General features: G+C 43.5%; 12 protein-coding genes across 19 annotated transcripts; 6 read left to right on the forward strand and 6 right to left on the reverse strand.

Moving 5' to 3' along the window:
• Positions 1-4,843: 4,843 nt before the first annotated feature.
• On the reverse strand, positions 4,844-7,775 carry LOC128735097 (UNC93-like protein). Its single transcript, XM_053829585.1, has 6 exons — positions 7,183-7,775; positions 6,733-7,025; positions 6,267-6,667; positions 5,857-6,121; positions 5,631-5,793; positions 4,844-5,433 (listed from the first exon to the last, which is right to left on the reverse strand). Exons 1-6 carry the CDS (start codon positions 7,446-7,448, stop codon positions 5,349-5,351), a joined length of 1,473 nt encoding a protein of 490 aa, XP_053685560.1. The 5' UTR covers positions 7,449-7,775; the 3' UTR covers positions 4,844-5,348.
• An 8,704-nt stretch (positions 7,776-16,479) lies between these two features.
• Positions 16,480-19,044, forward strand: LOC128738491 (aldo-keto reductase family 1 member B1-like). 3 transcript variants are annotated; one of them, XR_008412119.1, is made up of 5 exons: positions 16,480-16,625; positions 17,506-17,648; positions 17,706-18,398; positions 18,493-18,639; positions 18,785-19,044. XR_008412119.1 is itself a non-coding variant. In XM_053833679.1 (5 exons), exons 1-4 carry the CDS (start codon positions 16,551-16,553, stop codon positions 18,533-18,535), a joined length of 954 nt encoding a protein of 317 aa, XP_053689654.1. In that variant the 5' UTR covers positions 16,480-16,550; the 3' UTR covers positions 18,536-18,575; positions 18,785-19,044. The 3 variants fall into 3 exon arrangements, 2 of the variants coding, with proteins under 2 accessions (XP_053689654.1, XP_053689653.1); XM_053833679.1 differs by having other exon boundaries at positions 18,493-18,575; XM_053833678.1 differs by lacking the exon at positions 18,493-18,639.
• Positions 19,045-28,660: 9,616 nt separating this feature from the next.
• Positions 28,661-31,768, reverse strand: LOC128738365 (aldo-keto reductase family 1 member B1-like). Of its 6 annotated transcripts, none has more exons than XR_008412096.1 (6): positions 31,613-31,768; positions 31,008-31,454; positions 30,111-30,253; positions 29,361-30,053; positions 29,114-29,269; positions 28,662-28,978 (listed from the first exon to the last, which is right to left on the reverse strand). XR_008412096.1 is itself a non-coding variant. In XM_053833419.1 (5 exons), the coding sequence occupies exons 1-4, from the start codon at positions 31,074-31,076 to the stop codon at positions 29,227-29,229; spliced, it is 948 nt and encodes a 315-aa protein (XP_053689394.1). In that variant the 5' UTR covers positions 31,077-31,768; the 3' UTR covers positions 28,661-28,978; positions 29,182-29,226. The 6 variants fall into 6 exon arrangements, 2 of the variants coding, with proteins under 2 accessions (XP_053689394.1, XP_053689395.1); XR_008412095.1 differs by having other exon boundaries at positions 31,008-31,175; positions 31,288-31,768; XR_008412097.1 differs by having other exon boundaries at positions 28,661-28,978; positions 29,118-29,269; positions 31,008-31,768.
• A 5,063-nt stretch (positions 31,769-36,831) lies between these two features.
• LOC128734458 (aldo-keto reductase family 1 member A1-A-like) lies at positions 36,832-38,132 on the forward strand. The gene is made up of 4 exons (XM_053828669.1): positions 36,832-36,971; positions 37,031-37,198; positions 37,262-37,786; positions 37,845-38,132. Exons 1-4 carry the CDS (start codon positions 36,897-36,899, stop codon positions 38,031-38,033), a joined length of 957 nt encoding a protein of 318 aa, XP_053684644.1. The 5' UTR covers positions 36,832-36,896; the 3' UTR covers positions 38,034-38,132.
• A 722-nt stretch (positions 38,133-38,854) lies between these two features.
• Positions 38,855-40,267, forward strand: LOC128733444 (aldo-keto reductase family 1 member B1-like). The gene is made up of 3 exons (XM_053827024.1): positions 38,855-39,000; positions 39,059-39,201; positions 39,264-40,267. The coding sequence occupies exons 1-3, from the start codon at positions 38,923-38,925 to the stop codon at positions 40,000-40,002; spliced, it is 960 nt and encodes a 319-aa protein (XP_053682999.1). The 5' UTR covers positions 38,855-38,922; the 3' UTR covers positions 40,003-40,267.
• Positions 40,268-41,001: 734 nt separating this feature from the next.
• LOC128737237 (1,5-anhydro-D-fructose reductase-like) lies at positions 41,002-42,098 on the reverse strand. The gene is made up of 3 exons (XM_053831834.1): positions 42,023-42,098; positions 41,790-41,957; positions 41,002-41,732 (listed from the first exon to the last, which is right to left on the reverse strand). Exons 1-3 carry the CDS (start codon positions 42,095-42,097, stop codon positions 41,013-41,015), a joined length of 963 nt encoding a protein of 320 aa, XP_053687809.1. The 5' UTR covers position 42,098; the 3' UTR covers positions 41,002-41,012.
• Positions 42,099-42,615: 517 nt separating this feature from the next.
• Positions 42,616-44,019, reverse strand: LOC128734727 (1,5-anhydro-D-fructose reductase-like). Its single transcript, XM_053829053.1, has 3 exons — positions 43,805-44,019; positions 43,484-43,651; positions 42,616-43,425 (listed from the first exon to the last, which is right to left on the reverse strand). The coding sequence occupies exons 1-3, from the start codon at positions 43,877-43,879 to the stop codon at positions 42,697-42,699; spliced, it is 972 nt and encodes a 323-aa protein (XP_053685028.1). The 5' UTR covers positions 43,880-44,019; the 3' UTR covers positions 42,616-42,696.
• Positions 44,020-50,785: 6,766 nt separating this feature from the next.
• LOC128738609 (peroxiredoxin 1) lies at positions 50,786-53,164 on the forward strand. The gene is made up of 2 exons (XM_053833882.1): positions 50,786-50,943; positions 52,259-53,164. Exon 2 carries the CDS (start codon positions 52,279-52,281, stop codon positions 52,867-52,869), a length of 591 nt encoding a protein of 196 aa, XP_053689857.1. The 5' UTR covers positions 50,786-50,943; positions 52,259-52,278; the 3' UTR covers positions 52,870-53,164.
• A 14,049-nt stretch (positions 53,165-67,213) lies between these two features.
• On the reverse strand, positions 67,214-70,425 carry LOC128734133 (serine/threonine-protein kinase PITSLRE). The gene is made up of 3 exons (XM_053828165.1): positions 70,313-70,425; positions 67,805-70,247; positions 67,214-67,735 (listed from the first exon to the last, which is right to left on the reverse strand). The coding sequence occupies exons 1-3, from the start codon at positions 70,366-70,368 to the stop codon at positions 67,634-67,636; spliced, it is 2,601 nt and encodes an 866-aa protein (XP_053684140.1). The 5' UTR covers positions 70,369-70,425; the 3' UTR covers positions 67,214-67,633.
• Positions 70,426-70,959: 534 nt separating this feature from the next.
• LOC128737544 (distal membrane-arm assembly complex protein 2) lies at positions 70,960-71,967 on the reverse strand. The gene is made up of 2 exons (XM_053832212.1): positions 71,560-71,967; positions 70,960-71,499 (listed from the first exon to the last, which is right to left on the reverse strand). The coding sequence occupies exons 1-2, from the start codon at positions 71,955-71,957 to the stop codon at positions 71,088-71,090; spliced, it is 810 nt and encodes a 269-aa protein (XP_053688187.1). The 5' UTR covers positions 71,958-71,967; the 3' UTR covers positions 70,960-71,087.
• A 5,009-nt stretch (positions 71,968-76,976) lies between these two features.
• LOC128738943 (3'-5' RNA helicase YTHDC2-like) lies at positions 76,977-94,236 on the forward strand. The gene is made up of 6 exons (XM_053834441.1): positions 76,977-77,111; positions 77,214-77,459; positions 78,188-79,345; positions 79,414-81,749; positions 93,260-93,402; positions 93,481-94,236. Exons 2-6 carry the CDS (start codon positions 77,225-77,227, stop codon positions 93,584-93,586), a joined length of 3,978 nt encoding a protein of 1,325 aa, XP_053690416.1. The 5' UTR covers positions 76,977-77,111; positions 77,214-77,224; the 3' UTR covers positions 93,587-94,236.
• Positions 94,237-95,332: 1,096 nt separating this feature from the next.
• Positions 95,333-107,778, forward strand: LOC128737642 (nucleoside diphosphate kinase 6). The gene is made up of 3 exons (XM_053832318.1): positions 95,333-95,597; positions 95,655-95,815; positions 107,455-107,778. The coding sequence occupies exons 1-3, from the start codon at positions 95,383-95,385 to the stop codon at positions 107,541-107,543; spliced, it is 465 nt and encodes a 154-aa protein (XP_053688293.1). The 5' UTR covers positions 95,333-95,382; the 3' UTR covers positions 107,544-107,778.
• Positions 107,779-140,677: the final 32,899 nt, after the last annotated feature.

The following is a 140,677-nucleotide window of genomic DNA, read 5'->3' on the forward strand; positions in this document are numbered from 1 at the left end:
CGATCCCAAATGGTTTCGTTCTACATCTGTAGGTGTTTCTCTTTAAGGATTCGATACATTTTCATGCGCTTTTCCCTTAAAATTCGTTCCGGTCTAAGAATGGAGATTCCTTTCGCTTTTTGCTCTTTCTCTAGGATCTTTAATCGTGTTTCCAATAAGGAACCAGATTGGGAGTCGGCCTGTAACCATCGGTTACAACGCGTGAATTGGCTCCGCCAATTCCAATTGCATCTTCAACCTTGCTGAAAATTCCTTACCCGAATTTCCTTAGTACACCTCTGAACCAGCTGTCTACTGAGTGGATGATATCCCTCCAAGTCTGTCGCTTTGTTTCTAGGACGGAGGGGTTTCTCACGTGGGAAAGCGTGTAGGAGAAACGGTGATGCGGTCGACTGGGGACGGGATGGAGGAGTGACTCTCGCTGGAAGGCTTTTTCTAATGCAAACAGGTAGACATTTCGGTCCGCGGCACAAAGCCTTTGAGAGATTGGTTGAGTTGATAGAACTTGCGTGTGTCGTGAAAGCGGTACAGCTGCTCGAGTTCATCGCACTCCTTCCCCTCTTGGTGGCGCTTCTTCTCCTTTTATTATTTTTTTTTTTATTTTTTTAACGAGTAGGGAAATCTGCTATCAGACACCTGAGAAGACAACTCAGGGAGTGGGGTTTGGTATCCCGACCCCCTACTGGGGCGTGAGGATCCAGACCCACTAAAACCCTACTCGAGTCTCCAGCCTCAATCCCCCCTGGAACCACCTTATCGGTATTACTTCAGGGAGGGGCTATTGTGCTTAACGCACGCTCTTAGATAACTACTGGACTACGGTAGTTAGGCTGTTTATTCGCCGTTGATCGGCTTTCCAGCGGTTTTGTAGCTCAAGTACGATCTGGGTAGCAGCCGCATTGACCGCCCCCCAGACGTCCGAGCTAGAACACATCCTTTGCACTAAGTTATCCGGAGTAGTGTCCTGTCCGCTAACTGCCATCATGTTGCTTCTCACGCCCGCGAAACGAGGGCATATGAAGAAAGCATGTTCTGCAGTTTCCTCAACGTCCGCGCATTCGTTACACTCGGGGGACTCCGCATGCTTAAATTTGTGCAGATACTGTCTAAAACAACCATGCCCTGACAGAATCTGTGTCAGGTGGAAATTGACTTCGCCGTGGCGCCTGTCGCCCACCTGAATACGTCCGGGATAAGTCGATGTGTCCACCGGCCTTTTGTGGAATCAGACCATGCCCGCTGCCATGTGATCATCGAGGCCGATCTTGTGGTACTCCGTATGCCTCTAATTCCACGTTGGTTGAAGCACTCTACGTCCTCGCCGATGATGATACCAATAGGCATCCTACCCGCTAAGACGCAGATTGCGTCATGTGAAACTGTGCGATACGCGCTCGCCACATGAGAGCGCCACATAGGTGCTTTTCAGCTTGGCTAGATAGCTTTTGGTACCTAACGCCGATGACCACACCGGCCCGCCATACCTGAGTATGGACTGGACCACGTTGGCTAAAAGCCTTCGCTTGCTGCCATATACCGCAGAGCTATTAGACATTAAGCCTTCTTGCAGGCATAGTCGACGTGGCTTCCGACCTTGAGCTTGTCGTCGACCATGACTCCAAGGAGTTTTAAGGACCGCGTTGACGAAATAGTGCAGTCCCCGACGCTGATGTTTGCTTGCTGCACCGACTTGCGGTTGTTCACCACGATAACCTCCGTTTTATGATGCGCTAGGTCCAGTTTCCTGGATCGCGTGCAATCTTCAACAATGCTTATAGAGTGGGCAGCCGTCAACTCTACCTCTCTGATAGATTCACCATTGACTTCCAAGGTGAAGTCATCCGCAAAGCCGACAATCACCACCCCTACCGGGAACTTTAGCTTCAACACCTCGTCATACATGACGTTCCACAACACCGGGCCCAGTATGGAACCTTGGAACGCATTTCTGACCCTCCTCCGTGTTGTAGCATAGCAGACGATTCTGGGAATAATTTCCCAGAATTCTGTACAGCGACACCGGCACTTGGACGTTCCGAAGCGAGCTGGCTATGGAGTCCCATCTAGCGCTATTAAACGCATTTCTCACGTCGAGCGTGACAACTGCGCAATAACGGATACCTGTCCTCTTGGGCTGGATTGCCAGTTCGGCTGTCTTAGTGACAGACAAGATGGCATCCACCGTAGATTTGCCTTTTCGGAAGCCGAATTGGTTCCTTGACAGACCGTTTGTACCCTCCGTGTACTGTACGAGTCTGTTAAGGATAACCCTCTCCAGCACCTTGCCGGCAGTATCGAGTAGACAGATCGGCCTATATGACGAGGGGACACCCGGAGGTTTCCCCGGCTTCGGCAATAGGACCAGGTTCTGTCGCTTCCATCTGTCCGGGAAGTGGCCAGCTTCCAGGCATCTATTCATTACTGCCCCGAATAATTCGGGAGCCTCTAAAATAGCCGCTTTAATGGCCATATTAGGGATACCGTCTGGCCCCGGTGCCTTGCTCACCTTTAGGGATTTAGCGATATCAATGAGTTCCTCGTTCGTAACCGTCACTTCCTCCCCGACCTCCAAACCGCCGTCGCCCACGTTGCTTTGGATGTTCGGCTGGGAGGCCGACCACTAGCACATAACCTTTCAAAGCAGTCTCGTTTACTAGCTTTTATCCCGCTCTTAAGCGCTGCGCGTGCAGCAACAAGTGCTACTCGACATTCAGCCCTGCTTTCATCCGAACGAGCTCTTTGCATAATTCTCCTCGCACGAAAGCACGCTCCGCGGAGTTCCGCAATTTCATCTGTCCACCAGTAAGCCGGTGACCTGCCATACCTAGGTCGACTTTTCCTAGGCATGGTAGCGTCACACGATCGCGACAGTACCTCAACCAAATGATCAGCGTTCGGATCGGGCATACCGCGATCACCGCACTCTCTCCGGATCGCTTCCACAAATACTTCGGGATCGAAGTATGATGTCTTCCATCCACGGGTGGTTGGAGTGTTGGCCCTACTCGCCGCCTGCCGCCTCGTTATCTGACCGACACCATAGCGGACCGCCTGATGGTCACTGTGAGTGAAGCCATTGTCTACCCTCCAGTTTCCTATCAGACCAGGACTGCCGAATGTCACGTCGATGATAGACTCCGCACCGTTCCTACTGAAGGTACTTCTCCTTGAAAAGTCGGGTTTGCAGTCTCCTTGAGACTCAACGGATCTCGCAAAGGCCTCGTGCCGCGGGCCGAAATGTGCAGAGATAAAGATGGAGGTATCTTGACGGACGACCGTGGGGTGATCGAAAGGTGGAAGCAGCACTACGATGAACGAATGATAGCGGAGGAAGTAACCACATTGGTGCAGCAAGCGACGAAGATGTGCCACTCCCATCGATAAGGGAAGTTAAACAAGCCATCCACCTGCTGAAGAACAACAAAGCAGCGGGAAAGGATGGCATTGGAGCGGAACTTATTAAAATGGGCCCGGACAAGTTGGCCAGCTGTCTGCCTCAACTGATTGTCAAGATTTGGGATACGGAGCGACTATCGGAGGAGCGGAAAGACGGGGTTATCTGCCCTATCTACAAGAGAGGCGATAAGCTGGATTATGAGAACTACCGAGCCATCACTATCCTGAATGCCGCCTACAAAGTGCTGTCCCAATTCCTCTTTCATCGACTATCGCCAATAGCTAATAGATTTGTTTGAACTTACCAGGCCGGCTTCATGGAGGGTCGGTCTACAATGGACCAAATCTTCACCCTGCAGCAGATTCTCCAGAAGTGTCGCGAATTCCGAGTCCCCACGCATCGCCTGTTCATCGATTTCAAAGCCGCATATGATAGTGTAAACCGACAAGAGCTATGGAAAGCTTTGGATGAAAACGGCTTTTCGGGAAAGCTTACTAGACTTATCATGGCTACGATGGATGGGATCCAGTGCTGTATGAGAATCTTGGGTGGATTGTCGAACCCATTCGAAGCTCGCAGGGGACTTCGACAAGGAGATGATCTTTTCTGCTTGCTATTCAACATTGCGCTTGAAGGTGTTATAAGACGAGCGGCGATCGAAATTCGGGGCACGATTTTCAATAAATCCAGTCAATTTATCTGCTCGCTGACGACGTGGATGCTGTCGGCAGAACATTTGAGCCGGTGGAAGATCAGTGCACCAGACTAAAACAAAAGTTGGTAGAATACGGTGGGCCGGCCACGTCGCAAGGATGCCGGACGACTGTGCAGTGAAATCTGTTCTTTTCAAGAACCTCACCGGCACCGGAATAGAGGGGCCGATATAGATATTTTTGCAATAAGTAAAATAATTGTGTAAAAATAGTAGCATTCTTAAGTTCAGTTTAAACTTCAAATAATCGTCCACCTCTGTCATTCCCCACACATTTATATAACGAGAGTATTATTTGCTTGATAAGTTTTGTTTCTGCTGCACAGATTGATAGAGATAGAGCTATTCGGTTTGTGGTTCTAACTTTAGATAAAATTTCAATATCAATTTTGTTCAATTCAAATTTTAAACCCAAGTTTCAGTTTAATTTCATGTCAATTTCGTTAACAACTCCGATTTCAAATCTATTTTCGGACCTAATTTCAGGTTTAATATCAAGTCCAATTTCATGACTTATTTGAGGTATAGTATATTTGGAGAAGTCTAAAAATTGGACGTCTAATTTAATTCAGCTTTGTGTCCAATTTTAAATCTAATTTCACGTCTAATTTAATTTCAATTCCAATTTCTAGATACAAGCTTTTGGTCTAATTTCAAGTCCAGAAGTTTGTAATAAAACTCAAATTGTTGCTTGAGAATGCATCTATTTTAAACTAGCAAAATGAACTCACCGGTTTTGCTTTTGTAATGAGAGCGATTACGTTGCAAAATGTTTCATACAAGTATCATGTGATTCTACTAACTAATTATAGCCATTAAAATCAAAATCAGTAGAGGAGGGTTATAGAACTCAAGTATGATTCACTTTGCCAAGTTTCATTGCAACCGAAGAAAGTTGTTGATGAAAGAGAACAGCTATCAGTGATTCAGCTGTTCTGGATCATCCATTAAAACATTCCTGGAAATTTCCTGCTGTTTGCAGACTTACACAACCATGGTAGTAACAACTAACTTAACAGTCTAAAAATACTTGTTTGAATGTTTTTCTAAGAACTGCATATTCTATTTCCTGAATAATTAAAAACTCTGATCAACATTGTAGGTTTTCTATTCACATCCAATAATCATTAATAAATTTACTACTCGTTCCGATATTCCTATAAGATGATATCCAGAATAGACTGTTGTACATTGCAGGTACTTGTAATACAGCTGTTGACAGGCGGCACTTGACGGAAACTAATCGGTACGTTCGATCATTTCAAACCGCTTCCCGGCTATTTCCTTTTTGATGCGATATTCCATTAGCTCGATGCAAGTGTACCTGCAAGTCAAAAAGTAAATAATACCGCAACCGTCTAGTAATTATTATTCCACTTATCACGCCTCGTTAATGAACACACTTGCTGATCATTATAATAGGCCTAGGCCTAAGCAATCGACAGCGAGTGACACCTTTCGCATCAGCGGAGCGCAGCGCACGCGGACGCAAATTGAAACGGTTTAATCTCATTCACTCACCCGACGGTTCCGACCAGCATAATACACATGATGCAAACCAGTTTCGTGAAGGTCGACAGAACGGGACTGGTTGCGTACATTATCACCGAACCGGTTGCCTCCCACAGACGGAAATTGCTGAACGCAGCCTCCTCGTTGCCCGGGAACAGAATACCGCTCAAAGCTACCGGGACGAATCGTTGTAAAATCAGAATGTTGAAATTAATTGCATTTTTTTCTTGCCTACCATTAATTTGTATAAGCCAAATGCCATCCGCCAGTCCCCAGCAGGCGACGATGGCCGAGTAAGCCCAGTACTGATCGGTCGGTTTCCACAGCAACATAAACACAATCAGCGCAAGGTGAAAAACGGCCGTCACTGCGATCATGGGAAAACGTCCAATCGTTTTGGTGATGTACGGTGTGATAGCGGCAGCAAACACGTTTGCCGATCCGAAACTGATCATGGCAAATCCGATAGAGCTGATCCCCAGACCGCACGCTACAAACGACTGGTCGGGGGTGTAATTAATACGTTAGAAACCAACAAAAAAAGGGCATATTTGAGGTGTGTCTGGATCGGATCCAGTCACGATTTATGGAAATGACGAATGGGGCGAGCTCAAGATGAATGATGCAAATGTGAACGGATATTACCGCAGTGAAGTCCACTGCAATGAAAGCTTGTTCGACACCGATGAACATCGTGATTGGCAAAAGCAAAAGTTGATACTTGTTGGTCAGCTGTTTGGCCGTGATGACCAGCATTCGAATGCCCGAAACTCCTGCACCCGAACCGGCACGGGTTGTGTTGTAGCGCTTCAACGAATCGACGCCAATCGCCACCGATAGGCTGGCCACGGTCATACAAGCCAGAAAAATCCCCGTCAAAATGTTCAATTTAACCGTGTCCGGTCGGTGAATGCTCAACGGATCATCCTCCGGTATGCTCAGTTGGCGGTCCACCGGGGCAACGTAGTTGGCACCGCAAGTTTCCGAAATGTTAATCTTGTGGACGGTGCCATTGGACGGCGCTATCTCGTCGTCGTACGATAGAACTGCAAATAAGGAAACGTCCACTTGAACAATCAAATTCAATTAGCGCCAACCTAAGGTTTCTTACCCCAGAACGAGATCGAATTACCCAAAACCTGAGCAAGTTGGTAGAACACAAAAAATAACCCGAAGAACTTGACAATCAAGTAGTCCGCTTGCACTTTTCGCTGCTTAATAATGCTGTAGGCCTCGGCAATCACCGACAGATAAGTACATTTAGCACACCACAGTGGACCTCCGCCGAATCCAACGGCCAAACCGGCCGGAATAAGCGTGTAGAATCGGGGGAAGAACTGCGCCGCGAGGTACGGCATGTAAGTCACAAACGATATCACGATAGTCCACTTGCATCCAAGCCACCTACGATTATTGGATCAATCATTTTACGGTCACATGTCGAAAGCCTTGAATTTTACGCAACATTCTCCCTAAACCAGTTTATTAGCAAATGAACATAATCAAAAAATCCCCCAAACCAATCGATCGCAACTTATTAGTCACCAAAAATACCACCAACCTGATCACCATCACCGGCAGAAAGATGTTTGACAGTATGAGGGAGCCATAGATTGCGGCCAGCGTATAGGCCCCCAGCGAGCCGTCACTGTGTACCGAACTCTGCAGGTTCGAAGTGCCGTGGAAAGCCGTAAAGTGAATCATAAATGCAAAGCCCAGTACGGCAATGTTTTTCACCACTCGATAGTTTTCCCGCGCTCCGAATTCGGGCTCGGACGGTTTTCCAACAACACCACCAGCAGCAGCAGCAGGGTTTCCGTGATCCATCGTGTTTCTGTTTTTCCTCCCTCTCTCTCTCGGTTCGGCTTAGCTCAACTAGGACTCGGACTCGATTAAGCACAGAATTGCGCGCACTTCCTAACGGTTGAGTCTCGCGATCGCGACTAATGTCGGCCCTCCGCGTCTCAGCAATGGGGCGGATTTAGTAATTTTTGTATCTTTAGTGTACCGGCAAACTGGTTTGCGGCAAATTCGAGTCGTCCGCTAGTTCAGCCTACTAAAGGCGAGGGCTTTGCAAGTGCAAACAGCTGTAAAGATTTGCGGAGCTCATTCAATTGCATGCTATGGAGCTGGATTGCATGGCGTGCGGCGGACTCTAACAGACGACACGTGTTAAGTAGTTGATTGTTTCACTTTGTAGAAAGTAAGAACTTCTCGCCACAAAGACGTACCTACTCAGAATACTAATCTTCTAGTTGACGGTGCGTGCAAAACTTCTCCGGCACCAATTGCACAGTGGTCCAAAATGGAAATTCAAGTGGAAATTTAATTTATTTCGGGAAACTGCATGGAAGAAATTTGAATTATGAAATTATGAAAACATTTTTCCGGTGTAGCTGACCGGTAGGATGTTCCTACTTACCTCAATTTTGTTTTTGGAACTTTCAATTTTTTTCACAAAAAATGTCGAACATTTTGTGAAGGAAAATTTTTCTGAAGACACCATTGCTCTGTTTTTTATTCTTATTATGCTTAGCTGTTAAGCTCAATGCAGAATGTCTGAAAAATTTTTTTTTTTTGCCGCTTTCTTAACAGTAGTTTCTCATCGAAACTGTCCTTAGTCGCATATTATTTTAAGGTTACCTTATTATGTTTTACTAAGGATTTAAACTGTTTCCACCACATTACGAAATCGATCATTTCACTTTAGAAATGCTTTTACAAAAGAAATAGAATAGCAGAAATTCATAGACTGAAATGAAATGACATCATCAGTTTGAAGCTCTTCTGTTTTCTGTCATAAAAATCGAACTGATGCTGTATTTATCACTTTTACAGTCAGAAAGCTAACCATTTTAGTGCCTCCTAAGAAGGACCAAATCAAGCTCATTACCGAAATCTGCAAGGTGGTTCCCGTACTTCCATTACGAAAATGTTTGAAAGTTTTAGTTTTCTGGCTTCAGCACGCTAGAAAATGAAAATATGTGATTAAATATTTTTAATGATCAGATTAATCTTAATTTTGCAACATTGTTTTGAATCAACGACAGCCGGTAGTGCCGAAGCTTGCTACAAGAGGGCTTTTGTGCTTTCATCTTGCATACAATTGCAGCTTGCTTGCATGCTAGCATGATTGAACACCCCGTCAATGCCATCAAGTCTACTCGCTAAGCTAGTTAGCTAGTAGATATAATGATCCACTGAGTGAGTTTACAATCAATTTGCCAACTCGCCTAATGTCGTTGAAGCTTTAAGACGACAGAAAACAGTAGTTTCCCATTTTATACTCTATACTCTCTGTTTAGTCTCAAAAAGAAAGCTATACCCATCCCAAGCCTCAACTTAGCGCCTCTACGTTGATGATATCTGGTAATATGTAGGGTATGTTGCTGCTTCGTCGTAATTGCCTATTCCCGTCCTATCCAACACAAATTATTAAAAATATCAGTGTTTTTATGACACACAACTCAAAATTAGTTATTCCCCAATATTTAAGTTTGTTGACTATCTAACGCGATCAATCAAAGTAAGCTGAAATCTATTTAAATGCATTTTTTTTTTTCATTAAACAATTATTAGCTGCCAAATTTCCTATGTTTTTTCGTGCGACGAAGAAGAAAATGTCGGCTAATTGTTTCAATTTCCGTCATTCAAAAAAAAAATGAAAATAACTCACGCAAGGCATTGTTGTTATTCTGCAGCCAGGAAGCTTGCATGACCTGCAGAAATGTTTACAGAATAATATTGGTCATGCCGTCCTACACAAATACATGCCCGCTAATTTCGTAAACGTTGTGATTTTTAGTTCGAACGATGGTCGTTGAAATCCGACTTCCGACTGGATCCGACGGTACGAAGAATTTAAGAAATAAAGTCAGTTGCGTAATTTCAATAAAATGCTTTAATAATCGCTTTTTAGTGAATTTAAAGCGCACGGATCGGAAGGTAAGTGTGTTTGATTCAAATCAACACAAGAACTTTAGGAGTATTCATTATATCCTTCCAAGAAATGATGAAAATTAGAGTGGCTTTTCTTCCCAGCTAGCATTTTCATATGTATAAACAAGGTAAAAACCAGCATTACGTACAGATATACATGCTAAATGAATCGTATTTCATTTGGAGGTGATATACGTGATTACGAATAATTTGGAGCGTTACGACTATATAAGTATTTATATACGATAATATCCGATTAAGCGCGAGTCGCTCCGTACTACTCTACGATTTTGTGCTGAAAATCGTATGTATGTCAATCATTATCATTATATACGACAGAAAATCAACTTGATCCCACTTTATCCAGCTTTAGTTACGATTTCGAGTTTATTAGGGGATATTTACGATAGTTTACGTACATTGATATACGAGTTGGTGCTTAGTAACCCAGCTACTACGACGGGAATGAAAAATAAACCTACTTCAATTTGTATAATTAAGTAGCCAAGTTAGGAGGTGCGGGGTCGTGTGGTTTGCAGTTTTTAACCTTACAGCTGTAGTTTTTTGGCAACAATTGAACCACGCGGCAATATTTTCAAGTGTTACATTATTTAATTTTGGTAGACTAATCTACTTTCAGAGCGTGCAATAAAATATCTCTGGCCAATTGCTGCCTGGCTTTTGGTCTACATGCCATTAGTTCATCTCCGAGAATCCGGACTACTTACCATTTATTAGCAAATATACTCCCAGCGACTATAAATAAATCATTATCTATATGGGAAGCGTTTGGTACGGGAGGTCCACACTTTCTTGCAGGTCTATAGGTACTCCATCTGCTGCTGCTCTCCAGAAAAAGAAACAAAAAAGGCAAAATGAGACAGACGGAGAAAGAACGGAAAAAAGCACAATGAAAAATGTGATAAAAACTACCCGAGCAGGAGCGAAGAGCAAAATAATAACAAAATGTGTTATTGAGAATCGAATAACCCATATCAAAATTTGGTCTTGTTTTGGCTGACATAGTTGGTAAAATAACAAAAAATAGTATCAAAATTTTACTCCTTTAAGGCCAAAAGAATTATTACTTGTGTTATTTGAATAACAAAGCAATAACAGGACTGTATTCAGAGTTTAGAATAACATATTTTAGTATTATTAAGGTATTGAATAACAAATGCAGTAGTATATGAAATATTAAAAAATCATTTTATAAAATAGTTATAATCTAAACTACTTTAATTAATAAAAAAAATTGTTTGAAATATATCAAATGTCATTTTAAGGCCAAAATAAGATATGATAACAAAATCAGTTATTAAATTCATCTTACAACCACATATCTAATCAATAACAAAATGTGTTATCAATGTATCTCCATATCTATTCAGTAACAAAATATACCATTATAACACAATTGGATATTGTTTCTATATAATTTTGCTTTTCGCTCCTGCTCGGCATAGTATAGTTATTTTGCTTTTCGCTCCTGCTCGGGTAGAGAAACGGTTTAGGAAAAGATGAAAAACGTAAGAGAGAAAAAAATAAAAACTGGCGTAAAAAAAGAAACGCGAAAGAAGAACAGAATAGGACACAAACAGAGTAAAAAAGATGAAAAGTAGGGAACAGGAAAGAAAAAAGAGAGTAACAGAGGCAAAAATTTTCTTTCGTCCATTTTTTCTTTTTCTGGAGAATGGAGAAACAAGAGCAGGAAAAGAGGGAACACGGGACAGAAAAAGTAAATAAAATGGAGAGGGATAAAACAGAAGAGAAAATTAGAACTTGACTGAAAAAGAGCTAAAGTAGGCCATAATAGGAGGAAGACGAGAAAACGAAACAAGAAAGACAAAGAGAGAGTGAGAAAACGAGACAGGAATGGGAATATCAAACAGAAAACAAAAGAAACCAAACGAGGAAAGAAGGATAACACGGGAGAACGAAGAAAGCTGGTGTAGCAAACAAGAAAAACGAGAAAAAGAAGTGAACCAAAAGAAATATGGGACAACGAATAAAAAAAGAAGCAAGTAAAAATATGAAAAAAACTAAATTAAAGAAAAAGGTAAAATGGAAGGGAGAACACGAAAATCGGGAGATAAAAATGTAAAACCGTAGAGGAAAAGCAAAAAGGAAACCAAAAACATAGTAAAGAGAGGAAAACGAAACAGACAAAGACGGAAACAAGAGGAAAATAAAATTAAAAAAATTGAGAAAAATACGAAAACTGAAAATGAGAAAAAAGTGAAAACAGGAAAAAATAAAATTTTGTGTCCTTGTTTAATTTCAAATTCAATTGCATGTTCGATTTTAGACCTAATTTTAGGTCTAATTCGATTCCAATTTCAGGTGCAATTTTAATTTGAATTTTCTAGGCCACAACATTGTTCTGAAAGGTCAGGTGCACCATTCTATGCTACATAAGTCGAAATGGCTCGTGCTGTTGTAAGCTATCGTTTTCCATTAAACTCAGTCTTGGGCTACTCATCGCCAATTTCCCAGGTCGCTCAGAAGTCGCAAATTTGACTCCTCTATTTCTGGTGATTGTTGAAGTGAATAGTATTCACCGCAATCAAGTCTGTTCCATTTAGAATTTGACCACACAAAATTTCCAATTTCTCCATGAGGAAATGGAGTACAAAATTTGCAAAAGTATTTTAAAAATAGGTAAGTAGAGTAACGGACCCAGTGTTCGCCAGAAAATAGAAAACCGAGATTTATTGCCATTGTATAGTTCCATATCGATAAGCAATTTCTAGCATACAATAAACAGGAACTTTTTTGCTATGTTTTCAGGACTAAAGATTTGAAAAAGTCGTTTTAAATGTAAAATTTATGATACATGTTCAGGCAGCAGTTTTCGCCCCTCCAAGATAAAGTTTTCGCCACCCCCAGAAGCTTTGTTTGGATCTTGTTCTAGTCTAGAAATTCATTAACAATTACAGTGACCATTCCTAATTCTGCGTCTCGGCGACCAAACCTACGGAATCATGTCTTCTTATTTTTTTTTTTCAAAAGTCAACCTCATGGAACTGTCAGGGAGTGGGGAAGTGGTTTCTATATGAAAACACAACTTTCAATATTAGTCTAAAGTGTGATGTTCAGTATACAGAAAACCTGAATCGATTCGCCCTTCACGTTATAGAGAAAAAAATATTTAAAATGAGCCAATCAAAATGATAACAATATTCCTGTGCCACTTGGACAGCACAAGAAGGTCCGATCATGCATTTAATTATGGTAATGGCTAATACCGGATTTTTAGTGTGCTTTCATAGTATCAAGACATAAAGAACATGACATGAGTATGTATTGTTACTTTTTAGGTGCGCAGGATAAAAACGGGACAAAATAAGTTATGAAACGGGATAGGAAACGAAACAGTTAAATAGATAGAGAAACGATAATAAAAAAAAGTGTAAAAACTGGACAGAAAAAGAAAAAATGGAGAGAAATGAATTAAGACGGAAGGTAAAACGGATTAAACGGTAAAGAAAGGCAGGACATAGAATGGAACAGAAGAAACTGACAAACGGATTACACTCAAGTACTTTTTTGACACGGTTTATTTTTCGAATATTAAAAACGGGACAACTTAGAGACCATTCATTTATTTCTCAATGCATTTGGGAGAAGCCTGACATTCGTCACGTATTTTGTAAATGGTATCTAAGTTACACTGTTCTTGAGTAATCGAAAAAAACGAACCGTGTAAAAAAAGACTTGAGTGTAGAAAAGTTAACCCCTTTTCTAAAGCGAAAAAGAGGACGAAAATCAGGTCTGAAAAAAAGAAAAAATAGAAACAGAACAAAAGATGACAAAAAAACGAGTCTGAAATCGAGGAAAAAGACGAAAAACGGAACAGGAAACGAAGAGAAAAAAACAGAGAAAGAGGGACAAAAAGAAGAAAAACGAGACAAGTAAGGCCTCTCTTGGAAATTGGCTTGAAAAATCGGGGGACAGAAAAATAATTTGTAGGATATGAGTCAAATTATTTTTTATAAAATCAATTATCTGTGGGCTCTACAGTCTGAAAAACTCGAAAAATGAGTGTACAAGTTGAGTTAACGCTTCTAGCACGAAACAGAAATGGAAATTCGAACAATGGAATTTCCGAAAATCGTCCAAAAAAATTTTCCTTCGTTTTTGTCTTTTTTCGTAGATTTTTGAACACCGGAAGGACAAAAACTTTATAAAATATTTGTAATGGCCTAAGTGAATAGAAAACAAGAAAAACCAATAGGAAAAGGAAGAAGAGCGGGAGAAGAAGAACACCGACAGAAGAAACGAGGAAAGCGGGAAACAGAAGTCAAGCGGGATATTATCGAGGAAAGATGGGACAAAAAACGGGAAAATGGGACAGAAAAAGAAAGAGAAAAAGGAAAAGCGGACTGAAAAAAGAGTAAAACGGAAGAGAAAAAGACGAAAAACGGGAAAGTAAAAAGGAAAATCAGAGTGGAAAGGGAAGAAAGAGAGCCAAACTGAAAAAATGGAAAACGAGAAAAAACATAATAGACAAAGATGAAAAGCTAGAAGAAAAGAAGCTAAAATGGGTAAGAAAACCACGTTAACTGGAAACGAAAAGAGGGGACAAAGAGAAAAGAAAAAACGGAAAACGGAAAGGAAAATAACACAAACTAGTGAAATGTATGAGGAAAAAAATATGGCAGGAAACGAAGAAAAACGGAATAATCAAACACGAGACAGAAAAAAGGACAACGAGAAAACAAGCAAAAAAAGGGAAGGAAAACAGGAGCAAAACTCAAGAAAACGGTACAGAAATGGAGAAAAAATGGTGTTTGTTCCATCTTTTCTCCATTTCGGTACCGCTTTCTTGGTTTTGCTCCTGTTTTCCTTATCTTTTTCTGCCTGTTTTCTCGTTTTCCTTTTTTCTGCCTCGTGTTTCTTATTTGATTGTTCCGTTTTTCTTCGTTTCCTGTTGAAAACGAAACGTTTGAGAGAATAGGACGAAAAATGTTGATTATAATTTCAAGTAAAACCTTGTGTCTAATTTCGTGTCCATGTTCGGTTGCAAGTAAAACTTCATGTTCAAATGAGTCCAAATCTAACTTAATGTTCAGTGTTAAGCGAGGTGTCAAGTTCGATTTTAATTTTAAGTCTAATTCCATTCCAATATCAAGTTCAATTTCAAGTACAATTTTAAGTTCAATTTGAAGTGTAATTTCAAATATAATTTCCAATATAAGTCTTATCTAATTCCAAGCGTGTAGGGCGCTATATCTCTTCATATTAGCGTCGCTAAGAGGAAATGTTTATCGACTGAAGGACTATATTCCTAACAAACGGTTTTCGAGCCAATACTCGCTTCATCGTGGCTGATTTTTATTTTCAAGTATAATAAATTTAAGTTTGTCACGTGAGTTTTGAGCCACCGTAAGTCTCGCATTTGCATAGTATTTTTCGATATGAAATAACGAACTTATTTATTTATTTATTTATTTATTTCTTCTTTGCTTCATCTGACAACAAGGTCTCCATGATGTAAAGTAATAATAACTAGCTAACAAAATAAAATCTACGTAATGGTAATCTTAATATCCGATGAAACGGAATTCTGAGGAAGTCAGTTGTGCGAAGAACTTTCGAGGGCGCAGTCATATTGATCAAAGGGGAATCAATTCTCGGGTAATTTTTCAAATAGACCTATGACAATGAGAGATTCTCTTCGTATCTCCTGTCTCCCGCTTTTTACAGCGATACTAATGCATTTTAATCCATCAGCTTTGCATGAATTGATTGCCGGAGTCACTAGCTAGCTAAATGTTTTGAAAATTTTCTTTTCAATGCATTAGTATCACCGTATAAAGCGGAAGATAGGTAGCGTGAAGAGAACCTCTCATTGTCACATAGGTCTATTTGGAAAATTACCCGAGAATTGATCCACATAAAAACTTTCCAAAATATACGGTCCCTTCTCTTTTCTAATGTGTCCATGTTCAGTAACTTACATCTGTGCTCGTATGGAGGAAATTCGATGGGATCCGTCCAGGGCAGATCCCGAAGGCGTACCTGACAAATCTTTTTTGTATAGATTCGATTCCTGCAGTCCAAAAGACAGTAGTATATAGGCTCCAAACAACAGCTTGCTTATGTGGTATCATTACCATTTGTATTAAATTTATGAAAAAGGTGTATTTTTGATCTTAATTTGCGTAATTACTGGGATTAGAAGAAAATTTTCGAATATCCAGGTTAGTCTTATATAACCGGTGCTTACATACGTTTGCTTGCTCGCTCGTTGCATTTTTCCGACAGCGATCGAACCCGATTTCATGTCTAATTCTAAGTACAATTTTTAGTTCAAATTACTCTAAATTTAAGTCCAATTTTAAATCCAATTTCCGGCTCGATGTGAAGTAATGTCTAATTTATATAGTCAAATTTCAACTTTGAATTTAGATCAATGGACCAAAGGACCATTGAAAATAGCTAATTTTGGAGTGACAATAGCTTACCACTGGTCTGCTTCGAAAGTTTTTAATTCATCGATTGACGTGCCATATTGAATCATCCTACAAGCTTCAAGAGTATGTGTTTTAATCTTACGCTTGCCGGCCGGTTGTCATCCTCTATGCTTATATTCCTACCTGCTAGATGCCGGTTTCGTTTTGAATGGTTGCTTGAATCTAGGGTTGAATACCAAACAACGCTAGGAAGCCACGTACGTTCCTATAGGAATGAGATAGTTTACATCGCCTGCTGTGTGGACGCTCAATACAATCCACGAACACAGTTGCTGGTAGAAGCTTATACGCATTCATCAGTAAGCGCGTATAGGAAAAACACGGATTCAGTTTACAAACACTAGCCGCTGCCTGCCTAGCATACTACGTAGAGTGTGTAGTAGAGTTTTTTCAACGTGTTACTTATAAATAGTATCAACCGGCTACTAGCCATCGGTCAGTCGTGTGCGAATCGCGTCGTCGTTAGTTGTTTCCTGTTCTCCAGTACTGAAGCTTTCCCCGGTCGAAGAAGATGGCATCCAAAGTACCGCTCGTAAAGCTAAACAATGGCCAATCGATACCGATTCTCGGTCTCGGAACGTGGGGCGTAAGTAGAAGGGTGGAGAAATCCATCACACAGTGTCTGCCTGGCCAGTAAAAAACATCCCGGTTCTGACGTGATAGGTAGTGATAGCAATTTCGTATCATTTCTGGAATAATCTTGTGTTTACTTGTCTGTCGGAATAAATTACATAATTATATTCCCTTGTTTGGAAGGCTTATTTGCTTGCTTGCTTGCTTGTAGGGCTTTCGGCCGCCGGCCGATTTTACTCGAGCCCGTGACGGTGCAATTTCATTGGCAATGTTTTACAACATGTCAGTTTGCATTATTGATAACAATCGTTCACTGCCGGTTTGTATTGTGTTGGTGCAGTGCCAGCTGTGCTAGCTGTATTCTATTGCAACAGCTAGTTGGACGATTAGGGGAATAAGCCATTTCGTTTGCAGCTGACATTAGATGAATTAAATATATCGGGTCTGTGATCAAACTACATTCGTTTGTTATGCTAATTGAATTCATGTCGTCAAACTGATTATTTCCAGCGAGAATAACGAACAAAGAAAATGTTTTAATCAAGGCCAAAAAAGAAATGAATTCCGGACCAGAGCAACTTAACCTCTACTTACATTTTATCTGCAAAAAATAAAATAGAATAACATCAACATAGAAAACTCTGCATTTTCAATCTTACTATTATTGATAACAACGAAACTAGTACAGTAATATCTCTTTACTTACAATCTGGTTGGATGATTTTCCCTTAACCATCGTTAGAATGATTGCAGTAACACGATAGTATTTGCGGCCAAGCCTACATTATGAAATGCCATGAAGTGGGTCACGATAAAGAAATTGCTATCAACCTGTCACCGGGTCTCTTACGGTTACGAACGATAAGCCTCATCCTGATATATGTCTGTTCCAGTCTCCACCGGGAGAAGTAGCACAAGCAGTCAAGGATGCAATCGACATCGGTTATCGTCACATTGATGGCGCCCATGTTTACCAGAACGAGCACGAAGTAGGCGAGGGTGTCAACGCTAAGATCAAGGAAGGCGTTGTCAAGCGGTTCGAGTTTTCCACATTTTAATGTTTATTTTAACTTCATTCCTATTGATTTTCCAGTGAGGATCTGTTTATCACTAGTAAACTGTGGAACACGTTCCACCGACCGGAGCTGGTCGAGGGAGCCTGCCGAACGACGCTGAAAAATCTCGGTTTGAGCTACGTAGATCTGTACCTGATCCATTGGCCGATGGGATACAAGGAAGGCGACCAGCTGTTCCCTACTGATGAAAACGGGAAAACGGCCTATTCCGATGTTGACTTTGTAGATACGTACAAAGCGATGGAAAAACTAGTCGAGCTGGGCTTGGCGAAGAGTATTGGCATTTCGAACTGCAACTCTAAACAGGTGGAGCGCATTCTTGCCATTGCCAAGATCAAGCCGGTCGTAAATCAGATCGAATGCCATCCCTACCTAGCGCAAACCAAGCTATCGCCTTTCTGTACTAGCCGAGGTATCGTAATCACGGCGTACAGCCCGCTGGGATCACCGAACCGTCCCTGGGCTAAGCCCGACGATCCCCAATTGATGGAGGATCCTAAGATCGTGACCATCGCTAAGAAATACGGCAAAACTTCGGCCCAGATTCTGATTCGCTACCAGATTCAGCGAGGCCATGTCGTTATTCCGAAATCGGTCAACAAATCTCGCATTCAATCCAACTTTGAAGTGTTTGATTTTGAGCTAACCGAAGATGATATAAAACTGATAACGTCGTTCGACTGCAACGGACGTCTGGTGCCTATTTCGAGGTGAGTTTTCTTCTAAATGAGTTTTTTTTTTTCAAACCAAAAGATTAGTTTCCTAAGAGTCATGCCTATCTAATCAAATTCTGTGTCGTCGTAGCGCTGATACAAGTCCACACTACCCGTTTCATGAAGATTTCTAAGACCGTATAGAAGAGCAAAACGGCAGCCGCCTCGAAGCACGTGAATATTGATTCTTGTTCCACTGACTGATTTGTTACTTGAATCCATGCTCGCTTATCTTCCCGTGTGTAATTAATTGCCTGATTTTAGTAGCTCTTAGACACTCCCAATCTAATTAATTATAATCGTTCGGTTCAACTGTTTTCCCTTAGCAATAGTAATTAGCAATTCATACTCAACGATTAATATCTTATCAAAATGTATTTCAGTGCTGCTGGTCATCCTTACCATCCGTTCGAAAATGACGAGTTTTAAATATTGGACTAGACATCTATCGTAATCACCAACTCCTGAGAATACTGGATATGATTCATATTATCACTATAATACTGCATTTATGATTGAGTATGTCCTACAAAAACCATACTCACATACGCACATGCACATAATTGGTAGTGAAACCGTGCGTGCACCTAATTCAAGTATATGTACTACAATGCTTTAAATAAATGTTAAAACATTCCTTTGAATGAAGGTTTCGAATAGTGTTTATTTATTTATTATCGTTTGATTAGCAAACAAAAATAATTGTTTATAACGATAATCTTTCAAATACACGAAGAAAATAGTGGAAGAAAGAAATGAAACATAGGTGCTTTACAGTATTCCCAGAACGGGACAAGACGTGAAAGGGAAAGAGTGAAAATTAGATAAGGGGAAGGTCATTGAACTTACTTAAGTGGCTTGCAGTGGCTGCGCTCCTCTTGTCCTTACCGGATCTGGCATTCTTGTAACATGCGCTGCCCATCGCATCCGAACACAGCACTGTGTACCATCCATCGTACATTGAATCACTTTGTTGAGCCTCCTGGGGATGCTGTTCTCGTCTATTGTTTTCTATAGCTCTTTCCGGTCGATGGTGTCAGATGCGGCTTTGAAGTCAACGAACAAATGGTGCTGAATTCTGTATTCACATCTAAAATTAAATAAAAAGAAGAAAACGTATCCAATTTAGTTCTACTATGTATATTTTATTCTCGACAGATACGACGCCTACGACTTGCAGGCTTCCTCAGTGTCTGTTTTCGAACTAAATTAACCAAAGTAATTTTACAGTGTCTGACGCCTTCCTCCAGGTGGAAATCGACGCAGATAGCCGTGACCTTCTTGCCATCAATACCCATCGAGGATTGTACCGTTAAAACCGCCTACCGCCAGGAGCCATGCTGGCTGGTCACCCGGGAACTTCTGGTTTTCTTGTTAATGTGGTTGTTGGCGGAAAAGACGTTCAAGAGCATTGGACTAACCTTCGTGCGGTGCTGGAGTGGATACAAGAATGTTGCTTTACCATTCGACCTGAGAAGTGCACCGCTTCCAAGTGCTTCCCACCGATATTTCCGGTATTCACTCTTCCCTCGGGGCGGTTAACTACTACGGGAAATTCGTTCCTAGGATGAGAACTCTTCGGTACCCGTTGGATGAGCTGCTCAAGGCTGACACCGAATTCCGTTGGTCAACAGATCATATTCGCGGTGAGAAAGTTCCACCGAATGCTGTTTGGCCGGCAATTCCATCTGCAGACCGACCATGCACCGGTTACCTCTGATACCATTAATACCCTTCCTTTGAGTTTCAGGACCGTACAAAAAGCTACTCAATCCGATTCCGTCACCAAGAAAGCGTGCCGTTATCTGGACGATGGTTGGCCAGCATCGAAGTAAATTTCTGATCCTGAGCTGAAACGTTTCTGCGTACGTCATGACCAAGGCTCTCCAAGCCTCACCACTGTCCAAAGCTGCATCCTATTCGACGAGCGTCTGATCATTCCTTCGATGCATCGTCGGCGCTGCCTGCAGCAGTTTCACCATGATCACCCTGACATCCAACGGATGAAAGTAATTGCCAGGTCCACTGGGTCTACCGGCCTTCCTTGAACAACGAAATCGTCGACTACATCAAATCATTCTAACATTGCGGCACCGAAGTGTGCTCCGGTTCCGTGGCCAAAAGCTAGCGGGCCATGGGAACACGTCCACATAGACTGTGCAGGATCCATCTTTGGAGAATACTACCTTGTCATCGTGAATTTTTATTAAAAATGGTCCGAATTCTTCGAAACTCGTAGTACGACAAGCGAAGCAACAATCGAAATCCTGACAAACGTATTCGCTCGGTTTGGCAACCCAGCAACGCTGGTCAGCGAAAATGGGCCGCAGCTTACGTTTGGGAAGTTTGGGGATCCATCGAGCATTTAAAAAATCCAGGAGGGAAGTGGCACAATACGTGAAGCACTCAACACCTTACTGAGCACCTACCGAACTAATCCTTTCCTATTCTTTCTGCTTTAGACGGTAAGTCACCAGTGGAAGTCATGCTCGGTCGTCGAATCCGAACATGTCTGGAATTACTTCATTCGCCGTCTGACCGCTCGGACCACAACTAACCGCGGTATTGAACGCCGCGCTCCTTCATGGCAAGTTGAACGTATGTCATGGAAACGCCCAGAGTTTATGTGCCAGAAAGTGTGCAAAGTTGGACGAAATCAAGGATCTCCTACGTGATTCCAAGGTCTCGGTTGCCAGTTTTTCTGAATCCTGACTTTCGGCGAGAAACAGCGATCGTAGCATCGCCATCCCTGGATTTAACGTTGTTCGAAACGACCGCGTTTATCGTCGTGGTGGTGGGATTGTAATTTATTACAAGCAACACCTACCTTGCACCACGGTTTTCAGTACCCCCCAGCTAGCATTTTCATGTGTTTAAAAAAGGGAAAAATCAGCATTACGTACAGATATACATGCTAAATAAATCGTCTTTCATGCGCAAAATTGGCATATCCGTACTATTTTGGAGGCGATATACGTGATTACGAATAATTTTGAGCGTTACGACTGTATAAGTATTTATATAAGATAATATCCGATTAAGCGCGAGTCGCTCCGTACTACTCTACGATTTTGTGCTGAAAATCGAATGCATGTCAGTCATTATCATTATATACGACAGAAAATCAACTTGATCCCACTTTATCCAGCTTTAGTTACGATTTCGAGTTTCTTAGGAGATATTTACGATAGTTTTCGTACATTGATATACGAGTTGGTGCTAGCTGGGCCATTTGTCGGTCGCGTCAGAAGACAAAACTGAGTGCCTGGCGGTTGAATTTCGACTAGGTAACGAAAATATCCTCGTCGTAGTCGTGTATAATCCCCCGGAGAACGATTGTTCTGGTCTCCTCGGCGAAAAATTAGCCGATTTTGCTGCGCGTTACGAAAATATTTTACTTATTGGGGCCTTTAACATCGATTTGTCCCAGCCAAGTCAGAGACAGGCGCAATTCCAATCAACGCTAGAGAGCTTTGCAATGTCTTCTATCGGTGAAGAGCCAACGTTTTTTCATAGAGATGGTTGCTCGCAGCTGGATTTGTTTGTTACAAGTTGTAGTGATAGAGTTTTGCGTTTCAACCAAGTAGGTTTCCCTGGGCTATCGCAGCATGACCTCATCTTTGGTCCTCTGGATTTTGACGCAAGACCAGTTCGAAGGATCGACACGTATCGTGACTACGTCAATTTCAACGCACAAATACTGCAGAACGCTATTCTTTCCGTCCCTTGGAATGTTTTCTATGCGATCCACGATACAAACGAGCTGGTTAGTTTCTTCAATTCTCATGTAAAACAGACTCATGATGATTGTATTCCGCTTCGCATGTGCAAGACCCGCAAATCATCCAATTTGTGGTACAACAGTGACATTCGGAAGGCCATGTTGGAACATGATTTGGCGTACGCAGACTGGATCAGGGCACCGAGAATAACCAAGAATGAAGCGCGTCGACGATATACTGTTCTGGTAGCGATGGCAAAAACGCGCCATTTAAACCAACTGTTAGACGACCGGATCCCGTCTGATGTTCCCTGGAAAAAAGTGTTGGAGTGGGTAAAAATTAATCGGCAGATGTGTGCGAGTACCATCCCGATGAAATGAATCGTACGTTCTTGTCGAGTTGAAGTGTCGAGATGAAGTGAATCGTACATTCAAAACGACGAAAACAGGGAACGAAGAAGACCGATGCCAGACGTGCCCTACAGCTTTTCCTTCCGTCCAGTGCAGTCCTGGGAAGTGGTGAACGCAATATGCAATATTACATCGAATGCAACCGGTCTGGATGGTTTGCCTATCAAATTCGTAAAAATAATTCTGCCTTTGGTAGTTCAGCAGTGGTTGGAGAATTCGCGAAAAAGTGATCATTTGAATCGATGAACATCCCTCATGAACATACACTATTCGCCTGAATCGCCGATAATGCACGCATCAGCTTTGAATTTTATCACGAACAGAACCTCAATGTGAACATCAGAATTCGTTCAAAAATTGAATATTGAACATTGAGTGTGCTCGATTTTTCGGATATAGAATGCCCGGGACGTCGGAAAGTATTCAAAATAATATTACCATGAAAAAGGAATAGTTTAAAGTAGTGTTAGTGGCTTTACAAGCACCAAAAAGCGTCAATTCGCACTTTTGCGTTGCTCACGATATTCGTATATTCAGCGATGCTACGAAGCGTGAGTGTATGTTGCTCATTGTTATAGGTGAACTGAACCACTCGCGTAGCTGTTTTATCATGATAAAAACCGTTTGCCGATGCTCGGCGTATCTATTCATTTTGCGAGTTTTCCAACCTCTGTAGTTCAGCATATTACGTACATGTTCAACCGCATCATCGAAACATCCTCCTTTCCCACGTGCTGGAAACACGCCAAGATATTGCCACTACGAAAAAAGCCGCTTTTTTAAATGCTCTGTCCAACCTAAGACCTAACAGTATTCTATGTGCCCTGTCAAAGGTGTTTGAAAAACTTCTGGAGCAACAAATGTCTACGTTTATCAGGGAGGCTGGTTTACGTAAATGGCAAACGGCAGCGGTTCGCGTTTTCGATGATATAGCAAAAACGATCGACAGGAAAGGTTCAGCCATATTGCTACTACTGGATTTTTCTAAAGCTTTCGACACCATCCATCTTCTTAAACTTTGTTCGAAGCTGGAAACTCAGTTTAACTTTGCCGTTTCTGCTGTTAACCTAGTAGAGTCGTATCTGAAGGAACGAGCCCAAACCGTGTTCTGTGGAGATCAGCAATCCGAAGTGGGGTTTTCAACATCTAGAGTTCCCCAAGGCTCAGTACTCGGACCTCTGCTTTTTTGTTGTTATGTCAACGATTTACCCTCCGTATTAAGATGTTGCTCAATACAGATGTATGCGGATGACGTTCAGCTGTATATCCGCCGCCTTGGTCCCTGTTCTCATGAATTGATTAGGATGGTGAACGAAGATCTAGCGAGAATAATGGAATGGTCTCAACGTGACCAGTTGTTCGTCAACCAATCGAAGAGTACAGCAATGTTTTTGAATAGTCGCCGTAGAAACACAGATCAGACCAACTTTTTACCTTCTGTCACTATGGACGGGCAAACTATTGAGTCGACAGAGTGTGCGAAGAATCTTGGATTCATTTTCCAGACGGATCTAAAATGGGACAGCCTAGTAAATCAGCAATGCGGGAAAATCTATGCAAGCCTTCGAACGCTCTACGGTTCTGCTTCTGCTGCTCCAACCAGCACACGCCTGAAATTGTTCAAAGCGTTGATTTTACCCCACTTCACATTTGGCGAACTACTGCACGTTAAACCAAGTGCGGGCTCCATAGACAGGCTAAAAGTCGCGCTGAACTCATGTGTACGTTTTGTTTACGGGTTGACCCGCTTCGCGCATGTAACTCAACTGCAGGAAAACCTGATCGGATGCCCACTTGAGAATTTCTACGCGCACCGCTCATGTGTGTTCCTACGCAAGCTGATCAGAACGCAATCTCCGCCAGTCCAGTACTCTTTGAGAAAATGTTGCCATCCCAAGGGCGTCGACTACAGAACCTGATAGTTCCTCCCAACAACTCGACTAGCTACTCAAGCTCACTGTTCGTTAGAGGTGTGATAAACTATAACACAATACCCCCGATTGTTAAACGCTCAACTTCTGAAACAGTTTTTAAGAGGGGCTGCCTCGATTATTGGAATCGCAATTAATGTTAGCAGTTAAATTTTTTGTTAGAGTTAAGTTTTTGATGTACAATACTAAGACATCCGCAGGTAGCAAATTTGAAAAAGGGTTACCTTTACGCTACTGGGTAAAATAAATAAATACTAAAATAACCGTTGAAGTTTATCAAACAACGCTACCAACGAGGTGACCTTGTCTTTGCTAAAAACTATATGCACACAACAACTGGCACTGGGCACCTTGAGTTGTGCTGGAAAAGGTTGATGCAGTCATGTACAACGTCTGGGTTAACAACCGGAAGCTAGTGCGGTCGCATATCAATCAGCTCAAGGATCGTGCCGCAGCTGATCACCATGCTAAGGCTGCCACACCTGATCGCAAGAAGCTTCGACAGCTTCGCTGTCATCTCGTCGACGCTGTCACAGTCACAGCAGAAGTGAACAAACTACAATATCGCGACCACGCGTTTTCTATTGTATAGTCATTTTACTACATTAAAACACGTTCAATTTGTGATATTTGCTGCGGTTCGCGTTTGACTACCTTCTAATCCGAAATGGCCACCTCGGACTCGCGCGGCCGTAAAATTCTGTATCCCAAATTCTAACAATTAGCCGGTGCATACAAACGGCTAGCTTTTCTGGTCACATCATTGTTCTTTAGCCGCAAGACGGCTTCCTTAACTTCGCTTATCGTTGGAGCCCTCACCTCTTCCCCGTTTGTTGCAACGTCGAACGCTTTCCCTGCCGGTATGGTTCTCCGCCTGCCTGGGTGCCATTCAGGTGTTCATCGGAATGCTGCTTCCATCTATCGGTCCGTCAGAATACTACCGTTCTTATCCCGACACACTTCGGCTCGCGGCACAAAGCTTTGCGTGAACCGTTCAGTTTCTGGTAGAACTTTCGCTTTTCCTGAGAACGATGCAGCCACTCTAACCCTGCATATTTCTGCTCTTCTAGGTAGCGCTTTTTCACCCGAAAGATTTGGTTTCGCTGCATCTTCTTCTGTTGGTGTCTTTCTACGTTCTGACGTGTGGCACTGCGCATCCTAGCCGTCCACGCAGCGTTCTCCTCATCCATCATCCTCTTACATTCATCGTCAAACCAATCGTGAAACCGCTGATTCCGGGCCACATGCCCAAAAGCGCTCTCCGCTACACCGCTGATGGCTGTTTTGATGGTGTTCCAACAGTCCTCGATCCAGAGACTATAGATTACAGACCTAAGCATTGAAATCCCCGATGACGCTCTTGATATCTTGCTTTGGGTAGCGGTAGTATTCACTCTCCAACTGCGCGTAGAATTTATCCTTTGCCATCATCAGTACTTCGAGAATTGATTGGCCCCCACCCAATCACCCGTTTCCGCATGTCTATGAATCACTATGAAAGCTGTATCCAGCTCATGTGTGTTGCCACAGCTTTGGTAGATAATCCCGCCCGCCCGACACAACATCTCTCAAAGAATCGAATGCTTGGTGACAAAAAGCAAAAACTCTCCTTCCCCTATCATACCACGCAACTATCGCGAACTATATCGATATCAAGAAATTGTTTTTTTTTGTAATTCCTCTTTGTTAAAAAAAACGAAACACAGATAGTGCGAAACAGCTTTTCAGGCGATTCTTCTTGGTGAGCTGTATTGTATTGCTCAACCTAAAACACTAAAATTAAGTAGTATTTGTGTCGAAAAGCACGACATTTGATACTAATAGGTATAACGTGCGGCGATTATAACAAAATATCCGAAGAAATACTAGGCACTTATGGACGTTACTGTTAACACGAAGCGGAAAGAAACTGGACTCCCGTCCACGGTACAACTTAATGGAGCATCCGCTAGAACGCCTCATGAAAAGTTCAGTACATTTTGCAAGTGTATTCAATAATGTTACGATCAGTGATACGCAAATCCAGCAAGCTTTAAGCGATGTTCCATTGGACATACTAAGCGTGAATATTTTGACGATAAGTGAGCACTCTGTCTCGTCCGCTATTAGAAGCGTCAAGTCCTCTTTTTCGCCTGGACCTGGCATAATTCCTACAGGTATTTTAAAACAGTGCTCCGATTACCTGGTATCTTCATTGACCTGCAGCATGTTTAATTTGTCGGTGTACGTAATTAGTATGAACGCCAAAGCGCAAGTGAATACAGTTTATACTGATTTGAAAGCCGCTTTTGATACCGTGAATCATACTATTCTTTTGAGCAAGTTGTAGAAACTTGGATGTACCACAAGATTGTGCAAATCACGAGGTCTATGCTACTGAGGACGACAACCCCACGTCGCTTCGCCCATGATGTGAGTTAAAAATCCTATCTCCTGTTCTACCTTATTCAGTTTGACTCCGGAAATTACGGAAATTTCAACTAGTCGAAAAATCGTCCAAATCGTCATAAAATTACTTGAATTTACATAAAAGAATACTTTTACAAGTAATTTGTTCACAAGTGACCTAAAATTTGTTCCAAAACTTAGAAAAACTGCCTAAGTTACTGATATGCGTTTATTTGTGCTTGAATAAGCAAGAATAAACGCATAACAGTCACTGGCACAGCATGCCTTGATCCTTTCGTTGTCGGTGACTCGGCAGTATTTTCAAGACCAAGTGTCATTGTTGTTTTGATAATTCACGCGCTTGTTCAACTCGATTGTTCAAAATGTCTTTTTTGACTCAAATCTCTTCCTGGCCTTTTCTCCTTTTTATTGTAACTTGTTATCTTGAGTTTATAATGAGGTCGCATGATGGGGTTTGTTTGACTCAGAAGCTGGTCGCTTTCCTGTGTGTCCGGAACACTCCCAGAACGTGACCGAGTATGACCAATGTGATCCTGGACACTATATGTGACAACAAATGAACTATTTCAAACTAGTTTTGCAATTTCGGGTACTGAATTAGAGATGTCACATGTTGTATTTTAGTTAAATTCAGAATCTGATCCCCGTAGAGGTATCTGGAACATTCACGGACATGTTTAGATGTGGTCAATGACGTCTTGAGCACTTTATACGACTACCAATAGCCTAGATTAGCAAATCCGTGTACTTATAAGTGTCACATGATGGGTCTGTTGTGATCCAAGATGCTTCTATGTTCAAGTCCCATATAATCCGGAGCTTGCTCCCACTGTAACTTCGGAATCGTACATCTGATCTAAATTCTCCTCAACAGTGTTCTTCTAGGCCATAAAATCTTCCGTTTGGTAGTTGCTGCAGTTGAATCGGTCCAGGCATTCCCAAAAACAGATGCTTACTGATATATTTTTACTACTGTGACTGTTATGCGTTTATTTGTAATATGGGACTGACATAGTTTGATATTTTTTTCAACATCTTGGGAACAAACATAACTTTTTTGTTTGCAATATTGAAAGAACAGTTAATTTAAAGATGATTTCCAGGCTTATCTAAAAAGTGGTGAAAAGTCAGATGGGACTGTTATGCATTTATGGGCAGTATAGACTTGTTTGATAAAAATTATTTGAATCAAACAAATTACAATTCAATTAAGAAAAATTTCGCTAAGTACTGTTTATTGGTGGCGTAATGTATTACGAAAAGAGTTGTGAAAATTGCAAAAATACGCCTAAAATTGATTGATTATTGTTATAAGGCCATTGCAAATAATTACAAAAGTTTTTGTCATCCCCCCCTTTGGAAACTGGCTTGAAAAATCGAGGGGCAAAAAAATAATTTGTAGGATATGAGTTATTTTTTTTTATAAAATCAATTGTCTGTGGGTTCTACAGCCTGAAAACTCGAAAAATGAGTGTACGACTTGAGTTAATGCCTCTAGCACGAAACAGAAATGAAAATTCGAACAACGGAATTTCCGAAAATCGGCCGAAAATTTTTTTTTTCGTTTTTGTCTTTTTTTGTAGATTTTTGCATGGAAAATTATAACGTATATATTAAAAGCAAGAATAGATTTGGTTTTCACGTTTAAACTTTAAGTAAAAATGCCTCAAATCAATTTTTTTTTTTGCTCGATTAAAAAAATCTCTTTGTTTTTTTTCATCCCCCCCCCCCCTTCAGGAAGGACCGGAAGGACAAAAACTTTATAAAATATTTGTAATGGCCTAAATGGGAATTCGACATTTATAAAAGAACAAAAAGTATGTAAACTCGACATTTCTGATCCGAGAAATGAACAATTCTTAGACTTAAAGCTAAATGAATCAATACCATTATCCTAACTATCTTCTTTCCAAAAAGTAATTTAACATTTATTTAAAGCATATCAGTTCATACTTCAGTAATTCAGTTGGGTGCACGCACGGTTTCACTATCAATTGTGTGTTTGTGCGTGTGTGAGTACGGTTTAGTGTGATTTCTTCAATCATGTCCGGGCCAATATTTAAAACTCGTCATTTTCGAACGGATGGTAAGGATGACCAGCAGCACTGAAATACAATTTGATAGTGTTTCAATCATTTTGCACATCGCTACTATTGCTAAGGGAAAACAGTTGAATTAAACGATTATAATTAATGAGATTGGGAGTGTCTAAGAGCTACTAAAATCAGGCAATTAATTACACACGGGAAAATAAGCGAGCTTGGATTCAAGTAACAAATCAGTGGTACAACAATCAATATTCACGTGCTTCGTAGAGCTCCATGGAGGTTGTCTTCTTCTCTTCAATACGGTTTTAGAAATCTTCATGAAACGGGTAGTGTGGACTTGTCTCAGAGCTACAACGACACCAAAATTAATTAGATTGGCATGACTTTCAGAAAACTAATCTTTTTGATTTATAAAAAAAATGTTTAAACAAAAACTTACTTCGAAAGAGGCACCAGACGTCCGTTGCAGTCGAACGACGTTATCAGCTTCATATCATCTTCGGTTAGCTCAAAATCAAACACTTCAAAGTTGGACTGGATGCGAGATTTGTTGACCGATTTCGGAATAACGACATGGCCTCGCTGAATCTGGTAGCGGATCAGGATCTGGGCCGAAGTTTTACCGTATTTCTTAGCGATGGCCACGATCTTAGGATCCTCCATCAATTGCGGATCGTCGGGCTTAGCCCAGGGACGGTTCGGTGATCCTAGCGGGCTGTAAGCCGTAATGACAATGCCCCGGCTAGTACAGAAAGGCGACAACTTGGTTTGCACTAGGTAGGGATGGCACTCGATCTGATTTGTGACCGGTTTGATCTTAGCAATGGAAAGAATACGCTCTACCTGCTTAGAATTGAAATTCGAAATGCCAATACTCTTGGCCAAGCCCAGCTCGACTAGCTTCTCCATCGCTTTGTACGTATCTACAAAGTCGATATCGGAATAGATCAGTTTCCCGTTTTCATCAGTCGGGAACAGCTGGTCGCCTTCCTTGTATCCCATCGGCCAATGGATCAGGTACAGATCTACGTAGCTCAAACCGAGATTTTTCAGCGTAGTTCGGCAGGCTCCCTCGACCAGCTCCGGTCGGTGGAACGTGTTCCACAGTTTGCTAGTGATAAACATATCCTCACTGGAAAATCAAATGGATTGAAATTAAAATAAACATTAAAAAGTGGAAAACTCGAACCGCTTGACAACGCCTTCCTTGATCTTAGCGTTGACACCTTCGCCTACTTCGTGCTCGTTCTGGTAAGCATATGCACAGTCAATATGACGATAACCGATGTCAATTGCATCCTTGACGGCTTGTGCTACTTCTCCCGGGGGAGACTGGAACATAATAAATGTATCAGATGAAGCTTATCCTTTGTAAGACACCCGGTGACCCAGTGACAGGTTGATAGCAATTTCTATATCGTGTATCACTTCATGTCATTTCATAATGAACTATGAAATTAAATTACTTAAAAAAGTGGAGACTATCTCGACCTTGATGCAAACATTTTCTGTGTGCGTTATTCTCTGTCTCTCTGCGAACACTCAGTTTGACGACATGAGCTCAAATAGCATAACAAACGAATGTAGTTTGATCAGAGACCCGATATGTTTAATTCATCTAATGTAAGCCTACGCTGCAAACGAAATGCTTCATTTCCCTAATCACCTAGCTGGGTGTGCTGTTGCAATGGAATGCAGCTAACACAACTGGCACTGCACCAATACAATACAAACCCGGGAACCATCACCACTCGACTGCTGCTGCTCGACTATCATTCTAATAAAAAAAAAATTATCAATAATGCAAACTGACATGTTATAAAACATTGTCAATTAAATTGCATCATCACGGGCTCGAGTAAAATCGGCCGGCGGCCGAAAGCCCTACAAGCAAGCAAGCATACAAGATACAAGCCTTTCAAGCAAGGACCTGTAATTATGTAATTTATTCCGACAAGTAAACACAAGATTATTCCGGAAATGATACGAAATTGCTATCACCATTGGACCATTCACCACACATCAGAACCGGGATGTTTTTCACTGGCAGGCAGAGTGTGATGGAGTTTTCCACCCTTCTACTTACGCCCCACGTTCCGAGACCGAGAATCGGAATCGATTGGCCATTGTTTAGCTGTAGTTTGGTGGATGCCATTTTCTTCGTCCGGAAAAGCTTGCTTGAGTACTGAACAGGAAACAACTAACGACGACGCGATTCGCACACGACTGACTGATAGTTAGTAGCCGATGGATACTATTTTTAAGTGAACGTTTAATTTTGTAGTATACTTTAATACACGCATTGCCTAGTAGTATATGCAGCGGCTAGTGTTCGTAAACAGAATGTTTGTTTTTTATTCGCTTACCTACTAGTGAACGCGTATAAAGCTTCTGTCAGAAAATGCATTCGTAAATTGTATTGGGCGATCACACAGCAGCCAATGTCAATTATCTCATATCTGCGTTCCCAAGTAACAATGTGAGTTTTATTTCACTATTATCATGGACTCATGATCGATTTTGGTTATAAAAGCTATCATAAGAGTTTAATAAAACCCAAATTGTTACTTGGGTTGCTACGTAACTAGCGTTGTTTGGTAATAACAATCAACCGGCAAGCGCAACATGATAACACATCCCACCAGGGATGGCACGATCACTTTGACTCAATCCACATTCATTTGATGGTACCGTCTCAGCCAAACAAAATGTGACAAAGTTATATATGGGACATTTGTATAACTAGTTATTATCTACAATTTTGCTAAATAAAGTTCACTTGAATGTTCACTTGGCTACTAATGAGCTACTAGCATTGTAGCACCGTAAATACAAAAGATATTGTAGAGAAACACGAGTTGTTAACGCAGTGACGGTTTATTAGCAAAGAGTTAGACTCACACCAGAGCTAGTCGTATTTATAGTAAACGTATAAATCAAAGGTTGCTAAGTTTACAAAACTAATGTTGGGTCTGTATTTCAACACCCCCTCTCAGACCTAGCGCTACACGGTGTTTGTTAAAGATATTTGCGGGAAGCGCTTTTGTAAACACATCAGCAAGCTGTTTCTGAGTAGGAACAAACTCTATCGATATAGAACCATTCTGGACACACTCGCGAATATAGTTGTAACGTATATCCAAATGCTTCATTCATTTTTGATCTCGTGGTTCGGTTGCAATATAAATACACGATTGATTGTCTTCGAAGATAACCGTGGGAGATTCTAAAACGACATTAAATTCGGATAACAAATTCCTCAACCAAATTGCCTCGCATGCTGCTTGACTGATGGATATGTATTCAGCCTCTGTAGAACTCAACGATACACTGGTCTGCTTCCTTGTCGTCCACGAAACCGTATTTCCGAAGACCTGGAACAAACAACCGGATGTCGACCGTCGATCGTTCACGTCGCTTCCCTAGTCAGCATCAGCAAATCCAGCAAGTGGTGAAACGGCATCCCTTTGCTGATAAGTCAGAGAGTAGTTTCTGGTTCCTTGCAGATAGCGTAACACACATTTGAGATGAGTCCAATGAAGATCCGACGCACCACCTTGAAAACGACTGAGAATATTCACCGCACTACTGATGTCCGGCCGAGTTGACAGTATCAAGTACGTCAGACACCCAACAAGTTCACGATAAGGATGACATGTTGGCGATTCGTTTTCCTCAAGCTTCTTCAATTTCAAATTTACTTCCATCGGGGTAGCTGCTGACTTGCAATTCTCCATCCCAAAACGTTTGAGCAGATCGGATATATATTTGGTTTGATTCAACGACAACGTACCTTTGCTTCTATCCAGTTCAATTTTTAAACCAAGGAAATCCTGGAGCTCCTGCATATCCTTCATTTCGAATTCCTGTTGTAGTTGAAGTTTGATCCGCCTAATTTCCTCTAGTGAATTTGACGCCAGAACAATATCGTCAACATAGAGCACTAAATAAATACGTACACATTTCGACTGTTTCACGTACAGGCAAGTATCATACTGCGACCGCTCGAACCCAAGACTTAACAGGAAACTGTTGAACCGTTCGTTCCAACTGCGAGGTGCTTGTTTAAGGCCATACAGTGATTTGTTTAACCTGCACACTGGAGGCTGCCGCATGTACACCGTTTCCGTAAGCTCTCCGTTGAGAAACGCAGTACAGACATCCATTTGATGTAGATGAAGACCTTGCTGTAACGCCACTGACAGCAACGTTCGAACAGTAGTTACACGCACAACGGGAGCGTAAGTTTCTTGATAGTCGAAACCATAACGCTGGGAACACCCTTTTGCTACCAGTCGTGCTTTGTATCTAGGAAGTGGATCTCCTGCTTTGATTTTGAAAACCCACTTACACGGTACTACTTTTTTTTCCTTCCGGAAGATCTACAAGATTCCATGTTTTATTTTTCTCCAATGCACACATTTCTTCGTCTATTGCAGCTTTCCACATCAGCCAGTCATCGCGTTCCTGCAACTCTTCAATGCTTTCCGGTAACGTTTCCACGAAGTTTTCCGCATTTAGGGCAAAAGCAACACAAATGTCATAATCAGCCAGACGACAGGGAGGCCCACGGACTCGCTGACTACGTCGAACAGGAACAGTTTCCTCCACGGCACTTTGATCCGTATCACTATCCACCTCTTCAGCAGTATCAGTACCAGCTTCCTCCAACCGTTGCTGCGCATTTCCGATAATTTGATTCACCTCATCACCATTCATCGACAGTTGATCTGCTACTAAATGATCATCCGTGTAGATTTCCTTACATTGTGTAATCTTTGGTTTGGTTTCCTCGACAATTACGTCTCGAGCAATTACGATTTTTCGCTGAGTTGGATTCCATAGTCGATATCCGTTAACACCATAACCAACCAAATAACAGACTTGGCTTTTGGCTTCAAGCTTAGACTGTTTTTCCTTTGGAACGTGACTGAACGCCTTGCTTCCGAAAATTCGCAATTTCGACACATTTGGTTTGTGCCCAAACCACATTTCGTAAGGTGTTTTCATTTCCGGGAGTGCAGATGTTGGACTACGATTGATTGTATAAACAGCTGCCACTACTGCTTCACACCACATCGACCATTTGAATCCCGCATCATCTAGCATAGCTCTCGACCGTTCCATTATAGTCCTATTCATCCTTTCGGCAACACCATTCTGCTGTGGCGTATAAGGCACAGTTGGTTCCATTCTAATACCTGCATTCTCACAATATGCGATGAATTCCGCATTAATATACTCTCCACCGTTGTCACACCTTAACCTTGCAATTTTTGTTCCAAAATGAGCGGTGGCCATTGCAGCATATTTTTGAAATGCTTCCAGTACGTCTCTTTTTACCTTCAGCGTATAGACAGCGGTAAAATGCGTGAAATCGTCAATGAAACTGACAAATATTTTTCTTCCATTCCAGGAGGCGGGGTGGAACTGACCGCATACATCCATATGGATTAGTTCAAGAGGACGAGCAGAACGAGGTCGACTACTCTCCTCGAACGGCAAACATGTTTGCTTCCCCATCATGCATGATTCACATACCTTCGAATCCGGTGCAGCATTTCCTCCAATGTCGATTCCCTCGACCATGTTGTGACGAATAAGTTTCAACAGGCCAGTATTCCCCATGTGCCCGTACCGACGATGCCACAGAGACATTTCATTCTCCGCTTCCGAAACCATGGCTGAATTGGTTCGGTTGATGGTCACATCCAGCTCGTAGAGTCTACCCTGTCGCTTAGCTCGGCAGACCACTTCCTGTCCTCTCAAAATACGCGCATCATTTTCACTGAAGACGACTTCCATTCCTCGTTCCGTAGCTCGCTTTACGGAAAATAAGTTGCTAAACAAACCAGGCACGTACAGAGCATTGTAAACAGTGCAATTTAATTTCCTGTTTCCAACCGTCGACACCATCTTCACTTTACCAGCAAAATTACTTGTTAACGACACTCCAGACTTCGCGACGTTTATCAATATCGGCGTTTCCAATTTCCGTACGTTCCCTAAGTATTCTTTGTCACCTACCATGTGTTCCGATGCTCCGCTATCCAAAATCCAGCGAAAATCGTCTTTCAGTTCCCCTTCCGAAGTGATAAAATCATCGTTCGTTTCCGATAAATTGGCTCGTTGTTTCCTCTGCTTTCCTAGATTTTTCGATGGCCTTTCCTGTCTGATGTCTGGACAGTTTGCCCGTTTGTGGCCTATTTTTCCGCAAGCGTGGCACTTGAACGTAAATTTCCTGCCCTTACCAGCAAATGCTATTCCAGGTTCCAGCTTTTCGGTGCCGTGTTGTCGCTTCACGTCTCCATTCAGCAATCTCGTCCTGACAAATCCCATCGAACATTGCTCTACTGGTAACGTTTCCAAAACTGTTATCAACTAATTGTACGACTCAGGCATCGTTTGCAGCAGAAAGAATACTACTACGGCCTCAGCAAACTTCATCTCGGCGAATTCTAGTTCACGTACTACCTTTTCGAAAATAAGGATATGTTCCTCCAACGGCGACTTGTCGTTATACTTCATTCCGGTCAGCTGTTTCAGTAGAAAGAAAATTCCTGACACACCCTTCCGTTCAAATGTGTGTTTAAGCGTGTTCCAAATGTCCTTGGGAGATCGTTTACCGCCAAAATATTCCAGCTGGGAGTCTGCAATTTTGTGGATCAGGATTGACTTGCACTTGGCGTACTCTTGCTTCCGCCGTATCTGCTTTCGCTCCTTCTCCGCCACCACTTTCGCAGCATCAGCCCCGTTTTCCTGGTAAAAATCTTCCTCTTCCAACGACGTCTGGATGCAATGGAGCAAACCAACCTCTTCCAGGTATGCCTCCATCCGGAAACTCCAATTTGAAAAATTCCTTCCATCAAACAGGTACACGCGTTGAGTACGGTCCTCTTCCATTTTCACGATTCTTGAATTCTTCGGTTCTTCCAACGAAAAAATTACTTGTGACTTCTAGTAAATTTGATGAGTGAAAATTTTCTAACACGACTCGCGATTACTATGGTTACCCGTTGCGTGGGAGCCCATAACCTGTAGAGAAACACGAGTTGTTAACGCAGTGACGGTTTATTAACAAAGAGTTAGACTCACACCAGAGCTAGTCGTATTTATAGTAAACGTATAAATCAAAGGTTGCTAAGTTTACAAAACTAATGTTGGGTCTGTATTTCAACAGATATAACTCAGCTTTATCCAGAAAAGTTGTAGTTCAATCGTCCCCTCGTCCCATATATAACTTGGCAGAGACGGTACTGTCAAATGATTGTGGATTGAGTCAAAGTGATTGTGCCATCCCTGCATCCTACTGTTGAATTAGTTTTCACAGACCAGCTGAAGAGGAATTTAGTGGAACGGAAACAAATTTTTGTGCTTCTTTCCCGTACCGTTACTTTCGGTGCTCGCTCCTCCATTCGTGTAGCGAAAAGCCTGTGATAGTTTCGTTATTATGTAGGTACTTAGTTCAATTTGCAACATGTTTTATTGTGGTAACAAACACAAAAATTCATCATTTATTTCTGCCGCTACCCTTGGTGGTGGCCGCTATCAATGATGGACAGATGCTCTCTGCGGTTTTTGTGCGCTCCGCGGCTTCTCTATCGATGCTTGTATTTATCAGCAGCGCTTGCGGTGCCTGGGTGCCTCGGTTTGCGTGATTTCGCGACTAGTCGATGACAGTAGCGCTCAAAATTATATTTCTGGCCCATTTTTTGAATATGTAATTTTAAACAAACCAAGGTGGGATAGCCGGGCCAAATCGGGAACTATTGTTGCAAAAAAAACATCTTTGTTATGCGAATCTTTTGTTTATTTCGTTTGATTAAACATTCGCGAAGCTACAACGTATTTTTTTGAACACTACTGTGTAGTCCTACGATGTATAAAGTAGTGAGCGCTGTTTACTTCTATTCAGCGTTCGTACTCTCGCCCTTGAGAGGGTTAACAACGATTGTTCGACAAACGTGCAAACAAAATGTCAAACACAGTTCCCACCGTCAGCCTTGGCAATGAATATAACATTCCCGGACTTGGATACGGAACGTATCTGGTAAGTTTAGTCGCTCTCTTGATAGTAATGATGCTGGGTTTGTGACGCTTGTTTTGTAGGCTAAACAAGATCAGGGAATTGATCTGGTTAAAAAAGCAATCGATGCAGGCTACAGGCATATCGATACAGCCTTTCTGTACGAGAATGAGGTCGAAGTAGGCGAAGCGATCCGAGCGAAAATTGCCGAGGGTGTCGTAAAGCGGGAGGATATGTTTGTCACAAGCAAGGTAATGACTACAATTACGAATCGTATTATTAAGAACATTTGATCAGAATTAAATACTCTCCAGCTGTGGAACACTTTCCATCGGCCGGAACATGTGGCCGAAGCTTTTAGGCGGTCGTTCGATATGCTCGACATCGCTTATGTCGACCTGTACCTGATGCACTCGCCCATGGGATTGCAGTTCCAAGGTTACGAGCACAGTGATATGCATCCGAAGGATGCCGATGGACAGCCACCGTTTGACGACATTGACTACGTCGAAACGTGGAAAAGCATGGAGAAACTGGTAGGGGATGGCAAGGTTCGCAGCATCGGCTTGTCAAACTTCAACAGTGAGCAAATCACACGAATTCTGGAGATTGCCGAAATAAAACCGGTAACGAACCAGATCGAGGTGAATCCTGGTTGCAACCAGAAACGGTTGATAGAGTTTTGCCGAGCCCGTGGCATTACGGTGACGGCCTTTGGGCCAATGGGTCGTCCTCATCGTTCAACTTATGGAAACAAATCGGCCCTCGGGGATTCGAGGGTGATTGAGATTGGACAAAAGTATAGAAAAACTGACGGACAGGTGATTCTTAGATATCTGGTACGTTCATTAGTATGCATGAAGCAGAGCGATTTAAACTGAAACGTTTAAATTTCAGATCCAATTAGGTACAATTCCGATTCCATATTCCACGAAAGAGGAGCGAATCCGGCAGAATATTGATGTGTTCGATTTTACGCTTACCGATGCGGAAATGCAGTACATGGACACGTTCCAATCGGAGCGAACGTTGCCCTTTCCACCGCTTAAAAAGCACAAATATTATCCATTCGATATCGACTTTTGAATAGCTGGAAGTTTTATCATAGTTGGTCTTTCTTTTCGGTGACGTGATGGGAAGTAAAGCATATTAGATAGAATAATTTCGTTTCTGGTTAAATATATAATACGGTATCTAATCTTGACATCTTTCCGAACACTTTGTGATCCCAAGCCCTTAATCGTCGTTTGAAGCAATTCTGGAACATAACCTCTCCAGTTCGTGTTACCCAAATAAACTTCGTGTTTACAACTTTCAGCAAGTAGGCGCGGAAGTGAAAAAAATCGACTCTTTCCTGTTTACCCACGATGTTTATTGATTAAGAATAGACAGCAAATATAATAATTTTGAAAAAAGTAGTGCAAACAAAAAGAAAATAGGTCATTTTCAGTTTGAACATGGGTATGTTAACGGATTTATGAACGAACACAGTATTTAAAAAATTCTAATTCACCAATTTCCCCGAAAATTTGGATAGAAATTTTTCCATGATGGCGAAAGACTTTAAGGCAAAGTCGAACAGAACACGGAAATTTTTTAAAGTACTTTTCTATCCATTACTGTTCAATAGAACAGGCAAATTTGTCTGATTCGAGCAGAGAAACATATCGCTAATACTATTATAGATCGTTTTAGCAATCACTCACTAACAGTTTTCATTTAGCCGGTGAAACAGCGTCATCCGCCCGCCGGCCGGTGCTCAATTTTCACACATATACTAATCACGCCGTAGCTAAATGTACTTCTGAATCCACTGCTAACTTCAACACTCACATCAGCTATTTATTCGTCTACTGAAATAGTCGTATGACAGTTTATTTTGAAACGCCGCCAGATAACGACGCTCATTTTTACTCACTATCATCATCATAAAAAAAAATTTCTTTTCCCAAATCGTTACTTTTTAAGGCAAAATATGGCACCAACAAACGTTCCGCATGCATTTTTCGACAACGGCAACAGCATCCCGATGATCGGTTTGGGAACTTGGGGCGTAAGTTATTGTTATTGCGATTTTGACTTAGATTAAATATCTAACCGGTTTGGATTAGTCTCCTCCAGGCCAGGTGACGCAAGCCGTTCAGGATGCCATCGATATCGGCTACCGCCATATCGACTGTGCTCACGTGTATCAAAACGAGCACGAAGTAGGCGATGGAATCGCGGCAAAGATCCAGCAGGGCGTCATCAAAAGGTGAAGGGTGGATGAAAATTTAACAAAAATTAAGTGTTCAAAGTTTTATTTCCTTCATTTAGGGAGGATATTTTTGTAACCAGTAAACTGTGGAACACTTTCCATCGACCGGATCTGGTCGAGGGTGCTCTGCGTGCCACGCTGAAGAATCTCAAACTGACCTATTTGGATCTGTACTTGATTCACTGGCCGGTGGCCTACAAGGAAGGCGATGAACTTTTCCCCTTCGGTCCGGATGGAAAAATATTCATCTTTTCCGATGCAGACTACGTGGATACGTGGCAGGCGATAGAAAAGCTGGTGGACGCTGGGCTGGTTAAAAACATTGGCCTATCGAATTTCAACTCGAAGCAAATTCGACGAGTGCTGGATGTTGCCCGCATTAAACCGGTCACCAACCAGATCGAAAATCATCCTTATCTAAACCAGTCTAAGCTGACGGCATTTTGTGCTGATAACAACATCATCGTTACCGCGTACAGCCCTCTGGGCTCACCCGCTAGGCCGTGGGTGAAAGAGGGTGACGTTGTTCTGTTGGAAGATGAAAAATTGAAAGCAATTGCCAAGAAGTATGGCAAGGAACCAGCGCAGGTGCTGATTCGCTACCAGATTCAGCTCGGTCATGTGGTGATTCCAAAATCGGTTACCAAATCACGGATCGCTTCCAATTTTGATGTGTTTCGTTTCGAGCTGGACGCAGCCGATATGAAACAGTTGGCCGCCTTGGAGCGAAACGAACGTATCTGTCCGGAGTTTGGAGCTTACGGTCATCCCCATCATCCGTTCGAGAACGATGAATAGCGTCATTGTTTCATGATTGGCTCGAAAAGGTTGAACGAATTAGCGCGATTACACTTGCATGCTAAGAAATTGTTATGCGCAATTGTCATTTGTGTTGTTCGGTTTTCGTGATTTGTTCAGTTCGAGAAAAAATATACAACTTTCAAAACAATTATCGACGTTACAGTTAGCATCATAATTATTACTGACATGCTCAGAAACAAAATCAGAGTTACACCACATCAATATCGTACTCCTTGTACTAAATTGGAAACGGCGCTCAATAAAGTTCCCTCTTCAAATATTCAAAATTACACGTAAAATTCGTATTAAATTTGTAGAATCCCACCAAAACCAAAAACCTACAAACAGAAAGCCATAACGAGCCGCATCGAAAGCGACCGTGATCCTTCTTCCTACGCGCATCCCATCAGGACACACCTGTACAGAGTCCAATTCGTTCCAGCCGAAAAAAAGGAACAAAATATAATAAACTTCCTTTGAACCTTTTCCAAAGCCAGTAAATCGATGCGGAACAAATTTCTTGTTGGAATTGCTTTTAATTTCGGTGGAAAAAACGAAAAGCAACAAAAAAAGGTGATGATCTTCGATTCTTTTCCATCCTCTCGGGAACGCATACGCAGCCTGCAGGGCTGAGGCACATGGCGTTACGGTAATCAAGCAATTTTCCACGGCTTGCTTTGCTCCTTTGACGAAAGAACCTCGAATTCTGTCGAAGAAAACGTTGGCATCTGCTCTTCCTGGGTTTTGGGCATTCGATTTACGGGACAATAGGTGAAAATCTGTGAGAATTACCGTCGCTACGGTACGTCGCTTTGTTTTCGGAAAAATTGTGATCAACTAGCTGTTCACTTTGATTTCCCGCTTGTTCGCTATGCGCGTTCGATAAGGCCACTTATAGCGTCATTGGTTTTCGGTTGTTATCTGGATGAAATTGATTATTCTGCCTGTAATTCGGTGTGAGACAAATAACTCAATTGTTTGTTTTTTTTGGTTGAATGTTTATTCAATTAAAAGTCAATATTGAAAGGATAGTACTTATGGTGGGCGGAGGCGGCGAACGGAACGGTACGTTTGCCTGTGTTGAAACCGTCCATAATTTTGATTTCAGATTCGGTTAATTTGAAGTCGAAAATTTCGATGTTCTGGCGCAGTCGGACAGCGTTTGCTGACTTCGGTACCGGAATCGTTCCGAGCTCGATCAGGTATCGCAAAATCACTTGTCCCGGTGTTTTTCCGTACTTTTTAGCAATCTCCGCGACCCGTGGATCATCCAGTGCCGGCTTGGGTGTGTTAATGGGATCCTTTTCGTAGTAGTTTGGACGTCCCAGGGGGCTGTACGCGGTCAGTGTAACGTCCAGTTGTTTGCAAAACTCAGTCAGCTTGCGTTGGTTCAATCCGGGATTACATTCCACCTGATTGGTCACAGGTTTCACTTCGCATTCCTGCACGATACGAGCAACCTGCTGGCTGTTGAAGTTCGACACGCCAATGCTTCGCACTTTTCCACGTTTCAAAAGTTTTTCCATTGCACGCCAAGTATCAACGTAGTCCACCTCGGTAAACTCCGGAACAGCGGCACTGTCAGGGTTTTCCGGCTCCCAAGCAACAAATTTGTGACCCATCGGACTGTGCATCAGGTACAGATCGATGTAGTCGATGTTCAGATTGGCAAGCGACCGGTTAAAAGCTTCCTCAACTTTGTCCGGATCGTGGAAGCCATTCCACAGCTGTAAAATATTATCTAAGGGGTGACAAAACTCGACTACACATTATCGAGGACATACCTTAGTGGTTACGAAAATATCCTCGCGTTTGATTACACCTTCGGATATTTTTTCCCGAATCGCTTGACCCACTTCCTTCTCGTTACGGTACAAGTAGGCGGTGTCAATGTGACGGTAGCCGGCGTCGATGGCTGCCTTGACAGCGTCGATAGCTTCACCTTCACGAGACTTTTGGCGAAAAAGCATGGCCTGGTTGATCGATTGCGTTATTTTTTGAAAGGATTTGTACTTACCAACCACGTTCCCAATCCAAGAACCGGCATTCGGTAGCCATTGTTCAATGTTACAGTCGGAGCAAGTGAAGCCATTTTCTCGCAGTTTCTTTCGCGGCTGTTGATAGGAAACTGAAAGTTGTTGAACAAATGTGCAATTCTATTTAATATTCCGATGGCGAGCAGAAGATAATTCTCAACGACGCTGATAACGACTGATAGCGCATGGGTGGGTATTGTTTAATACCTGTGATGAAATATGTGCATGTTTATCACGTACTGTATCGATGACATTGCAAATATTAATATTTCCGGCTTCCGGTAAAAGGATATTCTGCCATTTTTGAGATCATGTCGAATCAACTCGTTGGTTGGTAAGCATTCCTTTATAAAGTACTGGACTCGAGAAAATTAAAATTGAAAATTCAATATTAAGACGAGAAAAAGTTAGTGAAATTGGTTTTAATTATGCAGTCCTTAACGTGCCACAATGATGAAGGTTCAAGTCCTAACCAAAATACGCGTATCAGTGAAGGTCACATAAAATATATTAGAACTCAAAGAAATTTCTCCAAATTTTTTCTGTTGTTTTTTTAATTTTCTTTATTCGCTCATTAATTTAATTGAATAAAACAAATTCCTCTTTCATCTTAGGGTTAGTTTACTTTAGATTTTCTCTGATCTTATCTGATAGTTTAAAACTCAATCTTGAACGGGAAATACTTATGCTCGGTGCAAAGGTTGAACGGCACCGTACGCTGTCCGGTGTGGAACTCGTCCATCACCTTGATCTCTTCCTCGGTCAACTTAAAGTCAAATATATCAATGTTCTGCTTGATACGTTCCGGATTGGAAGACTTCGGAATCGGAATCGTTCCGATGTCGATCAGGTAGCGCAAAATCACCTGACCGGATGTTTTGTTGTACTTTTTGCCGATCTCGATTACCTTCGGATCGTCCAGTGCCGGTTTCGGCATATTGTCCGGATCTTTTTCGTAGTAATTCGGACGTCCAAGCGGGCTGTACGCCGTTACGGTTATGTCCAGATCCTTACAGAATTCCGTCAGTTTACGCTGGTTGAGACTCGGGTTGCACTCAACCTGGTTTGTTACCGGCTTGATCTCGCAGTCGGCCAGCAGACGCGTGATTTGTTCGCTGTTAAAATTAGAAACGCCAATGCTCTTAACTTTGCCCGTCTTCAACAACTTCTCCATTGCCTTCCACGTGTCGATGTAATCCACATCGGAAAACTGCAGTTTTCCGTCAGCATCATACGGCATCAGATTTTTCGGATCCCAATCAATAAACTTATAACCGATCGGTAAGTGCATCAGATACAAATCAATATAGTCAATGTTCAAATTCTCCAACGACTTTTGGAAGGCTTGTTCCACATGATCCGGATGGTGGTAAGTACTCCAAAGCTAAAACACAAATCGATTGATCAAATTTTGATCAAAGCAGACCAAAATTCCCACTTACCTTGGACGTCACGAAAACGTCCTCCCGCTTGATGACGCCTTCTTCGATCTTTGCGCGAATCGCTTCGCCGACTTCCTTCTCGTTCTGATAAAAATAGGCGGTATCGATGTGCCGGTAACCGGCATCGATTGCAGCTTTGATTGCTTCAACTCCTTCGCCCTCTTTGGACTGTAAAATTAAACCGCGATTGAATAGTTTTAGTATGCAAAACTGCACTAATTTTAGACGCGCACTGTTTTTGCTGTCAGGCGAAAACAGCGAATGCAAGCTAACGGCACAAAAAAATTCCACTCAAACAAAACATTATTTTCGTTTACTTACCAGCCAGGTTCCAAGTCCTAGGACCGGAATTTCGGTACCGTTATTAAGCTTTACGGTTGGCGCCTTCGGTGACATGGTTGTTGTAGAATTTTCTAGAGTTGGCGTCCAACAAAATTGTCTATTTTATCCAATCAGTCGGAATACGGAGTGCGATGGGAAGCGCGAGTCAAAGCAAATAATAATGAATTACACCACCAGCACCAGCGAGCAAGCAAGCAATAGCATAGCGTCGGATCGAAAGGTATTTAATTGAAATGCGGCTGCCGCTGAGGCTGAACGGTGAGCAGGGTGAGCAGTACTTTGGTAGTGGTGCAATGATGAAATCGTGGAAATGTTTAGCGTTGTTGATTGAAGGATGTTAGCACCAGCTATCTTTTGTCATCATTTTTATTGGCATAGTTTCTCTTAGCGTAAGCATTTCTATTATCGTTCAGGAATTTGATTCCTCAATTTTAAATCAACTAAAGTTTCTGCGATACACTTTTAAGGACGTTTCCGGCATTTACGCATTTACGTATTACGACAAGGTTTGGGATAGGGTGTCATTCCAAAAAATCAACAAATGCGAGCCTCACGACCTAAGTAACAATTTCAGGCTGATCAATCGCTTTTATAGCTGATTTTATTTACCCTGTGCCTGATCAATGGTTTTGGTTTAGAAATAAAACCCTTTTTTAACTCTTAAATATCTGAATCTGGTGATTTTATCAAGCTTCAGGCTAATTGATAGCTGCTTTCGAAGCTGCAATGAAGCTTAATAGCAACTTTTTTGCGCTTTTAAATAGCCAATTTGCGCAATGCTGTCAATTCTATTTTAGAACGAGAAATAGTTTTGCAATCTGCATTTCCAGTCGCTCAATCAACGCTTCATCAACCTTTATGCAGCCAAAAAATCTATTGCCGTGAACATTGTCGAACGCGATATTTTTAATTTCAAATAACTTTAATTCGTATAAATAAGCTAGCTGATTAAAAATGCATGTCTTTTTCCGGGAATTGAACCCGCCATAAGCACTCACCGTATGATCCGCCCAGCCACGTAGCCCCCCTCGAAATATTTTGGCTTACATTTAAAAAAAAAATTAATTGCAGAATAACAATACACCAAGCTAAAACTGTAGCACAAGTATATTTTTGATGAGTGGACCTTTGAATAACAATATAACCGTCATCGTTTTGAATCTCTCATAGTCTGAAAATTCTCAACTATGTAGCTCTTCATTACTCGAAACATTCGGCATGGACAAAGGCGACGAAATAAGGACATGGAATGGAGATTTGTTACCTGAAACGGCAGATCTCCAAATTTTGTTGTTGGCGACAGGGTGCTGCACGATCAGTTAGAACCTCGAAAGTTTTCAGAGCGGTCGAGTGACCAACGACCTTGGAACGGGCTTCGTAGAGTTGGGCAAAATGCAGGATCGCGTAATGGACTGGAAAGCGATCAACGAGAGGATGTGCGTATTGAGGATAGAAGGTCGTTTTTTCAACTACACCATCATAAACGTACATTGTCCACACGAAGGGTGACCCGACGATGAGAAGGAAGCGTACTATGCACATCTGAAGGCAACGTATGACAGCTGCTCACGACAGGACATCAAGATCGTCATCGGGAATATGAGCACCCAGGTCGGCAGGGAAGCAATGTGTAGACCGGTGATCGATCCCCCTAGCCTGCACATCGACACGAACGACAATGGCCAGTGACGCATCAACTTTGCATCTTCCCGAGACTTATGGTGATCAGAAGCAAAATTAAATGTTTTTATATTTGTTATACATGTTTTGATAAACGCCCAGCTATTTTGAGTCTTAGTACTAAACACTTAACATACTTCAACCACACGCCACAACACCGATGGGTAAATAGGTAAAGGCACAATACACAATGCGGTCGACAAACCGCCAAATAAATTAAAAAGAATCTATGGGTAGTTCTCAACAAAGCACCAACGGCCATTTGAAATCAGGCGAGCGAGTGCTTAAGAGGTGCGAAAGTTTTAAAAGATCATATGTGCCAAAGTGAAGTGACTTTGAAAGTTCTTTTGATATATATTCCCTAACCGAAATAGGCATTCAGGTAAATTCAGGGAAATGAGAAAAGTTACAACCCAACGATTTTGCTAAAAGGGTGAATTTCCTTCCCACCTGTAGGACCTTTTGGTATATTTCATATACTTTTATCGACACCGTTTATAGCGATCGGCGATCGCTTTCCCGGAAGCTTGCGAGCAACCGAAGGTACTCTGCACTCGTTTCGGCCTAGGCAACTTGACGGTTGTCTACGCCTAACCCGTAAAGGATCAGCGATTCGTCCTCTGATCGTCCGCGATCATAAGCGCAAAGGAAGACGCCACCCTCGGGCAGAGGCCCTAAATGTAAAGGAGGATTCCCTTCTCGGTCTGGCAGAAGGCGGTCTCGTCCGTCGCCAACCGATCCCAGTCAACGAAGGAAGCGCCTGAAAGGAGAACTTAACTGGAACGCCTTTCCAGGTCGCCCATTCGTCGCCGCCATTCCGTCGTCGACGCCATTTTGCCAGCCGGCATTGGAGACGCCCGATAGCTGCAGCGGAGATCAGCGAGCGCTCGCCGGTCATACATAACCACCACCGTCAACCCGCAGAAGAAAGCAATGAGTAGTGAAGTACCGTGAACCACCCCATCAACACATTACACGTTACAATAAAAACCCTTTGCTAGAAAGAAGTTGGCCGTTTCAGTGTAGAATTTTGTATCGCGAAATCCCTCCAGTTTGCCCAGTAGCGCGCCGACCTTGCGACGAAGTCCGGGTCTCGTGCTGCTGAAGTTTGTCGGGGTAGCAACTCATTTGGGAGTTGTTACATGCTCTGCCTTCTTCTGTGGCGCTCGATGCTTCTACCGTCGAAAACGGATGGAGTATGATGCGCTCGGCCGTCAACGAGGCCGTAACCGCGGTGCTAGGAGTGGAAACCTCGAGTGCACAAAATGATTGGTTTGACGGGGAATGCCAACAAGCGATAGAAAGGAAAAAAGAGCTTGGAAAAACCATCTAAGCATATCAACGAGAGAGAATTTGGCCAAGTATCGACGAGCGCGGAATGAGTTGACCATGATCCTGAGGAAGAAAAAGCGCCAGAAAGAGGACAGATATCGTGAGGAGCTGGAACAACTATTCCGGGCTAATGACACACGCAAGTTTTACGAGAAGGTGAACCAATTCCGTGTAGGAGATATAGCAGGCATAGTGTAGATGGAAGTATATATAAGAGTGACATTTACTGTAAAATTAGGAGTAGCCTTTCAGAAGCGAATGAATAAACATGTTACTAAGAATTTCCTGGAATATCGCCTACAATTATCAGAAGTGGGATTATTCTCCGTGAGTGCCTTCAATCAACGATGCAGAAATTTTTGAGAACCGAGAGCTTATCAGCAAATGAAAATTCCTCAAGGCAATCGAAGGAAGATGTCCATTCGGAGCAAAATCACCACTATCGACTATTTTTTATGAAAATCAAGATGCAACTGTTCGTTTGACTGTTTGAGCTAGTATGGAACGACAACGGAGACGAAACCTTTGGCGGAAAATTTATCAGATTTGTGATAGATGTTTCGAAATTCACAACTCAATTTATCGTTGGTTTGGCATTGGGTTCGATTACTTTGGACAAGAACGGACGAGCAGACACGGATTGTGCAGCACCTGTTTGTATATTTGTACAATGGGACTATTTTTTATGATGAAACCAGGGCCGTTGGTGCGACTACTGGTGTGACTGTTGTAGCAGTCAATATCGAGACAAATGTTGTTGGTGCCGCTACTCGAGCCGTTGGTGCGACTTCTGGTGTGACTGTTGGAGCAGTCAGAACCAAGACAAATGCTGTTAGAGCAGCAACTAATAAAATGTACATCGAAGACGATGTATTTTGTCAAGATGGCCGAACTGTAGGAGATATAGTAGGCATAGTGTAGATGAAAGTATATATAAGAGTGACATTTACTGTAAAATTAGGAGTAGCCTTTCAGAAGAGAATGAATAAACGTGTTACTACGAATTTCCTGGAATATCGCCTAAATTCGTAAGGGGTACAAACCTAAACCTTACATGTGTAGGGACGAGGGAGGGGATCTAATCACAAACGAGCGCGAGGTGGTAGAGTGGTGGAAGCAGTATTTCGATGAGCACCTCAACGGCGATATAGCAACAGAAGTTTACCTCGGAGTGCCTACAAACGACAACAGCGTGGTGGCTCCCGATCTCGAAGAGGTCCAGCGAGAAATTTCTCAGGGGGGGGTGACAAAAACTTTTAAAATGATTTGCAATGGCCTAAAGGTAGCTGAAAACGTATACACTCAAGTCGCTTTTTACGCAGAGGATACGTCCCGCGTAAATCAAAACCGCATAAATTCCGACAATCGCGTAAAAAAACCGCGCTAATTCCGAAAACCGCGTAAATTCCGAAAACCGCGTAAATTCCGAAAACCGCGTAAATTCCAAAATTCGCGTAAAAAACCAAAATTTCGCGTAAAAAAAGCTTTATGGATTTCAACACTACGCGAAAAAATAGACGTTTTGAGCACTTCTGCGTAAATTCCGAAAATCGCGTAAAAAACCGCGTTAATTCCGAAAACCGCGTAAATTCCGAAAGCCGCGTAAAAATAGTCGCGTAAAAAGCGACTTTAGTGTATTTGGTGAAAGTCAGTAAGCTACGGTGAACTGGACTCGTAAAGAAAACGCTCGCGCTCGGGTACTTTTTCATTTCGACGTAACTGCAAATGAGAGGTTCTGTTCGTGTTGCCTCTCTTCCGCTTTTTACGGCGAAACTAACCCAGGTAACCAATAAGCATTAAAATAAGCAGTAAATCAGTCGTTTATTAGCATGCCTGGCGTTTTATACTGCAGGTTGTTGTTTATCAGCTTTTTGACTGCATAACTGTTGTAAATTGGCATCCACAATTCTATTTAAATTCTTCTTGTTGGTAACTAGCTGCAAATAAGCATTGTCAGCACTATAAGAGGGCTAGCAGTAAAGTAGCCGCATATTTTGCCAAAATAGCATTTAAGTAGCAACTTAAATGCTTATTGGCTTGCTTTTAAATTGCATTGGAAATGCTTATTGGTTACCTGGGAATGAATTGAAAAGAAAAATTTCAAAACATTTGGCTAGCTAATGACTCCGGCAACTGATTCATGCAAAGCAGATATGTCAAAATGCATTAATATCGCCGTAAACAGCGGAAGAGAGGAGACACGAAGAGAATATCCCATTTGCAGATACGTCGAAATGAAAAAGTACCCGAGAACGGTTCTATTAAACAACCAAACCGGCACCCAGAACAGAGGGGCTTAACGTGCGAGCTGGCTCGACCAGATCTAAAGCGATATTTTTAATTTTTTAAACAAAAAACCGGGGCCTCACAGAAGTCTGGCAAATGGGCGACGAGTAACGCAAGTTTGAGTTGAATGGAGTTTAAAACAGTACGAACTACCACGGCTCTAAACTGCTGCCGATGACGACGAGGATCATACAACCAGCCACGTAAATTTTTCTGAGCAATGGGAGTATGAGCCCCCAAATAGATCAATAGATTTCAGAGATATTTCTATCTCAATGGATTGGAATTTTGCAAATTATCGAAAATAATTAAGCAATGTCTAACTTTAGGAATCCTCACATCCGTGGTTGGTTGGAAAAAGCGTTGCTGCTTGCTTTTTAATTATTTTCGTACGTCTTTCAGTGGAAATCACGAGTCAACGTGAAAAAAAATTAAAGTAACGACACGGCGACAAGGTTATTAGTTACTGTGAAATAAGCAGATGCGAAGATACTGACGGCGTCAGTAAAAAAACTGCCAAGAAGTCTGTTTGAAAGACTCTATTGATGCAGTTAATAAATCAGCTGTGGAACCCTGAAGTCGTCCATTCGTCGATAGTGGGTGCTGACCGTCCTTTTTGTTATCTTCGGTTCATGTTTTGTTCCGTTTGCGCGCCAGAATTACTCTTTGCAAAAAGAAGTGCTAAATCTTACTATTTCTAGTGATTTTTCGAAAAAATATTGGTTTCGCGTGATTTTCTAGTTTCCACTGCCATTATGTCCGACAGTCCAATGGTGAACGGTACCGGTACTCGCAGTCGAAAGCGGTTACGTTCCGAGGACGATTCGGGTTCGGTACCGCAGCAAAAGTTGTTCGTCGATCAGCAACGAATAGATGACCAGGATGAGCACAAAATGAAGCTTATTCAAGGTAAGGATTAGTGCGATGATTGTTGTAATTTTGATTTAAAGTGGTATTGTAAAATCATAATAGGTTTGTAGTAAATTAAATTTACAAATTTCGTCGTTTGTAACGAAATTGCTATCAGAATCAACCAATTAAATAGCTGGTGCTGTTTGTTGGTAATGAGCGTGACGCGATTTAGTTTTCTCACGATATACAACCACCACCACCATTGTAGTAAATTACTTCAGTTCCATCTCATTTGCGTTGCTATTTCAATTTGTAAGAAAAAGACAACATCTGCTTACGAATCTCGCGCCTCACCGTTTTTCTGACATCACCGCAGCGAGAGGCGAGAGCATAAACCCCTGAACCCTTTCCCGCGCTTGCACACATGGCCTCTGCCTGCCACGCACGGCCTACCGCGTGCACCGTTAGATCGACGTTAGAGTGCTTCACTGTTGTGTAGCAGGCATGAGGTTTCAAATAATAATTCTTTAATTGTTTGTATGATTATTTACTATCACAGAGGCATATTAAATATCGTTCAAACTTGAACCGTAGGATAAAAAAGTTTTATTAATGCGACAACTGTTGGACTGTATAACATGATTTCCGTCCAATCACAGCGTTGAACTATTCTAACGAACACTGGTTAAATTGCTGCTTCTCGCGCTCTTAATTCGCTCGCGTGTGCAATCTCTCGGACTCGGATTCATGTTCCACCAGTCGAGTCATACTGAATTTTGACCGTCTTGTCTTGTTGAGTTCAGTCAGTACTTTTTGTGATCTACTAGCGGTTGGAAGTTTTTTGTTTCCGTTGTGTTTGTCCAACTCTAGTGCTAAGCAGTTTAGCAGGAAGCCGGTATTCCTGAAAAGAAAAATACCCAACGAACGAGGCTCTTCACTAGTTCCTTTGTGTTAACAACCGTAAAAAGGTAATCATTTTTCCCACTGCTAATGTTGAATAATTTTACTGAGAGGTGAAAGTATGTCATGCAATAGCCATTTTGAGTTTGTAGATGCTATAGGAAACTATCGGAATTCGATTGATTTTTCCCACTTTTCCACTATGTCCGCTTTGTCGCTCTCAAAGTCGAAACAATAGTTGCTATTGCTATTATTGAGTGCACTTCAAACATGTCAGTCGCCGCTGGTCACGCACGGTTGCTAGGTTGTCTGGAGAAAGGCACACTGACTAAAAGGTGTTCTTCAGATTCTTTTGCCTTTTCTTGGGAATTGTGTCGGCTTGAACTCTTTTAAACTTAAGTAGGAAAGTAGCAAGCAATTATTTAACTAACATTGCTCTCAGCCAGCGGCATCGTTACGTCTGGCTGGCGGTGATCGTTGCCATTTTGTTTGTATGGTGCTATTATACGTCATTTGAATGTACCGATTCTACACGCCTGCTGCTCAACCTCCCCTTTCCGCTAGATCAGCACCGCGAGCGCTGATAGAAATTTCTAGAATCAAAGATAGTTTTTGTGTCGTGGAATTATAACATGTTCGCATGATAAGGTGAAAAACGCACATAATTCCAATATTTCACACGGTTCAAGGTTACTTAACTGGTTTATCATTTTACTTTCCTTGTACTATATACCACCCGGTAAAGACATGGAAAACCGGCTGAGGTGAAATGGAAAGCACCTGACCGGCATAGTGATTAATCGTGCGAATATTAAAGCGCTAACCAAATCAACATAAGGTAGATACTTACCTACAACACATGTTCCACCCATCCGTTACGTGCTTCCCTGACGCAATCGGTGCAAAGTTGCATTATTTACCGGAATAAACGCGAAACGGGCGAGGTGAGCAATCGGCTGATTTTCATTACCATTATGCCGGTACTCACGCGCAGTCCGGTTGAAGCGAGTTATGTTATAAAACACAGCATGCTGCGATGCGAACGCAAACATGCGCTGATTCTTCCGAAGAAACCGGGGACTGCGATCGCCTGTCACTGCGATCGAAAAACCGGTTTGGGTGCCTCTCAATAAAAACTATTCCTTTTTTACTTTATGCGGGCTACCTACCTATATTTTAAAATTCATCAACATAATTGCCTGCCGTTGAAAAACCTTTGCATGATTTATTTTGAAGGGTTAACCGTAAAAAAAACTAATGGATCCCAACCTTTCCCGCAGTCGTAATTATATCGTAACATCCTTTTCTATTGCGCAACCATATTGATTGCTATGAGGTAACGAAAATATTAACGTGTAACTATCGTTCGATCTATTGCAACAGCACAACCAACAAATTTCATCATGCCAGTCCCGGAGCTACAGAAGCCAGCACCGAAGTTCGCCGGCACGGCCGTCGTTAACGGTGCCTTCAAGGAGATCAAACTGGAGGACTTCGCCGGCAAGTATCTGGTGATTTTCTTCTACCCACTGGACTTCACCTTTGTCTGCCCGACCGAGATCATCGCATTCTCGGACCGTGTCGAGGAGTTCCGCAAGCTGGGCTGCGAGGTAATTGGAGTGTCCACCGACAGTCACTTCACCCATCTGGCCTGGATCAACACGCCGCGCAAGCAGGGCGGTCTGGGTGAGCTGCAAATTCCGCTGCTCGCGGACAAGTCGATGAAAATCTCGCGGGACTACGGTGTACTGCAGGAGGAGAGTGGCATTCCCTTCCGTGGTCTGTTCATCATCGATGGCAAACAGAATCTCCGCCAGGTGACGGTCAACGATCTGCCGGTGGGTCGTAGCGTCGACGAAACGATCCGCCTGGTGCAGGCGTTCCAGTACACCGACGAACATGGCGAGGTTTGCCCGGCCAACTGGAAGCCCGGTTCCAAAACCATGGTAGCCGATCCGAACAAATCGAAGGAATACTTCAATGCAGCAAACTAAGTTTGCACCATTCACTGTCATATCGTTTAAAAAAAAACTAACAGTTAAATAAGACACACAAAAGCTGACACTAATATCATCGCAATTAGGTTTGAATTAGCATATTATTTAAAACCATAGCACCGTTAGAAGCAACCCAACCAGAGGAGGCTCTCTACGAAGGAGACAACCCGAATAGCCAGGAGCTAGTGTAATCATACTTGCATCTCATTGTCGTTTCACTTCCCTCTTCGTATCCCTTCGCAAGCAAGTTGGAGAGAAAACTATGAGCAATAATAAAAAGTATTGTTTTCCACACCTATAAACATTACCTGTTATCCATTCATCCCAGCCATAAAAATTAGTCAATTATTTTCCCAGCCTTCCGTTCGGGTGAAAGGGAATGACCTCTAAAAAGTGGGGTTGACAAGGCCAAAGTCAGTCAGCCGCAGAAACAGAAACCGTGATCATCGGTCTTATCGCGTCGAGTGACGTCGAAACGCGTGGCGAACCGAGACAGGAATCGTTTTCATTTTTTTTTTTTGCAATACCACTCAGATAAGATGCGGAGCTGCGTTTCCGCACGTTTGCTGTTTTGAGATAAGCGAGCGCATGTGTTCAGCGTATGATAGAGGGCCAAACGTTCCCGGAGCAGGTAGCACATCTGTTGTCTGCTTTAATCTCGTTTAATCAGGTAGGACAGTGTGGATTTTAATTACGATACCTATATGTAGGCGAAAGATGCTAGTAGTTATGAAATAGCAGAAATAGAGTTGCTCGTGGGACAAAGTGCTGTGGTGACTCACGAAAGGAATGCATCGCAACAATGACGAAGCAGTTTTTTCTTAATTACCTGCACACGACAACTACAGACCTAAGGCGATTGGTATAGGTGCGAACAGGTGTTCTGTAGGTTGGTTCAACGCTTAGGCAAAAAAGGTACTCTGATTTTGTATTCCGATGAATCTTAATTGCGAACGAGTTGTTATACCCATTCAGTTTTGCTGGTGGAATGAAGAATACCATTCACTTTCGTTCCGTAAACCGATTCGGCAGAATACAGATTAAGGCGCTGACTGCCTTTCGTTCAAAGTGAACAGCAGAAAGAGGAAAATAATGAATTGGAAATATTAAATTACATATGTATTAAACTTAGGCTACCGATATCACTTTCCCAATGAAAAAAAACCTGCCGGGTCTGCTAACATTACTGATGGTACAGATCAATTGCAAGGCTAAGCAAAGCTGAGTTAACAAATTTATTTCAATTAACACCTGTTGTATTGTGTGATTTATTTTCCTACAATCAAAACACTACGGACGGTTTAGATGTTACATAACGATTTTGTCAATAAAACGGTAATTTGACATAAAACGGTACATACATTTTTGTAATAGAGCTAGCTCTGCCCATGGCGAGAGCCAGTCTGGCCAACCGTTCGCCACGGTGCTGCCCCAGAGTGCAGGGTCTGCCACTCAAACAACTCGTCGATTGTCCTTCTTCAACGAATCAGTTATGTTCGAAAACCATGTACAAGCATAATCTGCCCCAACTCATTTCGCTTGATTGAATCGAACGCTGCCTTAAAGATTAGGAAGTTAAAATCTCGAAATTGATTGAAGCGCTTGGTCGCATGAAGCCATTTTAAAGTTTCACCAGAACGTCTCACTCGCGAACATTTTATATAGTTTCTGTAGCTGTAACTCTGTCAGTGGCACCATTCTTATTACAAAACATATTTGTAATATAAAGATGATATATAGGTGGTGGAGCTACAGGCGCTACTTGGAGAAATTCCCATCGTACACCTGGCGAAACTTGGGGGACCAGGACGGGCCGGCCACGCCGCAAGGAAACCGGACGATTGTGCAGTGAAATCCGTTCTCTTCAAGAACCCCACCGGCACCAGAAATAGAGGGACCCAACGTGCTAGATGGCTCGACCAGGTTGAAGCCGACTTGCGTGTGTCGAGGTACGCAACGAATTGGCGACGAATAGCCCAGAACCGAGTACAGTGGAAAGGAATTCTTGATACGGCAAGAGCCACCCCGGCTCTCGGCTGCTAAAATTCATTATCCCTATTTATACTCGTTTACGTTTACTTTACTGGAACAACTGGAATAAATCCATGCCGCAAGTACGACGTCGTTGCGCTGCTGAAGGTGTGCTGGAAAGCCTCAACGGTGCGTGCGTTCAGAGATAGATGGAAACGGGTGATTGAGTGGTGTCCACCCAAGCAACAATGTGAGTTTTATTGTACTCTTATGGTGGTCTTCGAGACCAATTTTGGTCTTAAATGCCATCATAAGAGTGTTATAAAACCTAAATTGTTACTTGGGCAAGCAATCCTCGAATGTGCAGGTTCACAGTCAATTGTCGGTTCTTCAACATAAACATTATCAACGTGGTGAACGCGGTGCGCCCTCACCTCAAAAGTATCGGTGACGACAAGGAGGAATTCTACGCGCAGTTGGAGAGTGAATACGACCACTGCCCAAAGCATGATATCATGATCGTCATCGGGGATTTCGTTGCTCAGGTCGGCCAGGAGGAGGAATAGACTTATCAACTTTGCCACCTCCCTGCCAGAACATAGCCGTACATAGTAGCTTCTTCCAGCACCGTCTCCTACACAAATGCACCAGGAGGTCACCAAATTAGACAGAATCACAGATCGACCACGTCTTTATCGACTATTGACGCTTCTCAGACATTATCGACGTCAAACTAAATCGAAGTGCTAACGTTGACTAGGACCACCAGTGGTCTTCTCCGTTGTGAACATTATTCGGTACCGACGTCAACCTCGGTGAAATCTCACGCGGATGAAGCAGCCAGAAGTCGTCACAAACTACGTGCACTTACTCGAAGCTGCGTTGCCAAAACGAGGCCATCCAAAACCTCTCGAAGACTATTCGAACAGCATTAAAAAGCAATTATAAGTGCAGTGGAGAGTTCCGTGGGGCGAAGCACGGAATCAGTTGAATGGCTGGTTATCCTACCATGAATGTAAGAGGATGATTAATAGGGCGAATGTTGCGTAAGTGACAAAGATGCATAGTGCCGCACGTCAGAACGTGGAAAGATACATGCAGAAGAAGATGCAACGAACGCAAATCAAGTCGGTCGGACTCCGTCCAATATACAAACGAACATTTTGCTTGCGTCGGACCGACTCCGGGTGACAAACTATTACTGTGAGCAGCCAATACAGAGACGAAAATAGAAACGAAAAATACGTAATCATATGCTTCCAGTCAGTTTGCAGTTTAGACTCTTCGATATGAACGCGCAAAGCGGAAGAGCGACTGTTGGCTTCTCCTGAGAGGCTGCATGAATTATAAGACGGCATGGGTTCAAAAAACAGTCAGATGATCGTTCAAAAAGCGCAACTTGAATGCGGAAAGCGTACGCATGCACGCAGTCACATTCAACTTGCGATCCCTTTTCAAGCCCTGGTCCCAAATGATTCTCCGCCGACTCTTATTACTTACGAACAGAATTGTGGCAATTTATCAATCCGTTTTCGATGAAGCACGGTAAACAACGGATGAAATATTTAAATTAGATCATCCAAATCAGATCCTACAAAAAGATCGTGAATACAGAATTCCTACGCACCATTTGACTTCAAAGCTGGATATAATACAGTCGACCGAAAAAAAACTATGGAAAATCATGGACGAGAACGGGTTTCTCAGGAAACTGATCAGACTAATTAAGAGTGGACTAATTAAGAATGCTACGTGCTGATTTCGAGAAGATTAACGAGTTCATTCGAAACTTGCAGGGGTACTCGTCAAGAAGAGTTCAGTTTCTCGTGCTTGCTGGTTTGTCTATTCTATGTTTGATGTATAGGTTTTGCCTATTATCATACTTAAAATGGAACTTTTAGCGAACTACTGATCAACATAGCAATGCAGGGTATTATGAACCGAACGAATTTCAACCCGCGGGACACGATATTCAAAAAATTTAGTCAATTCGTCTGCTTTGCCGTCAAAATGTACATTATCGACAGAACATCTGTAGCATGTTAGACTAAAGCACGAAGCAGAGAAGTTTGGGATAAAGGTACCGTGAACGTACCATATTCTGCGCAGTTAAGACATTTTTATGTTTATTCCGCTATTCTAAGTATTCTAGATTTAAATTATCAACGTGGATAGCAGCAACGTGAAGTGCTACGGTCTATAATATCTGGTAAAAAATATGGGAATTATAAGTCGACCAACAATTGAGTATATTTTTCGTTTTGTAAACTTATCCACGGTGCCTAATTCTGCGCACTTTCTTGCGTATGTTCCTAATTCTGCGCACCCAAAAAGTGAAAATAAATACTCCTGCCATGTTGTTTATGTCTTTATACGCTGAAAGCACACCAAAAAATCCGGCCTTAGCCATTATCATAACTAAATCCATGATCCGGCCTTCTTGTGCCGTCCCAGCGGCAAAGGAGTATTGTTATCATTTTGATTGCCTCATTCTAAATAGTTTATACTCGACAACGAAGGGCGAATTGACTCGGGTTTTCTACATACTGAACATTACATTGCAGACTAATACTAAAAATTGTGTTTTCATATAGAAACCACTTCCCCACTCTCTGAGAGCCTCATGAGGTTGAACATTAAAAAAATAGAAAACATGGTTTGATGAATCGGCGCTCGTAGGTTCGGACCCCGAGACACAGCACAGGATTCCAATCAACACAAGTTAAAGATTCTAATTGAATTTTCATGCCTCTATACCTCAGCCATTTAGGTGAGGTTGAATATGAATATGGAACATGAATAAAAAATCTGTGCCTAAATCTGCGCATTATTGCATCGCATTTTTCTAAGGAAAGCAATGCATGCAATCACTCTTTTTGTCTAAAACATGACTAAAACTAATTGTTTTTTCTAATTATGCTGGGTAATTTGATCATTGCAAAGAATTTCTATCATAAATTTGTTAATTTTCTAGAAGGACAATCTTAGCGTTGGTGCTAACGACGATGTTTTATGCCTTATAAAATACTTTCAGTTTCACATTAAATTATTTCGCTCTCAAATATTATGGCCCGTTTGTGAATAATGGCGTAATATTCAACAGACGTTTATAAAAAAAATAACGCAATGATCATAGTTATGCAAAATGTTAAAAAATGCTTATATAAAGAAAAATGCGCAGAATTAGAGGCGGTCACGGTAAATATGTTTAAAGCAAGATACATGATAGACAGCGGAGCCGAAGTCGATCAACACCGCCTGAACAGTTGGGTAACGATCAACGGCGATGAGTTCGAAGGAGTTGACGAATGATTAGACCAGGTGGAGCGAGATCTGCCGGAGAGTACACGGTATCCAAGGAATTGGCGATCGGTAGCCCACAATCGAGTGGAGAAGTTTCATTAATCAGGAGGCAATTTCGTCTTAGGAGGCAAACCAATTAAGTTAAGTAAAAAAAAGTAGCAAGGGTTCGACCCAACATGATCATGGAGTGCACCTTGTACGCAGTGTTCACCGGCGTAATGTCACAGAAATTACTGCAATCAAGTCGACCGCCTTTCTTGTGGATGGGACAAATCACTCCTTCTATCCATTCCTCCAATCGTTCCTCCTCCAAAACAATGATATACCGTTACTAGTGGTTTTTTACCATTTTTATAATGTTCTTCAGAGAGGTAATCTTTTCTTCTTCGATTTCTCACCGGATACCCTCGAGATCGAGTGCTGGAACTATTGGACTAATACCGATACTATTATTTGTGCAAATTCTCAACTTCACTTTGCTTTCGTTTTGAAACAGTTATATGTGATTATCTTCTATACCTATAAAAATGGATTTCTGTCTGTCTGTGGATTGTACTTAACGCACACTCTTAGATAACTACTGGACTATGGTTGTTAGGCTGTTTATTCGCCGTTGATCGGCTTTCCAGTGGTTTTGTAGCTCAAGTACGATCTGGATAGCAGCCGCATTGACCGCTCCCCAGACGTCCGAGCTAGAACACATCCTTTGGACTAAGTTATCCGGATAGTTCCGGGAAAAATCGATGTGTCCACCGGTCTTTTGTGGAATTAGACTATGCCCGCTGCCATGTGCTCATCGAGGCCGATCTTGTGGTACTCCGTTTGCCTCTAGTTCCACGTTGGTTGAAGCACTCTTCGTCCTCGCTAATGATGATACCAATAGGCACCATACCCGCTATGACGCAGATTGCGTCATGTAAAACTGTGCGATACGCACTAGCCACTCTTAAGCACATGAGATGATAGGTGCTTTTCAGCTTGGCTAGATAGCTTTTGGTACCTAACGCCGATGACCACACCGGCCCGCCATACCTGAGTATGAACTGGACCACGTTGGCTAACAGCCTTCGCTTGCTGCCATATACCGCAGAGCTATTAGACATCAATGCCGAAATAGCTGTGGAAGCCTTGTTGCAGGCATAGTCGACATGGCTCCCGAACTTGAGCTTGTCGTCGACCATTACTCCAAGGAGTTTTAAGGACCGCGTTGACGAAATAGTGTAGTCATCGACGCTGATATTTGCTTGCTGCACCGACTTGCGGTTGTTCACCACGATAACCTCCGTTTTATGATGTGCTAGGTCCAGTTTCCTGGATCGCATCCAATCTTCAACAATGCTTATAATTTTCCAGGATACTGTACAGCGACACCGGCACCTGGACGTTCCGAAGCGAGTTGGCTATGGAGCCCCAGCTAGCGCTATTAAACGCATTTCTCACGTCGAGCGTGAAAACTGCGCAATAACGGATACCTGTCCTCTTGGACTGGATTGCCACCTCGGCTGTCTTAGTGACAGACAAGATGGCATCCACCGTAGATATGCCTTTTCGGAAGCCGAATTGGTTCCTTGACAGACCGTTTGTACCCTCCATGTACTGTACGAGTCTGTTAAGGATAACCCTCTCCAGTACCTTGCCGGCAGTATCGAGCAGACAGATCGGCCTATATGACGAGGGGACACCCGGAGGTTTTCCAGGCTTCGGCAATAGGACCAGGTTCTGTCGCTTCCATCTGTCCGGGAAGCGGCCATCTTCCAGTCATCTACTCATTACTGCCCCGAATAATTCGGGAGCCTCTAGAATAGCCGCTTTAATGGCCATATTCGGGATACCGTCTGGCCCCGGTGCCTTGCTCACCTTCAGGGATTTGGCGATCTCGATGAGCTCCTCGTTCGTAACCGTCACTTCCTCCCCGATCTCCAAACCGCCATCGTCCACGTTACTTTGGATGCTCGGCTGGGAGGCCGACCATCCTACGCTATGGTCTGAGATACTGGAACGTCGGCCGTGGGACGACTCAGCGGCCTGGGGCCAGGGCCTTGGCTCGTGGCGCGGAAAGAGGCCCTCGATGATCCGCTCCAGCATCTCTGGCGATTGCTCTGCGGGCGCCATCACGCCCTTGGTCTTTGCCATTACGACCCTGTAGGCATCACCCCACGGATTCACATTGGCACTAGCACATAACCTTTCAAAGAAGGCTCGTTTACTAGCCTTTATCCCACTCTTAAGCGCTGTGCGTGCAGCAACAAGTGCTACTCGACATTCAACCCTGCCTTCGTCCGAACGAGCTCTTTGCATAATTCTCCTCGCACGAAAGCACGCTCCGCGAAGTTCCGCAATTTCAACTGTCCACCAGTAAGCCGGTGACCAGCCTTACCTAGGTCGACCTTTCCTAGGCATGGAAACATCACACGATCGCGACAGTACCTCAACCAAATGATCAGCGTTCCGATCGGGCATACCGCGATCACCGCACTCTCTTCGGATCGCTTCCACAAATACTTCGGGATCGAAGTATGATGTCTTCCATCCACGAGTGGTTGGAGTGTTGGCTCCACTCGCCACCTGCCGCCTCGTAATCTGACCGACACTATAGCGGACCGCCTGATGGTCACTGTGAGTGTAGCCATTGTCTACCCTCCAGTCTCCTATCAGACCAGGACTGCCGAATGTCACGTCGATGATAGACTCCGTACCGTTCCTACTGAAGTTACTTGTGGTGCCGACGTTGGCCAAATCTACGTTGAGCTTTGCCAGAGCCTCAAGCAGAATCTGACCCCTATGGTTCGTGCGACGACTTCCCCACTCTACCGCCCAAGCGTTAAAGTCTCCCGCCACAACCACCGGCCTTAGACCAGTCAGCACAACTGATACTCAGTCTACCATCCGCGTAAACTGCTCGATAGACCATCTCGGCGGAGCATAACAGCTGCAGTAGAACACTCCACCCACTTTGGCAACCGCAAATCCCTCGTCTGCGGTTGACACAACCTCTTGAACCTGCTTGTCGTCCATATAGCTGCCGTCCCGGACCCATCCGACACCCAGTTGCGGTTTCCGGCAGAGACGCGATATGGGTCCGAGATGATGGCAATGTCCGTTGCCGACTCGGAAACTGCTTGGTGTAACAGCTGCTGAGCCGTGCTGCAGTGGTTCAGGTTGAGTTGTGTCACTTGCACTATGATCGTGGCTTGGTCGCCGGCACACCATCCGGGCACCTTGGACCTCCCGTTACGTGCTTTGCGTCGCTTTTACCGGTACAGATCAAGCACTGGGGAGGCTCCGCGCAGTCTCTTGCTTTATGGCCAGCACTGCCACATCTCCTGCACAATTGGCTCCTATCTGGCCCTTTGCAGTTCCAGGCCTTATGCCCGTGCTCGAAGCATCGGAAGCAAGCCTCCGATTGCTTCAGCACGCTTAGTGGGTATACCGACCACCCCACTTTCAGCCTAGCAGCTTTCAGGGCTTCGTTTTGGTCCGCCAGCGGAAGTCGTAAGGTGGCTACCTGGGTCCCGACAGGACCCTTACGCAGGCGAACCGCCTCGGTTGCCACCACCACTCCACTTTGCTCTTTGAGGGCCTGTACGACCTTACACACATCGGTGTTCTCATCCAGGTTTTTAAGCTGGAGAGTCATTTCTGATGTGAGAGCACGTACCTGCACTCCCTCCCCGAGCACTCCTTCCGCTATCGACTTGTATGCGGAACTCTTCTTGGAGGCGTCCTTCTTCAACTAAAGGATCATTTCGCCCGTGCGTGAGCGGCGGATGCTCCGCACGTCCGCGCCCAGGTCCTTGAGTAGGGCATCTCCTCTCATGGCCTTCAGAACCTCCGAGTATTTCGACCCGTCGGTTTTCAGGATAAGAGCGTCGCCCTTCCTCGCTCGCTTCCCTGTCGGTTTAGGTGAAGCTTTCTTTTTTCTTCCTCTTGGCCGTGACCCACGTGCCACCCGTCTTGGTGTTTCCCGCTGCTTGGTCAGTTGGCTCCACCAACTCGCTAGCCTGTAGGTTTTTACCGATCAGGCGTTTTTTGGTCCACCAGGGGTGCCATCCCCGGGGACTGTCTCAGACGTTTGGCTGATGCCTTACCGCTGTTGGTAGCGCTCTCCGTGGCTTCCAGGGCCACGTTGCGACACGCCGTCAACGAGCAGGCATTCGTTTCTACTGACTAGAACGTAACTAGACGCTAGACTGGACGTAATGGGTAGAACGAAACAAACCCATTGATGTGCCACGGCACCATTAACAGAGGGACCCAACATACAAGATGGCTCGACCATGTCGAAAGCGACTTGCGACTTCTAGGACGCCGGAGAAAACGGCGACGAATGACCCAAAATCGAGTTGAATGGAAACGACTGCTTGATTAGCTACCCTGGTTCTCTGATGCTAATGACGACGACAGCAGGACATATTGAATGGATTGTTTGCTAAATTTGACCAGTAGTATATAATAAATTTATTTAAAGGCAGTTTAATACAAAATTACATAAATTTTTCAGTTGAATGAACGTACTTCAACAATAATTCGTATACCTATAGAGAATTTTTTGAATAGTTCCTATAACTCACAGTAGCGTTTCAATATTCAACTGACACGATAAAGAAATTAATCAATGCGGGACCATTTTTGGGACACATGGTAATCCGGAACAAACCTTCCAAATCCGGTACAGTCCCGCAAAATCCAACACGTCTGGTCAGTATGATTTCAAGTCCAATTTGATGTCTCCGCGTCTGAAGTCCCAGCTGGCCAGGCTAAAATTAAAATACACACCTCTATTCTACATGCCGATAGGAGTCGGATCCGATCAGAAATTGCGCTTCGATCGGAATACATCCTATGCTATAACACACGTCGATCGGAACGTTTCTGATCGGAACGAGCCCGATCGGAATGCAGAATCAAGGATGATGCAGAATCAGATGGAAATATGGCACATGTGCACTACTGTACTAGCACTAGCCTTTGAGCACACGCCGTCCGTCCGGCAAGGGAAATAATAAGAAGGGCATCCCTTTTATTCCACGGACCATTGATAAGGGACCGTAGATTTTATTGCACAAGTTCACATGAGTAGGCAAATGAAACAATCCGACGTTATTCCGCCAATCTTGTCAATGGGGTTATTATGCAACTCACTTCACTGCCAATCTCACTTCACGTATGAAATTTTTTTCACTTCACTCTACGTGGAATCGGGAATAGGTCAAAAAAAGTGACGTGAGTTTGGAAGTGAAATTTATTTCACCGTGAAGTGAGATTGGTAATAAGCACCAATGACTGCATCGATAATGGCATATGATCTTTGCAGCCATGGGTATTCTTTTTGCATCCTTTTTGTTTCTCCATCAGGATGCTTTGTTGCTCACAGTGAAATGAGATTTTTGCAGCAAGGTTGATAGGCATGTGATTGGTCTGATACTTTGATGTGTTGCTGTCTTTGAGGATGAGGAAAATAGTGCCTCGGGTAGTAAAGTCAGGTGAGGTCAGGTGTGTGAGGTTCTATGCGTCATCTTTTCCTGAAGCTGCTCAATTCATGGTAACACGTGTTGCTTCGCGGACATCTGCTATCGTAACAGTGATACTTCGATGCCACCGCAATTTTCCGCTTCTCGCATTAGCCATGACTGCCCGACACGATGTTGTACTGAGTTTTCCCATGTATTGGTCAACAAATTTGTGATATCTCCAATCTCCGGTAGGCCATCTTTGCAATTGGGCTTCTCGTTTGCTCGTAAAACGGTTTTTCGTTATCACTGAGAAACTTATTCTGTTGTCTTCGTTTTGCAGAGTCAGTGTAACGGTTAAGACGCTTCCATAAAACGCTTAACTGCTGTATTAGTGTGTCGATTCTCTCTATTAGCTGGTGAACTCCAGTTGACGAACCTCAGTAATTGACGTTTATGGATGCGTTGAAGCAGAATTTGGTTCGGCACTTAAGTTGCGAAGCAGAAAGCAGATTTGGATGTGCTGTGTGAGACAGTCTCTTATGATTCCTTGGAGAATGCTATAAAAGGCACATAGCGCTTCATCCAGCCATCTGTTGCTAAGTGAAGGCACCCAGCTGATCGTCGCCAACGTAATGTTTAGTGTTCTATAATCGATAGCACGAAATTCAAGAATAAGACAATTGTATCGATCGTCGAACGGGATGAAATTGTCAGAGTTCTCGTTCAGTAGTAAAATAAACGGTGCGTGATGAACATCCACAACAACGGAGAAGTAATAAGATCTATGAACTCAGGATGGTTGACAAAGCGAGGGGCGAGGTCTTGAAATTGACGGAACTGCACACTTGTAAGCTCGCAATAAATAGCCCTTTCATTGTAACTCGTTCGTATTTAGTTAGTTAACATATGGCAAGGAATGAAACTACTGATATTGTCGCCAAGCTGCCTGCGTAAGTTAGGTAGGTTGAAGTCTCCTATTGATAGGACAATGTCAACATACGGATCGTTCTTTGGTCTGTAATGTACTGTATAGTATATTTCAGAGGCCGAGTTTGATGCGATGGCGTCAATTTACGCAAACTATTTGCTCAAGGTTTTCGTTGTCAGCCTAAGAGACACAGTAGCTTCTCAGGTTATTATTAACACCAATTAGCACGTAGCTATCCCGAGAATGAGGTCTGGTTGTAGAGTTGCGAACGTAGCGAAAAACTGTGTATTTGGAAGAAAGTACAATGAGAATGTCTTAGTCACATTTACTCAATGATAATCGCAATTGAGTGATTTTAGAACCTCACGTTCTGATAATAAATCGAGATCAGATGATCGCCAGATTTATCAATAACGGGCGGTTGATTATACGCATAGATTTTAACCCAACTCTCCTAGCCCCCGTTTTCAGTCTGGCGTATTTTACTTACACCATCTCAATGTTTCTAGTAATAACGTCGAAATCATTTGTAAAACCAGGGAGTTGGCTATTCTTTTTGACCCGCTTGTCGCCCGTTTTGATACCCGGTCGCAAGATCACACCTTCAATAACGATGTTTAATAACATACAAGACAGTCCATCCCCTTACCGTAACGCTCTGCACGATTCGAAAGAACTCGAGAGTGCCCCCAAAACAGGCACGTAGCACATCACTCGCACGAGGGTAGCTTTAAACAGCCGCATCAGTTTGTCCGGAAAACCGTACTCGTGCATTATCTGCCATAGCTGAACGCGCTCGACTGTATCGTATGCTGTCCTGAAATACACGAAAATATGATGCGTGGGCACGTAGTACTTCGGACACTTCTGGGGGATTTGTCGGAGAGTAAAAATTTGATCCAAAGTAGCACGGGCCACCAAAACTAGCATAATGCCGCGGTAATTACAGCAATCTAGCTAGACCATTACCACAGAACAGAAATGGAAGCAGAAATCCAAACACGTACATGCCACTTTCTACAGATACTAGCGAACCTGGCGGTAGCGAGTCACTTTTTTCCACGAAAACACGAACACATACGAATGCACTCGGAAGCATGTGAAAGCTGCTATGCGATTGGCAGCGAGCGTTCTGCTTATATTGCTGTTATTTGCTTCTATGCGAAAACCTTCCCAAAGAAAAATAAAAACAAAAAAGACTCTGTTACCAGTTTTGATCGCCGAATCGATCGGACTTCCACTTCTGTTCTGTGCCATTACCATTGTTGTATAGATGGGACGAAACGCACCTTCCATCCACTCCCCCAGTAATTTATCATCCTCCCAAATCCTTGAGCTTAGCAATGTCTAGTTATTATATCTATCTTTGTCCTCTTATTGGCGCTTTCTTCTCTAGATAACTCATTCTTCGCTCATCACTTGGCCAAATTTTTCCTCATGTTAATGCTTACTTTTAACTGGCTCTTTCTTCCCTTCCATTGCTTGGTGGCACTCCTTGTCAATACAATCGTTTCATATATTCCGGGGCTACACCTAATGCCGATTGTCGACCATATTCTGCCCCAACCCTCTTCAAGGGCCTAAAATTAAAAAAGAAGAAAACTTATCCAATTTAATTCTACTATGTATATTTTATTCAAGACAGATACGTATTTCGCCTACGACTTGCAGGCTTCCTCAGTGTCTGTTTTCGGAGGGCTTAAGCACATAACTCCTCGAAAGAAGGCAGTGCCTCATTCAGTATTCGCATGTAATTCTCGGCAATCTGAGGGTTGTCTAGTTGCCGTATTGTTCAGTAGAGGAGAGCAGCTTTAACCCACACACCGTAGGGAACGTATGTTTGTGGTGTTAGCGAAAAACAAACCACCGATGAGAACGTGGTCAATTTGGTTCATTATAAGTTGGTCAGATGATCTCTAGCTGGGTTTGTAGATATCTTTGCATGGGAAAAAGGTACCTCGCATTACCAGACCTCGAAAAGTTGTCAAGTTTATATATCGTTGGTCATTATCGGTCGAGTCGGTGTGCAGGCTATGGCGGAGCCCTATCATCGGTCCATCTCCGATGACGTTCTTGATGTCCCGTAGCGGGACGTAAAATGCTCTCTTCTCGTCATTGGGTCTACCTTCGTATGAGCAGGATGGTTGCTTCAACGCTTTGGTATGGGCCTTTGCGACCGGGCCTTTCCTGCAGTGTCGACGATGCCAAATTTTCGCCACTCACGAAATCCTGTTAACTGCAGTTCCAGGTATGAAGTATCCATTCCATGTCCCTAATTCGTTGTCTTTGTCCATGTCGTTTATTCCGATCCGTGTTTATTTGATGGTTTACAGTGAATTTAGTGATACAGCTCCCCAACGAGAAGAAAAAAAATCCAAGAAAACTAATGAGTTGATCGCTGAAAAAAGATCGGGAAGAATCTGAGTGAGCACTCCGGTCCGTACTGTAACTGTAACATCTCGGGTGTACCGCAAAGAAGTAACCTAAGACCACCTATCTCTTTATGGTTTATTGAACAACTATTGATCAGTTAATGGTTAACAGTTGTATATCCATTATTTTTGCTTTCTAATTGACCAAAGTAATGTGGTATGTATTACGACCACTGCCATGTATGATTTTTGGTCAACATATTTCAATTCTGTTATCTATACGTTATAATATTCGTATTTTATTAAGACCAGTTTTATTGAGTGTACAGAAATATGTGTTTGTGGTTGTTTTTTAAACATTCACTTTTTTTATTGTAAATTAAATGCAACACATTTTGTGAACCAGTGTATTTTTTTTTATTTCCGTTCATTTGTTAGGCTTCTTTTAATCTACGAAAATACGCTGGCGGCAATATAAATGGTAGAATCTATCACGTCCGAAGATTCACGCAACTGAAGCACAACAAGCGATAATACATCTTGCGTGCTTAACCACTCGCCTTCAACTGATTACAGGCTGTAAAAACGTGCGAACCGCATTTCCCATTACCCGCGTTATCAGAGCATGTTAGATATGAGCTATGACAAAGCGGTTCTACTAAGAACGCGCTAGATTTATTCGTTTGCCTTTTTCCACCAACTTTTCGACCAGCAGCAGAAAATTACCTTATTTATCAAAACTTCAAACTAAATCCCGGCCCCATAGCCATCTGCCGGGATTCGGTGTAGGTTCCTCCCAAGTGGAATCCAGGATTCTCAGGAACAGCGTCATCTCCCTGCAAAATACGAACAAAAAACGAAGTTAGTACTACTCCCCACTGTCGTTCACTATCACTAAAACTTACCAATTTTTTAAACTCCCCGCCGCCGCTAGGCGGCTTCGGACTGGACGCCAGGGCCCTCTTTAACCCCAGCTCACTCTTCGCCGGCCAGGTAGGAAACATTGCCGGATCAATTGGCAGCGGCAACTCCTTGAAATAGCTATGCTTGAGGGCCGCTTCCGCCGTTAGGCGCTGCTTCGGATCGAACGTCAGCAGCCCCTGGAGCAGATTAATGCCGAGCTCACTGGTTTGATGGGCGAATCGTTTGCGCAAATTCGACACTGGATACTCGGCGAAGGTCATCTTCTGCACGGCCGGCAGTTGCCCGTAGCCAGGCCAAATCTTTTCGTTTGGCGTTCCGAGTTCTTTGAAAATTCGATTCAGTTGATCGATTTCCGTTTTACCCGGAAAGAGTGCACCCATAGCGAGGAATTCGGCGAAAATGCACCCCACAGACCAGATATCGATTGGGGTGGAATATTCCTTGCAGCAGAGTAGCAACTCCGGAGCACGGTACCATAGGGTGACCACAATCGATGTGTACGCTTTCAGCGGGGATCCATATTCGCGAGCCAGCCCGAAGTCGCCCACCTTTAGGATGCCTTTGTGGGACAGGAGTAGGTTGGAGGTTTTTAAATCACGGTGAAGGATCCAGTTGTCGTGCAGGTGAGCCACCGCTCGTAACAGCTGCTGTGTTAGACATTTCACCTCCCCTGGCAGGAAAACCTGCTTCTTGTGCTTCATAGTCTCCATCAGTGATTTCAGATCGTGCTCGACATAATCCATTACGATGAATATCTTGTCCATGTTACTACCAACGACAATTTCCCGTACGGTTACGATGTTCGGATGTTGACCTTTGAGTAGAGTGTTAATTTCTCTTAGTGACGTTATGGGGAAACCTTCCTTCTCTTTCTCCATTTTGAGTCGTTTCAGGGCAACGATCTCTTCCGTTCGTTTGTCCTTTGCTCGGTAAACCACCCCGTAGGTTCCTTCTTCTATGCGGTTGAGACACTGGAACTCTTCCACCGAACGACAGCCTTGGATGCCGGGAATGTAAGGTGGCAATTGTTCCTCCTCTTCCACTACCATCGGAGGTGATTTCGGTTCTTCTTTTTCCTTTGATTTCTGACTGTGATCCGGGTCACGGCCGTGATCGGATTTCGGAGAAACACTGCGACTGCTTTCGTGTCGCCTGCGTGGACTTCTCGATCGGCTTCGGCTCGATTCCGAGCCGGATCTTGAACGCGTTGATCGCGAACGCGACCGTGACCTATATCGCGATCCGGACGGGGATCTGGACTCGCTTCTATGTCGCCGATCCGACTTTACCAGATCGCCTACCGACAGCGGACTGGCGGGAGGCTTTTCGTCATCCGACGCCTCCTGTGAGTCATCGGAATCACTGCTGGAAGTGGAACTGTCCGAATTGGTATCCTCTTCGTCTTCCTCCTCCTCATCGCTGTTTGCTTCCTCCTTCTCCGATTGATCCGAGTCTGCTCGTTTTTTAGATTTCTTCTTCTTCTTTTTCTTCTTGATTTCTTCGTCCGCACTTTCCATTGGTTCGTCATCATCATCATCTTCGAACTGCGATGGTTGTTTTTTAGACGCATCGTCCGGTGAAAATTCAACATTATTTCGCTCCAGGCGCATCAAACGTCGGATTTCCAACTCATCGCGGGCCGCTTCCTTGCGGCGTGCCATTTGGCGCTCAGCCTCGATCAACCGGGCTTTACGTTCGTTGTGTTCTTTAATTTTTGCCTCAACCGTCTCTTCGGCATTCTGTTCCTCTGGATATTCCGGACTTTCCATAATTTCCACATATTCCATCTCCGTCTGTTCAACTTTTCGTTCTTGATACCGATGGCGGTGACGCTTTTCTCGGCGGCTTTCCGCCTCGTATTGCTGCTGCTGCATTTGAAGATCCTGCAGCTGCTGAGCCTGATCCTGATGATGTTTCGAGGAATCATACCGGCTTTTTTTATTTAACAAACGCGTCCTTAGGTCTTCCAGCAACTTATCGGCATCGGGTTTTTCGGATTCCTTCTTACTTCGACTGCTTCTCTCCTTCTCATAATACTCACGGTTCCGTTCCCTCTTACTGTGATAGGTTTCGCGAACTTCACCGTAGAACGGGTTCATTTCGTAACGTGTATCCCGCGAGTGATGCCCTCCGCCCCCGGACGACGAGTGGTATCGTGGATCCTTCTCGTGACCACTACGGTCCCGTCCGCTGCCGCTGCTTCGGCCATGGTGATAGCGGTCACGCTCCCGCTCTCGGTGTCCACCACTACGATAATCTCGCCGGGAGCTCGAATAATGTTCCCTACCACCTCCGGCGGACGAACTGTGATGATGATGTTCCCGGGAATGTTTCGACTTTTTTTCTTTGCGTTTGGAGGAATAATAATCGGCGGCCACCGCTTGCGGGGGTTTAATATCCAGCGAATCGGTTGTTTCTTCCTCGCTGTAGAAATGTAATTTGCAGTGCGAAATTTTCTTTTATTTTTACGACAAAATCAATGAACTTACCCGAAATGATCAGGACTGATAAGCTGTCCGTCCTCACTCTGATCACTGATGCTCATTTTCTGCAGCTAAAACTTAATTTATTACCAGATTTAGCCGATATTTTGTTCCGAAATCAAGCTCAAACAAACCAAATTTTCAACAAGCAAACATCGGACAAAACGTTACGCACACGATTCCAGTTTGACAGTTTCAGTTCAGAAGTTTGGAACTCACGAGTGCCGGAATGCTGAATTGTGAGTGACAACGACTGGAGGTTAAATTCGCCAGATAGGAAGCTATTGAACACCGTAAATAAAAATATTTGCAGATCACATCACAGTATTTAAAAATTAAATAAAATATAAATAATTTTTATTTGCCTCGATTCTAGAATATACCAGGAAAGTACCCGTACCCAGCGATACGTACAATATGACGAAAAAATAGGTAGTTAAATGTTAACATTGTCAAATTTTCCTAATAAAACCATTAGCGCTGGTACTCAAAAGTAAGTAATTTGCTTTTACCGCACGAAAGTACCGATTTGAGTGAGAAATAAGCATATTTGAGTTAAATTATTTCTCTGCGAAGGTTTGAAACATGTAAGTTTAATGAAAAGTTCGTAGGATACGATCAAAATCTGTAGAATCTTTGTATCTAATTTCCGAAACCATTAAAGTTGAAGTTTTTTTATTCTATGAGCATGTTGCAAACTGTATCAGAAAAACAGTTACTGCTTACTGTCGTAAAACTCTTTTTAATACATATCATTTCCTCCAAGTCTCTAGCAGGCTAATTACTCAGCTTTCACTTCCAGCTGTGGATTCCATTCCTCCAGCAGGGCTACCGTCAGCTCCCACATAACGTCGCGCTTGGGATCATCGAGCAGAAGCGTCTGCACGCTTGGCAGCCGATACAGACAATGCAGGCCCTTCTCGGTGACGGCCGTTCCCCGTAGGTCCAGCACCTGCAGACGGGGAAACTCCGACCCGGACAAACGGTCCAGAAACCAATCGTCAAAATTTACAACACCGCGAAAGGAAAGATGCGTCAAGCAGCGCAACCGGCGAATGTTCTCCAAACCTTCGTAGTAGAGAGTCATGTTGTCGCAGTTTATCTCTTCGAGAACCATGTTCGGGATGTAGTTCGATGGTAGATCGTACTCCTCTTTATCGTTCATCTTAACCCACTGATCTTGACCTCGAAATCTTAATTCAAAAACAAAATCACGTTGTTGCAATTACAATTCTACATTTAGACATACATACCTAACCGAACCACCGCGGTGAACAACGAAGTGAGCGGCAGCCAAATCATCTCCCAGCATGGCATGTCGTTCCGGAATAAAGTTCTGCATATATGAATCAATTCGCGTACGACGGTTGGTCCACCATTTCTTAATTCCGCTTGGCGATAGGTCCACCGGCTGCTGCATTGCTTCCAGCAGTTCCGAATTGCGGTTGGGCATTTCGAATGCCTTGAAAGTACTTTTAAAAGTATCCGGTCGTTCACTGAACGGTACTCGCCATTTGAGTTTCTGCTTGTCCGCCTCGATCTGCTCCTTAATATGGGCCAGATTCGGATCATCCAGCTGGTCGCGGTTGTGCTGCCGGACGGCCGTGAACAGCGATCGACGAGTTATGTTATTTCGGCAGTAATTAAGCATTTTTTCTGATTAAATAATCACTGCGCAACTTTCGAGCACGGGATATGGGAATTGTTTTTGTTTATGACAGTCAGCCCGGTACGAAAACTGCCGCGAGGTTTTCTGAAGCACTCATTCAGTGATAGAGTGGTTCAATCGGTTCAATGCGATGACGATGCAAAGAACTTCCAGCTAAGGTAACGTATTCCTTCATGTTACGCAGACGATATTGCTGATTGCAAACGCACCTTTGAAAAATGTTACTTATGATTACTTTACTGATTACCTCTGATTACCAGTAATCAATCTCTTGTAATTACCATAAATTAATTATGATTACCAATGATGACGTAAACTAACGGGGTTGAGCAACGGCTGTTTACGGGTTGGTTTAAGGTGATCAAAGCGGCATAAAGTAAGCACTCAAAGGTTGTTTAAATAAGCGATGTTTAAGCTACTTTGAGTTCTTCAAACCAGTTCTCTCCCAAAAGCCGATAAACAAGCTTAACAGTGGTTTTTTCTGCTAAACAATTTGCTTCTAAACAGCAATAAACATCAAACCGTTTTACGGCTGCTTAAAGGTGTTAAAAAGTAGAGTTGAAGCTTTCATTAGTCTCACAGCTTTCAAACTACTTTAAGGCTGCTTAAGGGTGTTAAGGTGGCCTTACAAACTTCTACCAAGTTTTCTCTCGGCTCACAGCACACATACTGTCAGATAATAAAATTTCGCAATTCGGCTGACAGCAAAAGTTTTTGCTTTTCATCATCTCAATCGTTCATGAACCGAAGATGATTGCAATCATCATTTGAATCAGCTTTTATTTTGCTCCAATAAGTTATGTAGCTTCAGAATAAGTTACAAAGGGTTAGACTATTTGAAACATATGGAGAATAATTACAATATATTTTAACAGAAGTAATCGTTTAATTTAAGTCGCCTTAAATGCTATTTTGGCAAAATATACAGCTACTTTACTGATAACCTTCTTATGGTGCTGACAATGCTAATTTACAGCTAATTACCGACACGAAGAATTTGAATACAATTTTGGATGCTAATTTACAACACCTATGCAGTCAAAAAGCTAATATACAACAACGTGCAGTATAAAATGCCAGATACGTAGATTTGCTGTTTATGTTAATGCCAAGGGTAAGTCGCTTAGAACATTGAGGCAGGCTCAATTTAGGGAACAGCTGACCTCATTGATTGCAATTGCGGTACACTCATTTCACAGTTTATGGCACACTATGGCCCACATTTTTGACATTTAAATTTTGAAATGTCTGAAATTGGCAGCCCTGCCAATGTTTGTTAATGTCAAAACGATCAAACGGTCAATCTGAGCGCTGGCGAATTTGACAGGTTTCACATGATCAGCACCTCGGCAGCACAGTAAGGCACAGACTGAACAAAATTTCCATGAAAGAGGTGAACGGAATGTTCTCAGTGACTTACCCTTGGTTAATGCTTATTAGGGTAACCAACGTATTTTGGACCCCATCAGCAGCTGTACATAATTTGGACACTTACAGCAAAATCAAATGGAAGTGTCCAAATTATGTACAGCTGCTAATGGGGTCCAAAATAGGTTGGTTACCCTAGTTACCAGGAATGGGTAGTTTAATATACAAATTTGCAATTTTTCCTCACAGTAAAGTAGAAAACAATTCCCCTGTCCCCTCATTGCATAGCCAGAAAGCGGATAGTAGGGTAACCAACCTATTTTGGACCCCTCAGCAACTGTACATAATTTGGACATTTCCATTTGATTTTGCTGTAAATGTCCAAATTATGTACAGCTGTTGAGGGGGTCCAAAATACGTTGGTTACCCTAATATTCGCCATGATTGTACAACATTTCGCCGAATATAATTTTGCGAAAAACCTTAAGCGGAATGTACCATTTAAGCATAAGCATAAGAATAAGCATAGGATACCGCCCGTGTGCTGCTACTCCGTTATTGACCAAGACCGATGAAAATTGCAAAATGATGGCTGGAAAAAGCATACTTGGGACAGCACGCTATTTTTCATTGTGCAACCTTATCAGGTCCCTGCATGCTGATCAATACCGACGCCGGCCACGTCCAAATGCGGGTCCTGGTGGGATGGAAAGGAATGTTAGTCCAATACTTGTTGCTACTAAAGACCAGGGAATCCTCTGCATCTTCACAAGTATTTCGGGAAAGAAATTATTGTTAGTAGATGGGCGGAGCTAGATGGATAATGTAAGTATGTAAGCATCAGTCATATGAGACTAAGCTGGATATTCGAAAATTTTCTTGTAAAGTCAGTAACTACGAAAATTAAGATATAAAAAATACCTTTTTAACAAATTTAATACAATACCAATGGTGCTTATATACAACCATAATTTAATTTATATCGAAAAATACTATGCACATGCGAGATTTACGGCTCAAAAACCACGTAACAACTTGAACTTATCCGCGATCAGGGAAATCAAGGATAATGAAACGAGCCAATATAGTCCCTAAGTTGATAAGCATTTCCTCTTACCAACGCTAATATGCAGAGATATAGCGCCCTACACGCTTGTTAAGCGGAATGTACCATTTCACGGAAAACTTTTTTGTGGATAGTACCATTTTGCGATCCTCTCCTTACTCGCTATCGCTCGTTCCAGGAAACCAGGTAGAAAACAAATAAACCTAGGCAGTAGCAGGGCTGCGAATTTTCAATTTCAATATCAAAATTCCGATGAAAACGAATGCAACTATTAGTCAAAATCGGTATCATAGCACACTAATCGAAAAAGAAAACAACGCGCTGAACCCGAGTGAAGGTTTATTTCAATTCAATCCGTCAAAATTATTTTGGTAGTGACGAGTTCATTCACTAGGTTCTATTACGTATTGAATGGTGCTGTCAATATCAATATCACTAATAGCGAATTCATAAATTAACCTGGGTTCGTGCTAACCCGAAATTTATGAACGATACGGGCAGTTTGACAGATCGACCCGTAAACCGTAATGCTAGAGAGTTTTAACGTGCGCTTCAAACTGAATGCTGTCAGTTTAACCGAGATGCAATCTCGGTTAATTTATGAACGCTTTGATAGCACTTCGATTAAAACTGAGTGCTAATCGACCTGAGCCAGGTTAATTTATGAATTCACTATAAGACGCTGATGATATTGAATGCCTGAAATTAAAAAGTCAAATATTATCATTTTCATTGATATTATCTAGCTCAATTATATGAATCATACAATAATTTTTCAACATTTACTATTAAACATTCATGATATTGACAGCATCTCAATGAAATTGCTATTTCAATATCAAAAGGATCTTAATGATATTGATATTGTATGTCAATCACTGCTCAATATATAGGAATGACAGCTATGCTCATACGGCTTTGTGTGTATGTGAAGCAGATGCAAGCAGTCGAGAGGGAAAAAATATAAATGAGTGCGAAAAAGCTTCCTGTTAAACGTAATCCTTTACATTGAGTTTAAAAAATTTTCGGCGTTTAAATTTGCAGTCGAAAAATTGCAGCACTGGACAGTAGTGATTTTTGCGGGGAGTTGCCTCCCCCCAGTGGGCGGCGCTTCCGACGGCGGGTCACCGGCAACACTCGCGGCCGTCTCGTCCTGAATAATCTAGTGTTACTGTAGATAGTTTTTGTGGTCTTGTTATTGACTAATGTTTTATGGAAGAGCTCGAATTTCTCGAGTTCGCTTAGTTTTTGAGTTTCGCAAAAATTTCTGTTTTATTTGTATGAGAGTCCATATCCCCCTGCCACAGGGGTGAGAGGTCTCTAACTATCATAAAATGAATTCTAGACTCCAAAATCTCCCACATGCCAAATTTGGTTTCATTTGCTTGATTAGTTCTCAAGTTATAAAGAAATTTGAATTTCATTTGTATGGGAGCCCTTCCTCCTAAACAGGGGAGAGGTCTTAATTCATCATAGAAAAAATGGTTGCCTCCAAAAACACCCACATGCCAAATATGGTTCCATTTGCTTGATTAATTCTCGAATTATGAGGAAATTTGTATTTCATTTATGTAGAAGCCCCCCCCCCCCCTCTTAAAGTGGGGAGGGGTCCCAATTCATCATAGAAAAAAATTTTGTCTCCAAAAACACCCACATGCCAAATTTGGTTCCATTTGCTTAATTACTTCTCGAGTTATGAGGAAAATTGTGTTTCTTTGGTACAGGAGCCCCCCCTCTTAAAGTGGGGAGGGGTTCTAATTTACTATAGAAAATATTCTTGCCCTCAAAAACCTTCACATGCCAAATTTGGTTCCATTTGCTTGATTAGTTCTCGAGTTATGAGGAAATTTGTATGGAAGCCCCCCCCCCCCCTTTTAAAGAGGTGAGGAGTTATAATTCCCCTTATAAAGAGGGGAGGGGTCTCAATTTACCATAGAATAAATTCTTGTCACCGAAAACACCCACATGCCAAATTTTGTTCTATTTGCTTGATTAGTTGTCGAGTTATGCAGAAATTTGTGTTTCATTTGTATGGGAGCCCCCCCTCTTAGTGGGGGGAGGGGTTTCTAACCATCACTAAAACCTTTCCTGGCCCCAAAAAATCTCTACATGCCTATTTTCATGCCGATTGGTTCAGTAGTTTTCGATTCTATAAGGAACATACGGACAGACAGACAGACAGACAGACAGACAGACAGACAGAAATCCTTCTTTATAGGTATAGAAGATAGATAGGTATAGATTAGGATCAAGAAATCTGTTGACTTTCCGATTAAAATTTAATAATTTAAGTATACAAAATAAATTTAAAAAAAGATAGTTTTGTCTCGAAAACTACTTTTTGATTTTTAGAAATTTCTTCAAAATTTTCTTTATTTTCATGTTTCGGCTAAAAGTTTCAATAAATTTCATATTTTCATTTTGGCAGCCCTGCAGTTGCCATTAAAATTTCTATTCAGCAAACCTGCGTGTGAGTGCCACATGCGCGACGTGAGTGACTGCGTAATTTTTTTTTTGTACGATTTCTTCTCCAACAAAAAATTGACAGCAGAGCTACAGAAAAATTTGGTGGGCTCTTCAGTAGTGAAAAGGTGGAAAAGTCGTCATCTGCGTAATAAATGTTAATTTTCTAAACTGTTTCCTCTTCGGGGCGGAATTTTTCCCAACCACTGTTTGCGCAATTCGATCCCGATCCGGCTGAGGTTAGTAGCAGTGAGAAAGTGCACCGTTCGGGGCTCAAAATCAGTGTTTTTTCTTTCCATCTTTCGTGGGGAATTGAATTTTGCTCGAACCTCTGAGCGCAGTGCTCTCCAACATGGCCGGCCGAGCTGGTTCAGCCAAAGGAAGAGGAACGGGAGGGGCGGCTAAATCCAACAACGTAAACATCGAGGAGGATGTCCGCATCGCGATTCACTACATGATCGACAAGTTCGTGCAGGACGAGAAGCTGAGCGAGTTTGATTTTCCTGCCTCGTTCACCCGGGAGCACCGGGCCTACATCCACGAGTACGTCAAAAACAAATCGCTCAAGTCGCGATCCCATGGGAAAGGTGAGTGAATTGTATAGTAATCCAAAGCAAGCAGCTCCCCCAAACCACAGTGCCAGCCAGTTAGAAGTCAGTGTGTGTTGTGTGGGAGGAGTGATGGGATACCAAACCAAACCAAAACCAGTGGGATGGGATTCGAGTGGAAAAAAACGAAAGGGTCGATGGCGTACTGGCCCTTCTGCGTTCGAAGGGCAAGTCGAATTTGTTTTGTTTTGCGTTTGTTAAAATCGATTTGCTAATGAACTGTAACTTTTGGAACATTTTGAATTTCGGGAAGACGTGGCACAGTTTGATTTGAAGTTTTCAAACAATTTGACCTGAAAAATTTAACTGCTTTCATGTCATTAGTCAAACACAGTTGAAAGTTTATCATTGGAATTCCATAAAAAGTTTAAACGATTGCGGTAAGGGAAATTGACAATTTTCTAATGAGTCGATCATTAATTTTTTACATTCCTAGTCACTTTGCTCATTCATTGCTTTTTTAAGCCTTTCCTACCATTAATTCTCCACTCTAGCTTGTTCATTGTAATGAGCACAATATATAATTCGTATGGGCAAAAAAGAGCTTTACTGAATAACGTTTATAGAGAAACTCTGGTTAACGTTTGAATATTCCTAGTTTTCCATGACCTCACTTTAATGGCTATAAATAAATGTCGCTATTGAAATGGAATGTCACATTCCAGTCATTACGCCCAGTTCATCGATCTTGTTTGCTTTCTCCACAGGCAATTTACGTTACCTGACGATCTACAAATCGAACATTCTGTCTCTTATCCATGACGATGCCAGTCTAAATATGAGCGAGACCTCGAGCAGGATGATCGGAATGCTGCTGGACAAGCAGGGCGGTTTTCAGAAGGAGATCGCCGACTCGCATGCCAGACGGAAGATCTTTCCTTGCCTGACGGCGTACAGCCTAAACCTAGGTTCACCGAACAATACCGTCAAGTGCATCCCGCCGCCGTCGAATTCCAGCATGCAGGTCATCCAGGAGCGTCAACGACTGCCGATCGCGCCCTACCGAGACGCGATCCTTAACTGTCTGAACCAGAACCAGGTCATGATTCTGTCCGGTAGCACCGGTTCCGGTAAAACTACCCAAATTCCGCAATACATTCTGGAATCAAGCACACAGCGGGGCGACTCGTGTCGCATAATTTGTACGCAACCGCGGCGCCTGTCGGCCATTACGGTTGCCGATCGGGTTAGCTTCGAGCGTAACGAACCCGTCGGACACACCGTGGGCTATCAAATTCGACTGGAGAGCAAGCTAAGCCCGATCACTAACCTGATTTTCTGCACCAACGGCGTTCTGCTGCGATGTCTGATGGGCAAGAATGCGAACAGCATCCTCAATGATGTCACCCACATCATCGTCGACGAAGTGCACGAGCGAGATCAGTACTCGGACTTTTTGCTCATCTCGCTCAAGGAAAAAGTCCTCCAGCATACGAACATTAAGATTATCCTGATGTCGGCCACCATCGAGTCGAACACATTTTCGCGCTACTTCAACAACAGTCCGCTGATCGAAATTCCCGGCCGGCTGTTCCCCATCGAAAACTATTACCTGGAGGATGTGCTGTTCCGAGTGGACAGCTACAATGCAAAAATCAATGAGGTTAAGCGGCAATATAGGAGCACTCCGGACTTCGCTAGGACAATGTGCCAGCAGAGTCAGCAGCGCCTGGACGGGTTCAACACCGCAAATATGGATGACGAGACGATTCTGCTGATGAACGACATCCTCGAGCTGTGCTGGCTCGAAAATAATGCGGAAGATTTTAATCACTTTTTCTACCTTGTCGAGGATGAGAACAATCCAATCAACTTCCAGCACACGGAGACGAAGATGACGGCACTGATGATTGCCGCTGCCAAGGGTGAGTCCCACTGTTGCTGGTAGATTCGGTCCGTTTCCGTTACAATAAAGTTCGTTTCTTCATTCCAGGGTATACCAACGTGGTCAAACGCCTGCTGGAGATGGGCGCTGACCCGTCTATTAAGGGCAAACACAACTACACCGCACTGGACTGGACGATAAGTATCAACGGTTATGGCGCCTGTTCTCAGCTGCTGGAAATGGCCATCAACCCTCAGCAGCTTCAACAGCAAGCCCTACAGCAACTGCAATCTCCCCCCAAGCAACTGTCGAAGGTCCTACTCGACGTGTACCACAGCACCGTGAACGACGAAAAGATCGACCATCGCTTGATACTGGATATTATAATGTACATTTGCACGCAACTCCCGCCGGGAGCGATCTTGGTTTTTCTACCGGGCTACGACGACATCCTAGAGCAGTTCGAAACTCTAAGCAGTCGAATGAATGGTTCGAACAATTTTCGAATCTACATGCTGCACAGCAACATGCCAACGAACGACCAGAATGCCGTTTTCAAACCTGTTGCACCCAGCACCCGGAAGATCATCCTCTCGACCAACATCGCCGAGACATCGATCACCATCGACGACGTGGTGTACGTCATCGACAGCGGCAAGGTGAAGCAGAAGCACTACGATTCGGTGACATCGACTACATCGCTAACGGCCACCTGGATTTCGCAAGCTTGTGCCACCCAGCGAGCTGGTCGAGCTGGCCGAACGAAGCCCGGCATATGTTTCCGGCTGTTCACCCGACAGCGGTACGAATCCATGGACAAGTTCACCCTACCGGAGATCCTGCGGGTACCGTTGACGGAAATCTGCCTGCAAACTTCGATCATTGCCAGCCACACATCGATTCTTAACTTTTTGAGCAAAGCCATCCAGCCGCCGTCCCCGATGAGCATCAAGCAAAGTATCAAACTGCTGCAGAAGCTGGGCGCTTTGGATGATGACGAAAATCTCACGGAACTGGGACTCATCCTGGCCGATCTCCCCGTGGACGCCCGCTTCGGGAAAATCCTCCTGTACGGCATTTTCCTCAAATGCATCGATCCCATCCTTACGATAGTTAGTGCCCTCAGTGTTAATGATCCTTTTATACTGCCGACGACGGCGGCCGATAAGGACCGGGCGGCAAAATCGAAACGGGACATGGCCGAGGATTCTTACAGCGATTGCCTGTGCTTGTTGCGAGCGTTCCAGAAGTTTAACGAGTCTAGACCATCGATGAAAGAGCGCCAGTTTTGCAATCGTTTCTTTCTCAACTCGGGCACGATGGACACCATCTCCAGTTTGCGAAGTAAAATTCTCGGACATCTTCGTTCGGTGGGTCTGGTAAGGAACTACGGGCCGGGTAGTATTCAGGATCTAAATCTCCATTCGGATAGTTGGGCTGTGGTGAAAGCTTGTTTGGTGGCCGGTTTGTATCCAAATGTCTGCCGGGTGGACAAGGAGAATGCAACGATCAAAACAAGAATCGAGAAGAAGATCAGTCCCCATCCGAGTTCGGTTATCCGTGATAAATCCCTAAAGAAGAATAAGGAGAGCATTCTATCGCTTCCATCCGAGTGGATTGTGTTCGAGGAGAAAACCCGAGCTGGAGCGCACTGTTTGATCAAGTGCAATACGGTTGTGGCGCCTGTGACGATCGCCCTGTTTTGCGGTCCCCTGTTCCTGGTGGAAGAGGAATCACTGATACCCTGGAAGGAGCTGGACGAGTCAAATTCCGACAATGACGAGCACGATATGTCCGACAAAAGTAAGCTGATTGTGGACGATTGGATAAACTTTGCCGTGAACAGTGATTTCGGTATGTCCGTGTTCCACTTCCGGCACAAGCTGAGTGCACTATTCCTCAAGTTCATCAGTAACCCCCGGGGCTATGCACACAATGCAAGTGACGTGTACCTGTTGAATACGGTAGCCCGTGTGCTGGAGGAGGAAGAGCGGCACCTCGGATTTGCCGGCCACGCAAACATCGGCCAAAAGCCGCGACCTCCGCTGTCGAGTAATGTGATGGACGTGAAAAACGGCGCGCTATCGAATGCGTACTTCTCGCCGAACGACTTCAAGCATGGACCGGGCGGTCACAGTAACAACAATAACAACAACAATGTCAACCACGGTGGCAAACACCAGAACCGGCATCAAAATCAGCATCACCACCACCACGGCGGGGGCAGCGGTGGCGGCGGTGGTGGTGGTGGCGCTGGCGTCGGAGGTAGTAATAAGCAACACCAGAACAACAATAACCACAACAAGAAACATGAAAGCAAAGTGAGATACTTCATCGTACATGCGGAATCGGTTGAGCAGGTCCAACAGGTGGCGGACAGCCCGGACGAAGGCTGCTGGAGTTTCAACGCTACGCTGCAACCCAAGCTGACCAAACTGTTGAAGGTAGGTTTAGACAGGTATTCCCATTTTAGGCTCTGGGATATAAACAAATTTTGTCATTTAACAATTTTGCTTAGGAAAAAATTCTGTTTCAATCATGCTGTTGCTCCTTCAGTAGCTTTGAGCCGTGGTGGCTCGCTGTGTATCAAAAACTTGTCACTAGTCGGTTCTGGGCCACTCGTCGACAATTCCTCGTTTCCAATCTAGTCAAGCAGCCTAATCAATCTCCTGCGTAGGGCTTTATGCATAGTGATAATCGCACTGCTGTCCGGCATTCTCGCGACGTGGCCAACCCGTCGTAACTTTTTGATTTTCGCCAGATTTAAAAACAAGAACTTTTGCTCAAAGGTCTTTAAGTCTTGGGCCTCCTATATTGGCAACCTAACGCAGTCGGTTGTTATAGTACACGACAATTTCGGCGCTGGTGCAATGATCCTACTGACTCAAGCAGCACCGCTTAGCCGAGATTTGAACATACGACGACTGGCTTGTTAGACCGAGGTCACAGAACAGAAGTGGAAGTTCACACAGCGCGACGAGCAATGGAAATTTAATTAGTTGGCTTGCCGTCCTACGTCATACCCAGATGAACAAAGTTCCTCCAATTGTGGAGCTACCGCTCTCCAGTTCCTTGGACACCAGATTTCACCCCACCTGGTCTAACCATCTTGCTTGCTGGACCCCTGGTCAACTTGTTCCTACCGGATTTGAAGTGAACATCATCTTTGCAGAATAGTTGCCCAGCATTCTTGCAGCATGCCCTGCCAATCGCATCCGTCTAGACACTTAGACATTTTTTGATCATTCTTAGCACTCGTCTCTTGAAAACTCTGGCCACTCGCAGGTCCTCCACGAGCGTTATCTATGTTTCACGCCGGCAGAGAACAACCGATCTGACAAGCGTCTTGTACAGGGTATACATTGTACGGGAACTTAGTCTATTCGACTGTAAGCACGACTTCCACTAATAATACTCGGGTAATTCTCAAACTAGCGTGTAGTTCATGTCGTGCTCTACAATTATCATATTACTTACATCGTGAAAGTAGATCTTTTGCTTGTTCTGATAAGTTCCATAGATCCGCTCATTCTTGTACTAAGTATATTGCAGTAACCTCTTCCGCTATCGAGCATTCAGTGACAGTCTAAAAAGCGGTTTCTCCGGATGAAAGTTGTTGTTCTGGTAAGGAAAAGTTGCTACAGATTGCCATATCTCTGACAGTGTAAAGTGTATTTAGCAAAGCAGAGGGTTTCTCTCTTATAAATTAGACGAAATAACGAACTCCTCGGTCCTAGTTCCCCGTTTGTGCATCCTCGGTAATCCTCCTGATTAGCAGAACCAACGGTACCATCTGGTAACAGAACAACTGTTTTAACCGTGCAATCTTCACGAAATTCGCGATTTCAGATTAGCATGTCAAACGATCCTTTTGGCCGACATTCTTAACGATTAGGTCGTCAGAGTTGCAGTCAGAATGGCACCAAATATCACCCTTCCCTTCCCTTCTTCAGTTTACCAACATGCCCATACACTCGGGAAACCATCGCAAAAAAATAAAATTAGTTCAACTAACCTGCTAGCCGTAATGAGATCTTGCAACTCAAGGCACTAAACGTTGCATTCTATAGGTTCTATTATTTTTTGGGGTATAAATTACACTAGATATTCACTTCACTTGAATTGATAGGAAAAACTTCACTTCGTTTCGATTGCCATTCCGAATGCGCGACCATCGTTGTTGTACGTTGCTATGGGAACGGACATTTATATGGAGTGATGCCAACGTAAACATGTGAGCATAAAATTTTCGCTGACCAATTATTTTCGCTATTAAATTAAAGGTCATAGAGTGTCGATAATTTACTTATAAAATTCACCGTAAACAACATTTTATGTGATAACGGGTGACAACTAAAATTTTGGAATTTTTTTGAGGCCCCTATTACTCCACAACGAACGAGCTCAGAGAGAAATGAGAGGATGTATGTGTTAGCACTCTCTCTCCTCTTTTTGTCAATATTTTTTGTTTTGTTTATGCTTGCTTTGTTTTCCTTAAAATGACGTCGAAACGAGAAGCATTTCGGGAGCGCATTGTGCATTTTAATCCCGTTTCTATAAAAACATCATGCAGATGGACGATACGTGTTTTAGCCCGATGGAGCACCATCATATTACGCCAAAAAGAAAACACAATCGTTCCCGAATACCCAATCGATCCCATTTTTACCCAAAAACCACAACCCGATAAACCTGTCTCAGTGCGCCCAATCGCAGATTTCTTCGGGATTTTGAGTTCCTTGGTGTACAAAAATAACTGGAGAACCACGAATTGCAAACAGTTGATTGGTAGAATCAAGAGATGCATTCGCAAAGTTGACATGACGGCCGTACAACGCTCCTGTTTCGACGTTAAACGAAAGCTTCACCGAACAGCCGATTACGGTTTTCAAATGTACATTAATTTTTTTGAACAATGGATATAATGTATCTATAATTTCGGTAGATCATATCTTCTTCATGCATCTTTGTCTTTTTTTGACAGTTTGAGAAAAAAAATCCAAAATTTTAGTTGTCACCCGTTAGAATTACTGACGGATCTAGTTCGTGATCTAGAACAACTAGATTGTTCATAACAGATTATTACCTACTATTAGCAACAATTCCCTACAAAACGATAGTGGCAACAAGTACTGAAATCAGTAAAAAAGCAACTGGACTCTGACGACCTTCACCTTAAGAATACGTTTCTAAGACATCGGAAGGGCCTCTTATATTCTTGCCGTCGTGGTCGTCAGCAGCATAGAGCCGGAGTGGCTTGTGCTGTTTCAAGTAGTCGTCTCCATTCAGCTCGAACTAGAACCACTCGTCGCCATTTTGCCAGGCGTCTCAGAAGTCGTAAATTGCTTTCGACCTGGTCGAGCCATTTTGAACGTTGAGCCCCACTATTCTTGGTGCCGGTGGGATTGTTGAAGAGAATTGTTTTCGTTGCACTGTCGTCCGGCATGCCTACAATATATCTGGCCCACCGTAGCCTACTGACTTTCGCCAGATGCACGATGGAAAACTCTCAGGGTGGCTCAGGCAGAAATTTCAAATCACCGGGAAAAAAGCGGGACAAACCGGGAATTTCGACCAACCGGGAAAATCCCAACTCTTAACATTTATCATTAACGTTTTCATGTTTGTAATGTAGCTACACCGTTCCGTGCTGCACTTTGAACTCTTTCTCGTCTTACCGCTGAACCTGTCATCACCTTAACTCAAAAGTAGCTTCTCCTTTAAAAGTCGAAACGGAGTACACTATCAATGCGCTTATTTAATGTATGTGATTACATGCGCAGACGAAGGATGAGCGATGAGTTGAATTCAAGACGTCTTCGGGTGCTGAGCCGATGTTAGCACATTCACTTGCAATTCGTTATAAAACAAGTTACTGTTTCCAACTAAACGCCACTTGGGAACCAACTTTAAACAGTAGACGAAAAACTTATCTAGCAGCATGACTACGCAGTCCCTTTATTAATAAATTCGATTGTGCGCTAGCGGTTCTAGCTGACGTATCCTGTCCTCAGTTTATTCTCGAGTACAGCGGTTATATTCTAGCTACAAAAGGAGTTCCACCGGGATACCAAGCACTAAAAATTTTAAAATTGTAGCTGAAACTGACGATAACAAATTTTTTCAGGGTAAAATTTGTCGTTCTTCATGTCAGCTGCTGTATCGGTCTAACCATTTCTAAGAAAATTTCAGAGTGAAGACTCTATCACCTTTTCTGGACAATGACCTTGTTGGATAATGGAAAAGGTTGTTAACCAAACGTTCTTAATACAAAGCCTAAATCATTTAACAATATCGCGGTGTCAGCAGACAATTTACTGAGGTTTGCTGAAGCTGGTATTGGATTTGCAGCAAAAGCTGTATCAAATGAACTGAAAATTGATCAATGAGAGTAGTATGGGTTATTGTTTTAGACCAGCTATAAGGCATATTTCGTTGTTTCTTTAAAGATGCTCGAACGGTCGCCTTTTACTTATCCTGTGACGCGCTTTATTAAGGGTTTCTTAAGCCAGAATTGATTATTCAGTCTCCCGAAATTGCAAATAAACTACTGCAACTTTGTTTAGAGGATAGAGGAGTTCACGCTGCTCGTTTTATTCCCATCGTTCAAACATACCTTGTTAACATATCAGAGGACTAAACTGCGTGTAGACCATTTGTGGATGACTGCCACCGCTAACTCTGAAAAATCCATGGAAAATCTAAAGCACTTTGAAGAAGTTTTGATTTGTCTCGTCGAAAATCAGCTCGAGTAAAGTTCGATAGCTTAACATATCGTATATGATGCTGTGAATAATACAGGAAGGGTATTCAAGGTGCCGATTAATAAAAGCTTAATGCAGCATACGACGAATGCTCATTCCCGCTATAAGGAAGCGTGAGACTTACAACGCAAAACTTGTGTGGTGCTCGTTAACAACCCGTAGATAAACGGTAGATAAACCCGTTTTCTTTGTACAACTTCTTAAAACCAGGAAAAATAAGCGCAGATGCGCTGAACTTTCAGGTTCAGAGGTACGTGATTGTGCGTAGTTCATTACGAGTTAAATGGAGTAGTTTTTTAGCTGCTGCAGGGTTTGGGTAGATAAACTGTTTAGCTTGTCTACAATCCTATGTTTGATTCCAACGAGATACTATTTCTAGTTTTTCCCATGCCATCAGTTCGCCTTTCACGGCGGATGTGGAGGTGCCCAGAAACGGTTCAGGACCAATAAATTGCTGAACTGATCCTTGTCTTCCTAGGTTGTCAGAAAATGCATTGCCCTCGATTCCGCAGTGACCGGGTACCCAAAGTAATAAAACTTTGTTTTGGCGGGAGAGCTCTCTCAATGCTGTGCTGCACTCCCAAACTAATCGAGACACGCATTTGGCGGACTTGAGTGCCAGTGGTGCCGCTTGGCTGTCCGTGAAGATACCGATTTTCGCATGCCTGTATTTTCATTTCAAGCATTTTGTTGCACAGATGTATATTGCATATACTTCTGCTTGAAAAACGGTGGGCCGCTTTCCTAATGAGATAGTTTCCCTGATGCCGGGTCCCTAAACTCCGGACCCTGTGTAGGCCCCCATTTTTGAACCATCTGTAAAAAAGCAGATAGTTCCAGATGGAAGATAGGGCCCTCCATTATTCCACATTGAGCGATCTGTTTCAATCACCTCATATGGAACGTCCATATTGGGCCTGGCTTCCATGCAGTCAGAGACTGAAGTTACTAAGGGTGTCAGATTGAACTCCCGAAGTATGCGAAGATGACCGATTTGGGCACTTTCGAGTATAGTTTTACTCCTTTGTAACCATAGTGCACCGAGGTCTGCTTCCTTCTTCACATGAAGATGCAAAGGCAGTAAGCATAGCATTGCCTCCATGGCTGCAGTAGGTGTTGTACGCATGGCACTGGTAACTGTAAGACAGGCCAGGCGCTGAACTTTGTTTAGTTTGGCTTGGCCTGTCACCTCATTCACCTTTGGCCACCATACGACTGCAGCATAGGTTATCCTAGGCCGTGCAATAGTAGTATATGGCCAGAAGGCTAGTTGAGGTTTCAATCCCCAGGTTTTGCCAAACAGTGACCTGCATGCCCAGATAGCCGAAGTTGCTTTCTTAACAGCATAATCTAGGTGGGCAGCCCAGTTCAGTTTTTTATCGAGAATTATTCCGAGGTGTTTGACTTCATTACTGAAGCCCAGTCTGACACCATTCAGTATAGGCGGAGTAATGATATGTTTCCTTCGCCCAGTGAATGGTATAACGACTGTTTTGGTGGGGTAATGTTATCCCTCTTGTGAGCACCATAACATGGTGGTGTTTAGAGCTCCTTGCAAGCGACTTGACAATACTGCGTCAAACTTTCCTCTGACGATAAGTACGACCGAAATCGTGACCGACGTATCTATCAATGAAGCTGTAATTTCTCTGCTCGAGGGACAGGGAGCCGTATTAATTGACGCGAAGGACGTGTTATCGAAAGCGCCTTCAATAACAAGAAAAGCACAAAGTGCTGTCTCTTGATATTTGAGTGATTTATCAATTAACGTCACTAAGCAGTGCAGTGCGGTTTCCGTAGATTTACCGTGTTGGTATGCATGTTGATTTACCTGTAACGGAGTGTTTTTTAAAAACTCATTGCGGATCCGTGATTTTCTCCATCCGCTTAAGAAGCATTGAAGTCAGACTTATCGGTCTGAAAGCCTTAGGCATGGTTTTGTCTTACTTTCCGCCCCTTTCCGCGTGACCACCCTTACTTTCTGCCAATTCTCCGGGATATACTCCAAGGTGAAACTGGTTCGAAAGAGGCTGATGAGCTCGGACATTATAACACCGTCCGTTTTTTGTAAGAATATGGGTAGAATACCATCCGGACCTGGAGATTTCATTGGTTCAAAAGAGCTGAGTGCCCAATTGTTCGCAGCCTCCGTAAACAATCGGCGTGCAAGTAGAACCGAATCATTTGGCACATTAGGCAGATTAGTTCCCGACATTCTTAAGAATTCGTTTCTAAGACATCGGAAGAGTCTTTTATATTGTTGCCGTCGTCGTCGTTGTCAGCAGCATAGAGCCGGAGTGGCTTGTGCTGTTTCAAGCAGTCGTTGTAGCACCGTAACTACAAACGATACTGCAAAACTTTGTTCAGAAAAATTGTAGATTAAAGCTTGTTCTACAAATGTCCCATATATATTATTGTCATATTTGGCTCGGCTGAAACGGTACTGTCAAATGAATCAAAATTGAGTCAAAGTAATCGAACCATCCTTGGTCACCTCAAATGCTACTCAAATACTATTTTGGCAAAATATACGGCTGCTTTACTGGAAACCTTTTTATAGTGCTGACAATGCTGCTTTGCAGCTGATTACTGACACGAAGAGTTTGAGTAGAATTTTGGATGCTAATTTACAACAACTATGTAGTCAAAAACCGCCAGTTTAATCACTTAGTTAGCTTCGAGGTGCGGTGCTGCCCTAACAAGCCAATCGTCGTATGTTCGAATCTCGACTAGGCGGTGCTGCTACGAGAAGAACCGGCCATCTATTAGTAGCGTTCAGTAGCGCATTCCGTTTCAAAATGAAACAATACCCGTAACTTCCAAGGCATACATCAACTTCAAGTGTTGACTGGTTTTTTTGGTTTGGTTTCCTTTGGAGTTGATAGTGCTTTTATCAAATCTATGCAGAACACACAAGTTTAGCTCGAACTAAGGAATGGGCAAAAAAATGCGTCAACTGGAAAAGCTTGAATAGAAGCAAGGAGCTGTGCTGAACGCGAACCGAAATGTGTCGTATCTTGAATGGTAGTACCTTGACAGACGATCCTAAGGTGGAAGCAGCACTTTGATGAATATGCGAATAACGCCCTGGTGCCTGTTAATAATCGAAGTACGCGCGAGTAACGCGAGTTGTCTGCATCTGCTTCGGCTAACTGTAAGAATTTGGGATACTGAACAGCTTCCGGAGGAGTAAAAGCGTGGGTTATCTGCCCGATCTACAACTGGACTGTGAGAACTATCGTACGGTCACCGTGCTCAATGCCGTTTACAAAATGCTTTTCCAAATTATTGCGAACAGATTGGTGGGAATTTATTAGGTCGGCTTCGTTGAAGGATGGTCAATGATGGACCAAATATTTACGCTACGATAGAACCTCGCAAAGCGCCGTGAATACAGACCTACTGTTCGTTGACTTCTAAGCTGCATTTGATACTGTCGACCGCAGATGGTTTTCCATTCACAGACCAGAACGGGGTTCCCAGGATCAGGTTGATCAGGCTGAATTAAAGCTGTGATGGATGGTACGCAATTCTCTGTGCTGATTTCAAGTAGAACTCTACACGGTTACTCGTCAAGAAGAATTTGGTCTCGTGCCTGGACATTATTTGATGTATAGGCGTTACCCGTTATTATACCTGATCAACATAGCACTGCATGGTGTTATGACTTCACTTCACTTAATCAGCTCCAGGCCGTGGTTTCCTCTGCTGTACGAAGAAGTCGTCTTCATTCCACTCGGTCTATGGCCGCAATTCGCCAGCCCCTTAGTCTACGTAAGGTTCGATGGTCGCCTTCCAATTGATCGATCTATTTTGCTCGCTGCGTGCCCCGCCGTTTCGTTCCAGTCGGATCGTTATTGAGAACTTTTTTTACCGGGCTGTCGTCCGACAACCTCACGACATGCCCAGCCCATCGCAGGCGACCGATTTTTGCGGTGTGAACGATGGGTGGTTCCCTAAGCAGCTGGTGCAATTCATGGTTCATTCGCCTCCTCCACGTTCCGTCTTCCATCTGCATTCCGCCGTAGATGGTGTGCAACACCTTCCGTTTGAAAACGATGCTAAAGGCGCGTTGGTCCTTCACGAGCATAGTCCATGTCTCATGGCCGTAAAGGACTACCGGTCTAATCAGCGTCTTGTAGATTGTTAACTTCGTGCGGTGGCGAATTTTGTTCGATCGCAGCGTCCTACGGAGTCCAAAGTAGGCACGATTTCCTGCCATAATGCGTCTTTGTATTTCTCTGCTGGTGTCTGTAACCCTATACTCCTAGCCTCCGTTTTTAGTCTGGCGTAAATTTTCTCCGCCGTCTCAAGGTTGATGTCGAATGATGTCGAGGTCATCTGGAAAGGCTGGGAGTTGGTTACTCTTTCTGAAGATCGTTCGTCTCGTTTCGATATCCGCTCGCCGGATCACATCTTCAATAGCGATATTGAATAACATTCAGGACAGTCCATCTCCTTACCGCAACCCTCTGCGCGATTCGAAAGGACTCGAGAGTGTCATTGAAACGCGCACGTAGCACGTCACTCGCTCCAGAATTGCTTTGATCAGCCGCGTCAGTTTATCCGAAAAACCGTACTCGTACATTATCTGCCATAGCTGTTTGCGTTCAACTGTATCGTATGCTGCTCTGAAATCCACGAAAATATGATGCGTGGGTCACGCTATGTCCGAAGGCAATTATTATTTAACTTTCATGCACCTCAGATTTTTCTTCATAGGATGTTAGTATTGGTCAAAAAAATTAATTTAGAGAAGGTCTTAAAATATTCTATCTTGGGTTTTTTACAAAAATTCAATTTTCAAGGTTATATAGGGGTCATTCCCTCTCAAGTGATCATATTCGTTGTAATCGACCACCGCCGATTTCAACCAAATTTGGTATAATTACTCATTCCGATCCCACGTTCAATTTCCCAAAGTTTTGTATGGATTGATCAATACCCCTGGCAGTGACATGCAATGAAAAATGAGTTTTTTTTCGAAAATCTGAGAAAAATGGAGAAGCGTCACTGTAAGGGGGATTATTCAATCCAATTGAATGAAGGGCCGGAATGAGCAATTATACCAAATTTGGTTGAAATTGGAGGTGATCGATTTCAACGAATATGATCACTTGAGAGGGAATGACCCCTATATAACCTTCAAGCTTATGCGACTAATTAAATCTACGTCCAATTCATTCGAATCAGCCAGAGCAAGCTTCAAAGCAGTACAGTTCTATCTGACGGTGGGTTTGTTATGAACCTACGCCTTCACCTTCTGTGTTTGTATAAAGGTGTCTCCCTGCTGTTATTTTCGTTCATGATTTCGGGCTTTGCGATTCGCTGCAAACCTGCACGAAATTTTATACCACATTAGATTACTGATAAGAAGATAATTAATCTTATTGTCTGTGGCAATACCAGGGGAATCCGTAGGCGCCGAAACAAGAGTCGGTTATCACGTCTCGTCAGCTTTTTGAGCAGTTTGGCAACCAGCTACTCGTCAGCAAATGAAGTAACGTTTGACCAATCGGCTTGTTCATTAATGCATAAATAAACGTCTCCTGCGAAAGTGTAGAAGAGTTCATAGGAGTTAAGAAAAGTAATGGTGTTATCATATACAAGTCGCTTATCAGAATCGTTGTTTTCAACGGGCACGAAACGTAAACAATGCTGGAGGAGGACTTGCGAGTGGTCAGAATTTTCGAGAGACGAGTGGTAAGAATGATCAAAGAAAGGCGGTGTACAGACGAACGGAGTCTTGAGACGCTGATGAACCATGAATTTACGCAGCTCAACGGCGAACCAAGTATCCAACAGGTGAGGTGGCTAAAGCTGGACGGAAACGGTGGATTGCGAGAATGCCAGATAATCATCCTGCGAAGATGATGTTTGCTTCAAATCCGGTAAAATAAGACGATCAGAAGCACAACGGGCGAGATGTTTCGACCAGGCGGAGTCAGTAAAACAAAGAATCAGAAGGTCAAATTCCGTCGGAATGTAGCAACGGCCGACCCTCACATGGAGTACAGACGCCGTTTTGAGCCGCTCTTAACGAAAAGAACACCCTTTCCTATCGGTATACGATTAAGTATCCACTGAGGTTGGTTACCGGATGTTTCTTTGGCTACTCGTATCCAGTTTATACCGCATGGAGGTAGGGATAGGAGTTGTGAGATAAGAGACTAAGAACCACTGTGGGGTCTTTTTTATGTCAACAGACGTGAGTCACCGATGATACGCATTATGCAGTAGTTTAGCAGTCAAGCAATAGCAAAGTTTTACATCATGTAAAATGTACATAGTTTATGCGCATACTATTTAGATTTCAGATTTGATACCGTACCGAATCCAAATTACTGCCAAACTGACTCCAAACAAAACATCCACTCTTAATTCTGATGAAACTCTATGTCTAAATTTGGCCAAAACAGCACGGAACAATCGCGAATTTTGTTTCAAGAAAGACAGAAGGCGTTTTTTTTCAGACACTGGTTTCCTGTTTGGTTATTCCGGTTGCAATGTAAATGTTGCTTTTCAAGCCACAGGTACAGACAACCTGTGGACATTAACATTTTCATATGCTCGAAAATATCTGCCTCCTTCCCCATTCGGTTGTCGCATAAATGTCCTGTCCAGAAAGCTATTTGAAATCGTGATTTACCTATAGGTTTCGTCGCCATTCGCTATCCCATGGAATCCGGGATCGTGTTTTAGACGTTTTGTTCCTATAAGTTTTAGCTTGATGCATGACACTTCTAACCTGTTTGCGACATCTCGAACGAAAAGGTTGGCTTGGCGTTCCACATGAAAACGCTGAATACCCTTTTTGTTGTTGCTGTGGTTTCCGGCTTTCGACAACCACTTTTCATACATTAGTGAGAGTTGATTTGACTATTTTTGACAAACTTACTCGCTTGTCTTCGATGCATTGCTCCTTTTATCTGGACGTCATTTTAATAAGCAGGGGTCTTTCATACGTTTTGAAAAATTTACAATATTTTGTCATGAGATCCCGATGTCCGATCAGTATAGAAACTGGAGTTTTGATTCCCGATAACTTCTGCATAGCCAGGGCTGTTTATTGACAAAAATATTGAATTTCTGTAGATAATTATATTAATACAATCTTCATATGCCCAGCAGTAAAAAAAGAGTTTCTAAATTTTAATATATTTTTTCCTTTAATTTTTCTCAATCGCCAGAGAACTTCCAACCTTAGCATTATCCTGTTTTTCCACATATCACAAAGTAAATGCTTTTACGGGACAGGCAGGCTCACTCTGGTATCGAACCAAACGAATCTGAACATCTGCTCTCGGAGCACGGTATCTTTCGATACACTAAGGTAAGCAAACCTGTCTTTGGTCATAGTGAAAATCAATAACACCCTCTTCCTTGCTTTTTTTCTCTCTCTTTTTTCCAGTAATTTTGAAAAAAGTTTCCTGCGGGGTAGAGTCCTGGAGCAATATCTGGACGGCGAGGAGTTGTCTCCCCTTTCCGGGCAGGAGTTGTTGGAGTATTTCAAGTGAACCACTTAACTTGAACGTCTCATTAAATCCGTTGCAATGATATTCAGTAAGGGCAAACAAATACACATACACAGATACACTCTCTTTTATCACACACACACCCACACACTTACATACACGAAACAAATTAACAAGAAAAAAAAACAAAAAGAAAAGTTTCACTGCAATGAAACCATACAGTAACTTGTTCACTTACAGCAGAATAGTTATTACAAAAAAACAAATAAAAGAATTAAAGTACAGACCACGTGATCACTTTCTCTTATAATCTATAGTTTACGTATTATTGTATCTTGCGTCGAAGGCGAAATGTAAAAAAAGAAGAAACTATTTGGGGGTCGAATTCAGCGCTCTTGATAAAAAAGCTAATGAGACAGACAAAAGTATCATCCATTCACGTAATACAAAAAAAAAAAACAAAACAAAACGATACGAGGAATTCTAAACTGAACCAGATTGAACGGAACAGAGCAGAATGGTAACAAAAGAACAAAACAAACAAACAACATTGAACATGATGATGATGATGATGATGATAACGATGATAGCAGCAAACAGAAATGTACTATTAATTTAAATTAAATTGTAAAAGTGAAATAAAAACTGAAAACTTTTAAAGTTATCAATGTGAAACCAGAATAACCAGAGTTTAAGGGAACTTACGTAATGCTGTACTGTTGCAATTTTTCAGTTTGAAAGAATTCCCAAAAAAAAAAGCAATATAATTATGTATTCGTTGTAATAGTGTAGAAGTGAATGGATTTTTTCTTCTTTGCTTATATTTTAAATTCAGCTAAGATGCTTAGAAATGTTATTTTTTTAAATTATTTTGTCTGTTCTATCTAGCTATTTGTTCAGGTAGTTCTATTTCTGTTTTGTTTAGTTAAACACGCTATTAGTTCTCATTAAATAGGTCTTAAATTAAATTGGGTTACTTACACCCTCACGAACTCGACGGATCTTAATTTCGTTCGAATTATTTTGCTCATCTGATTGTGCTGGCTGAATGAAAAATATCACCCACTTCGTTCGGGAAACTGATCCGTCGAAATACAGAATAAGCCTGTTAAGAATCATCCTTGCTGGCACAGTGAACAGGCCAATCCAACAGTGATTGGAATGCATTGAATGTTGGGGTGGGGCGATGACTTCAGCCCGCTTGCTGCGCTGGTGGCGCTGGTCCTATCGTGCAATCAGCATTCAAATTGTTTTGACGGATGGAAAAAGCACGTGCGTGAGAGAATCGAGAGAACCGCTACCGTGAGGGAGAGAGTTTGCTCTTGCTTTTTCGTTCTCTGTTTTGGTTTCGAGGCTCGTCCACGACAGACGAAAGATGTGTCTGTCAGGTGTCAACAAACAATTTCTGAATCAAGTAAGTTTTTGGTTTTCTAAGCAATTAATAAATTTGCTTTTCCAAAAATATTGGAAATTTAAAATTTTAAACACGTAACCAAGGTGAGTTAAAATAGGTGATCTAGTTTTCACAGTTTGTAGAACAGACGTGCGCGGTACGAGTGGTTAGCAACCATCGACGTTGTTTATACATTCAACAGTTTCTGCTTTGAAAATTTCGGTGATCGTCAAGGGTAACCCAGCGGGGGTGAAAAACAAATTTCAACATCAGAAAACCTCTCTTGACTAACCTTGCACGTAACGTAATTTACGCTCGCACCTGAAACATATCGATTGCATAAGAACTTCTGTCATTACGTTCTATGGTTCTACGACCACACGGTTGCTTCGATTTTGTGTTGAATTTGCATTTACGTCAGCGAAGAGCAACCAGCGGGACGACAATGGGTGCCGCTGGTGGCTTTACCTTGGCTATTTTTAAACCTCATCTGGTGCGGAATCCGGTGGCCTACGCTGCGGTTCAGCAGCTGATCGAATCGAGTGGGCTGCGGATTGTAACTAGCAAGCGGCTACAGCTCACCGAACCGGAAGCAAAGAAGTTTTACCGTGAGCACGAGGGACGGTTTTTCCACCGGCGGCTGATTTCGCTGATGACCAGGTATGTACCTTCAGTTTTATTGTTTTTCGTCAGTTTTATTAAAGTATGCGCTTTTAGTGGACCCCTGGAGGTGTTGATACTGTCCGGAGAGAATGCGATTGCCAGATGGCGGGAGCTGTTGGGACCAACCAAAGTGTATAAAGCTGTTTACTCGCATCCGGACTGTTTACGAAGTTTGTACGGGATTTCGGACACGAGAAATGCTGGACATGGATCAGGTACTTACGATTGAATCAGTAACTAAGCATTTGCAGAACTCTTGCGCTAATTTATAAGGGTTATATAGTTATCTAACTACGTAGTTTGAGGGTCCTAAAACTGAAATAGAGTAGAGTAGGCAATACAATTAATCTTGATATATTTTGCTCTAAGCGAAGATGTATGATAAACGAGATTGTAAAGCGATGGAAGAACTGGTCCACGCAAAAGATGCATGGAAAGAAGTTCTATCTTCTCTATTTGAGCCATCCTTTCAACAGCTCAACAGGGCTGAGTGACTGGGACTATATTGCCCAAAAAAGTTCTTATTATCTCGTGCAAAGGCTTATGCCAGAAGCGGATTAGTGGCAAGTAGTTTTCTCACGTATTAGTGTAAAGTGATCGACTACCACCTTAACGGCGGTTCAGTAAAGGACGATGTCATACGACGATAGATACACGGTATCTGGTCATTAGAAAGTTGATGATGTAATTAGTTCTCTAGGGCATTAGGCGGAACTTACGCAGGATCTAAGATGTCAAGTCTTTCTAGAATGTTTTAGGCAGTCGGTGCGGGACGTCAAAACATCTGATATGAAGACAGCTCTGATTATGTCCCGATGTATGTTAAGATTCTGGCTGGACTTCAGAAAGCTAGACAGGGTCTGTCTGAAGCAGTACAGTGGGCAATGTGGTTTCAAAATTCGGTGAGACGTCGATGCTTGCGGAGAATCTCACTCAATTCTGTTTCCATTTCTGAACGAACGAAGTAGCTTCCATCACGGTAATAGAGACCGAACTGGCTGATCGTCGGGGGGTAGGAGAAGTGAAGGAAAAGTTAGTTCTCAACTGGACGGTGAACGTTTGCTCAGTGGAGAAGAATTCCAGACGAATCCAAGAATTTTAATAGGGCTAAAAAATAACATCCACGCGAAGCCAATCGCAGTACGGTGTGAACTTGACTGAACAGTGTACGGGACCCGACGAGCATCTCCTGAGTCGCACGGCAATTATTTAGGCTACCACCACCAGCAGGTCTTCATGATCTCCACAAGAACCGCTTCGCACAAATCGCATTCGAAAAATCTATAGACCAAGTGCACCAGAAATCGGCTGAAGACAAATGGATTCGGTCGATCCTAGAGCAGAGTACGAAACGTCAAGGGGAGCATTTCAATACGGGACTCTTCTGGATTAAGGACGACGTGAGTTTCCCGGACAGTTACCCTATGGTGCTGAAGCAATTCAAGCAGTTGTAGAGAATTCTGGAAAAGTCGCCGGAGTCGTATCAAAACGTTCCGAAGCAGATCAAACAGATGTCTGTTACCGTCGGCATAGTCTCTTCCCAAGATTTAGGAGACTGTCGCGTGTGTAAAATGTTTGATAAATGTCACGAAATAAAATGTCAAGAAAATAGTTGAAATACTCTATTGCGAACAGCTTTCCCCGGCGACGTACGCAGCCACGCGTCGACGGTTTCCACCCACCCATCAGGGGCGGAAAAATGGAGTCAAGCTAGTCCAGTTTGAGAATGGCAAGAAAAAGATCCGCCAGAGAGAGAGAGAGAGAGAGAGAGAGAGAGAGAGAGAGAGAGAGAGTAGGGTTCTTGGCGCGAAAAAAAGGTCTTAGGTCGTTGGACATAACATAAATGAAGCCATTAACTTGTCTGAAGTCCAACCGTCAAAAGCTAATTATACTGCACAAAATTAAACAGAAACACAGAAGTGAACGATAGAAACATAGAAAGTTTGAAGGAGGAAAGGATAGACGTGTATAACGAAGCAAACAAAAGGTATGGCTACTCAGAAATTCTTCTACCAGAGTCCCGACTTTGCCCGGCTTGAGCCGGATGCTAAAAAACCTCTCGCTCTCAGGACCCCTGTGCTTTCCCTGAGTTTCCTGAGAGCTGTACCTTTACCTACCGTTAGCAACGTGACCTGGAACTAGACCTGGGTTGTACCGAATTTTGTCCTCACGTCCGCCGTTGTCACCACTTCCGTCAATCCCTAAGCTGGAAGAGCGTCCCTGCCATCGACGCCATTGCAGTAACTCCGCGTCGTCGCCATCGCTTACAGAACGTTGAGTGTGCCCGCAATCGGAAGTGAAGCACCGAAACCAAAAGGTAGGAGTTACCGAAGGGAAAATCCGTCAATAAAGGGATTAGTTAAGCAGAAGGTTTTTAGGTGTTTTCTTGACAGCAAGTCGCGACCGTTTGCCGTCCCTGAGGTTTGTTTTAGGGGGTCTCGTAAGTCCTGGGTTGTTACAACCCCGGAAAAACGGCCAACAAAGCGAAATATCCTGAGCTGTGTTATGGGATTTTTCGACCCTTTGGTGCTACAACAGTGTCCATTTAATTTACGATTCATGGGTCATGGCAAGACACTCGTCCAACATCTCTGGCAAAGTGGTTGCGAGTGGGATCAAGAGATCGATGAATGCTGTAATTAGCAGTGGATTGTGTTGCTTCCGGAAATCGCGCCACCATGAATTCCACGATGTTACCTTGGTTATGGCAAATCTTCGGCGGTAGAGTCTCTCGAGCTGCACATTTTTAATGACACGAGCGACCACGCTTATGGCTGTGTGGCATATCTACGGTCGATCATCGATTGAGAAGTGACCTGTAGTCATGTCTCACGCAAAGGTAGCGCCGGACATCACAGGCTACGGAGCATTATCATCCGAGAAGTAGCCGCAATTCGCGTGTTTCGGAATAAGATGAACGTCCTTACAGCGAATCTCAAACTAGAAGCGGGACAACCACCGAAGGGAATCGAGAGGTCCACCGTCCCTGTACAAGCGTTTTCCGATACTAGATGCTGAAGGTGTGCTGCGAGTTCGAGGAAGAATGGAGTTCAATGAAGCGATCCCGTTCAACAAGAAATTCCTGATCATCTTATCGGGGAGATCTGAGATAATGCAGAAGCTGATTCTGCATTACCATGAGAAGTTCGGCCATGCTTATAGGGATACCGTCAACGGGCTTCATCAAAAGTTCTGGATACAGAACGCACGAACAGGTGGTGCAAGGTAAATCGATGAGTTCTAGCAGCTCCCATGATAGGACATTTGACTGTGCATCGTACCAGTACTCATGGCTCATACTACCCATGGCCATTCAGTGCGCCAGGAGCCGACTATCTAGTACCAGTCGAAGATACGCATAGGTCGCCGAACGGAAAAAAGATGGGCTGTGAGGGCCGTGCACTTGGACGTACACCCCTATTCTGTATTTCGAACGAGTCTTTATTTCGTTCGACTTGCTTCGAACGAAATGTTTTACCATTTGATTTTGCTGGCGAAAATTTCGTTCGAAAGAACTTTCGTTCGAAATACCAAGTCGTTCGAAATATAGAATAGCGGTGGTAGTCTACGCAGTCTTGCCTGATGACCACTAGACGATTCGCGAGCAAACGAGGCGCTTCGGATCACATATTTTGTGACAACGCTATGTGCTTCCACGGAGCGAACACCGTGATGACGAAGTAGATCGGCATTTTAAACCTCTCTGTAAATTACGCATGGGCGAATCCGAGGATATGATTGAAACCCTACCATTAACGTACAATCCATAGGAGGTGGCAGTTGGAGTTGTAGTATGTACTTCAGATATTGTCATTAGCCATATTCTTTGAAGATGTTTCATTTTCGAGCAACTTCCTCTTTCTGCCAACTATGTATATACCAACGGGCATACGCTTTACAACGACGACCGGATGCAATTAGTGTGTTGCTTTGGGTTTGAGCCTTCAAGAATTAAGGATCACCACTAGCGTACCCAGACCTACACAAAAGAAGGAGCATGCGACCTTAAAAAAAATATTTTGGCCAGGCAAAACGGATGGTAATCGCAGGATAGCGAATATATTATCACTTATCACAAAAATACCGGCCGATTAGGTTTATATCTCTAGATTTTTGAGAGCAATTGGAATTAAAAGCAAAGTTGAAATTGGATTTGAAGTTAGGATTGAAATCGGTCTTGACATTGGACGTTAAATTAGACTTGGATTTGAACTAATTTGAACTTCAAGTACATATTACTTCAAACCGGACATGAACTCGAAATTTTGCTTGAAATTAGAATTGACATTTTTCGTCCTATTCGCTCACACGTTGTAACACTTTGCTATTTCGTTTTTTTCTCCTTCTATCTACCGTTTTCTTGATTGTTGCGCCTACCTTCCTCTTTTTCTCTTATTTTCCTTTTTTCTGTTCAGTTTTTCCTGTTTTATTGTTCCTATCCGATTTTTTTCTAATTTCCGTCCTCTTTCTCCTCTTGTTCTTCACTATTTTTTTCCGTATTCCGACATTTTTATTCTTCCTTTCACTTTTTTCAGTTTATAGTTACCGTTTTTTTCTAACTCCTTTTTTCTCCTTTCATTCTTGTTTTTCGTCTTCGTTTGTTCCATTGTTTCTCTTTATTTCTCGTTATTCGTTTTCTTTAGTTTTACCTTTCCCTTTAATCCGTTTTTCTTTTCTGCCCCATTTGTCCCATATTTCTCCTTTTATATCTCGTTTGACCTTTTTCCCTTTTGCGTCAATCTCTCTCTTGTCTTCGCTTTTGTTCTTTTCTCTCTATATTCGCCGCTTCCTCTTTCTCTATTCTTTTTTCTTCATTTACTGTCCCATTTTTCGCTCCTTGTCTGCGTCCTGATTTTCCTCTTTTCCGTTTTTTGCCTTTTTTCTCATTTTCAGGGGTCCGTATTTCTTCGGTTCTTGTTTCGTTTTGGTCGTTTTCTGTCCCGTTTCGACTTTTTTTTCGGTCCCGGCTTCCGTTTTGTTTTCGCTTTTTAACTTCTTTCCTATCCCATTTTTTGATTTTGTCTGTTCCGTTCTTATTATATCCTACATTTGAGCCTGTCTTCGTTTTTATCACGGTTTGCCTGTTTTTCTGTTCTCGTTTTTCCTACTTTTTTATTTTCTACCTTTTTAATCCCGTTTTCTCCTTTTCTATCCAATTAGTCAGCGTTCTTGGTTTTCTTTATTTTTTTTCTGTCTCGTTAGTTTTTGTCGCATCTTTTTCCTTTTATATCCCGTTTCACCTCTTTTGCTTCTTTTCCCTATTGATTTCTCTTCTTTTCTGTATTCCTTTTTTGTCTCTTTTCCCCCTATTTTTCTCTCTAGTCTTTTTCTTTTCCTTTTTCAACTGTTTCCACTTTCTCTTACTTACTTACTTAATTGGCCTAATGTCTTATGACAAGGCCTGCGCAGTATAATTTCTCCATCTGTTTCGGTCCATGGCAACTGATCTCCAGTTCCGCGGGCATCCAGTGCTTGCCACCTCGCTCGCTGTGCTCCTCTTCGTCTTGTTCCTACCGGATTTGATGCGAAAACCATTTTTGCAGGATAGTTGCTAGAATGCCGGCTAGCAACATGTCCTGCCCGACGTATCCGTCCAGCTTTAACCACTTTCTGAATACTTGGTTCGCCGTAGAGACGCGCGAGCTCGTGGTTCATTCTTCGCTTCTACACACCGTTCTCTTGCACTCCGCCAAAGATGGTTCTTAGCACCCGCCGTTCGAAAACTCCGAGTGCTCGTAGGTCCTCTTCTAGCAGTGTCCACGTTTCGTGCCCGTAGAGGACAACCGGTCTAATTAGCGTTTTATACAGTGTGCATTTTGTACGGGGGCTCAAATTGTTCGACCGCAAGTGTTTGTGGAGTCCGTAGTAGGCCCGACTCCCGCTGATAATACGTCTTTTAATCTCACGGCTGGTATTGTTGTCCTCTGTTGCCAGTGAGCCAAAGTATACGAACTCGTCGACTACCTCGAAGTCATCCCCGTCGATTACCACGGTACTGCCCAAGCAAGCTCTGTCGCGCTCGGTCCCGGCCCGCCAGCATATACTTCGTTTTAGACGTATTTATTATTATTTTATTTTTATTTACAGTCTTCAGTACAGTACAGACTAGTATTACTCATATTGATCTAATTTTCTGAATTGATTATTGCATTTCTAAACCTATTTTTGCTAATATTAAAGTCGAATAACTGGTTTACTTCATTGAAATGCCTACAACAAGCATGAAGCGGGTTATTATGGCCATACGTTGTTCGATGCGTCGGGGTCCAAAGTAACGCGTAGTTTCGCAGACTACGACGAGGCGCGTGGATGTTCAACTGCTCCAGGAGGTAACTGCTATCGACGGCCCCCGTTAGTAAGTCGAAAATAAATAATCTTCGCGACAATACTCTTCTTTCTGCTAGCGTACTTAGTCTTATTAACCGGCAACGATTTTCATAAGCAGGAAGGTGTAGCGGGTTCTGCCATGGCAAACGGTGCAGAGCATACCGAATGAATGCACGTTGAACGCTTTCAATTTTATTGGCGTGAGTAACATTATATGGTGACCATACCGGTGCGGCATACTCCAGAATACTGCGAGCAAGAGAGCAATACAGCGTTTTCAAAGCATAAATATCTTCAAAATCGGCGGCAACCCGACGGATGAAACCAATAATGGCGTACGCTGGACGAAATCGTGTTAATGTGCTCGTCGAACTTTATCTTGCTGTCGATTGTAACCCCCAGATCCTTGACGGAGCTGCAGCGTGTTATGTCGTGTGCGTGTATGCAGTATGAAAATCGGTGTGGATTGCGAAGGCGGCAGTAAGAAATAACGCTGCATTTCGATACATTCACTTCCATACCGTTTACGAGGCAACAACGAAGCAGGTTGTTAATATCACTTTGCAAAGCGTCGCGATCGAGAGAGGAAGTGATAGTACGGAAGATTTTTAGGTCGTCAGCGAACAACAATTTCTCGGAATCGATCCAATCGCAAATATCATTCACGAAAAGTACAAAGATTAATGGTCCTAGAATACTGCCTTGAGGTACTCCGGACGGAATTTATCTTCAATCCAATCTTCTCTGCTTCGCGTTTCAGTCTGGTGTACTGTTCTTCCGCTGCCTCAAATGTTCTGCCGACAGCATCCACGTCGACAGCAAACTAGATAAATTGACTGAATTTATTGAAAATCGTGCCCCGCATTTCGATCGCCGCTCGCCTTTTAACACCTTCAAGCGCAATATTGAATAGCAGGCAGGAAAGACCATCTCCTTGTCGAAGTCCCCGACGTGATTCGAATGGGTCCGACAATCCACAGCACTGGATCCCATCCATCGTAGCCATGATAAGTCTAGTAAGCTTACCCGGAAAACCGTTTTCGTCCAAAATTTTCCATAGCTCTTATCGGTTTACGCTATCATATGCGGCTTTGAAATCGATGAACAGGTGGTGCGTGGGGACTTGGAATTCGCGGCGCTTCTGGAGGATCTGCCGCAGGGTGAAGATTTGGTCTGTTGTAGACCGACCCTCCATGAAGCCGGCCTGGTAACTTCACACAAATCTATTGGCTATTGGCGATAGTCGATGAAAGAGGACTTGGGACAGCACTTTGTAGGCGGCATTCAGGATAGTGATGGCTCGGTAGTTCTCATAATCCAGCTTATCACCTTCCTTGTAGATAGGGCAGATAACCCCGTCTTTCCACTCCTCCGGTAGTCCGTATCCCAAATCTTGACAATCAGTTGATGCAGACAGCCGGCCAACTTGTCCGGGCCCATTTTAATAAGTTCCGCTCCTATGCCATCCTTTCCCGCTGCTTTGTTGTTCTTCAGCCGCTGGATGGCTTCTTTAACTTCCCTTATCGATGGGGGAGGCACATGTTCGTCGCTTGCTGCGCCAATGTGGTCACTTCCTCCGCTATCATGGTCTTCCGCCTGCACGCCATTCAGGTGTCCATCGTAGTGCTGCTTCCACCTTTCGATCACCGCACGGTCGTTCGTCAAGATACCTCCATCTTTATCTCTGCACATTTCGGCCCGCGGCACGAAGCCTTTGCGAGATCCGTTGAGTCTCTGATAGAACTTCCGTGTGTCGTGAAAGCGGTACAGCTGTTCGAGTTCTTCGCATTCCTTCTCTTGGTGGCGCTTCTTTTCCTTGAAGAGTCGGGTTTGCTGCCTCCGCTTCTGTTTGTATCGCTCCACATTCTGACGGGTGGCTTTACGCAGCATTTGTACCCGCGCTGCGTTCTTCTCAGCCAATATCTGCCGGCATTCCTCGTCAAACCATTCGTTACGTCGATTCGGTGCCACACTGCCTAGGACGTTCTCCGCTACGTTGTTAATGGCTGTTTTCACGGCATTCCAACAGTCCTCAAAAGGGGCTTCATCCAGCTCACCCTCTTCTGGCCGCGCGGTTTCGAGAGATAACGCGCAGTTTTCGGCGACCTCCGGTTGCTTCAGTCGAGCTAGATTATACCGTGGCGAGCGGCGGTATCGTATGTTGTTCACAACAGATAGTTTTTGACGTATCCTTACCATCACTAGGTAGTGATCCGAATCAATGTTAGCGCCCGGATAGGTTCTGACGTCGATAATGTCTGAAAAGTGCCGACCATCTATCAGAACGTGGTCGATTTGTGATTCTGTCTGGATGGGTGATCTCCAGGTGTACCGATGGTAGAGGTTATGCTGGAAGAAGGTACTACGTATGGCCATGTTCTTGGAGGCGGCGAAGTCGACAAGTCTTAGGCCATTTTCGTTCGTTTGCGGGTGAGCGCTGAACCGTTCAATCACCGGTTTGAATTCCTCCTCCTGACCAACCTGAGCATTACAGTCCCCGATGATAATTTTGACATCATGTCTTGGGCAGCGGTCGTATTCACGCTCCAACTGCGCGTAGAATTCGTCTTTGTCATCATCGGTACTTCCGAGGTGAGGGCTGTGCACGTTAATTATGCTTATATTGAAGAATCGGCCCTTGATTCTTAATCTGCACATTCGGGGGTTGATCGGCCACCACCCGATCACCCGCTTCTGCATCTCGCCCATCACTATAAAAGCTTTGCCCAGCTCGTGTTTATTGCCGCAGCTCTGGTAGATGGTATGACCATCTCTATACGTACGTACCATCGTTCCTTTCCAGCATACCTCCTGCAGCGCTACGATGTCGAACTTGCGGTTCTTCACTTCTTTAGAAAGCACGTGGGTACTTCCGAGGAAAGTTAGAGGCCGACAGTTCCATGTTCCTAATTTCCAATCGTTAGTCTGTTTTCGTCGCCTGGGTCTTTGCCGATTGTTCCGATTAGAGTTATTATTATTACTTACGGAGTCCATTGCTTTGGTTTTTTTTAGTGGTTCAGGCTTGCAAAGCCTGCAACCAACCCCACAGTATCGCCGGAGGGCCCACGTAGCTCGAAAGAGCCCTCCTCCCTTGTCAGCATACGACCTTGGTTTCCACCACCCCACTGTCACAAATGTCATTCCCATACATTTTTCGTGTAGCCAACATCTCATCTAGCCCATAACAAACTTTGCCTCGGACCAAATGTATTTGTGAGTAGCCCGTTCTAACTTCAGCCTCGGATAAATGTGTATTGGTAAGCGCTCGAACAAAGTTACTTTTTTGCTTTTTTTTCTTTTTGTGTCGGACGTGTAGGAAGCGTAAAAAGATGTTAGCCGCATCTTTACCCTTCAGTTTCACACGCCTGGTTTCCACCGGGGTTGGTTACCCGATCTCCACCGAGGTTGCTCGTATCCCGGCTGGTACCACGAGGAGGTAGGGGTAGGAGTTGCTAGGTAAGAGGCTGTGAACCACTGTGGGGTCTATTTTATGCCCAGTGCACAAGGCACCGATGGCACGCATTACCAAGCCGTTTACCAGCCAACTCCACTTTCTCTATTCCTTTTTAATTTTTATTTCCTGTCCTGTTCCTTTCATTCTTCATTTCGCTTTTTTCCTGCGTTCTGATTTTCCTCTGTTTCGTTTTTCCTGCCTGATTTTATTCATTTTCCATTTTTTTATTCTTTTTCTGGAGAGCAGCAGGAGATGGACTACCTTTAGATTGATCGGCAATCCATCTGTGAATTTTCTAAAGAATCTAAATTCTAAAGAAACTGTTTGCAGATATTTCAAAAAAATTCCATGTGACAGAACATAATTTTTCGAATTCCATCACCTAACCTTAATTTGGACTTAAAAATGGCAATGGCAAATGGTTTTCAATTGAACTTCAAATTATACTTGAAGTTGGACTTCAAATCAAAGTAGAAATTAGTTTTGAAATTTATTTATTCATTTGCTCAGTTAAGGTGTGGGCTACAAGCCCGTTTTCCAAAAAACAACTTACTGACTATGAACATGAACAATAAAAAAACTCAAATGGAATGCAACTGTCCCCTAAAATATAAGCTAGGCCTATTTTTAATATTTGCTGGTGTCATGGTAGCATTTACTATATACTGTGTAGATCGTTGAATGCTTTCATGAAACGGCACGTTGGCTCATGTTGTTTCGATGAGGTGGATTAAACACCCGGGTATTCCGAAGTGTAGCTGACACTGGAAACTGTAGTTGTAATTGGACTTGAAACCAAAATTGGGCTTGACATCGGTGTTGAAATTGGGCATGAAATTAGAATTGAATTTGAACTTGAAATGGAACTTAAATTTGCCTGCAAACTAAACTTAAAATTTAATACAAAAGTGAACTTAAAATTGGACTTGAAAAAGGAACTATTTTTACGCAATTGATCTACTTATCACAAAAATAGTGGCAAAATAAGAGAACGCCATTCCTATGTTTAGTAAACAAAACATCAGTCTTATTCGGAGTTTCCAAAAGACCGGATTCTCGGCCCTAGTTTCTAAAGCGCGAAGTGCCAGCTGGGGGCAATGGCGTTTTTCAAATTGAATTTTTTAATTGATTATTTCAAAAGATTAACTTTTCGATAATATGTATCTGGAACCCTTCTGAATAAATTTCAAATGAAACTGATAATGCCACAGCTGTTTATTGTAAAGCGAATAAAAACTTTAATTGCGTTTTTCTCGAAACCGTCTTTTAAAAACCGGAATCATAAATATCTCAAGAACAGCTTGAGCAATTCAGTTACTTTTGATGTTCTAAAACTTATAAAATTAAGAAAAGGACAGAAATAACAGACAGAAAGGACAGACGAAATAATTTAACATATCTTCATTTCGACTTAGGAATATTCATTTTGGGGAAACCTTCGAGCGCTCTTAGATACGACCCGACTTTAAAAAACCTAATTCTTTCTTAAATATGTGAAAACCCAGATCATTGCCAACAAATATAAATCACGTTTTGAAGATCATGATTAACATGAGCATGAAGGCACATGTAGGCACGAGTATCTTCCTATTGAAGTCTGAGATGTGTTGAGGTATAACCTAAAAGAACTAAAAGAAGTAAGAATTCAATCTACCATACCTAAAAGTAACTTCAGAATTTACTTCACTGCACAATAGCCCGGCAGTAGGTTCGGACGAGTCCCCGTCAAAATATTTAAAACGCATATTATCTCGTGTTATTCCAACAATTATGCGTTACAATGTTTTTCGTTCGTGTACACGGCGCACATTCGCGCTGACAAGTTCCATGCAAATTAGGTGTACACCATTTTCAGCATCTGTTTCAGCGCCGAAATCGTCATGTTGTAGTACGTATGTGCGTAGACGGTACACGGTAATAATCGCCACACTATTATTGCCACGATGCGCACATTGTAGCAGCACAAATTTTGTCGCATCGGCGCAATTATTATCCACTTCGGACTACTTCATAATGAACGATCATTATATCCTGTCGTCTTATTTTTTTCCCTCTCTTTGTTCTTTCGCACAGATTCGGTGTCGTCTTTCCGTACCGAGGCAGAGCTCTTCTTCCCGAATTGGCGCTTCTCGCAGGACTGCAGCGAAGAACCAACGTCATAGTCATTAAGCGCTCAACCTGTTTGAAGGTAGGAACTGGAAAGTGGCTTCTGACTGTTTTTTTTGTACTTTGCATTTTTCGTCAGCATTAAGTTATTTATTCGTTCATTCATCCCTCAATATTGCCTTCCCGGCGGGCATGAGAAACAATAAAAGCACTAACGTACGAGGATTTTCCGCAACTAGAAACGTGTAACAAAAAACCATTAGCCTGATATCACATTTTCAGTAGTTTTTATGGAGCCGCATAAAAGGTTGGTTTGTGAATGACTGACTGAAGAAGTACTGAAATATAACACCATTTTGTCAACAAAATTCCACAAGCGAACGTGCCACCAACGTTCACTATCTACGTTGGGGATGCTTCAGTGGAAATTATCCGAAAGAATTCCAGGTTGAAATTTGAGAGCAATTTTCCCCTTTACGGATGACCGGGTTCTGCAGATCTCAGCAGTTGGCAGTTTTTGTCATTTTTCTTGAATGGGGGTCTTACCCGAAAAAAACTAACCTAAAGAAAAAAACTTGACCGGATTCAACTAAACAACACTTCAACAGGTTTTCTCGACTTTGCTAATTATTCCAAGTTGAAACACGTTCCAGTCCATTAAACCTATGCCCGCTTCGGTTGAATATCGTTACGAAGCATCTTCAGCGGGCCGTTCCGAATTGAGTTAACTACCAAATAGGCATCGCAGTTTAAAAGTTCAAAAAACTACTCGCGCGTGCGGAAGAGTATAATAATAATAATCATCATCATCGTAGCCAAGCCATTCGTATATATTCATGGGAACGACGCTAGATATTTCGCGAGCATTGCACACACGCGGCTGCGGCCACTACTGTTTGGATGGACCCTAGTAGCGTGGCGGCGGCTACCGTCGAGGGTCACTGCGCCGCGACCGGCTAGCCAGCCAGCCAGCCAGTGCCAGTCAGTGGCTTAGATGTTGATAAATGTTGTTTCGGGCGCGCACACACAGTTCCATGGGCACGAGCGACCATTTTTCAGCATGAACAGAGTGGACCATCTCGGCGGCAGAGGCGACGACGGCGACGGCAGTGCCGGCGGGTGGTATCTATTGACCCGTGCCCAATCTTGCTCTCGCGTGCCTTCCATCAGTGCGTCTCGGATGGATAGAGCTCTAGCTCCCACAGTTGTTGGTGGACGGGTTTCTACCGTACGCGTCGGTTGGGCCGAGGGTGCAGGGGGTTGACAGTGTGCGCGACGGATGCGGGGTGAGGGTTTTCTCGCGACGCGACCAACACGGTCTTCGCGCGGCTTCTTGGAGAAGGAGGATGGTGATGAGGGTGCTGAGGAGGACGGTAAAGGAGAGTAGATATGGCAACGGCAGCAGTACTGATTCAGTCACCCGCGGTGGTTTCGACTTGGCGAACCGTCAGATGGGATCGTTTTGAATTGAATTTATTTGATTGAATTTCAAAAGCGTAAATATGAGTTTGAGTTAGAGTGATAGGATGACCCTATCACGGTATAGCTACTGAGTTCAATCCCAAGCTTAATCAGTATTTTGATCTATTGTGATATCGTCCAAGTAATTTTTCTGTATTCCGCACTTCGTTCTTTTTGCAGTATCCGTGCTTAAGTGCCGGTGTCTTCATCCGTTTTTATTTTATACTCTTTACTACTTTTCAGCCAATCTTGTTTTCTTGAACTGGGAAGTGCGGAGACTAGTTATAATTTGCCCTTGGGTAAAAGGCTTTATTACGCACCTCGAGCCAGTACCACTGTTATAACTTGCCCTAGCAACAGGCTTCATTATTGGTATAATTAGAATTTTGTATAAAAGAAGGATGTGGAGGGACCTGAGAATAACTCATTTCACTCGGCTGTGAAGGCAGTCTTGGTAACCTTGTGACTAAGGGGCGATGTTTGTACAATACTATACGATTAAGAATATATAGGCTTCGAGGTTCTCTAACTTGCTTAGCAGAATTCCGTGATCCACTCGATCAAAAGTTGCCTTGTGAACGCAGAGTGACTCAAATTCAATCCAATATAGCGCAACTGATCACTTTACATAGTTAATATATAAATTTTATTTTGGAGCACTTCTATAATTCTCGATGTCTGTCTTATCTTGCTTAAGACTAGGAAGCATAACCGAGTGGCTCCACAGTTTAGGAAATTTGTTCTCTTGCAGCGTATTTAATATTTTTGTTTATGGAGCGTGCAACACTTTTGAAACAGACGCTGGAATGCCATCTAGTCCACTTGCATTGCCGGCTGTGTTGACTGTTCCTCCCCCAAAGAAGCTCCTTTGACTTTACATGTCTCAATTCCACCCTTGCAAAAAGTTCGAGGCCGTTACAGAGTTGGTTAGGGGCGGCTTACAATGTGAGAATCCTATCAAGGTGGTTCCTCTTCTGAAAGATGCCGTCCTAAATTGCCCTGTTTCGGGAATTCGATAACCACAGTTCTAAAAGTTATTGGGCTCCGTCTGTTGACAACTCTTGTAGATTTCATCCAGCGGCGAATACAAAACGCATTCAACGCATACGGTTTTACCCCTGGTAATATTTTTTTTATCTGTCTGCACATGCACATGACTGCTGAATTGCTCACAGTGTTTGCCTTTCTCAGTTATCGACCGTTCAAAACAAATCGTTCACGAGTTGCAGTGCTCAATAATTGCAGCGACTAACCTGGTTTTCTGAAAGTTTGTGAATGCATAACGCAAGAAATGGGGGCTGCGCTCCTTAATGATGCATCGCGATGAAGCTACCACAATCACAAACCCTACAGACACATACAGCTTAATCGCTGGAAAGTTTGCTAGCGTGTTTTGTCATGAAAGCTTATCCAGCGTGAAAGTCGACCGCGTCGCAAGTAACGTCCCATCGTACGGCCAAACCCTGAGAGGTATGGGTATAAATATCGAGATAATCTCCACCGCCGCCATGTAACTGAAATCCTTCTTCAATCCCGGCCCGGTTGAAATTCCGTCCGTTTACTTGAAGAGACTCATCTCTTATTTGCTTAGACAACTTCAGTTCGTGTTCCAGAAGTCCATTTTCAGTGGCATTTTTCTGTCCTACTGCAAGTCTGCACATATGTTTCTTGTGCACATAAAAGGCAACGAGCGAGATGTGAATAATTGCCGAGAAATCACATCGCTGAGTACCGCCTCGGAACTGTGTGAGCTAATGTCTTGGCCCCACTTTTTTGCATTGCAAGCAATATTCAAATAATGAAAGCGTGGATCAGCATGGATTCCTTCCTGGTCGTTTCACTACTACTAATTTACTGTACCTTGATACGCACATCGTCAACAACATGTCTGTAATAAGGCAAACTGAAGACATCTACAATGACGCGGCTGACAGGCCTTTAATCACAATCGCTAAACTGGAGAGACTTATGATAAGTGAAACTCTCCCGCGTTCCGTTCTTACCTAGCTAATGGTTTCAGCTGATGGTTGCCATCACCAATTGCAATTCTAATACATTCTGTGCCACCTCAGGTATTCACCAGGGCAGTCATTTCGGACCGTTCACATTCCTGCTCTATTTCAATGACGTGAACCTCCTGTTCAAAGGGCTACGATTGTCATAAGCCTGCGATCTAAAAATATTCTCCCGCTCAATTGCAGACGGCTTCGTAAGCCAGCACCCACCTTCGGTGATACCTTCGGCAATTGGTGAATCTTAAATAGAATGGTATAGAACCTTAAATAGAACAGCGCTTAACGAATCTAATCCGCCCAGCGCTGTTTTCTGCATTTTCCTCTTCGTCGGTTGCCTTTGCAAAATCCTTACCACATACCGAGCCACGAATACCGATGTCAGCTGACCATGCCCACCTAGATTCTCTTTCCACACGGAGGCAATACACCGTACTGGAGGAATACATCAAAAGTCCTGTCAGTCGCCGACGCCGAGAAATTGCGCCTCGATCGGAATACATCGTATGCTATAACACACGTCGATCGGGACGTTTCTGATCGGAACAAACCCGATCGGAATGCAGTCGAGGTGAATGCTGTGATGCGCAGCCACGTAGCAAAGCCCCCAGCCCCTCCCCCCCCCCCCGAAATACATTTAAAAAACAAAATTCAACGCAGAATAACAATACACCAAGCTAAAACTGTAGCACAAGTATAGTTTTGATGAGGCGCCTTTGAATAACTATATAACCGACATCGTTTTGTATCTCTCATAGTCTTTGAAAGTTTCACAACTATGTAGCTCTCCGTTATTCGGAACGTTCGGCATTGACAAAGGTGACGAACTAAGGATATGGAATAGAGACTTGGTACGTGGAACTGCAAAACGCTCAATTTCGTTGGTGGCGATAGGGTGCTGCTCGATCAGTTAGAACCTCGAAAATTTGGCATCGTGGCACTGCAGGACATCTGTCGTAAAGGCGAGAAGGTGTGGAGGATCCGTGACAGTAAAGCCCAATTTTTCCAGAGCGGTGGAGCGATCAACGAGCTGGGAACGGGCTTCGTAGAGTTGGGCAAAATGCAGGATCGCGTAATGGACTGAAAAGCGATCAACGAGAGGATGTGCGTGTTGAGAGTACAAGACCGTTTCTTCAACTACACCATTATAAACGTGCATTGTCCACACGAAGGTAGACCCGACGACGAGAAGCAAGTGTTCTATGCGCAGCTGAAGGCAACGTACGACATCTGTTCACGACGGGACATCCAGATCGTCATCGGGGATATGAACGCCCAGGTCGGCAGGGAAGCAATGTATAGACCGGTGATCGGGGCCCATAGCCTGCAGTGCAACACCAACGATAACGGCTAGAGATGCATCAACTTTGCAGCTTCCCGAGGCTTGGTGATCAGAAACACTTTCTTTCCCAACAAAGATATCCACAAAGCCAGTTGGAGATCACCTGACCAACGAACTTCGAACCAAATCGACCATATTCTCATCGAGGGGCAGTTTTTCTCGAACACCATCAATGTACGCTCCCTACGGGGTACGGATATCGACTCGGACCATTGTCCAGTAGCAGTACACGTGCGCTCAAAACTATCGACGGTTTCGCGACAAAGCCGCCCTCTTCGGTTAAGCATTCATCAGCTAAATAATCCGCCAGTTGCCGAGAACTACGCGCTCGTACTGGATAAAGTTCTACCTTCCTCTGTGGAGCTAGATGCTTCGACCCTCGAAAACGGATGGAGTATGATACGCTCGGCCGTCAACGAGGCCGCAACCGCGGTGCTAGGAGTGGAAACCTCGAGTGCACGAAATGATTGGTTTGACAGGGAATGCCAACAAGCGAAGGGAGGAAAAAAAGGGCTTGGAAAAACTATCTAAGCATATCCACGAGAGAGAATTTGACCAAGTGTCAACGAGCACGGGATGAGTTAACCACGATTTTGAGGAGGAAAAAGCGCTAGAAGGAGCACAGAGATTGTGAGGAGCTGGAACAACTATTCCGGGCTAATCTCACGCGTAAGTTCTACGAGAAAGTGAACCAAACTCGTAAGGGCTACACATCTAAATCTGACATGTGGTGGGACGAGGGAGGGGATCTAATCACAATCGAGCGCGAGGTGGTCGATAGGTGGAAGCAGTATTTCGAGGAGCGCCTCAACGGCGATATAGCAGGGGAGACGAAATGAAAGTTAACCTCGGAGTGCCTACAAAGGACAACAGCGTGCCGGTTCCCGATCTCGAAGAGATCCGGCGAGAAATTCATCAGCTAAAGAATAATAGAGCCGCCGCAGAGGATCGACTCCCGGCAGAGCTCTACAAAAATGGTCAAGAACCGCTAGCAACGGTACTTCATTGGATAATTTCTAGGATTTGGGAGGAGGAGAAACTATCGGAGGAATGGATGGAAGGTGTAGTCTAGGTGTAGGTGTAGGTGTAGTCGCCGCCTACAAGGTGCTCTCTCAGATTTTGTTGCGTCGTCTATCCCCAATAGCAAGAGAAATCGTAGGGTAGTATCAGGCGGGCCCGTGGTGTAGTAGACGCATAAAATTTTTACTTTCCGACAAATCCTCCAAAAATGTCGGAAGTAAAACGAAACCACGCATCATATTTTTGTGGATTTCAGGGCAGCATACGATACAGTTGAACGAGAACAGCTATGGTAGATAATGCACGAGTACGGTTTCCCGGACAAACTGACGCGGCTGATCAAAGCTACTCTGGAGCAAGTGATGTGCTACGTGCGCGTTTCGGGGATACTCGAGTCCTTTAGAATTGCGCAGAGGGTTGCGGCAAGGGGAGGGACTGTCCTGTATGTTATTCAATATCGCTATTGAAGGTGTGATCCGACGACTTCGACATCATTACTAGAAACCTTTGGACGGCGGAGGCTATCTACGCCAGACTAAAAACGGAGGCTAGGAGGATTAGGCTACAAATCAATGCATCGAAAACCTAATATATGGTAGGAATAGGCTCCAGAGAAAGCAACGTTTGTCTCCCACCGACAGTGACTATTGATGGTGATGAACTGGAAGTGTTGAGCAGTTCGTATCTTTGCGATCTCTGATCAACGCCGACAATAATACGCCGCCGCACAAAGCTGACGATGTACAAAGCGCAAATCAGACCGGTAGTCCTCTACGGACTTGAGACAGTAACTTTGCTTACGGAGGACATACGTGCACTAGCCGTATTTGAGCGATAGGTATTGCGGACTATTTGTGACGGAGCACAAACGGAAAGCGGAGAGTGGCGGAGTTGGGAGATCACGGTGGGCCTGCCACGTCGTAAGGATGCCGGACGACTGTGCAGGGAAATCCGTTCTCTTTAAAACCCCCACCGGCACCAGGAATAGAGAGGCCCAATGTGCTAGATGGTTCGTTGAGGTTGAAATCGTCTTGCGTGTGTCGAGACGCGCAACGAATTGGCGACGAGTAACCTAGGACTGAGTACAGTGGAGAGGAATTCTTGATACGGCAAGAGCTACCCCGGCTCTTGGCTGCTTTTTATTATTATTATTATTTATTATTTATTACAAAAAAATCCATCTGACTGTTTGTCTTAATGAATAAAATAATTCTGGCTTCTATTGAAAACATTGACTAGTCGCTCTCGAAAAACATGAACTGGAACATTGAAGTCAAATAACTCAAACACTTCATCGAAACGTTGGCACATAATTCTGACAGGTTCATGAGCTCTAGGTACAGAAAATTCCTTTGACGTAATTGCCTAACAGGAGCATATATGTTCAACTGCTCCAGTAGCGAAGGACAATCCACTTGATTGGATAGAAGCTTCGCAGCGAAGACAGCTTGAGCAATTTGTCGTCTCAATTTCAAAGGCTGAATACCAAGAAGTCGGCAGCGATCTTCGTATGTTGGCAGGTTCAGCGGGTGCCAAGGCAAATGGCGAAACGAAAGCATGTTGCACTTGTCTATACTTAATGTTAGACAGTTTGTTGCACACAAGCTCACATTAGAACTCAGGTATTCCTGTAGTTCCACGCAGTCGCTTTGGCATGTGATAACTCTAAAGATTTTTGTATCGTCAGTATAAAACAACCGACAGTCCTGCGGAAGCAAAAGCGCGACATCGTTTATGAAAATCAAGAAAAGAAGCGGGCCCAGGTAGCTGCCTTGTGGAACTCCAGATCGATTGGAGAAGCAGTTGGAAACAGTAGATCCTACTTTGACACATAAATTTCGTTTCGTTAAGTAAGATCTAAACCAGCAGATGGCGTCACCAGTCGCTCCATTTTCCCTAGAAGTATTCCGCGGTCTACACGGTCGAAAGCAGCTTTCAGGTCTAGATAGATAGCATTGGTTTGCAGGCTAGAGTCCTAGCTTTGCATACAGCGGGAAACAAACTGCATCAAATTTGTGGTTACCGATCTTTTCGGAAAAAATCCATGCTGCTCAGCATCAATGTAGAATTTACAGCAAGCAAACAAAGCGTCATTAACAATTATCTCGAAAAGTTTTGAGCAAGCGCACAAGGACGTGATCCCGCGATAATTATGCTGTATCGACATATTCAAAAGCTTGGCGATTGGAGAACTAAGTACAGAACCGCATCGTTTGAATACCGCAGAAGGGATGCCATCCGGTCCAACTGCGTACGAGATCTTCAGTTTACCCAATGCAGCAAAAATGGTATCAGTCTTAATACGGGGCAGCTCGAATGGGAAAGTGTCACGTGGTGCTACGTTGCTGGCTTCCTTAATTTGTGCGCGCGAAGCGATGGAGTCGTTGAATGTTAATTTAAAATGGTCGGCGAAAAGGTCGCACTTCTCACGTTCACTGTTGGCGACGCAATTCCCTGAAAACATGGACGACGGTGATCCATATTCCTTGCGCTTAGTGTTCACAAATGACCAGAATTGTTTCGGTTGCAGACGTAGATTATCTTGGATGCGCTTCACATATCGGTTGTACAAATAACGATTGTAGCTACGGTATTGGTGGCTTGCAATATTAAACTGAATCTTGTAGTACGGAGAGCGATGGCAACAGTACTTACGTAGTGCGTCTGAACGCAAGCGCTTAAGCGTGTGTAGTCGGGCATTCGACCACGCTGGCTTCCATGCTAAAGTAACTAAGTAAGTAATGTAAGGATCCTACTGACTCTAGCAGCACCGCCTAACCGAAATTTGAACATACGACTACTGGTTTGTTAGACCAGCATCGTATCTTGAAGGTTGAATTTTCAATGACTTGCAGCTAAAACGAATGGATCTATCTCGGTATGTAATGCTCGCACGTTTTGGCAGTAAAGAGTGTACGAAATACATTGCATCGTTTTCAAATGGCTGTAACTTTTTACCTTTTATACGGTGTTTTTAAGTAATTTTAGGTAAAAGTCATTCAATGTGTATTGATTACACTGTGTATCACTAGCGTTGCGAACATGTAGTCGAAAGAATAGCAGCGGCGCCGTTGTTGTCGTCAGGAGCATAGAGCCAGGGTTGCTCGTGCTGTTTTAAGCCTCCATTCAACTCGATCTGGGGACACTCGTCGCCAATTTCCCAGGCGTCTCAGAAGTCGCGCATCACTTTCGACCTGGTTTCGATCGACTGTATCGTATGCTGCTTTGAAATCAATAAAGATGTGATGCGTGGGCACGTTGTACTCCTGACATTTCTGCAAGATCTGTCGGATAGTAAAAATTTGGTCCGTAGTTGCACGAGCCCCCATGAAACCCGCCTGATAATTCCCTACGAAACCTTGTGCTATCGGTGACAGCCGGTGTAACAGGATCTGGGAGAGTACCTAGGTTAGTAAACGGCTGGATAATGCGGAATATAGACCCCATAGTGGTCGTTAGCCACTATGCGGACATGGTCGTTAGCCACGTTGCGGATATCGATTCTGACCATTACCTAGTAGCAGTACATGTGCGCTCAAAGCTGTCCACCGTATACCGGACACGTCAAAGCCGCCCTCCTCGGCTGAACATCAGGCAGCTAGATAACCCACAAGCTGCCGAGAACTACGCGCGAGTACTGAATGAGGCACTGCCTTCTTCCGAGGAGTTAGGTGCTTCAAACCTCGAAGACGGTTGGGGCAGAATACGCTCGGCCATCGGAGAGGCCGCTACCGCGGCACTAGGTATTGAGCCTCGGAGTACACAAAATGATTGGTTTGATGGGGAATTCCTACAAGCGGTGGAGGAGAAAAAAAATGCTTGGAAAAATTATCTAAGTATTGCCACTAGAGAGAACCTGGCCAAGTACCGACGAGCTAGGAACAAGTTGACCACGATCCTGAGGAGAAAAAAGCGCCAAAAGGAGGACAGGGATCGTGAAGAAGTGGAGCAACTATTCCGAGCTAATGACACGCGCAAGTTTTATGAGAAGGTAAACCAAACTCGGAAGGGCTACACACCGAAACCTGACATGTGTAGGGACGAGGGAGGGAATCTAATTACAAACGAGCGCGAGGTGGTCGACAGGTGGAAGCAGTTCTTCGATGAACACCTCAATGTCGAAGTCGCAGAAGGAGGCGGAACGGAAGTTAACCTAGGAGCGCCCATGGAAGATAGTGATGTCCTAGCACCTGATCTCCAAGAAGTCAAACGAGAAATCAGATTGCTGAAGACCAATAAAGCCGCTGGGAAGGACCGCCTACCGGCAGAGCTTTATAAACATGGCGGAGAAACGCTAGCAAAGGCTCTATACTGGGTTATTTCGAGGATTTGGGAGGAGGAAAAGCTACCGGAGGAATGGATGGAAGGAGTGGTTTGTCCCATCTACAAAAAGGGTGATCGGCTAGACTGCTGCAACTATCGCGGTATTACGCTGGTAAATGCCGCCTACAAGGTACTCTCCCAGATCCTGTTACGCCGGCTGTCACCGATAGCACAAGGTTTCGTAGGGAATTATCAGGCGGGTTTCATGGGGGCTCGCGCAACTACGGACCAAATTTTTACTATCCGACAGATCTTGCAGAAATGTCGGGAGTACAACGTGCCCACGCATCACATCTTTATTGATTTCAAAGCAGCATACGATACAGTCGATCGAGACAAGCTATGGCAGATAATGCACGAATACGGTTTTCCGGACAAACTGACGCGACTGATCAGAGCTACATTGGATCGAGTGATGTGTTTTGTACGCATCTCTGGGACACTCTCGAGTCCCTTCGAGACGCGACGAGGGTTGAGACAAGGTGACGGTCTATCCTGCATGCTGTTCAACATCGCTCTTGAGGGGGTGATCCGACGAGCGGGCATCGAAACGAGAGGCACGATTTTTACCAAGAGTAGCCAACTTCTAGGCTTTGCAGATGACTTCGATATCATTGCCAGGAACTTTGCGACGGCGGAGGCAATCTACGCCAGACTGAAAGCGGAGTCTAGGAGAATTGGGCTAAAAATAAATGCGTCGAAGACCAAATACATGAAAGGAAGAGGCTCAAAGGAAACAAATGTGCGCCTCCCACGGACGGTAACCGTTGACGGCGACGAACTAGAAGTGGTAGAAGAGTTCGTGTATTTGGGATCGCTGGTGACCGCGGACAACAACACTAGTAAGGAGATCCAGCGGCGCATCCAAGCGGGAAATCGGGCCTACTTTGCCCTTCGTAAAACGCTACGATCAGGAAGCATACGCCGCCGCACGAAGCTAACAATGTACAAAACCATTATTAGACCGGTAGTTCTTTATGGACTTGAAGCCGTGACGCTGCTTACGGAGGACATACGCGCCCTTGCCGTGTTTGAGCGGAAAGTGCTGCGGACGATATTTGGCGGAGTACAAACTGAAAGCGGAGAGTGGCGGAGGCGTATGAATCACGAGCTACAGGCACTGCTTGGGGAGACTCCCATCGTACATCTAGCGAAAGTTAGCAGGCTACGGTGGGCCGGACACGTCGTAAGGATGCCGGACGACTGTGCGACGAAAATAGTCCTCTTCAACAACCCCACCGGCACCAGGAACAGGGGGGCCCAACGTGTACGATGGCTCGACCAGGTCGAGAGCGATTTGCGACTTCTGAGACGACTAGGAAATTGGCGACGAGTGGCCCAAGACCGAGTTGAATGGAGACGAGTGCTTGAAACAGCACGAGCCACCCCGGCTCTATGCTGCTGAAGAAGAAGAAGAAGTGGTCGTTAGCCTCTTATCCAGCAACTTCGATCCCGACCTCCTCGTGGTACCAGCCGGAATACGAGCAACCTTAGCGGAGATCGGGTACCCAACCCCGGTGGAAACTAAGGTCGTATACTAACCGGGAAGGAGGTATAGTGAGTCTCGGCACTATAAGATGGCAGCCCCATCACGAGACTCGGTACGTACTCGGTACTCGGTTGCCCCAGTACGGCTACACACCTAAACAACACAAACTAACAATATTCAAGCATATTCGGAGCGGAATATTCGGCATCGACCTAGGCGACGGAATAAGGACGACGAATGGAGACTCGGGACATGGAACTGCAGATCGCTAAATTTCGCAGGTTGCGAGCGGGTGCTGATTGAACAGCTGGAACCCCGCAAACTTGGCATCGTAGCTCTGCAGGAAATCTGTCGCAAAGGAGAGAAGGTATGGAAGATCCGTGGCGGAAAGGCCCAGTTTTACCAGAGCGGTGGCGCTACCAACGAACTGGGAACGGGCTTTGTAGTGCTGGGCGGAATGCAGGATCGCGTGATAGATTGGAAGGCGATCAACGAGAGAATGTGTGTATTGAGGATAAAGGGCCGTTTCTTCAATTATAGCATCATTAACGTGCACTGCCCGCACGAAGGTAGACCCGACGATGAGAAAGAAGCGTTCTACGCGAGGCTGGAGGCAACGTACGACAGCTGCTCGTCACGGGACATCAAGATCGTCATCGGGGATATGAACGCCCAGGTCGGTAGGGAAGAAATGTATAGACCGGTGGTAGGACCCCACAGCCTGCACACCGTCACAAACGATAACGGCCAACGATGTATAAACTTCGCGGCTTCCCGAGGCCTGGTGATCCGAAGCACCTTTTTCCCGCGGATATCCACAAAGCCACCTGGAGATCACCTGATCAACGTATAATGAACCAAATTGACCACGTTCTCATAGAGGGCCGGTTCTTCTCTAACATCACGAACGTACGCTCCCGTCGGGGTGCGGATATTGATTCTGACCATTACCTAGTAGCAGTACATGTGCGCTCAAAGCTGTCCACCGTTAGAGATGCCAATACCGGGGGGTATTTTGAAAACCGGTTTTACGGTATTGATAAATGCAATACCGGTAAAACCGGTAAAAAACCGGTAAAAGTAAACATTTGAAAACTGCATTTAAAAATTATATGATTTGAAGAGAATCTTTCCATAGTCAATTCTTTGGTAGTCAATTCTTTTTGGCATAACTAATTGAACTAGTTCATCAAAGTTATAATATTTAACAATGCGAAGTGAAAATCTTCCAGAGGCAGAGAATCTTCATTCGGTGTCCACAGGGAAAGAAAGAACAATTCCTATTTTTAAATTAGAAATGTGGCTAGGAAAACCCTTGTTCAAGAGTTTACTGAATACTGACATTTATGATAAATTATAACTGAAAGTTCAGTTGTTTTGGTTCCTCTGCCTACTCGGTTTCTGAATTTATTCCATTGACTTTTAAAATAATAAAACCTTGCAATATTTTGTTATCAAAATATCCTTGAAGCCTTGAAGAATATTATAAAGTCATCACAAATAGTGCGGTTAATTATAAAACGAATAAATTTAAATATACGAGCTCTCTCTGAAATTCTACCGATACAGTAACCCGAACAGCAGTTGTGTGGTACCTGAAAGGTGCTCCGAGAGTAGTTTTAGAGTTCGTAGTTCGTAAAGTTTGCAATTTTTCCGGTACAGCAATTCGACAGCAGCAGGCTGGTTCTAGCACTGCGACAAAATCTTCTTTCTTCACGAATTCCTCATCGCTTAAGTAAAGCGTATCGTTGCTTCTCAGATCGGACTGAAACGATCGAAGCGATGATTGAAGCCCGCAGAATTGTCTCAGCCCTGCCAATAGGTTATTCTTACTAAACATAAAGTTATTTCTACTCCAGTTTGTTCTAGCAACCGAAAGAATTTCTTTTCCCTGTTGTGTTCTGACATTCCTCTAGAGTTAACAGTACTCTGTTAACTGAAGATTTTCTGAACAGCATCACTGATATTTCTTCTATTGCGCCATATTCTTAATTATTTGGCGTATACAAGCAAGAAATCTGACCTACTTTGCTCTTCGCAAAACGCTACGATCAAGAAGCATACGCCGCTGTACCAAGCAGACAATGTACCAAACCCTTATTTAACCGGTAGTTCTTTACGGACTTGAAGCTGTGACATTGCTCACGGTGGAAATACGCGCCCTTGTCGTGTTTGACCGAAAGATGCTGCAGATGATATTTGGTGGAGTACAAACTGAAAGCAGAGAGTGGCAGAGGCGTATAAATCACGAACTAAAGGCATTGCTCGGGGAGATTCATCGTACAGCTGACGAAAATCGGTAGGCTACGGTGGGGTGGTCACGTCGAAGACGCCGGAAGACAGTTCTCTTCAACGACCTCATCGGCACCAGGAACAGAGGGGCTCAACGTGCAAGATGGCTCGATCAAATTAATGACTTCTGAGACAAATGGGAAATTGGCGACGAGTTGCCCATGGAGTGCAAAAAATACCGAAAATACCGGTTTTTGATCGTGGAAAAACCGGTAATTCGGTATTGGAAAATAGCCCGGTAATACCGGTAAAACCGGTTTCGGTAAAACCGGTATAGCATCCCTATCCACCGTATACCGGACACGTCAAAGCCGCCCTCCTCGGCTGAACATCAGGCAGCTAGACAACCCACAAGCTGCCGAAAACTACGCGCGAGTACTGAATGAGGCACTGCCTTCTTCCGAGAAGTTAGGTGCTTCAAACCTCGAAGACGGTTGGGGCAGAATACGCTCGGCCATCGGAGAGGCCGCTACCGCGGCACTAGGTATTGAGCCTCGGAGTACACAAAATGATTGGTTTGATGGGGAATGCCAACAAGCGGTGGAGGAGAAAAAAAATGCTTGGAAAAATTATCTAAGTATTTCCACTAGAGAGAACCTGGCCAAGTACCGACGAGCTAGGAACCAGTTGACCACGATCCTGAGGAGAAAAAAGCGCCAAAAGGAGGACAGAGATCGTGAAGAATTAGAGCAACTATTCCGAGCTAATGACACGCGCAAGTTTTATGAGAAGGTGAACCAAACTCGGAAGGGCTACACACCGAAATCTGACATGTGTAGGGACGAGGGAGGGAATCTAATTACAAACGAGCGCGAGGTGGTCGACAGGTGGAAGCAGTTCTTCGATGAACACCTCAATGGCGAAGTCGCAGAAGGAGGCGGAACGGAAATTAACCTAGGAGCGCCCATGGAAGATAGTGATGTCCTAGCACCTGATCTCCAAGAAGTCAAACGAGAAATCAGGCTGCTGAAGACCAATAAAGCCGCTGGGAACGACCGCCTACCGGCAGAGCTTTATAAACATGGCGGAGAAACGCTAGCAAAGGCTCTATACTGGGTTATTTCCAGGATCTGGGTGGAGGAAAAGCTACCGGAGGAATGGATGGAAGGAGTGGTTTGTCCCATCTACAAAAAGGGTGATCGGTTAGACTGCTGCAACTATCGTGGTATTACGCTGGTAAACGCCGCCTACTTAGAGAACTACCGGTCTGAAAAATGTTTTACCACTGCTAGTTCGGTGCGGTCAATGGTTACCATCCGTGACAAACCCATTTGTATTATTTCAGTCATCTACACAATAATTTCTAACCCAATCTTCCCAGATTCCGCTTTTAGTCTGACGTAGATTGCCTCCGTCGTGGCAAAGTTCCTGGCTATGACAGCAATTTCATATGTGCAGCTTAGGAATTGGCTACCTTTGGTGAATACCGTGTTACTCGTTTCGGTGCTAGCTCGGATACCCTCTCAAGAGCGATTTTGAATGGCATGCAGGACAATCCGTCACCTTGCCTCATTCCACGTTGCATCTCGAAGGCACTCAAGAGTGTCCTCCGGTTTGTCTGGAAAACCCTGTTCGTGTATTATATGTCATAGGTGATCTCGAGCAACCGCATCATATGCTGCTTTAACGTCAATAAAGATACCATGCGTGGGTACGTTGTACTCCCGTCATTTCTGCAAGATCTGTCGGATGGTAAAAACTAGGTCCATAGTTGGGCGAGCCCACATGAAGCTAATAATCCTTGTACTATCGGTGACAACCGGAGCTACAGGAACTGTGTGAGTACCTTGTAGGAGTCTTTTACTAGAATTATGCCGCAACAGCTGCAAAAGTCATGCCGTTCATCCTTTTTGTAGATGAGTCAAATAACTACTCCTTCCATCAATTCCTCTGGTATCTTTTCCTCCTCACAAATTTTGGAAATAACTCAGTGTACAGCCTATAACTGGCTGCGTAAATTGAGCAGCTTGAAAATTCACACAATTGTAAGTATCCAACTGTTATCGTAGCAACCACAGACTAGCTCCACCCGACGGTAGCAGCCACCGATTGAATCGGTACGCAACGAACGGTCTCACGCTCGGACTGTGCAAAATGCGCCGCGCCCGTCACTTCTCCATCGCGCAGCCACTCCACCCACCGGTTACTTGGATGACGACGGAGCTGTTATGGTTGTTATGGAGTCAAAAAGCATGCCAAACACGCTTCCAATAAATATGTATGTTCATAATAGCTTTGTATACCGATCTTGTCGAGTTGTCGTTTTCTTCACGTTTCAACACCTACCGCCGTCTTAAACGTCCACCCTTTCCGGCGTTCCCTTCGGCGTAATGCGCGTCGTGATCGGCGGTTTTTGGACACGAGCTCTCGCCTTGCTTCCGCCGTACCTTCCAGCGTTCCACGTTCTACACCACCGGTAAGCCACAAAAAAAGCAGCGTCGGTCGTGCTCATAAATGCTGACTAACAAAAGAGGCCTCTTTCCCCGACTGCGGCGAGCGATGGTGATCAGGTTGCCAAGCCAACCAATAGCCCAATGTTGTTGAAGTCGGTCGTAACGATCGGCACATTTTGTGGCTTTAAGCCACAGGCCCGGTCTGGTCTGCACCGAGCGGCGCGCAGCGCGCGACGGGAGAGTCCACTAATGGAGACAACTGAACTGTAGCCATCGACCCATCGCGCATCGGAGGGCAGCTCGGGTTAAGCGATTTTAAGCCGAGCCCCAAAATGCTAACGAATTTTCACACGAGCCACACCGGGCGAGCGCGAGGTAGAAATTGAATATACCTACTTCAGTCCAATCTTCACCCAGCCGCGCCACGCCGCGCCACGCCGCGTCGGAGTCAAATGGAGTCAATTAATCGCGAACTGGGCGAGTGGAATTAAGCTAGACTAATCCAACCAGCAGGAGGGATGGTTTCGCCGGGTGAGGTGAGGAGAACAAAGTTGCTGAGCTTCAGGCCTTTTGTTTGGCTTTTCAATGCGCGGTATTTCACCTTTCAGCCAAAATATTATTAATCAATTAGTGCTGTTAAGATTAACTTAATTAGGTATAGTTTATACCAACGCAATTTACACAAGAAATAGGTTATTTGCAAGCCCAAAAACCAAGTAAAAAATCTTTACACATTTGACAATATTTTTGAGTTTTCAAGCCACTTTTAAATTTATATTTTAAAATTTAATGACATGCAATAAGTGTGATTTTTCCTTATAGCCTTAGTACGTAAAAGTTTGTCAATAACCAAAATCTACTCGTAGTTTTATTTTACAAATAGTTTTATTTTAATACTTAATGAGAGTAACACGCTCAGTTTGCCACTTTTGCTATCACTCAAAACATTTTTGTTTTTGATCTTAATGTTGTATGTAATTGAAAAACAAATTAAGTTACGTGTTAAATACTTAAAACTGTCCTCTAGTTGGCAGTTTCGCCCAGAGTTAGTAACTGTTGAGTACCCATTTGCTTTTGCAGCGTAAAAAAATAAAAACATAATTTCCTGTCTGTGTAATTCATCCCAACTGTTTGACTGCGCAACCTTTGTTGTATCTTTAATTAAATATGCTTTTTGCCATGAAAAACCAATTAAAACAAATCTCGTCAGTCTTGCCGTAAAGCTGTATCCGATTGCGAGAAATAAGTTGTCATTTAAGTGTATGTTTTATATGGGCAATTAAAAAGGAATAAATACCTAAAAGATAACGAGAAACAAAAGGTGAGTTAAAAAATCGGATACAACACGCGTACGGCCTAGTTATAATGTTGCCACCATAATTTGTCGCAAAGTTCCACACCGCTGTCAATCAGTTCAATTAGCATTCGTCAAACCGCACCAGCAGTTTCAAACGGTTTCGCCTGATTCGTCCGACGGTCGTCCCCCGCCCTGCCCAGGCCAGCCCAGGCTGACGACTCGACGACTGTCAGTAGGTTTTAAATATCACAACATAAAATAATAATTAAGTTCAGACATGCTTCTTCAATGAAAACTTATACATTTATATTCATAACCACGTCTAATAGAGGGAACGTGCAATGTGTATAGCCAAGCCAGCATCAGCAGCCAGCCCGCAAACCGGCGACGACTCTTTCACTCGCGCCTGCTTTGATCGGTGCCTGATAGCCAGCATGCTTCGAGCGCGATCCGACACATTGCCTACTCGACGATTACTCTTCTTCGCCCATCCACACCATCCACCAACCCAGCCCAAAAGCGACGGCACAGTGCAGTGTGTCGATTGCCCACCGTGGAGTCCCTTTTCCCGCCTTGTTCGACCACGTGCGCTGCTTCGCTCCGTAACAAAAAGCAGCTCAGCGCAGCGCACTGAAAGAGCCCCTATATCACTGCCAGTGAAATAAAAAAAGAGCACCACTTCATTCCGTCTTCGTCGTCGTTGTCGTGGCCACTCCGCGCGCTGGCGTACATATTGCGAACGAAGGCTTATATTGCTTCGCCTTCTTTCACGTCGTTGCTGCTTCTTCCTTCGGCGCAGACCCGAGTCCGGGCATAAAAAACCATGAAAACAGTGTGGGAATTTCGAGTTAAAAATTATTTTTCCCACGACTCGAGGCACACATTATGCCAGCTAAGTAGGCGATCCACGGGTTGGCCGCGGGGGTGCGCGGCTGCCTGCAGCAGGCTGTGCGGTGCGCGGGTGAAATAGCAGCAGCAAAACACATAAACAGATGGTGACTTACACACAGATACGGCCAGCTGCCGGTTGCCGGTGGTGGAATGCTGTAAGTCACACAATTCCGATACTTTGGAGAAATTCCGTTGCATGATAATCGGGACGAAATTGTTCCATCCTTCTCTTAACTCTTCTATACATTGACCTCAGGGGACTTAGGATTTGACATATTGAAGCAACAATCAACAATTAAATTAAGTTTTTCGTGTACAAGTTCTGAGTATTTTATTGTAAGCGATCAGCATTGCTTGCCTTCGTGCCTCGTTTGTTGCAAAAAATTTTACAACCACATTTATCCAAAGCCGTGACGCAGTTTTGCATAGTAGTTTGTATTGTAATTTACAATAATATTTGACTCAGGTGAAGACCTGAATGTAGGAATCCCGGGTCGTGGTGGCAGGGTGCCCAAATTCGTTACTTGCATGATTTTGGCTATGAAACGGTGAATTCGCGCAGCAGTGAAGTTTTTAATGTAACGGTTTGGAAACGAATTAAAACATAGAAAATGTTCAATGCTTCAGTGCTCAGAGACTTTGCGGAAGCTAACTTTATTATCTATCGTGATAAATTGTCAACCTATCTATTAGATGGACGTAATATTTTCCGTCCGTACAGTGGATTCGTGCAGGACTAGCAGGGCTAGCGATGGCGCATTTGTCGCTCCACGCCAACCCTTAAATTTAGCCGTAAAAAGTAAGTAAGGATGTGAACGAATTGACGATGAATACCCCAGGAACGACTACAGTGGAGAGAACTTCTTGATACAGAACGAGCGACCTTGACATTTCCTTCAAAAGGTCCGCGAATACAGAGTTCCCACGCATCATTAGTTCGTTGACTTCAAAGCCGCATATGATACCATCGACCAAAAAGAGCTAGGGGAAATCATCGAGGAGTGTAGCTTTCGCAGAAAGCTCATCATGGTCTCTCATGGCTGCTGTTCAACATAGAGGCAGAATCGAGGCCGACCGACGCCGCTTCGGCAGTAATGTAACGATCGACGACGCTGAGTTAGAGCTTAGAGGTAGTCGATGAATCTGTCTATCTTGGTTTACTGGTAACGGCAGAAATGACACCAGCCGTTAGATTCGACGGCGTATTATCAGCGGAAGTCATGCTTACCGTGGGCTTCACAATCATTTGCGGACGAACAGGCTAAGCCGTACAAAGTGATCCTGATGACGACATGACGCTTATTAGATCGGTTGTTCTCTACGGGCGTGAAACCAGGAGGACCTGCGAGTGCTCGGAGTTTTCGAGAAACGAGTGCTAAGAACGATCTTTCCGAATCTTAGTAGGGTTCGAATCTTAGTAGGATCAGACCATTTGAAATCAAGTGATTTTAGCATGGGTTTATTCTCAGGTCCTTCATTACCCTGCCTTCATACTGTATTCTATATGACCTAATATGAAACATGAATGCCCTCTTGACAGTGCAAAAAGTCACTCTTATAGCTAAATGTACTGGTCAGCCTCGCCAGGGATGGCCGTAATTGGAGACAGCACTGGCAGTGAGGTGCAAGGTGAATAAAGTAGAGCTGGCATTGAAGGAAGGGTAAACTCCACTATACACAAGCACGCATAAAATTTAATAAGCATATCGCTCAATAGCGATCATTGCACAAAAATGCAGTGCAGGTTATATACAAATACCCGGGCGATATCACCATAGATCAACGATACTGGTCGCAGTGATGAGTCCTTACAGGAAAAAAAGAACGATCGTCGGCGGCGTATACAGGCGAACGAAGGATGGAGGTGGAGGCCGTAGTAGCACATTTGTTACAAATTAGTTGTGGTAACCGATATGTGACTAATTTTAGTCATAAATGAGTTACTGCAACTAAAAGTGCCAAAAGTGTGCTGCTTGGGGAATGAACCATGAACTAAACGCCGAATCAGCTAAATATTGCCGTACAGACATCCAACACGACACTGTTGAATTTACGGAGGAATCTCCCTAATACAGTAACGGCCAAACTGCGACACGCGGCATTCATGGAGCGATCTGATTTGGTCTGAACGAATCCTATGCCTGGGCACCACTGTCCTAATATAAGGAAACTATCATTCTCGACTTTGTTGAATCGTTCGCACAGCGCCGTTACCCGGATATTCCGAAAAACACCGTTGCATTAGAGAGCGCAAATCATTAGTTAGTGGAACCAACTTCAATATGCGCCGAAACGTTACATCGTGTTTAGCACTATCAACCACATCCTCCAACGAATCCATGACCGCTTCCATCAGTTGCCTGTTCTGCCCATATCGCTCAAGCATTCTTATATGTCGGGCTAAATACAAACGCCCCGCATCAAACCAGTCAAGCCGACAGCATTCGTCGATCCCGACGCCACGCAATCAATCAGCAAACCAATCAACTTAAGCTGCATAATCAACACACAGTATCAACTTTTCAGACTCTCCTGAACCAAGTTCTTTTCATGCGTGGTTTGATTTTGGATCTAACAGTGATTCAGTGGATTTTGGATTTATCTCGACCGTCATTAACTTGCTCAATTCCATTCACAAAGTCCTTTACATATCACTTTAACTCTAGGATGCTCCAATAAACGTCTCGCTAGATCACTTCTCTACTGTTTCTAATGAACAATACTTTGATGGACGTCTCGTTATATGAAATCTTTTTTATTAATTGATGACTCGAATGTCTCGCTCCATCGAGCTATTGGTTTCTCCTTTTTTGAAACCAATACTACTCCGATGAGCGTTTCATTCGGTCATAGTCGGAACCAACGGTTCATGGATGGACGTCTCGTAACACCGGACCATCTTCAAGTATCGGTGATACTGCGGTGTACGTCTCGTTACATCTCTTTGCAGTAAAAATCGTTAACTGCAATTGCACAAAATCACTGCAAATTGCCGGTGTCGTTTATCTTCTGACCATAGAAGGCGTTGCATGAACAACGCAATCACCGTTAGTGAAGGAAACTTCTTTTGAAGGAAATGAAATGTGTTTGAGAAAACTCCCTTCTTCTTCTTCAGTAGCATAGAGCCGGAGTAGCTCGTGCTGTTTCAAACACTCGTCTCCATTCAATTCGGTCTTGGGCCACTCGTCGCCAATTTCCTAGTCGTCTCAGAAGTCACAAATCGCTTTCGACCTGATCGAACCATCGTGCACGTTGGGCCCCCCTGTTCCTGGTGCCGGTGGAGTTGTTGAAGAGAACTATTTTCGTCGCACTGTCGTCCGGCATCCTTACAACGTGTCCGCCCCACTGTAGCCTGCTAACGGTTTCGGCGAACTGCAAAATGTTGGGTGGTATCCGGTAGCGGCTCCACGTTGTACCCAGGCCCGTCACAGTCTCAGGTTAGAGCACACGTGACCTCGAAGGCGGGGTTGAACTACTGGTGTAGTGGTTTGGTAGGTATGTCGCCTATACCGGAACTCTGCTTCAGTCTTACCCGGGCCCGTCACAGCCTCTGACACGAGCGCGTGTGACCTCACAGGCGGGGTTTCTGCGTGGGGGTGGTATAAGCTCTTCCGCTGTACCAAGATCGTTGTTTTACCCAGGCCCGTCACCGCCTCTGGCACGAGCGCAGGTGAGCTCACAGGCGGGGTTCGTTCGAGGTTGCGGGGATTTTGGTATTCAATCGCTTGCCGTCGGGCAAGGCTACAAGTATTAATCCGGGTGATCCGGTTCCGACCAGATTCTGCAAACAATACTAATGGGTCCTATCACAAAAGAGAAAGTTCTTTTAGCGTGACATTGTGAGGTTAGGGAGTCGCTCGCCTGGAAATTTTCCCAATGTTCATACCTGACTGGGATATAACTCTTATTTAATTCCTTTGGCGGAATATATCACACTTCTACGTCCACTTCAGTATTTGCTACTGAAAATCTGAAGCGTTTTGCATCGCCCTCTATTTTGTTTTGTGGAATTCTACGGGACTTTCGTTAAGCACAGTGAGCTTGCCTAACCCCTAATTTTTAACCTATTTTATTTTGATATCTTGGAGTAATTTTAATGTAGCTTTAATCGTTCCCTATTTTATTTAGTCTCTAGGATTTTAATTTTATTTATATTTATTTTTAATGTATGACAATATTATTTTATTAGCACATTAAACGCTTACCCAACCTACCTCTATAATTATATAATTCAATTCATACCGAACTCCAGTATACTGCTATCTAGTTGCGTTTTTCTGCAACCGTACCTATGGGTATAGGGTTAAGATGTGAAACGGGAACACCGTGCGGCGGCGTATGCTTCCTGATCGTAGCGTTTTACGAAGGGCAAAGTAGGCCCGATTTTCCGCTTGGATGCGCCGCTGGATCTCCTTACTAGTGTTGTTGTCCGCGGTCACCAGCGATCCCAAATACACGAACTCCTCTACCACTTCTAGTTCGTCGCCGTCAACGGTTACCGTCCGTGGGAGGCGCGTTTATTTCCTTTGAGCCTCTGCTCATCTGCTCTGCTCATGCTTTCATGTATTTGGCCTCCGACGCATTTATTTTTAGCCCAATTCTCCTAGACTCCGCTTTCAGTCTGGCGTAGATTACCTCCGCCGTCGCGAAGTTTCTGGCAATGATATCGAAGTCATCTGCAAAGCCTAGAAGTTGGCTACTCTTGGTAAAAATTGTGCCTCTCGTTTTGATGCCCGCTCGTCGGATCACCCCCTCAAGAGCGATGTTGAACAGCATGCAGGATAGACCGTCACCTTGTCTCAACCCTCGTCGCGTCTCGAAGGGACTCGAGAGTGTCCCAGAGATGCGTACGAAACACATCGCTCGATACAATGTAGCTCTGATCAGTCGCGTCAGTTTGTTCGAAAACCCGTATTCGTGCATTATCTGCCATAGCTTGTCTCGATCGACTGTATCGTATGCTGCTTTGAAATCAATAAAGATATGATGGCATTTCTGCAAGATCTGTCGGATAGTAAAAATTTGGTCCGTAGTTGCGCGAGCCCCCATGAAATCCGCCTGATAATTCCCTACAAAACCTTGTGCTATCGGTGACAGCCGGCGTAACAAGATCTGGGAGAGTACCTTGTATTCGGCGTTTACCAGCGTAATACCACGATAGTTGCAGCAGTCTAGCCGATCACCCTTTTTGTAGATGGGACAAACCACTCCTTCCATCCATTCCTCCGGTAGCTTTTCCTCCTCCCAAATCCTCGAAATAACCCAGTGTAGAGCCTTTGCTAGCGTTTCTCCGCCATGTTTATAAAGCTCTGCCGGTAGGCGGTCCTTCCCAGCGGCTTTATAAAACTCCCTGCATATTTATATTTCTTTTCTTCATATGTATCTTGAAATAAGAAGCAGATAAGATAAGATACCTAACAGGATCGCCTTTGTGTGGCCTTGCTAGGTAGCGCAGAGAGTCTATCAATTCACGTCTTACCTCTTTGGTGGCCCAGAAGACAAAGAGGACGATTCTACGAGGAGATTTCTCTGCTTGCTTTGATCCGTGGATTTTACAACGCATGCTATGATCCGCAGATCTTCCTGTCGGAGTTGCTGTTATGCAACGTACATACAGTACGCACCCCTTTGTTGATGCATATATTGTTGCCTAGTATTTTCCACCTGCCACACACACCTGACCAACGTCGAAAGGCTGTGACGTGCCAGCCAAGTATCGAGGATCCCGGAAGATATTACGGGAAATCTAATCACTACAGGGACCCCACCGGCATCAGGCATAGATGGACCCAACGTGCTAGATACCTCGACTAGGTCGAAGCTGACTTGCGAGTGTCGAGATGAAGAAACTGGCAGCTAATTGCCCAGAACCAATAGAATTAGAGATAACCCAGCTAGCAGTAACTCGTATATCAAAATACGAACATTATCGTAAATATCACACAAATATACACACAAAGCCTGATAAAGTGGGCTCAAGTTGATTTTCTTATATAATGATATATTTGTATATAATGATGATAATTGACATGATTTTGAGCACAAAATCGTATAGCATTACGAAGCGAGTCGCGCTTAATCGGATATTATCGTACATAAATACATACATAGTCGTAATGCTTAAAATTATTCCTAATCCCGTATATCGCCTCCAAAATAGTACGGATATGCCAATTTTGCGCATCAAATACGATTTATTAGTACATATGTATATCTGTACGTAATGCCGATTTTTATCTTTTAAATACAAATGAAAATGCTAGCTGGGGAGGTATCCCTGGTTAAATCTTATTCGCATAGTAACCTAAATAACCTACAAACCAACGAATAACAAATCTTGACTTACTGTGTTTCGATCGGCACCGATCGCACAATCATTTGCCACTTCGAAACCGAATACGAGCAACATGCTTTATAAAAGGGAAGCATTATACATTATACATATTATTCTTTAACGGTTAACAAATCAGTTAGGCAAAGCGAGACGGCACCAACCAGCCAGCCCCATTTGTTGGAACTTGTGGCACCAGTAGGCCGCACGGTAGGGTAACAACACACACACATACCCTCGTATCCATTCATTGGCCTGTGCCGGCACGCCGCTCTGCTTGCGCATCACTCCTGCCGCCCGCCCGCCTGCGCCACAAGCCCGGGCTCGATCCAATCGGTCGGTTGGCTCTTGTGTGTACGGCGATGGGTAGATTGGTGCTCTTTGTATCACGTGTTGAGCTCGAGCCAATTTAGCTTAATAAAACTATAATGTATTCGAACATCCGCACAAGCTACGAACGGCGTGGATAGCCGACAGTAAAAAGGAACAAACTCAGCAAACCCGGGCGGACCGGACCCCAAAGTGGTTGGTGAGTCGAGCAAAAAAAAAAAAAGAGTATAATAAAAGAGGCAAGCAGAGATATTCCAAATCGAGGCTTCGAACACGGTCTCTGATCGGAACGGCATTAGGAGCTGCCGCAGCCTAAAAAAAGCAGAAGCCTCTGGACTTGGCGTGGTGGAACTTGAGAATGGGTTTTTATTTTATCTTCTTGTTTCGGTTATATTTATGGTAGCGAATATGTAGCGTGCCAGGCCAGCCCGGCCTAGGGAACAGGGAGCGTTTGTTCGTTGCTCGTTGCTACCAACCCAGCCATGTTCGTTCGAGAGGGTGGGAAGGAGGGAACCCTCCACACCCCGTTCAGCCACAGTATAGTAGGCTACTCAGTAGGCTTTCCGATGCTAAATCTCGTGCTGGTGGGCTTCACCTCGCCTTCCTTCCGATCCGAGCCTGAATCCGATCCGATGGTTCTCGTTTGATCAAGTCGGCGCGCGGTGATTGGGGGAGCTTCCTGTTGCGCCGAATGATGCTTATGATGGAAGCGTTGCAAGATTTGTTTTTGTTATCGGTTGGATTTGATTCTGAAGTGACTGAAAACCGTGGAATTACTCGTTTATGGTGCTACATTCCCATTTCGAAACTTGACCTTCTGTTTATATTTGATAGACTTTACAGCCTGTTCTTAGAGTACAGGACAATTGCGTTGCCAGTGCGTATCCTGTTGACTCTAACAGCCTGTCCCAGCCAAGATTCGAACACACGAAGAATGGCTTGTTAAATGAGCCACATATGTTCAGCGATTATTTGTATCAAAACTGGACTGGAAATTAGAGTTGAAATTGGTCTTACAATCAAACTTGGCATATGCCATTTAATTAGAATTGAATTTGGAATAATTTGGGTTTGAGGTTTTACTTCAAATTGAACTGGAAGTTGGATTTGAAATTAGACTCAAATTTGGAGTAATTTGGACTGGAAGTTTTTCTTGCAATTAGACATAAAATCGGACTTAAAACTGGATTTGATCTTGATGTTTTAATTTGTAATTGGACTTGAAATTTTTTAATGGATTTGAAATTTTATTTTAAATTGGAATTGAAATAGACTTGGAATTGGATTCGTAATTAAATTTGAAATTTGACTTAAAATTGGAATTGAAATTTTATCTGAAATTTGACATAAATTGAATTTAAATTGGACTTGATATTAAACCTGGAATTACATTTGAAATCTGAATTCAAACTGTACTTGGAATTAGACTGGAAGTCAGAGTTTAAATTTAACGTAAAAATGAATCTAAAATTGGACATTAAATTATACTTAAATTTGTACTAATTTGAACTTGAAATTTTACTGCAAACCGAACGTGGACACGAAATTAGACACAAAGTTCTACTTGAAATTAAAATGAATATTTTTCGTCTTATTCTCTCACACGCTTTACTCTCTTGCTGTCCTGTTTTTTACCTTTTATTTCGTTTTTTCTACTTTTCTGTACCGGTTTTTACTGTTTGCTGTCACTTTTTATCAGTTTTCCCTTTTTATCTCTCGTTTTTCTGTCTGTCTATTCCATTTTTTCTTGTTTTCAGTTCTTTTTTGCCTTATGCTTTTCACAGGTTGTTGGTATTTTCTGTCTGTTTTCAGTGTTTTCTTATCTCTTTTTCTATTTTTTTTTCTTTTCCAGTTCTCGTAGTTTTCAAACTCTACCTCCTTTTCACGCCCCGTTTTCCGCCTTTTCTTGCTATTTTTGGATTCTTTTTTTTCCTTTCCTTCCCGGTTTTCCTTTTTTATCTCCTGTTTATAATCTTTTTTTCTTTCGTTTTTTTGTTACTTGTTTTTCTCATTCTCCATTTTTTGTCTTTCTTCTATTTTCTTATATTTGTCGTTTCTTCAATCGGTTCTCAATTTCTGTTTCATTTTTCTATTCCCTGTTGGTTGGTTTTGTTTTCTGTTCCATATTCCCTTTCTTGTCTCGTTTTGCTTCTTTTTCCCTTTCGCTTTTCTTTTTAAATCCGTTGTTTTCTTTTTCTCTGTTTGTTTCCTGTTCTCTTCCTTTCCTGTCCCGTTTTTTAACCTTTGCCTGAGTCGTGAATATCGTCTGTTCCGTTTTCGTCATTCTTCTTCAGTTTTTTCTGTTTCCAGGTCCGTGTCTTCTCCTCTTCCAGTTTCGTTTTTAGTCATTTTCTGTCTCATTATTCTCTCTCTCTTCCTTTTTCCATGTTGCGTAATTCCGTTTTGCTGTCCGCAGTTTCGTTTATTTTCCTATCCGGTTTGTTGTCATTTTCTGTCCCGGTTTTCGTCTTGTTCCACTTTTTAACTCCTTTTTTCGTCCGTTCGCTTTTTTCGTTCTTCGGTTCCGTTCCTTCTCCTACTTCCGTATTTTCTCATTTTTTTCTGCTCCTTTTTTTATCCCTTTTTCTCTATTTTTGTCCTATATTTCTCCATTAATATCCCATTTGACCTATTCCTCTGTTTCATTTATATCCCGTTTGACCTGACCCGTTTTCATCGTTTCGTTCTGTTGGTATGTATTTCGCTTCGTTTCTCTCGTTTTCCTTTCTTCTGGGCGTTTCTCATTGAGCTAGAAATTAGACTTGGCAATGGTAATGAAATTGAACTTGAAATTGACATTTTTCGTTTTATTCTCTCACGCGTTTTACCACTTTTCTGTAATTTTTTCTCTTTTCCAGTCTTGGTATTTAATCTTTTTCATCCGTTTTCTCCCTTCATTTCTCGTTTGTTTCCATTTTCATTGTTCTGTTTTTCTTCGTTTCCTATCCCATTTTTTCACTGCTCTTTGGTTTTCTTTCCGTTTTTAGTGTTTTTTAGTCTTTTTTCCTTTTTCCATTTCCGGTTTTCGTATCTTTTCTAATTCTATTTATTTTCATTCCTTCTTATCTTTCGTCTTCGTCTATTCCGTTTTTTACTCTTTTTGATATCTCGTTTTTTCAGCTCTCTATTTATCTATCTATCTCCTTAGATTTATAATTAACTCTATAATTACAGTAATGTTCCGATTTTGTCAGCCCCCGATTTTGTCAGCCTATAAATTTTGTTCAACTTTTGTGCTTTTAAACATGATTTATAAAACTTTTGAACGCCTACTTGAAATTATTCTGATTCTCTGGGAAGAGTTTTTGAATAAAATGATTGCGTGTAATTCGGGGTCAAAATTAGGGTATTTTTAAAGTAAAAGTTCTATAGTTCCTAAACAAGCAAAGATAGAGGTAGACTATATTCTGCAATGTTGTGTATTTTTACTATTTGTACAACTTTGTAAAACAGGAAAAAGTCATACAACAATTACAAAAACAGCTAAAGTAGAAAAACTGATTTTAACGATTTTTAATAGGATTTCGCTATCTTCGCTGAAGAGATAGAAGGTTACTGTCTTCAGCTAAATTTCTTGTAATAATATGCTGTAAAACTTTGCAGAACACATCAATGTGTTATATTGAAACTGCAGAAAAATAAATGCACTTTTAAGGGGAATAATCAAAATTTGAATTCCGCTAGACGATAGAACTTTTAATTTTAGGAAACTCTTCCAATTTTCCATAAACCTAAAACCAGTTCGATTTCGATTTTCTTCCATTTTGTCCAGTCTCGGCTTTCATCTTTTTATACTTCTTAACGCCTTTTTTGCGTCCGTTCGTCTTTCTTTTTTTGTTTCGTTTGTCTGTTCCGTTCTTTCTCTTATTATATCCTGTTCTCCTCTTTTACTTTCACGTTCAGTTTTTCTTCTACATTTGAATTTTTTCTTTCCATTTTATTCTTTTCTATCCCGTTTTTCTACTTTTTCTGTTCTCGTGTCACCATTCTCCTCGTGTCACGTCCTTTCTCCTTTTCAATCCGTTTTTTTGCTTTTTTGTCCCATATTTCTCCTTTCATGTCCCGTTTGTCGGGACCTATTTTTTCCGTTTCGTTGTTTTCTCTGTCGGTTTTCTTTCTTCTCTATAATGCTCTATTTTCCGTTTCTTTTACTTCATTTTATTTTCTGTGCGCTGCTTCCTCTGTTTCTTTTTCTTCCTCTGCTGTCCCATCTTACCCTCTTTGTCTGAATCCTGAGAATTCTTTGCTTTCAAAACCGTTTCTTCTCTTTTCTAGTTTCGTTTGTTTTTTCATTTTCTGTCCGTTTTTCATCAGCTCGTTGTTCGTTTTTTCAATCGTCTGTTCTGTTCTTTTTCTTAATATATACTGCTTTTATCTTGTCATCTTCTGTCAGGTTATCGTTTTATCGTATATATTGTTTAGTGTTTTCTTTTCTTTTTTTAAATATTTTCTTCCCATTTTCTATCCCGATCTTCTACTTTTTCTATTCTCGTTTCACTATTCTCCTGCTTCCACATTCTTTCTTTTTCTTTTCCATTTGAGTTATATATTTCTTCTGTTTCTTGTTTGACTTTTTTTCCCGTTTTCCTCGTTTCCTTTTTCTTTTTTTTAATTTGTTTCCTTTCCTTTCTTCCTTGTTTTGTCTTAGTTTTCCCCTTTTTGTCCCATATTTCTCCTTTCATATTTGTCGTCTCTTCTCTGTCTCTCTCTCTCTCGCTCCTCCTTCTTTTTCCTGTTTCTCTTGATTTCTGTTCCATATTCCTCTTCTGATTTTATTTCACTGTTTTACTTCAGTTTCTTTTTCGTTTTTCCTTTTTTCTGTCCACTGATTCCTCTTTTCCGGTTTTCGTCTTTTGCCTGAATATTCTCTGTTTCAATTTTCGTCTTTCTTTTTTGGTTTTTCTTCGTTTTGAGGCCCGTTTCCCTTCTTTTCTTCAGTTTCTTTGTTTTGTTTGTTTTTTCACTTTTTAACTTCTTTTTTCATCCATTCATCGTTCTTTTTCGTTTTATCTCTCCTATCCAGAGAAGTAAAATGTACCGGTTGGTGACCAAAATCTGAAGACATTTGACACTGTTTCTTGCGATCAGTCATTTGGTAAATTTCTAGTACACACGCACCGAGAAGAAATACCAGAATAACGATAACATCGCTTGCTCGTCGTGTCGTACACTATTCTAGCACCATGCATGACAAAAGGTGTACTGGTTTTTGGTATTCTCGTTTGCTGCTTCTTTCGTATGCCTACAGCTTTTCCCCAAATAATGCAGATTCAAGAAGAAGAACATTTCCAAATCTGAGAACGAACTCTACCGCATCTGTTCTAACAAGATCTTTAAAGCAGTGATCAGCCACAAAACCGCACCATAATACAATAATTTTCATTACATAAAGTTCAGGTGAAAAACGCATCAATTATTACACCTTATTCTCTATCGCTTGTCCTTACCATTCCAGCTAGTACTGTAAGCAAAAAGCGGCGAATGCCTGTTATTTCTATACTGTGACATTTTCTGCGACTGGTCACAGAGAAAATAAGAATGTTTGCCTTTTTATCATGTACGTACTCGAGCTAGTTTCAAGGCATCAAGAGATAGGCTCTCTCGATACAGAAACAATACGACGCGACGGTATTGGCTGAGATTCTGACATGGCACTGCATGTTACTGGCAAATGTATAGAAAAAATGTAACTGTTTCGGTCCCTGCTCCTGTCTTCCCTTATTAATTTGTTGTTACTATTTTATTTTATTTCCACTTTCTTCTGCCCCCCCCCCTCTACTAGTCGAAGTAGAAATTAGACTTGGCAATGGTTATGAATTTAAACTTGAAGAGACTCATGGCAAGTATCATTCTTGTCCACGTTTATACTCTGCTGACGCTTACCGCGCTTTCAGACCCGCGACCACTGGACCATTGAAAGATGATGCGCTCCCCGCTTCTATTTCTGCATCAACGGAACGCACGCCAAAAAGTATGATGGAAACCCTCATCCCGTCCGTCACAGCCGAGTATCGCTGTCCCGTCGATTATGTCATCAGTCGCTGCCATCAGAGCCGTTCCGTTCCTGTGATCGGTACCGGTGATGAGGGTTTTCAATTTGCTTTCCCAGGCAAGTACCGACTTTATAGTCCATCCTCGCTTCCTGATGTTCTCTCCATCCGTAGCAATGGTTCCTGCAGCGACATCCCTTGTCATCGAGTCTCCGTTTCCAGCGCTCACCTAAACTGCCATCCGCCGTGTACTCCAGCCTCCGAGCCAAACTGCGGAATTGTCACAGCTAGCAAGGTGGAAAATAACTACCCGAACGATGCATTGCCGATACTTGGAGTCGATAGGACACCGGGATGCACCGACAGTAGTCCTCATCAGTCGTCCCGGCCCTGCGTGTGGGTGTAGCGAAAGGGACTTCCAAAATTCCCTTCCAGGCAAGCGCACTACCGCCAATTTAGATCCTCCCGTTGATTCGTCTCCCGTTTCTAGCACATCATCCAACCGGTTACCGAACAGTACTCGCGACGTCCAGCAAGACATCCACGTGTACTACCAGAATGTAGGCGGAATGAATGCAAGCGTTCACTCCTCCACACAAATCTTCGGACCGAACTACGAAGTCTTCCGTTGTGACCGAAGTGCGCACAACAGCCGAAAATCAACGGGCGGCAGCGTTTTAGTAGCGGTTGATCGCCAACTCAAGGCCTCTGCCTTAGAACACAACGACTGGTTACCTGTTGAGCAAGTTTGGCTGTCTATAAATTTATCCGATCGCTCTCTATACCTGTGCGCTGTCTATTTCCCACCGGATCAAGTAAGGGACGCCGTACTCCTCAAGGCTCATATCCCAAGCAACAATGTGAGTTTTATTGTACTCTTATCGCGGTTTTCATGACCAATTTTGGTCTTAAATGCCATCATAAGAGTGTAATAAAACCCAAATTGTTACTTGGGATGGCACCGGTTTCCACAATTTCTTCGGTAGGCTCCGCCTCTGATGATTTGCTAATTCTGGGAGATTTTAACCTCCCCGGGATTAATTGGCGTGAACGCGGCAACGGCTATCTGTTCGTCGACTTCAGTTCTGTAACTCCTTCCCCGATCTCCACCGAGTTGTTCGACTGCTATAGTACAGCCACTGTGCAGCAAATTAACAAAATCACCACTGAAAACGGACGCTGCTTGGATCTTTGCCGGCACTGCTTCCGCAAATACTTAAACAACGTTGAGCGTAGACTGAAGCGTAACCCCCAGTCGTTCTGGAAATATGTTAGTGCACAACGGAAAGACGACGGTCTTCCATCAGCCATGTTCCTTGGAAGCAACACTGCGACTCAATTGGATATGGTTTGTCAACTGTTCTCGCGGAAATTCTCCAGCGTCTTTATCGATGAAAGGCTGTCCGAAACAGAAGTATCGACTGCTCTAGTCAGCGTTCCAAATCTCAGCGATTCTCTCACTAACCTGTCTATTGATGATTCTATGATCAAGCAGGCCGCTTTGAAGTTGAAAAGCTCAACTTCCAGTGGACCGGATGGCGTACTTTCAATATTTTTAATGAACTGCATTGATGCCTTGGCTGCTCCAATCCGACGTCTATTTAACTGCTCGATTAGCTCAGGCATATTTCCTTCTGCTTGGAAATCCGCTTACATGTTTCCAGTTCATAAGAAGGTGAACAATAGAAAAATAGACAACTACAGAGGTATCTTTGCCTTATGTGCATTATCGAAACTCTTTGAGCTCGTTGTGATCGTGCCAATTTCCTCGTTCGTCCAGCCGTACATCGCTGATGAGCAACACGGACTCATGCCGAAGCGCTCAACGTCTACCAATCTACTAACGCTCACTACGTACGTAACGGACTGCTTTGACGACCGTTCCCAGACGGACGTTATCTACACTGAACTCTCCCCCGCCTTCGACAAGCTAAATCAAAGGGCATTGGAGGGCCGCTGCTTCAGTGGTTTAAATCGTATCTGACGAACCATCCTATCAACGTGTCTATCAATGGCTTC

The sequence above is a fragment of the Sabethes cyaneus genome, chromosome 2 (assembly GCF_943734655.1).
Source record: "Sabethes cyaneus chromosome 2, idSabCyanKW18_F2, whole genome shotgun sequence".
NCBI classification, from domain to species: Eukaryota; Metazoa; Arthropoda; class Insecta; order Diptera; family Culicidae; genus Sabethes; species Sabethes cyaneus.

Coding starts and splice junctions, on each gene's coding strand:
- LOC128734133 (XM_053828165.1), bottom strand. CDS start 70,368: ATGAGCATCAGTGATCAGAGTGAGGACGGACAGCTTATCAGTCCTGAT. Junction 70,248..70,312: donor ATCAGTCCTGATCATTTCGG/GTAAGTTCATTG, acceptor ACATTTCTACAG/CGAGGAAGAAACAACCGATT. Junction 67,736..67,804: donor GCGGGGAGTTTAAAAAATTG/GTAAGTTTTAGT, acceptor CGTATTTTGCAG/GGAGATGACGCTGTTCCTGA.
- LOC128738943 (XM_053834441.1), top strand. CDS start 77,225: ATGGCCGGCCGAGCTGGTTCAGCCAAAGGAAGAGGAACGGGAGGGGCG. Junction 77,460..78,187: donor GTCGCGATCCCATGGGAAAG/GTGAGTGAATTG, acceptor CTTTCTCCACAG/GCAATTTACGTTACCTGACG. Junction 93,403..93,480: donor GTATCTTTCGATACACTAAG/GTAAGCAAACCT, acceptor TCTTTTTTCCAG/TAATTTTGAAAAAAGTTTCC.
- LOC128733444 (XM_053827024.1), top strand. CDS start 38,923: ATGGCACCAACAAACGTTCCGCATGCATTTTTCGACAACGGCAACAGC. Junction 39,001..39,058: donor TCGGTTTGGGAACTTGGGGC/GTAAGTTATTGT, acceptor GGTTTGGATTAG/TCTCCTCCAGGCCAGGTGAC. Junction 39,202..39,263: donor CAGCAGGGCGTCATCAAAAG/GTGAAGGGTGGA, acceptor TCCTTCATTTAG/GGAGGATATTTTTGTAACCA.
- LOC128737544 (XM_053832212.1), bottom strand. CDS start 71,957: ATGCTTAATTACTGCCGAAATAACATAACTCGTCGATCGCTGTTCACG. Junction 71,500..71,559: donor CACCGCGGTGGTTCGGTTAG/GTATGTATGTCT, acceptor TTTTGAATTAAG/ATTTCGAGGTCAAGATCAGT.
- LOC128735097 (XM_053829585.1), bottom strand. CDS start 7,448: ATGGATCACGGAAACCCTGCTGCTGCTGCTGGTGGTGTTGTTGGAAAA. Junction 6,122..6,266: donor TTGCAGTGGACTTCACTGCG/GTAATATCCGTT, acceptor ACCCCCGACCAG/TCGTTTGTAGCGTGCGGTCT. Junction 5,794..5,856: donor TTGGCTTATACAAATTAATG/GTAGGCAAGAAA, acceptor TCGTCCCGGTAG/CTTTGAGCGGTATTCTGTTC.
- LOC128734458 (XM_053828669.1), top strand. CDS start 36,897: ATGTCAAACACAGTTCCCACCGTCAGCCTTGGCAATGAATATAACATT. Junction 37,199..37,261: donor ATATGTTTGTCACAAGCAAG/GTAATGACTACA, acceptor AATACTCTCCAG/CTGTGGAACACTTTCCATCG. Junction 37,787..37,844: donor AGGTGATTCTTAGATATCTG/GTACGTTCATTA, acceptor TTTAAATTTCAG/ATCCAATTAGGTACAATTCC.
- LOC128734727 (XM_053829053.1), bottom strand. CDS start 43,879: ATGTCACCGAAGGCGCCAACCGTAAAGCTTAATAACGGTACCGAAATT. Junction 43,652..43,804: donor TAGGACTTGGAACCTGGCTG/GTAAGTAAACGA, acceptor TTAATTTTACAG/TCCAAAGAGGGCGAAGGAGT. Junction 43,426..43,483: donor ACGTTTTCGTGACGTCCAAG/GTAAGTGGGAAT, acceptor TTTGTGTTTTAG/CTTTGGAGTACTTACCACCA.
- LOC128738609 (XM_053833882.1), top strand. CDS start 52,279: ATGCCAGTCCCGGAGCTACAGAAGCCAGCACCGAAGTTCGCCGGCACG.
- LOC128738491 (XM_053833678.1), top strand. CDS start 16,551: ATGGCATCCAAAGTACCGCTCGTAAAGCTAAACAATGGCCAATCGATA. Junction 16,626..17,505: donor TCGGTCTCGGAACGTGGGGC/GTAAGTAGAAGG, acceptor TGTCTGTTCCAG/TCTCCACCGGGAGAAGTAGC. Junction 18,399..18,784: donor CGTCTGGTGCCTATTTCGAG/GTGAGTTTTCTT, acceptor AATGTATTTCAG/TGCTGCTGGTCATCCTTACC.
- LOC128737642 (XM_053832318.1), top strand. CDS start 95,383: ATGGGTGCCGCTGGTGGCTTTACCTTGGCTATTTTTAAACCTCATCTG. Junction 95,598..95,654: donor CTGATTTCGCTGATGACCAG/GTATGTACCTTC, acceptor ATGCGCTTTTAG/TGGACCCCTGGAGGTGTTGA. Junction 95,816..107,454: donor AAATGCTGGACATGGATCAG/GTACTTACGATT, acceptor TCTTTCGCACAG/ATTCGGTGTCGTCTTTCCGT.
- LOC128737237 (XM_053831834.1), bottom strand. CDS start 42,097: ATGGCTTCACTTGCTCCGACTGTAACATTGAACAATGGCTACCGAATG. Junction 41,958..42,022: donor TTGGATTGGGAACGTGGTTG/GTAAGTACAAAT, acceptor TTTCGCCAAAAG/TCTCGTGAAGGTGAAGCTAT. Junction 41,733..41,789: donor ATATTTTCGTAACCACTAAG/GTATGTCCTCGA, acceptor AATATTTTACAG/CTGTGGAATGGCTTCCACGA.
- LOC128738365 (XM_053833419.1), bottom strand. CDS start 31,076: ATGGCATCCACCAAACTACAGCTAAACAATGGCCAATCGATTCCGATT. Junction 30,054..30,110: donor AAGGAAGGCGTTGTCAAGCG/GTTCGAGTTTTC, acceptor TTGATTTTCCAG/TGAGGATATGTTTATCACTA. Junction 29,270..29,360: donor CGTCTGGTGCCTCTTTCGAA/GTAAGTTTTTGT, acceptor GTGTCGTTGTAG/CTCTGAGACAAGTCCACACT.